At 45.9% G+C, this 131,699-nt stretch overlaps 1 long non-coding RNA gene across 1 annotated transcript; it reads left to right on the forward strand.

Annotated features, from left to right (window-relative positions):
* Positions 1-351: 351 nt before the first annotated feature.
* LOC146798636 (uncharacterized) lies at positions 352-86,220 on the forward strand. The gene is made up of 3 exons (XR_014968736.1): positions 352-580; positions 29,925-29,970; positions 83,607-86,220. It is a non-coding gene; the product is annotated as an uncharacterized LOC146798636 (long non-coding RNA).
* Positions 86,221-131,699: the final 45,479 nt, after the last annotated feature.

Genomic DNA, 131,699 nt, shown 5'->3' on the forward strand with positions numbered 1-131,699 from the left:
TTGATTGATATAGGGAAGGACTGCAGTGCCACACATAGGGGTAGGAAGCGCTATATAAATTTTGCAATACAACACAAAGTATCATATACATTGTCTCTATGTTGTACATGCACCTATATTTTTAAAACATTTTAAATCGCACATACTGGTAAATTTGTTTCGCTGTAAACTAATGCTGTTCGCAGAGATGCTTTCCGTGAAGGGTAGATGCATTCGATAGAAATCTATATTTACTACTATGAGAACAGAAAGCAGCTATGATGTCCGTCAAGTTTGCAAAGAATTAGAAGTCTAGTATTTTTTTTAGCTTCATTCCACATCCCTCACGTGACATAGTTTCGGCTCTGGATTACTTCCAATAGGAAGGCGCCGGAGTTTCATATTGAAAACAAGCTGTCAAACTCCCGCGCGCGATGGAGTCCCCAGAATCCCGCCGGCCCCGCCGGAGCTCGGGGCTGTTACTAAATGCGCCCCCAAACACTACCGAGGCGCAGGTGCTGCGCGAGGCTCTTGGGCGGCTGAGCAGTGTTACGCGCGCTATTACCGCCAACATACAGTGCATAAACGCCAGTCTGGAACGGTGAGAGACAAGTGTGCTTGGGGTTTAGAGGTGGGAAAGCCAGCCGATTTATATGAAGAGCCGTGCCAAAGGTCTGGCTTGCTTCTAAGAGCCATATGACCACCAGAACCGTCATAATTATCGGCACTTAATTGTGCCACTAATGTCACGTAATAATACGATTCGACCAGTCGACCTACTAAAAAAATATTATTTTATAATAATTGGGTACTCCTAATCAACGCCCTTAGCGAACCAAGACACGTTGGCACGTTCCCCCTAGATGGTGCATACGTTATAGTTATGAATGGAGCAACATTGCAGTCTATTGAATCAAACGTAATGGAGGTTTTTGTGCAACGCCCATCCTGAATTGGTGTATGTCAAGATGCTCCCATATGTGATGATGGAGCAAAGGAGACTTTACGAAATTAAGTAAATGCTTAGAATCACGCAATTCGGTGAAGCAGGGAAGCCCTGTATAACACTCCATTATGGATGTATGTTTGAACATCATCAAATACTCCATTAATCAAACAATCTACCGATCACACAATATTGTACTTTTCCCGAAAGAGGCCATAGATTGCTTACACTGTTGAAATGTATGCGTCAAAAGCAAGTGTTTCAGTTATCATTTTCGAAGGAAAGGTGAGCTGGGGAGAGCAAACTAGATTCTTATGTTTTGTTTACGAAATCAGAACCTGTCGCCAATCTCCTCCTTGAAAATGCCCAGCCGTGCTCGCTGTAGAATCTAAACGACATTAATTTTTTCTAGCTATAATCATCAGTACTTAAGGAAAAGTGCTGACTTTGCCTCCCATATGATGTTACACAAAGAGTTTGCTGAGAAAAAAAACTAGGAAATTGGCGTGCCCTTAAATGACAGTGGTCTTGGGATAGGTCACAAACCTAACTGGATATTGCCGATCTTTAGAGGAAAAGACATAGCTGTTGCTAGATAGAAAATATATTGATTAAAAAGGAGGGGACCAAGAATCCGCCATTTATAAAATTGTCGTTGGTGGATTTCATTTTGTTCTGCCATGTTAGGCCTTCACCAGGTCTTTGGGCAGCCAATAGTCACTCTGTAATGAGTTACTGGTGTCCCAAAGCCATGGGTAAGTTGGCACTGCCTGTTTGGTGCCAGGTATTCTTATTTGAGTCTTGAAACTCCAAAAGGTAGCGTGACTGAGCAGTTTAGGCTTACTGTCGGAGGTGATAAGGACTTAAAAACAGTCTTCAATGACGGAAGTGGTAGGACTCAATGATGAATGTTCCTCTTGACCTATAGTGACCACACCGTCATCCGCTCCACTCGACACGCATGCACAGACGTCACCCAAAGATTACACTGACACTTTCATTGTGGGTGAAGAACTGCTGCAGGTTTATTTCATACAACATAAGTATGACGATAAGTGGGTTATCTTACGGGCGATCCAGGGCAAGCAGCCCCTCGCTGCTCCGCCCGCCTGGCGAGCCAGCACGCACGGTGGGTCGATGCCCTGCAGTGCGGCACATATTTTCAGATCATCCTTTGGATCACGTGATCTGTCGCATACTCCCGCCCCTTTTGACGGGGGCGGAGCGTGTTGTGGCACACCCCCGGTTGGTCAGGCCCCCCAACCGCCCGAAGGACTAACGGGGCGCTGTCGCGGTCTTCCCAGAACCTCCTTCGGCTCCCGGACCTTGGCTCGGGCACCCTTACTGTGCCGGACAGGGGTACCCTTACTGTACCGCCTGTCGCAGAGGTACCCTTACTGTACCCTTCTGTCTCCAGATCGCCCTGTAACTCCGCCTGCAACGCAAGAAAAAACATTAAAACATTCCAATAGCACGCTACCTCCACCGCGCAGGGTAAGCGGAAAGGGTGGGAATACACGTGGCCAGGAGGAGCGGCGCAGGAAGCAGAGGAAGATCTGAGGGGGTGAGGCGCCTAAAAAAGGGGGGTCTAGCCTCGCCCACCCTAGTGGCACGCCTCCCCCAGACAATCCCATTGGGGGCCACCCCTCCCCGAGGTGCGGCCTCACTAGCGAGGCAGAGCAGGGGGGGGAGGCTCCGACGGGCGGCCACTAGAAGGCTGCCCTGCTGATGTCCCCCTGCGTGGGACGCGGGCAGCGGCATAGTGACCACACCGTCATCCGCTCCACTCAACACGCATGCACAGACGTCACCCAAAGATTACACTGACACTTTCATTGTGGGTGAAGAACTGCTGTAGGTTTATTTCATACAACATAAGTATGACGATAAGTGGGTTATCTTACGGGCGATCCAGGGCAAGCAGCCCCTCGCTGCTCCGCCCGCCTGGCGAGCCAGCACGCACGGTGGGTCGATGCCCTGCAGTGCGGCACATATTTTCAGATCATCCTTTGGATCACGTGATCTGTCGCATACTCCCGCCCCTTTTGACGGGGGCGGAGCGTGTTGTGGCACACCCCCGGTTGGTCAGGCCCCCCAACCGCCCGAAGGACTAACGGGGCGCCGTCGCGGTCTTCCCAGAACCTCCTTCGGCTCCCGGACTTTGGCTCGGGCACCCTTACTGTGCCGGACAGGGGTACCCTTACTGTACCGCCTGCCGCAGAGGTACCCTTACTGTACCCTTCTGCCTCCAGATCGCCCTGTAACTCCGCCACAGCTCTGGGGAGGCTCCCGTCGCTGCCAGAGCCCCCCCCTTCCTCCCTTCGCTGTTATAGGTGCCCTGCCCCTACGAGCTAGCTTTGGCGTATATGGACATGAAATCCTATTGTGATTTTCAATTGGGCCAACTAGGGTCATTCTGGCTTGGAAGTGTGTTTCCAACAGCTAAGCACAGTAAAGCAGGATGGAGGTAACGTGTGAGTTAACTGCCTTCCCTCCGTTTATCCACACAAGCTGACATCCCGGGTACCCAATGATGGGATGGGTGCTTAAAAGCTGTGAACATCAGACAGTAGGGGGGGCAACAGTCTCTGTCTTTGTACTCTCACCCAGCACACGGGCAACATATGCTCACTGTCCCTGGCTCCTTCATGACACTGTCTCTGAATAGTAATGCCACCCTTGGCCAGCGACAGCATTCTTGGCAAGTGATTTGTTGAGACAATCTCACCTTCCTACAGTACGCAATGAAATAGATAAAACTGGTGACGCTGCCGTATTTACCTTTCCGGCCAAAGCTCCCTATTTTTGTTTCCTCTCACATTTTCTTATTATCCTATTGTTTACTTCTAATGACCAATATCTCAGCACATCTCCTGGTTTTGGCCTCCCTACTGCCAATAATGACCTGGCAATCTCGGGAGCTATCTTACTAACCAGCTAACACGAGTTCTATTGCATATTCTTGCAAATTAGGTTACCTTAATACAATGGTGGAGTCTTATTCCAGCCTGGTTCTTCAATAGTTCATAGAAAATCAAACTAAGAAAATATTATTGAAATATTTCTGTCCAATCCTACTTCTTAATTTACTTAAAATGAAAGCTTAATTCCTGAAGACGACATGTAACTTGAACTAATATTTATCGAATTCAATCAGTTTTAATGAGTGGATTGGCTCAGCACCTCCATCCCACATTCAAACCTAATACCAACCACAATAGTCGGGAACATATGTGCCAGTGCCTTAACATGCACTGAAACTATTTGCCGTTCGTGTAATGTTTGTTGTATAATGTTGTTAGTTAATGATTTAGACTGATACAACTTGACTGCAATTTTTAGAATTGATTTTGTAAAACGCTGTAACCTTATCTCACCTTAACCATAACTATTAGTCCCAAACATCGTTAAACTAGTTGACTTCCATTCAATTAATTCCAAAATAGTGTAATTTTTTTTTTTTTTTTTTTTTTAATTGTTTATTCCAACCCTGTGGTTTGCTGGCACCTATGAAACATCCTGTGTGGTTCCACAAGCTCTGCTTTCGAATCCCTCAGTTTGTGCAATAAAGGCCTTATGTTCTGCTCCTAAAAGAGTATGAAGAACCAAAAACCATCCTACATATGTTGTGTTATGTTATACTAAATTTGTAGGGCACACGTACCAGGTAGGTTTCCTGTCGCTACCCTGGAACTTGTTAGAGTGGTATGTTACTCCTATACCTGTCTAACTGGCCATGTTTTAGGAGTTTGCGGGAAGTCATAAGGTCTGTGCAGGACCTGACCTCTAGAGGTGGCGAGTTCCAATATCTGGGACCTGGTGTGATAAACCTTGTTCCACCAAAGTGTTTCCATGTAAAGGATTCCTGGGGAAACCACATGTAGTTTCACTCTTGGGGGTCGCGGCGTGGCCAAGGTGAACATTACACGTCAACACATTAACATCGTAGAATGGATAAAAGAGCAGTATTGGTGGATTCCGTAACAAACTGACTTTCGAGCTTTTGCACCAGGCCACTTGATGTGCCATTAGCTTGCCTATTTGGCAATGTCCTTTTCGCAGGAGTACAGCTCAGCTCTCAGATATCATTCACCCAACACAGGGCATCTTATGAGCGATACCAAATATTTACGCTCCTAGTGCTTACTAAAATGGACCCAATCCTTAGTTCCCAGCACACAATGCCCTTAAATGTCATCTGGCCCTGGTGCCTATCAAACCACTGTGATAGCATCTGTCACCCTCATAAATACATAAACGAACTTCAAAAGGTCGCAGAAGAGGCGAGCCAGGCCAAATCTCGGTAGACCATGTCACTCTGGGCTTTACCTTGCCTCCCTGTGGAACAGGGAGAATAACCTTAAAGATGTTATGTATGACACACAAACCCAGGCCTTCCGCTTGTCTCAAAACAGCTCAGGCTGGTGACTGTCCTGTATAGACTAAGCTGCCACTATGACCGAGTAGAAGAAATCATTTCACCAGCTGTTTCCGAATAGCAAGGCTAAAAGATGAGGCAGCAGCATCTCTTGACTTAAGTGTGGAACTCACATTAACAATACATACCTTCAAGGTGTTATGTATGACCCACGAACCCAGGGCCTCACTTGTCTCAAACAGCTCAAGCTGCTGCTTTTCTGTATAGACTAAGCTGCCACTATGACTGTGATTTGAAAGAAAACATTACACCAGCTGTTTTCGGGTAGCAAGCCAAAGATGAAAGACAGTAGCATCTCTTGACTCAAGCGTGGAACTCACAATAAGAACATTGGTAATCCAAATCCAAACCTTTAACCAATCTTTGATCACATGTGACTATCTTAATGACCATCAGCCTAGGCCTACTTCCTTAGTAAAATGGCGAGTGGCCCGTAAAAGAGTACATTTGAAATATAAAGCCATGCCTTTTCAACATGAAGCCAGGAACGAAGGAAAGCTAGGGGACAATCGTGTGAATAGTGATGGAGGCCTCAGGTTCAGGGCTTTCAGGAATGAAACATCCGTCAAGTTAAGAGAGACCACTAACTCAACTCGCGCTTGCAATAGATTCGTGCGCTGCCGAATACAGCAAGGAGCATGCCCAAGTAACTGTCCCTTGCTAAGAGACCTGAGCAGGACATGCGACATACCCACTATGGTTGACCTACACAGAGCCCAGCTGTGCCGACACACAGGGGAGATTAAGTGATTTGCCCAGAATCACAGGATGTTTTAGTGTCATTACCGAGATCCCAACCCCAGTTCCCCAGGTCTGAGGGCAAGCACCTTAACTCCTCTCCCCAGCTCTCTATCTTTGCAGCCAGATCTGTACTCCTGCAACCCCGCACCTACAACAAGCCAGTACTATTAGCTTTGACCATGCCTCTTTGTTGCATACGATAAATGAGTCATGATTGTGGCTAACAAGCATATCATCTCGAAAAGGCCTCCATTTCGGCATGTTGAGGCCGAGTCACCAAACACTACTAGCCAAACTTACTAACGTTTTACACTCCCAAGCCCTTTCAGAGGAAAATATACCTGAGTCACGTTGCAACATGCATATATGTAACTCCAGCCACATTTCAACATAGGACTCAACAGCCCTTGTACTACTGCTCGACTCAAGATCTGAGCTTTCACCTCACCCCCGGGAGTCCCGCCTCAACCAGTCCCCCCTGCCTGACTGCTTGGCCTTTTCTACCTGCACCTAATTGATTAAAACAAGCATGTTGATCCATTGAGCAGGTCCTCCCCATTTGACTGGGCAAAATTTGAAATATTTGCTTAGCATGGACCTGCCTCTTCAGTCGTTGCAGCCAGCAATATGATCTACCCGCAAAATTACACCTACCGCAAGCCAGGACTGTTGACCTTGCCAATGGTCGGTAATGCATGCGGTACATGAGCCCCTCTGCCTAACTTTGATGCTCTTCTGGGTACCCGCTGCCCCATTGTCTAACCAAAAGGATGATGCCATACCCAGCTGCACAAAATAACTTGTGCCGAGGGGATGCACCCAACACCCCTCGTTATTACCCATGGCTGACACTGCAGGGCCCATACCACTCTGCACTTTTCCCCCGCCAACACAACATACTACCTAACCGTCAACAGTGTCTGCTCACCAGCGTGCCATGTCAGAGTATGCGTTGTGTACCAACCCGTGTTTGGTAGGAAGCAAAGGGGGCGTGGACACTGAATAAGGTCCTGGCATACCACATGTACCAGATAATTCGTGCCAGACTAGCAATCCGCCCTGCTTCCAGTGTCAGTTTCCTGCATTGCATCCGGTTAAAAGAAAACAAGTAGCGTGCCTACAGCAAGACTATTAGGTTTGTCAAAAGGTCGCAAGCTGCCACGTATATGCGCCCTACTCGCCTTAGAAGTTGAGGCTTAGTCCTTGATGAGGTCTGCAGATAGCGCCACCCCCTGTCACTGCCAGTGCCTGGCTTTTCACCACTCCCTAACCATCACACCACCGAGTGACATTTCCGACTGGTCAAGCCCCCAAGCTTAATGATTGTTAGGCTGGCAGGTATTAGCCGTTTTCAAACATGTGTTGGGTCATCAAAGAACTGATCCTCTGCTCATTAATGAATGAGCAGCTGTCATAAGTACTGGCGCCCGAGACAATTGCCAGGCACAGAAACCGTAAGTCCACCCAAGCTCTTTCCCTATACTGTGTCGGTGTAAAATATGGCCTGATCAGTGTCAACATATAGGAGGATGCATCCACTTAACAACGACGATTTGGTGTGGTTTGCTGTGCAAATGGGCTATAACCTAGTGGAGGGGGGGGCCTTGTCCCCCCACCCTATGCCCCTCCTTCATCCTGAAATGCAACTCACGGCACCCCTTGGAAAACTCGTACTTATGTAGGCATTGGTATATGAGTAATTTGACCAGAATCACTGTTGAAGAACGAGCGCCGCTCTCGACCCTGGCCTCGGCAACTCACTCCTTCCAATATGACCTAGGTATGAATGCCGCAAAAGATTGCAGAAAGGACGCATTCACAAGCATGCTCTATATCGTGCCATCCGGTGCTAGGGCCCAGTCGGCGCCGTCTACCTCCCCATTTTGAAAGTAACCTACGGATGCTTCTTTCGCAAGCCGCACAGGCCGAGCCACGCGCGTCACACACACTCTTCAATCTACCCGGCTCCCGCTCTTTACCGCAGGCACCTAGAACCCCTATGCCCGAAGGCCACCTTAAGGACTCGCGCTGCCACGCAGGATGCGCCGTTAGACCTCGGCTCGCGAGCGCTCGGAAGAGACCATGCGGCCCGTTAAGGGGGCGCTTCGCCCCCGCGCAGGAGAGCGGGCGAAAGCAGAGCTAACCCCTACTCCCCTGCCATCCCTACCGGCAGACAGTACCGAAATTGCAGGGCCCATTCAGTTGCATGCTGTGTATCCTCATTGGCTCCGCGTCAATCGCTGCGTTCGCTAAACAAATTGCGCCCTTACTGCAACATAATCCCCACGCGCTTGCAGCAGGCCCGTTAACCCTCCGCACCGATGACATTTCTCTCGCGCTGCACAACCCGTGGTTTGTCATCCGGGGATCAGCGACGCCATCTTGTCTTAACGGGGATGGCTTACGAAGCTAAAACGCATTATAAAACGGCACCCGCGCCTTGCAGCAAGCAAAACCCGCGCACCAACACACTGCAGTAAATCAGCAAGTTCATGTTCTATCTGTACAAGGTGCCCCTAAACTAGCAGCCCGGCAGCAGGAGCTTAGCATCGTGGATGCCGGCTTCATGGCGATTTACTCTTAACCTCATGCCCCTACCCCTCAACTAATGAAGCACACAACGGTCAAAGGGTTGCTTTAAGAACCTATGCCCCTAATTAACAATTCTACCTCATAAACGTGAGGTCAGGCACACATAATTTGCCATCTGTGACCGCGTATCAAATGGTTGCTTTAAGAACCTATGCCCCTAATTAACAATTCTACCTCATAAACGTGAGGTCAGGCACCCATCAATTGCCTTCTGTGACCGCGTACATTGGTCTTGATTTTATTAGGACCTTTAAAGAGTTTTGTGGCTGCCGGGTTGGTCGGGGGGGGGGGACAAACAAATACAACCGTGCATAACGGCGGAAGGAACATTCGGACGCCATCTAACCCACTGTGCGTCATAGAGATCTTATTCAAAGGTAACGAAATACTTGAGCTTCGAACACACGCATAGCAGAACATTTTAAACAAAGGGCAAGTTTCTTAGTGCTTTTACCCTGTCAACTATTCACTTTCACCGGGAATAATGATGCCTGTTCCGTTCCGTGCGTTTCTAGTCTGAGGGGGTGAGGCGCCTAAAAAAGGGGGGTCTAGCCTCGCCCACCCTAGTGGCACGCCTCCCCCAGACAATCCCATTGGGGGCCTCCCCTCCCCGAGGTGCGGCCTCACTAGCGAGGCAGAGCAGGGGGGGGGGGGAGGGCGGGGGGGGGGAGGTTCCGACGGGCGGCCACTAGAAGGCTGCCCTGCTGATGTCCCCCTGCGTGGGACGCGGGCAGCGGCATATCCTCAAAAGAGTATGTTGCCTTTGTTTGAAACAGCAAAATGTAAACATTGAAAACTAAAAATACAGATACATTGAAGCAGTGATGCACTCGGAAAGCTGCCATTCTGCAGGGCTGAAAGTTGTCTCCCTTTCTGTGGCTGCATGTCAGAACTGGTGGCTTGCGTTTGGGCATGACGTTTATGCAGGGTAGGAAACGGTGACTTCTTTAATTACAACTTTTTGGGAAACTGGACCTGTACCTAACCATATAGCTACCTGAAGGCGGTGGCCTACACCTAACGGCGATATTCCGAGTTGGTGACCACATATTTGCTATACTTTATACAAGCTGTTCTACCGGGTGCTGATTCCTGAGCTGGGTGAACTGCTGGTGAACATAGCCTTAAATTTGGACAATACCTTAATTCACCTAAATCCCAGGCTTACTAAAAGTTGGAGAATGGCCCATGTGTCCACTGCAGTGATGGCATCCTGAATACCGATAAAGTGTAAATGGAGGGTTCAGTATGAATGATGGAATTTGTAGAGCGCCGCAATCGCCCCCTGAGGGGTATCTCCGCACTATAGGAGCAGGGACACTGGGCCAGAAGAATCAGTTGCAGAAGAGTTCCGTTTTAAGAAGTCTCCTAAAAAGGAGGAGGTCTGTGCACTTTTGAAGGTGCAGAGGCAAGAGATTCCAATATAGTGGAGCAAGAAAGAAGACGGCTTTACCCCCGTACAAGACTTCCTAACCCGTGGGGTGCGTGACAAGGGGGGATTTCTCCCATGAGCTAGAGATCTGCTCAGCTGATATCGGATGAGGTTTTAGTTAGATAGCTAGGACCCTTGACATTTAAGTGCTTTGTGCATAATGGAACAGATCTTAAACTTGATTCTTTGACTTATAAGGAGCCAGCGAAGTTGTCGCAGAAGATTGAGAGAGGTTGTTCTGAATGGCATATTGAGAACCAGTTGGGCAGCAGTATTCTGGACCACCTGAAGTTTATTCAGTAAGGATTAATTTACGGCCGCTAATAGTGCATTGCAATAGCCTAGAGGACTAAACACCAGAGCCAGGATCAGAGTTTTATGTACGGATAAAGGGAGGAGATGGAACGCTCTATGTAAAAGACTCAGCATATGAAAACGGGTACCAGTGGTAGCTACTAGCCGATCCTTCATAGTTGGAGAATGGCCCAAACGGACTCCCAAGTTTTTAGCCACCGACTTGGGGACCAGGGCTATGCCTAACTCTGGTGGCTTCAATTCTGAAGACCACAATGTTTGAGCATTGCCAAAAAGCATAATCTGTCTTGTCGGCATTTAGCTGGAGAAGATTTTCAGTCATCCAACCAGAAACCGCTTGTATACCTTCCGCAAAGAGGGATTTGGTAGAGGGCCTGCTATTGTCAAATGATAAAAAGTTGGGTATCATCAGTTTATGAGACGGGGTACACCCAAAATCTCCAATAATCTTAGCAAGAGGAGCCACATAGACATTGAACAGAGTAGGGCTAAGATAGGAGCCCTGTGGTACACCCTTTGTAAGCGCAATAGTACGAGAGCGGAACAGACCCAAGTTAATGGTTTGTGTGCGCTGATTTAAGAAACTAGAAAACCATTTTAGAGCAAGTCCACAGATCCCCATCTCCTTCAGTCTTTGGAGTAATTTATGATGGGACACCATATCAAAGGTTGCCAACAGCACCATTAGCACAGCCTGGTTGTTGTCAACTATATCTGTTGTAAAGGAAAAACATGTGACCCTGTGTTGCTGAAAAAAGAGGCACTGCATGCTCCCTAAAAGGTTTAGTGGGTTCATGAGTGGTGGAGGTTCACCGTCAGGAGGTCTACTAGTAGAAAGCCTGAGCCTCTCAAAAGTTGGCCTGTTCTAAATGTATGACCATGGCCAATTATGCTGCCATATTATACTGGACATGCCCACAAAGGAGGGGCGGTGAGAGGCACCAAGAAAATTCTAAAGTCCCTGACTTAGTGTCCATGTGACTATTTGCTCCTTTTCTCTTTCGGACATGTTTTCCTTTTTCAGTAGTAGTCTTTCAAAAGATCTACATGATTTGATTTGTTGCTCATTAGCAGCTTGCTAGACTCCACTATGTAGCAGCGGTACACTGTAAGTGGTAATACTCTCATAATGGAAGGATCCAATCCACATGATCAACCCTTGACATTGCTAAGGGTTGGTGCACCTTATTATTAGTAGTGGCAGCCAGACCCTTTTCCCTGCACTCCAATGGGGTGACTGCCTGCCGGTTGTCCTTCTGTACCTACGTGTAGTAGGTCTTGATTGGACCCACTGACTCTATATGGAGTGCATGAGAATGCTTCATTATATTATGGCCTGTGTTTGGTTTGGAGTCACCCTGGGTTTGTAACGCATGAGGTTTTAGGGTGCTCCATAAGTTTTAGTGGTAGCCAATGCCTTTATTTCCACTTCTCCTCACTGTTTCCCATTTCTGTTGCCTCTCTCCTACCTGTAAAAACATTTGTAAAGCCAAGTGCAGGCCTGGTTTTGAATTGGCATCCCCCGAATGGAGCAGGAAGGATCTTTTGTGCTCACTGGACCAGGATCAAGCCAGTTCCAGTAGGTCAGCCGGTAGCCTGAATAGAGTAACAACTGAACTGTGTGTGACCCGCACACCTTACTCAGAGATGGGGTTCTTGCCCACTATCCTGTTTTGTTGGAGAGTCAAGAGCCAAGCAGCGGCACCTGATTTGGCACAGGCTATCTGTATTTGTTCCATCCCTTCCCTCCATCTCCCTCCCCCCTCAATTCCTCCTCACCTCTATGTAGCACCTGAGTGGGTGATTTAGGTGAGGAAGAGGTGGGGGATCTGAACTGTGGTTGAAGAGAAAAGCGACACCCCACTAAAGGCATTATCTTAACAAAGGCGATAATGTACTTCGAGCCAGAGGCTGCCTTTTGGGGGGTGTGGGGGTTTTCATATCCAGGTTGCAGAGGGAAGAGCCAGCACAAGTCGCGCTGCGCCCCGCAGCAGCAGGTTAAAATGCTCAACGGCCGCCTGAAGAAGTCCGTAATCTAGGACTTAAAGGTACTAACTGACCACTTCTGAATCAGGTAAATTACACCTTGTTTCTCTGAGACTATGACAACACACAGCCTCCCCACTCTTCTTAGGCCTGGAAGAAAGCCCCCCTGACCCATCTGGGCAGACCATAGGGCTAAAACATGTCGACCTTTTTTATGGACACTTTAGTGCGGTAGACTAATAATAGGTCTTCATACGCACGACACTGCTTTTAAACAATCTCGAACCTAGACTGATTAAAATATAATCTAGGTATACGAGTTTTTAATATCACCTTTATAACTCACTTCACTAGAGCACTTCCACCTCTTTTTTCGATGATCACTACTGCAATAACCTGTGGTTCACCTTCGGATGGAGGAAGCATACGACTAAAAAGAAACCCAATGATGATGCTGTCACGTTTTTAACACAGGGCGGAGAACCAAGATATACCGCCTTACGACTTGGGTACGTGAATGAGGGTTTTTTATCGATGATCTACACAAACGTTGCAAACCCTGGTTATTCAGGTCAAGTGATCCATTCGCTTTTGATATTTAGGTTTGGGGAGGGGGCAATGTGTTTTCAATGTTTTATGTTAGACCCTAGAGGTATAACATGGGGAGTGCATGTTTAGTTAGTTTTAACTTCATCTGATTTCCACCTCTGTTGCAACATGTGATTGGGTTCTGTAAAATCATGGCCTGAAATCCCATTAAGAGAAATTGGTGGGTAAATGTGTCTGATGAGTAATCCAGTAATCATACACTTCTTTGCCGGTAGTGCCATTTTGCGCATTCAATTCAATTCAATTCAAATAGACTTTATTCGGATTTCAAAAAATCATCCATAAAAGCACAAGATCCAAGTAAAAATACACAGTTTGATATTTCAATTCCGGGCCACTATTTATGATAGGTAACAAAAAATATGACTTACAAAAACAACAAATAAAATACAAATATACTTTCTTACTAAGCTATGCATATACATACAAAATATAAAAATATGCTGAGATGTAACCTCTGGTTTTATAGGAGCAAGGCAGACATATTGCATTATGTTTATACATATTAGGCCTTAAAGTGCAAAATGCATATGTAAACTAGTATAGTACGTTAAGTTTGTGCAAATTAGGCTTCAAAGTGCAAAAATGCATATGTAAACAGATGCAAAGCATTAAATGTGTGTAAATTAGGTTTTGGTGTGCAAGATACAAAATAAAATTACTCGATTTTCAAAGACCTGCGTGAACGTACAATTGCATTGAGGAAGCCAGTAACTCTAAAAATTAATTCATCTGATTCAAGCATTAAAAAATGTCTAAAAGCATGATTGTGATCAGTCAGATTGTATTTCCTGCAATAAGGGATTAGGTAATACTTTGTATATTTCCTGTAAAACCCGCAGCCAAAAATAAAATGGAGCATACTCTGAGTACCACCAAGGTCACAAGGGCAGTTTAATTTTGACAGATTTTTAGTGTAGCCCAGTGGGAAGCAGATAAGATTTACAATGCTCCTGTCCCTGAATCTAAATAATAAGATCCTGTTCCACCTGCCCATTTTTTTTCGTAAATAGGGCTGGGGTAACATCAGAGATTCAGTATGTAATTCCCGGATCATTAAGTAATTTATTGTGGATTGTTTCAGTGAGTCCACTCTTTCCCTCTCATTATGGAAATGTTGGTAGAGTGCCCTTCTCACTAAATTTTTATGGGAGCAGTCAATCTGGTCGTGACTTGGGTACGTGAATGAGGGTTTTTTATCGATGATCTACACAAACGTTGCAAACCCTGGTTATTCAGGTCAAGTGATCCATTCGCTTTTGATATTTAGGTTTGGGGAGGGGGCAATGTGTTTTCAATGTTTTATGTTAGACCCTAGAGGTATAACATGGGGAGTGCATGTTTAGTTAGTTTTAACTTCATCTGATTTCCACCTCTGTTGCAACATGTGATTGGGTTCTGTAAAATCATGGCCTGAAATCCCATTAAGAGAAATTGGTGGGTAAATGTGTCTGATGAGTAATCCAGTAATCATACACTTCTTTGCCGGTAGTGCCATTTTGCGCATTCATCCTTCAGAGTTCGATTAAACCTCTATTCCATTCATAAAATATGCAACATGGTATTGCATTTACAGACCTCAAAGGCAGTTTGTTTTGTACTGAATAAATGCACTAGGAACCAGCATTAGTCACAGCAGGAGCAGTTCAAGACTTTCTCTTACATTCGCAACCAGTACAGAATGGATTAAAGCAGTGCAGCCTTTTATAACTGACAAAACGGGCCTTGTCCTATAACCTCACACCCCCAGCTTGACAGTATTGAAGCACTGTTTCCCTGCCAAAATCATGGCTGGTTTTGCAGGACAAACTGCTTTAAAGAATTACATGCATTACTTTTTCAGCAGTAGTCTGGCTGTGCACTTTGTGTGCATGAAGAAACGAACTACAGAGCAGAGAAAGCCTTCCCCTCCAACCAAGTACCACCAACCTCAAAACAAATTATTGGCCAATGGCCTACTTACGCATTACAAGGTGCCATTTCGAACCTTGAGACTTCCACCTGACTACTTTGCACCTACCTCCAGAAATTTGAGTAAAAAAGCTCATCAACCTACTTAAGTGCATTTTTCCTAAATATAATAAAATCAGATCCTGTCTGCTGTGACTATCTTCCAAATGTCTTTCCTAATTAGCCCATCAGCAGTTGCAAACAATGGCTTCTTTCAGATAAACACATTTCATTAGTTTGCAGGTAAAAGGTAACAATAACGAAAAGCAACAAAACAATAATAAAGGTGCTTCAATCACCCATTGCCTCCCCCCCCCCCCCCCCCAACTCTCGTCACCCACTCTCCCGACCCGAAGATTAACTTGAATGACTCGCTAGAGATTCCAGTGTCGAAGATGAGCCAGAATAGTCCCACCATTGGCACCAAAATTGTGAAAAATTAGCAGGTCCTCCCCTGGCAATATAGGTTCTTCCAGTATAGCACATCAATCCATTCATCCATTCAAGTATGCCATTGTTTCAGTGTTGGTGGGGATGGTTGCTTCCAAGTATGAGCAATATCTCTTTGCTACCAGAATCACCAGTCCAATTGGCGTTCGGTCCCCACAGGATCCCTCCAACCCATCCAGCACCCCCAGCAGTGCGACTTTTGGCGATAGTTGTATGGTAAGGCCCAAGACCGCCGCTAGGGCAGAGCCCACACAGGATCAGTGTGGGGCAATACGTGGGCATAGCCACGTCATGTGAAAGAAATTGGCTTCTTGGGAGTGGCATAGAGTGTAGATAATATCAGTGAGAATCTGCGTGCAACCCAGCCTCTGGGTGGGCAGGGTCATATAGGTGTGGTGGAGATAATGTAATTGAATTAATCTGAGTCGGGAGGATATCGCTAGCTCTCTGGGAGCCATACAACCGTCAAGCCACTCAACCTCATTTAATTCTCCAAAACAGCCTCCCACTTCTGACGCAGCCGATCCAGCGATCTGGTTGCGTTAATCACTAGGGCTCGATATAATTGGGAGATACACCCTTGCTCAACCTTGTTAGGAGCAATCTGGCTTCAAGAGGATTGAAGTCTGGGAGATCTTGCAGATCCTCACTGTAAGGGGCAAGAGCATGCCGCATTTGCAAGTATTGATGAAACTAAGTGGTAGAGAGAGAAAACTGTGTCTGAAGCTAAGCAAAAGGATACATATTGGATCCGTGGCAAAGATCGGCCAGTGTGGTGATACCAATCAGGTTCCACCAAGCAAATCCTTCTAGCCGTGTTAATTGTATTAGCCAGTGACCTCTCCACAAGAGGGTCAGCCTCGTCAGACGCCTGTTCCAACCTGTAAAGCTCCATATCTAGAAGACCACCATGTTGAACTCTGGAAGTGAAAGGGGAAGCAGACACCCGTACATATAGTTCATTACAATATTTAGACCCATTTCACTGAGTTCCAACTAGTAAGCCGGGTCATTCCATCCGCCCTTCAATCACTCATTTATAATCAGAAGATGGGAGGCCCAGTAATGTAGACGGATGTCCACCACTCCATTCCTGCCTTCTTAGACTGAACAACGGCATGTATCATGGGCTATACGTGGGGCATGCTGGAGGAAAGAGCAAACCATCGATGTCACATCTGTGAACCATGTGTTATGGATATAAAGTCAGACATTTTGTAATATGTAGAGGAAGCGAGGTAAGTTCATAATTTTTATCAGTGCTACTATACCGAGGAGATTCAAATGGAGGTGCCGCGATTCATTCAGATTGGCCTGAGTACCGCGCAAGAGGGGCATCAGATTAAGGGTGTGGGTGAATTCTGGCACGGTTGCCACATGCACCCCCACGTACTTGAAGCTAAGCTGGCACGTGGGAACATTTGACCTCCAGGCGGTCAAGGCAGCATCGCCTCTCAGGAGTGATTTTGCTCTGTAAGGCATAAGTCGGATGCCCCTTAAAAAGAGAGAGGAGCTCGAGGGCCCCAGACCGCTGGATTCGCAAGGTAAACCAGAATGTCATCTGCATATAGTGGGATTTTGCCTTCGAAGGTAGATGTCTAGTGCCAGCCTGTGAGCTGTGCATCGCATCGAATCAACCTCGCCAGGAGCTCAATGGCCAAGGCGAAAAGCAATAGGGAAAGGGGACACCCTTGTCGAGTCCCATGTTCAATTGGAAACCCATCGGATAATGCACTGTTGACCCGGGCCGTTTGGTGTGAATAAAGCACTGACACCATCGCACAAAAGCAGGGTCCAAAAGCCATAGGGTGCAGCACTGCCACCAGATAGTCCCAGTCGATGGTGTTGGACGCTTTTTTTTAATTGACAAGAAATAGCACCAGGTCACCTGACAGTTCTTCCATGTGAGCAAGGGCACATTGCAGGAGCCGGATGCAATGCTGGGTACTGCGATTTGGCATAAAGCCACACTGTTCGGGATGAAATAAGGAGGTAAGAGCCGGGTGAAGCCTCTGCCAGGATCGTGGCATATATTTTTAATATCTGCATTAAAAGGAGATGGGGCAATAGGGCCCACGGTCGAGGGAAAATGGATCAGCCTTAGAAATCACAACGATAGTCACATGGTCCAGGTCCTTAGGAAAATAACCCTTTCCGATGGCCTCCCTATAGAGGTGCAAAACATATGGGACCAGAGTATCCTGAAATTTGGAGTAATACTTCAAGGGTAAACTGTCTGGGCAAGGGGTCCTCCCAGACTTTAGGTCTCTGATGGCAGCGTGTATTTCATAGTCATTGATTGGTTCCTCTAGAGCTTTACGTTGTGTTGGAGTCGAGGAGGGAATAGGGATATCATTAAGAACTTGTTGAGTGTCCTTTACGAGAGGCATAGGGCACAATCATAGAGCTACCTATAATAGGCTGCAAATGCCTCCATCATCTCAGGGGCTGTAGTAACTACAGATCCCGAGTCGTCCGCAATCTCGGATAAAACTGGAGGCAATATCCCAAGTTATCAGACGATACAAGAGCGCCCCATTTTTTTCGCCGTGTTTGTATACCAGTTGGGTAGTTGCCCTCCAACAACAGTGAGCTTCACATTGCAGCAGTTGCTGTACGGCGATTCCATGTCAAGTTGTTGGGTGAGCGTCTCAGTGGGGTCACGGGTCAACCTAGACTCGTCAAGTATGCAGGTCTCTAGGTCCACAATATCCTGTTGCCTGTTTCTCTCCCGTCGCATGAGATAGCTGTTCGCTCCTCCACGGATCGTGGGTTTACTGGCTGCCCAGAATGTACCAGGGCTTTGTACAGACCCAGTATTAGTGTCAAAGTAAGAGGTGGGTTCAGCAGATAGGTATTCTACTAGCTTCTCATCCACCAAGAGCCATGCATTAAGGTGCCACATCAGGTGAGTGGAAGAGGTATAATTACCTAGTCGAAGGAGCTGCGGAGAGTGGTCAAATACCTCAGGGAAGCATCGACATTTCCACTGTAGTGGAGATGTCTGCTGCTGACAAAAAAACATAATTGATTTGGGACATTGACTTAGCGGAGGCCGATAAGTGGAAGTATGCCCTCTTGTGAGGATTCCATGCCCTCCAACTGTAACAGAGGCCCAATGCGATCGACCAGTCATTAAAAGAGAGGGTTAAGACCTGTCAGTCTTGAGATATCGGGCCGGATATATATATGAGAGAGGGACAGAGGTAGAGAGAGGGAGAGAGAAAAAAAAAGGGTGGAGGTGTACACGCTGAAAATGTCACAGTGCCTCCACTCAAGCCCACCTAACATCCCCACAAGGCAGTGGTCTTCAAACTTTTTAATGCTACGCCCCCCACAGATTGGAAAAAAATCATCGGGCCCCCTCAGATTTCTTTACAATTTTATTAAATTGACAATGTTGAAATATGTCTATACATACTTAAACATTGCAATTACGTTCTGTTACTGTTTTAAAATGCAATGAAATACACGATTGCCAAACCTACTATTCTGGTCTACTAACACGGTCAAGTATCCACAGTGTGACTATTAAAAGTAGGGGATACTTGGTGTCCCTTCCCTTTTGACACCACCTCCCAGGTAGGATATAAATAGAAAAAAATGTTAGTGATGGTCCATTACAGAGTGGCTTAGTGCCGCTCATTTTTTCAGCTCAAAACAAAGCACTGTTATCAGCAAGCCCCGCCTCCCAGTTTGAAGAACCCTGGCCTAAGTGGTCGTGCAATATCTGGGTGACCACAAGGGGAAACGTCTTATGAATAAGGATCACTGTTCCCCTGGTACAGCATAAAAACACAGTTGTTACCAAATCTGCCTAGAAAGGGGCATTTTGTGCCCAGGAGATGTCTCCTACAACAAGACTATCCTTGGATGATGTCGGTGTATAAATGTGAGGAACATCGTCCATTTGAAGCGATCCAGAAGACCGTTGACTTTCCAGGAGAGGAGATTATGGCCCATCATCTAGTCGGTTGGGTTGTGTAATGTCCGTCCATTAGAAGAACGGGTAAGGTGGCCGCAGAGAGGGGATAGTGGCCAGAAGCAAAGAACAGAAAAGGAAGAACTAAAAATAGTAAACACCCAGTAGTATGGTACCAAAACCCACAAAAGGACCCCCATCACCCCTCCACCCATAAGCATCTATCGCCCAAAAGCATTCCCAAACAATCATACAACATGTAACAGGGCCTTCGAAGAAGACCACCTCCATATAAAAGGTTGAGCATGAAGGATATAAACATAAACGGACACCCTGGGTTAAGGGTGAGTAAATGTGAATGCAAAGAAAGTGAACTGGCACGGTGGGACCACCAGAGATGGCGGATCTCCAGACACAACAGCATCATCCAATGTGGGAGAGTCACAGAGGAGCTTCCGGGCCACGTCGACTGGAGTCTGAAGATGCAGGGGATCGAGTACGGCCTCCCCTCCTATCCCTTGATTTGCGATGTGGACGAGAACTGGAAGGAGCTGCAGCCGACTGCGAAAGTCCGTTGTCTCCTGAGAAATCATGACTGCGGAGGGATCTTTGTTCTGTGGCCCATTGCACGGCGCCTCCTGGGTGTCAAATTAAGTGTGTGAGCCATGTACCACCCGCAATCTGGCAGGGAAAAGCAACACATAGGGAATGGACATGGCCCTACGTTTTTGCTTCACCACGTTGAAGGATTGCCATTGCAGCTGTGTCGCTCTCGTATAGTCGGGGAATAACATGATGTGCGTTGATTGATATAAAAGAGGTGCTTGGGTGCGTGCCTCGCACAAAACGGTGTATCAGTAGTTGAGTATGCAGACGAGTAACTGGCAAGGGGAAGCCTCGGGAGGGGGGTTCTCTGCCAGCGATCGATGTGCTTGTTCCACCACAAACCATGGAGATAAGGCACATTAGGACACCCAGGATTTGATCAAGTTCTCCTAAAATTCCATTGCATATTTCAACGCCCTTGGGGAAATCCTGCCAAGCGGAGGTTATGCCAATGGGATCTATTTTCGGCGTCTTCTACTCGGGCTTTGAGGGTATGGACCGTGGCTTGCAAGGTAGATACTTTAGTTTTCATGTCAGAGGAATAATCTTCGAGGGTAGATAAGCGACTTTCAGCCTCAGCTATCCAGCCCGCTGCATTGCGGAGATCCTGTCGTAGGAGTGCCATGCCGTTTCCATCCTTCCCTGTTTTGGACTCTAGAGTTTCTTTGGAGGCCTGAATGGCTTGGAGGATGTATTTCACATCAGGGGAGGCAAAGCTAGCTGGTCTGTGGGGGGTCTCCCCCAATGGGTTTCCGCTGAGGGTCAGGGGCCGGAGTTGCAAATCTGTCTATTTTGGGTTGGGAACTTGAGACAGGAGGTTAGTCTTTTCCCTTCTCCGTCTCCTCCGATTCACAGTGGTTCTTGGGTTAACATAGGGCCACCGTTGGGTAGTACCATTTGACTATCACAACCCAGTCCAGAGTATAGACAGCCGGGGATTCAGAAGTAGATCTTCCCCAACCTACTTTTCCCACGTTGGGGGCAGCACGAGCAGTTGGGGAAGGAAGGCAGCAGGTGGAGTGCTCCCAGTGACTGTCTTGTAGAGGAGGCCCGCACACTCCCAAGCACCCTGGTGAGGCAGAGAAGGTCAAGGCAGCAGCACACGAGGGAGCCTAGAACTGCACACCCAAGGGAACAGCAGTGACACCTTTGTGAGGCAAATGTGGGATAACTGAATTCCACAAGAGCGCATCCACAAATCAAGGCATGATATTCAGAGTCCCCAGTATCTAGTGCCTCAAAGCCCCCACCTCAAGGAGCCTGCAAACGGCTGCTGCATCAACACTGAGGCTGCCCCTCTCACTGTTTCTGGCTCATCAGCTAGGCTCAGATGGGCGCTTCATGACCCCCCTCTAGATCCTCCACAGGGCCTCCAGGAAATAGCCGCATAAGCAGTGAGGGACAGGCAGCTTGTTTCCGTGCCATAACGCGTGTTGTGGCCCCCCTTAATACCGCTATGCCGCGTTTAATGAGGATGAGCAGGCTGTGCTTTCAGCACGCCGGAAGCTCGCCAAACAGCCCAGTTAGCACCGATGCGTGGTCCAGTCACCACTAGACAGCTAGAACCAGTGTGCGTTCCAAATGGCCGGAAGCCGCTGGCTCAGCAGTGCTGCCGCCATAGAGGCAGGTCTACAAGGTGGGTCGGTCATCGATGGGGCACTCCAGACTGGGGACGCCGCTCCAGGGAGGATGGCGTTATACGATGTAAAGGCAACTGCCATTTTTGTGTAGTACAGTACAGGCGCGGCCCAATCATGGCGATATCTTGTCCTGTCCGCTCCAGAGGAGATAAGGGCAGAGCAAAGCGATACTTGAATCCTTAAGAGGTTGGCTGCTTTTCTCCGGGGGAACATCCTACCGAGAGAAGAAGTGGTATGTAGAACCACACCACACCACACACTGTAGATAGTTTTCATTTAGTCACTAGGTCCTGAGGAATCGCCAACTGATCTAATTAGAGACATTTTATAGGCGAGGAACATGTTGACCACTAAGGGGTAGAGCGTAATTTTTTTCAGATTAAAACAAAATAGTCGCCCTCCTTTTTACTTTTTAATCGGGTTGTGACCTCTCCAGAATAAAAATAATTATAGAGGCTTCCCTTATCTGTTTTAACCCACACACCAGATCTACATCTTACCAGGCCCCTCACACCCACGGCACCTATACGGCAAGGAACAAAAGATCTCCGATAAAGAGCCCCTTTATGGGTGCCCGTCGAGCATTGCAGCGCCGGCTCGACGAGGAGCAGACCCATATCATGAAGCATGACACCTAGCTTGCTGGGTGTGTGAGGGTCCTAGTTCCGAAAGGAGGTATTTCCCACCTCCCCACCACTCTGAGTACTCACCAGGTGGCCAACTTGCCACCCAGGAACACCGTACCTCTTTTGTCTTCTACAATGGGGAGGGGCCAGACTCGGCTCGAGGGTCTTAGTGGACCACGAGCTGAGCCAGGCCTCTGGCTCAAGCCTTTCAAGGGTTCACCTACCTCTAATAATCAACGTAGGAAGCAACAAAAGGCTGCAGATCCAGAAGCCCGAATACTAGAGTGAATTCACAGTACTTGAGATCCCCGTCGGCAATTACGCTTAGGAATTCCCTTCATATTCAGACTGTTCTTCAGACACATTTAAATGAAGCAAGGTTGGGGTTGGCTCACCAGAGTAGTTCTATATCAGTGGGGCAACAAGCTCAGTAAAACTCTTCACTGGATATTCTGCAACTCTGCCAGACAAGACCAAATAGCCTATATAACTGACGAGTGGTTGGGATGTGAGGTCAGAGTAGAGATAAATACACATTGGAGGTTTACAGCTTAGTATTCGGACTAGTACTCACAGACCATCTCACCAGCCACCAATGACTGAACTGATTTTATGAGTGATCTCCCTTTGGGATCGCTTTTGTCTGAGGAGCCACATCTTCTGGAGGGAGACATTCCTATAGAGGAACTTAGTCAGGCCTTGAACCAATGACATTCTGGAAACCTCTAGTATAAATGGTTTTCCGGTGGAATATTTCAATCCATCAAAGTCTAGACTCCTGTTCTTTTCTGAGTATTATCTCAGAATCTTTAGAAGCAGTGAGGTCGCCACCAGGCAAGCGTGTAACTGAAATAGTAGTTATCCACAAGCTGGGTCATCCACCTGATCACTGTACCACCCTATTATCCTTCTCAATGTGGAAGTAAAGATGTTGGCAAAGGTCCTCTCCAATCACCTATCGAAAGTGATCGGCTCACTGGTTCCAGGTCAGGATTTGGAGAACTGTTTGACGCTTTTCGGATGCATTGTGGTCCCAGACATGGCTGCTCGCTATCCCCTCTGCTCTTCGTTCTAGTAATTTAACCACTTATAAAATGTATTAGGCGGATGTCCAAGTGAAAGGGTTTGACTGGGTGCTGGGTATAGTGGATGGGGTTGCACTATATGCTTACAATGCTCTGATATTCCTGAGTGGTCAGGTCTGAGAGTCTTCCAGATGTTAAAAACTTTTGGATGGTTCTTGGGACTCATACAAAGAGCTAAGTCATACATGTTTCCTATTGGCGATTCCCACAGGACCTTGGTTGGACATGTGATCGCCAGGTGGTCACAGAGTGGTTTAAATAGCTAGAAGATACCTAGAGAGCCTGGGATAGAAATATTCAAACTAAGATAGATTGGTTGCTAGACAATGTAAAATTCTGGCCAGTTGTCCCCTTATCTCCGCAGTCTTCAATCCTGCCACGTTTGTGTACCAACTACAGAAATTCCCATATTTAATCCCCCAGACCTTTTTATCCACCAATATAATTTGAGGGTCTTTGTGTGGAATCATGGTGTACCTGGAACTGCAGTACAGAAATGTTTTAAATCCACTTATGAAGGGGTGTTGCTGTTGTTGATATTACTTAGTATTATAGAGCTGCATATCAAGTAATCCCTAACAAGTAGTGTTATGACACACCGGGGGTCCTAGCTCTTGCATCTGAGAAATGGGCAATTCCGTGGTACAAATGCTTCATCTACTGTACAGTGGGTTGACCAAATCCCCCTTCCACTGGCCACCGGAGTAATAATTCAAATCTGAAATTACATGAATAAAGCCTTTGGTTGGAAACAACAGCGAAGAAAAAAAAATCCTGTGAACTAGGCAGTGGCTCTTGCAGATGACTGAACTGCAGGGTTTCTGTTAGATTTGGCTTTTTCTGAGGGTTCACCACCAACCATTTTGCTTTTTGTCCTCCTGTTTTTTAGCCTGTTTTTGTTGGTTTTAGGACTTTAGGCACTTTGCCACTGCTATACAGTGCTAAAATGCATATGCTCTCCATGTAAATTGATTATGGATTGGTGTATCCATGATTGGCTTATTTGATTTACTACTAAGTCCCTAGTACAGTGCACTCTGAGAACCCAGGGCCTGTAAATCAAATGCTACTAGTTGGCCTGCAGCACTTGTTGTGCCACCCACACAGGTAGCTTTTCAAAGGGGTCTCAGACCTGCACCTGCAGTGTCTGCGTGCAGTTTTAACTGCCCTGTCGACCTGGCAAGCGCACTCACTTGTCAGGCCCTTCCCTTCTCTTACATAAGGCACCCCTCAGATAGCCCCATGGTACCCCTGTGGGCAGGGTGCACTAAATGTGTGTGTACTGGTGTGTGTGACATGTCTTGATAATGAAATACAGCTAATTTTGTTTTTCACTATTGCAAGGCTGTCTGTCTCGTAGGATAATATGGGAGTTGCTTTGTAACATCTTACAAGCCTAACTTTCCATTGGGACGACAAGATAGAGAAATAGAGTTTAGTATGCCTGAACTCAGGATTTAAAAATACATCTTTTAGTAAGGATGATTTTTATATTATGTGTTTGAAAATACCACTTTTAGAAAGTGGGTATTTTCTTACCTACCATTCTGTGTGCCTGGTTTGTGTATTGACTCTCTGTTTTTGGAGTGACAGGGGCTGGAGATGTGTATTCACTGCAGACGGGCACAAGGGGGGTTGAGGTATGTCCTGCATTTGCTGGGTGACTCATAGTTGGGCTGAACAGGCCTGGTCTGCATTTAGAGTGGTGGGAGGAGTTTTCACTAGCACCAGGATAAGCAGTATCTACTATGCACAATGTTGTCTCCACCTCCTGTAGTGAACCTGGGCAAGAGAGGGTAGAACTGGTTAGGACTAGGCTTAGAGGCCTTTGCCACAGATAGAACAAAGAGTAAATGTGTTATAAACTTCTGGGGTCAGGGCCCCAATATTTCTAACTTTTTTGGATCAAGGAACCTGCCAAGAAGACGAACTGGAGAAGCTGTGAGGGCTACCACTTTGCTGTGTGCTTTGCTGTGTTGGCCTGCAGTGGCTGCTTCTGTCTTGGGTAGAGATAGGCCTGGACTGAACTTTCTGCAACTTCTTTATTTGAGCATCTTTAAGGGCTAGAGGTAGAGCTTACCCCCTGTTCAAGAAGTCTCAGGAACAGCAAAGACTTCAAGTTTATCTGCTACTAGCACTGGGGATTGTGTGTTTTGTGCTGCAACTAAAGAGAAAGCAACCCAACGCTGCTGTTTGCTCAGTGTCCTAAAGGCACCACAGAGGGCACCGCTGCACTTTGCACCGCAACCTTGGTCTCCCCAGAGCCACTGCTTGCACCGTGACCTGTGGGCCCCGCACTTCACACCGTCGGCCTGGTATCCCCGACTCCGTGACTCTACACCGGCATTGATGCCCTTGCTTGCACCGTGCTTTGAGGGCTCTGCTTGTGAGTTACACACCGCTCGCCCCATCCCACACCGCAGACTTAGCCTACCGACGCCCGTGCTATCGACTCCGGTTTGTCAGCTGATGACATCGCTTCAGCAACAACGCCGCTGCTGCTTGCACCCTGACCTTCCAACACCGCGACGAGCACCTCACCACTTTGCACCACAGCCCTGGTCTCACAAATGCCGCTGGGCGACCGTCACCGAGCCGCTGCCTGCACCATGACCTGAGGGCACTGCACTGCTGCACTTTGCATCGCTGACACTGGCGCTCCCGACTTCAACCCCACGGAGTTCGAGCTGCAACACGTGTGACTTCAATAGGCCCTACAACTCCTGCCATGACCTCTGGAACCACCGGCTATTCAAAGCTCACCACGAGGTCCCTGATGCTCTATATTTCCGATGGTAGTGTTTTGTGGGTCTTCCCGACACCATAGCTGGCCCGCGACACCGCGGTCAGCCAGAACTGTTTGGATTTGTTGTTCACACCGCCGTGATAGCCCCAGATGGAGCTATCGACTTCAAGGAACTCTATTTTGTCTGGTTTTGCTTATTGATATTTCTTTGAACTGTATAGTGGATTTTCTATCGTTTTAGGTCTTGTTTTGCACAGATAAAATACTTGCTATTTTTCTAAAACTGGTGTGGTGTTTTTTTGTAGTGTTTTCACTGTATTACTGCTGGTTATGTGCAAATGCTTTACACACTGCCTCTGAGAAGTCTGACTGCTCGATGCCAAGCTACCAAGGTACCCCCCTGGAGTTATTTTAGAAGTGTATTCCCCTTATCCTGACTAGGAAGAAGGATCCCTACTTGGACAGGGTAACAACCTGCCAACTAGAGACCCCCATTTCTAACCGTTTCAAACAATGGGATACCTCCAGTATCTCAAGGCTGTGCAACATTATGAATGGCACAGTGATCGTCAGTTGCTGATTCACATGATGAATATGACCTTCATTGGAGTCACTTCTTACGATACTTACAACTAGCTCAAGTCTTATGGACTTGGCAGAGCTCCTACTGTGGCAAAGGTTTTGACTGATGAATTGCATGACCACAAATAATTATCACAGATTCATCCGTGAATAACACTCCTGACTCTTTCATAACCATGCAAAGAGTGGAAGCGGGGGGGGCATGGGCATCCACGAGGGAGTCTGTTATGGCGTCATTTGCTCAGTTAAAATAGCCTCATTGTGCTTGCTTCACACTAGATAGACTGTGGAGGAAGGGGTGTAGTGGACTTGCCGCTTTTCTTGAGATGTTTTGCACCAAAATGGGGACATAACTCACAAGTCTGGAGTTGATTGCCTGCTTTATAGAGGGTGTGCTCTCTTGGTTGATTAGGGTTTTGAGGTGACAGCTCCAGCTCCCCTGGATCCCAAAATGACTCTTCTACGTATTAATGTGGGTTTGGATAGTAGTAGATACAATACGGCATTGGTATGGATCGGTCTCCTTGTTGCCAATATGGACATTACCAAACTTTGGAAGGACCTGAAACCGCCTTTGTTGGAGAAAAGGACTGGATCATTGCAGAAGTATTGAGAGATCCATTTTCTTGGCCAGAGGGTTCACACAGAAGCATCATAAAATGTTGAATGATTGGTGCCATTACAGAGGTTTTATCCTGGGGCTATGGGGTCCATAGCCCTGTTCCTTGGGCACTGAATTATTCACACATAACATAGGCAAGCAACTGAGTGATTGTTGGTGGTTGGGGGAGATGGGACCTGATAATGCTTAATGCCAATGTTTTTGTTTAGCCATGAACTGTTGGGGACTATTGTTTTATATGATTTATCTATAGTAATATGAAACCTAATATGTTAGAAAATAAAGTGTAACCCTGCGGTGTCCCTCTATGTAAGCTATAGGTCAGTTCCCCAATAACAGTAGTCCTTCAATCACCATAGTGAACCCTTATCCACTTCAACAAATTCCTCCGGATGCCTGACCACTCCACATTTTTTTAAAGCCTTTTCAGTGCACGAGAGAGCAGTACTGCTTTTTCTTTTCCAGTAAGTGCCAGGTGAAATAAATGTATTTCCCTTTGGTGGCTCCATAAAGTCCAATTAACCCACCCCTATCATATGCATAATGAGGGTAGATGTGTTTGCATGTTTGCTAAGACCTTAATAGCAATATCGAAAGGGAAGGTAGAGCGGTAAAGTGTGCGGTGGCAAGGGTACTTTTCTTACTTGCTTATTGCTGTTATTGTGGCCTCTTTTATTGTGACCAGGGCTCTCCCAACCATTAGCATCTCATTCTACGCTTTTCACAACATGGAGTTAAGATGTTCTGTAGATTTTGTGAAGCCTCATCTAGAAATGTCCTGAATCTACCCTGCTCATTGCTGCCAGGCTTTTCTCTTTTGCCCTTGGCATTGCATGCATCACATTCTGGACTTCCCTGTTGATCGAATGTCTTTCAACTTGCCTCTTTGTCCCAACTTAATCCTTTGAGATACAAACACCCAAAACAAACCCACGCTTGGCAGCTCCTATTAAGTTAGACTTGTAACGCTCTCCTTGAACACCTGGTAGTGCCTGTTGAGTGTCATTTTTCATGTTTTGTGCTCCTCCCCATTAAGAATTTCCTGCCTCCGATTAGGCAGGTCCCTAGCCACCAGGGGTTCAGCACTTGCTCCCCTTTGGTTATTTTTTTTGTTTTTTGAACCTAAGTCAGCATTGATTTAAAATGATATCCTTCGACTTGGAGCAATGCTGCTCAAGCTTCTTTGAGCGCCCTACATAGTTTTGTCATTTCCTATCAAGATTCCCTCCATTGCTTCCCTCAGAGTATTCACCTGTAAGACCCACTTTCTGAGGGCTCCCAATGCTGTCTTCTACTCCTTATCATGGCCTTAACATGTTCCACATCGTAGCCTTTGGGACTTCTTTCTAGTGTTATTATATATGCTATTCCATTTTTCCTGAATAAAGGTCCATTTGTATCCTGAGGTTGTGACTCTTAAAGACTTCTCATGGACATTGATTCAAGTAGAGGGGCTATCTAATCAATAGAATGTACCTGTTGGAGCATTGAAGTCCACACAAGAGAATAGTGTAGCATTATTTAGTCACAAACCTGTGTATAGAAAGTAAATCCTTTTGGCAAAATCTCTGTCTGCACACCTATGACGCTTGCCTTTATCAGGAAAAACTTGTATCTTACATAACTGTGTTCTCAAGCCTCTTGTTAGATATCCCTACATGCACACTGCCTGTCGAGCACATGGGCCCAAATAAATCCTTTTGAAATCGTGCCTCTACAGTTCTACAGTTCTACCCCCTACTCCCTTCAGAAAGAATTTGTTTACTTCCCAGACGTTTCAGGCAATAAACCAAGGATAACTTTACCATTGTCTCTGTATGTTGTCCTATGCAGAAAATCACTTGTATAGTTTGCCTTTGCAAGTTTTAAATTCTTGACTTCCAATAGTATTTAAGACGCAACCTGAGGCTATGTACACCTGCTGACAGAAGGAAAAAGACTAAGCAAGGCCCACACAACTGAAGGAGAAGTGACTGAGATATGGAAGGTGGCAGTAGGTGGGACTTGGTCATAATCTGGACGCGAATGAGCCCCACTTTCATTGAACAATGTTCTTCTGCTTGGCAAATAGGCTCAGAACCTTCGAGTGGATGAGCATCCTCCATCACATGGCATCTGCTATACATTTTCATAACTGTGATACTTCCAGGTTAAGGATTCATCAGTAAACTTACAAAAAATGTTATGTGCCCCTCAGTGATGATGATCTTGTTCCAGGCTGCTTAAGGATTCTGTGTATATGGCTGGATGGATCACGAGGACCAGCATAGGAAGGTTACCTCTTGTTTGCTTTGGGATAGAAAGTCCCAAATGTATTAGCCCAAAGAATGTGCCCCTATACCCCCAACAGCGAGTAAAGTCTATTTCCTTCCAAAATACCACTTGGAACAATGGTCCTTGGCATTTCCATGAAAGGGAGGGGTTGCTAGGGAGTGCAGAAGTGGCTGGAAGGAGAGGGAGCTGGGACCAGGTTTGTGAAGAGTAGGGTGACTGTATCTTTACTACTTTGTCATATTTGGCTTGCTCCAGCTTCCACGTATGAAGGTGGGCTGGGGCTGAAGTGTACCATCACTAACAGAGAGATGGGATTTCCTGTAAGTGCTTTCTACTGGAGTTTTCAGGGACTGCTCCTGATCTGCTGTTGTAATATTTTGCAGGATTCTGATGGACAAGGCAGATGTCGAGGAGCTGGAAAGGATCCTGGTGAGTAGCTATCTGGTTTGTAGAATAAGGCTTTCCCTTCCAATGATATGTAGCCCTGGGAAGGTGCGTAGAAATTGGGGACCACTTGAAATGAATGACTGGAGTGACTGGTTAGGGCACAAGTTACCATGGAAAGGCCTCGAAATCAAAAGATCTCTTTTTAGCCACGGTTTTACATAAAACATGATGTGGTGAAGGGAGTAAGTCAAACACTGGGCACGTTACTTCCTACCCTAACGAAGGATCTCTTAATTTCGGAAATTTAGGAATCTTAAAGTATTGTTAAGTGTCTGGAGCATTATGATCCAATGACTAGGATCCCCATAGTGTAATATACAGAACATGTTCCAGAAGAAAATTTACCAGGCTTTTGCGATCACCTTACACTGTCCCTAAAGTTTGTGGAGGGAAGTTCAAGGCAGACAGCTTCTTTTCTTTTTTAGCCCACAGCTTCTATGAGCCTTAAACAGCCCAGAGAGCGAGGTCATAGCAAAGGTGTTGAGAGCACACACTCTGTGCAGTGCAATTTTACTTTAAAACCACTGGACCTCAGCCTTAGGGTATGAGTTCTGATTGGTTGATAGGGCTAAGCCTGTGATTGGTTGATAGGGTGAGGGCTCCAATTAGCTCTTGGGTTTAGTGCTAGGATGTTGATCGGCTAGGTTCCCATTGCCATGCTCACCTGATCACTAGGCCTATTTAACCTTGGGGCTCAGGGTGTCTCACCTTGTGCATCCAGGATAAGGGTAGTTGCTTGTTTCGACCTGTTTTGGCATAGGTCCAGAAATGCTGCCCTTTTACAAATTACCATCCACTACCATAACCCGTCCACATCATTAAACAAACCTACATCTTCGCAGCAAATTCACACTACTTATTCACAACAAAAAACTCAATCCAGCCGGTCAACAAACACTACAAAACGCCACAAAACAGCAATGCATCTTTCTACAACTACTGCCACACAATGGCACCTTTACTGTCACGCAAACGCTACTCTGCCTTACCTCTCTGTCAATCACAGGTATCGCCAACACAAAACAACATTACACATAACCTTAATCCCCTCAAGCACACCTCCCTCTACATACAAAAAAACTGCTCTACCCTCTACTTACTTCTAACGGACCCCATTCCAGCTGCAACAACCCTTTACTCAACCCTCGCTCATATCATCCTCCAACAACCCCCTCCTCTTTTTACAGAGTAAACATAAACACTCCTTACACTTCAAATACTACTTCTTCACGCTACCAAATCAAGTACACTCATCACGCCTGTTCATCTCCTCACTCACAACATACTCTCCTCAACTGCACATCACCACCCATCTCCCCTCCAACATAAACCCCCACCAGTACTTTAGAACCAAATCCTACACACACTCACAGTATCACATATGACGACTCCACAAAAACAAACATAACACACACTCAATTTCTCACTACATTCCATCTCAAAATACCAACGAACACTCACTCCCTCATGCCCACACAAATACAGCTCCTAAACCAACTTTGCGTACAATTTTTTTAAACATGTGCAACAGCAATCACAAACTCCTCCAATACACGAGACTTTACATTCGCCTTTCATCCATTGCGCAATTTTGAGCCTTGAAACATGACCCACATGCTCCACCGCTCACACACACACACACACACACACACGACACAAACACACATCTGTTCGCAACCTTGCATCTCCTTGTGTATTACACAATAAGACTACACCACAAAACCAACTGCACAACCCACCACCTCTCTCTCAATTACTATCCACACCACCTGCACATACAGACCCAAAGGAATAACTTCTAAACCTGTTGGACGAGGATAAAGATATAGACCAACACTGCTATTCCAATACTGTTTACATCAACAGTCCACCTACTACAGGCCTAAAGGTATTGTAAATGGTAATGCTTTTTATTTTTGTTTTAAAACCTAAAACACAAATAAAAGGCATTGTAATTTACAAAGCCAATAGCTTAAACTCGCGAAAATGCTAGACCTATTGTATTGCAAATACTTGTTCTCTGTGGCTGACAAGGACAGCAGTAAAACAGGGTGTGTATTTGTACAGTCTCTCGTGCAGCACACATCTTTCTCTCTTGAAACCACCTATTCCCAATGCAATTAACCTTGCGGAGAAATGCCCGGCGGAACAAAAGGACAGTCCGGCCCTGCCCAACTGGTGCAGCCCTCCACGGCTTTCAGAGGTCGATAAATCAAGCACTGTTAAAGTGATAAGTTTTTAACACGTCCTGCAGTGCTTATAAATGAAAAAGAATATACATTGCAGTGTAGAACAGTAGGTATAGAGCCTATGACGCCAATATGCCATTTCAAAGCGCTAAGAGCTGTGCTCACGCTAAAGATAGATAGACCTGGGAGGTTTTGCCCACTCTAGAATCAAAAATTAGCTAGCATTCGCGCCAAGAATTTTCAATTCTATTAAGGACACGGAGCGAGGTCCGGCCAACTATTGAAGAGAGACAGAACCAGCGAGACGTCCCACAAAGAGGAATACTTTGGTTTGGGAGGATTGGCTACTCTAATGCCCTTTAGGAGTTTACAGATGAGAGGATGCATCCCAACAGGCTTGCCCTCGATCTGAGAGTGGCCTGCCGAGATGGCGGAGCGGAAGTTATTAACCGAGCGGTAGGCTAAACCCTGCGACGCCTTCTCCGAAAGAAAATTTACAACATAGGGTAATCCTGCCCCCACGGGATCCACATGTTGTCCCACGCACCAACGAACCCAGCATCCCCAGGCTGAAGAATATCGTTTCTTGGTAGAGGGGGCCCATGCTTGATTGATAAAGTTTGCAGCCTGGTCCGAAAATCCTGGCATTTGCCAACGCTGCCTGAAAGTCTCCAGGCCATCAGGGTCAGGTGCCCCGATAGCACCATCGGGTGTGTCTCCCCCTGAGGGCCCTGGAGCATGGTCGAGGACCAAGGAATCCGCCTGGGGAAGTCGCAACTCGCCTCCATCAGCAACGGGAACCAAGGCTGCGACTTCCACAGGGGAGTCACCACTATCACCTCCGCTTTCTGACGCATCACTTGAGTGAACACTCGGGGAATGAGGATGAACGGTGGAAACGCATAGTTCAACTGTTGAGACCACTCCTGAGCCAAGGCATCGGTCGCCCGCGCCAGAGGGTCCGGCCTCCAGCTGAAAAACTGCGTCATTTGACGGTTCAGCCTGGAAGCAAATAGGTCGATCTCGCAGCGTCCCCAAATCTCCTGTAACCAGTGAACCACCCGCGGGCAAAGTTGCCAGTCGCTGTAGTCCTTGAGGTGGCGAGAGTTCCAATCCGCCACCACGTTGGACTGACCCGGAATGTACTCCGCTACCACCGATATCTGGTTGTTTAGGCAGTAATGCCAAAAGGCCTTCGCTACCTCCACCAGCATCGAGGACCTCGTGCCCCCCAATTTGTTGATGTATCGGACTGCCGACACGTTGTCCATCCGAAGAAGGATGCAACATGAGATCTGCCGGGGGGCCAACGTCCGGATCGCAAAGGATCCTGCGAGGAGCTCCAGACAATTTATGTGAAGATTTAACTCCTCCAGGGACCACCGTCCCCCTGTGGACATATTTCCGCAGCGCGCTCCCCAACCCCAACGGCTGGCGTCGGACTCTATGACCACCTCTGGCAATGAGCCGAAGATTGCTCTGCCGTTCCACGCCTCGACGTGGGCCAACCACCACTGCATCTCCTCCCTCACCTCCTGGGTGAGGGGGACTACGTCCGTGTAAGAAAGGCCCCTCTGTAAGTGCTGGATCTTTAGGCGTTGAAGGGCCCTGTAGTGCAGGGGGCCTGGGAATATCGCCTGAATGGATGACGCAAGGAGGCCCACTATGCGGGCAATCCCCCTGAGCGAGACCATCTGCTTGGATAGAAACGAGCGTAGTTCCTTCTTGATGTCCCGTAGCTTGGAGCTCGGGAGACAGAGTTGGGCCGTCTGAGAATTTATGACGAACCCCAGAAAGTCTATCGTCTGCGTGGGAGAGAGGACCGACTTCGGTTCGTTGATCACGAACCCCAGGTTCTGCAAAGTATGAATGGTCATGCGCAGGTGCCGAGCCACTAGTTCCGGAGACTGCGCCATAATGAGCATGTCGTCCAAATAGACGATCATGCGAACCCCTTGTTCTCTGAGGTAGGCCACGACCGGCTTCAGCACCTTGGTGAAGCACCACGGAGCTGAGGAAAGTCCAAAAGGAAGGACCAAATACTCGTACCACCGGTTCCGCCATTGAAACTGAAGAAATCTGCGGTGGGGACGATATATGGGAACGGACAGATAAGCGTCCTTCAGGTCCAGACGGACCAACCAGTCCCCTTGTTTCAGTAAATCCGCCAATAGATGGATGCCCTCCATCTTGAAGTGTTTGTAAGTAAGAAAGTGGTTGAAATCCTTCAAATTGAGTACTAACCTGTAACCGCCTCCTTTCTTCTGTACCAGAAAAATAGTGCTGCAGAAACCGCGAGGGCCCTCTCTGCAAGGAGCTATCGCGCGTTTCTGCAGCAATGCGTCTATTTCTGAATCTATGAAATCGCACTCGCGTTGGGAAAAAGAAAGCTGTCTGGGGCGCTGTACCTGACGGGGCGTCTGAAAAAACTCTAGTTGGAACCCTTGAACAGTCTGTAATACCCAAGCGTCTTGTGATATCTGAGCCCAATTGTGAAAGAAATACCGAGTACGCCCCCCCAAGGGAAGAGGAAGTAAATCTGAAGCGCTCACCTGAGGAATCAGCGGCTTGGAATCCTCCACGATAGGAGCCTTTGTTAAAGCGCCGTTTGTTGAAGCGCTGTCTGGTGGGGTAGAAGGTACCACCACGGGTGGAGTCCCAGTCACCCCTGCCGCGTCCGAAATCTCCTCGCTGGGGACCTTGAGTGTGCTGACGGCCAAACGAGCGTCCCCGCCCTCGTCCGGCCCTATTGAAAACACCGGCGTGAAACACGCGCTTGATCCCTGCTTGAGCCTTGTCCAGAGTAGTAAACGTGCCCACATACTTCGCAACATCCTTAACAAACCGGTCCCCAAAGAGGTTGCCGTCCGCCAACGGCCCAGGTTCCGACGCGGCCAGCTCAGTAAGGTTGGCGTCCATCCGCATTAATATCGATTTCCTGCGTTCTGTCGATATCGCGCAGTTGGCATTCCCCAACAAGCAGATAGCTCGTTGGGTCCAGCCCGCTAGCATGTGTGGATCGATCGCACTCCGAGATTCCTGCGCCTCAAGGGCCATTTCCAAAATTTTTGCCAGGGGGCCGACCACATCCAGGAGCTTGTCTTGGCAACCCCGCCAAGCGCGATCAATCCCTTTCTTGGGATCCTTGGCGAACTTTTTTAGGAACGTTAGCATGCTAGGGTCAATGTCCGGCGTCTCCGCCACTTTGTCCGATAGGTCCGGTCTTGGGCATTCTGACTTTAGCCTACTGCGCACCTCCTTGTCAAACCCCTTACGTAAATTCTCGTGCAGGTACGCAGCCACCTCCGGAGCCGGTAACCAGTCCGATGATCGGGGGTGCACGATATCTGCGGGGTTAAAAGTAAAGGGTGTAGGAACCTCTGGGGGTTCCGCATGCTTGGTCTTCCTGGACTTCTTTTTAGGAGGGGAGTCGTCCGGTGTGTCCGAGGAAGTGGACGTAGACTCTGTATCAGTGTCTTGAACCCTCTCACGGTCTCGAGATGGGGGCGGCAGCGCCTCGTAGGACTGTGAATGTGGCCAAGGCTGACCCCGGGAATCCCCTGACGTCCCCTCTGTTTGTTTAGGGAAGCCATGCTTCTTAGCAAACCTCTCCAGCTGTTTAGTGATGGGCTTTAAAGCCGTCGCCAGAGCTTGCTGTACAGTTCCAGGAACTGCTTTTTCTAGGGCCTTGCTGACCGACTCCTGGACAGAAGCATCCAGGGCCTCAACAATATTGTCCTCAATGGCAGGTCCTCCTACCTCCTCCTCGTACAAGGTATCGTCCTCCTCATAATGCACCCACGTATCCATAGTGGAACCACACTTGTAGCGGTACTTGCTCATAGTGCAAGAGCAAAGAGGAATCCAAGGGGGGAGCCAACCCACAGCACAGCAGCACCGGTACCTAGCTCCTCAGCCAACAGCTGTAGAATAATTATTTCAGCCCACAGGGCGTAATGGAGCCAAGAGCAATATTAAATATAAGGAGGTGTGCTCCCTCCAGGCCCAGGTCGTTCTTACAGCCAGCCAGGCGTCAGCAGTGCTCTTTCGGTAAAAACTACAGCTCAAATGCTGAAAACGAAACTAATCGGGTCGTTTCGATGTGCGTAGCCCAAATCCTACTAAATCCTACTAGATTGGGCTACGCACGTGGAAACGCTAACGAAACTAAAACTAAAGGCTCCTGGCGTCAGCGGCGTACAAGGGAAGCCCAGCGCCCATGAGACATCAATTTTGAACCCACCGGAGGCGGGGCGGTACCAGGTGCTGATCGGTAAGCGCAACGCGCTAACGGGGCATGCGGTGCGGCCGAGCGTCGCGTGTAAATCCCCAAGTTTGAAATCATGCGCTTTTCGCGCCTCGGCCCGCTAATCGGCAAAAAATGCCGTCGATCGAACCGCGCTCTACCGCGGTGTTCACCAGGCGCCACAGCGCGATTCAAATCCCCAGCAAACCAAAGGCTGCACACAAGTCAGGGCGCGCGCGCCGGAACATAAGCATTATCAGCATCAGCTTACAATAGCCATCGCTTGTAAAACACATAAGCATTAAGATTAAATCAAATCGTAGCTCTCCACTTAACTGTCTGCGTGAGCAGCAAAGAAAGAGGACTAGTTCCGGTATGGCTGGCTCTTATGGGGCCCTGCAGGAAGTGATGTGACATATGCATCATGAGAAAAGTGTTGTTTTTTCATGTAACAAAAGTTTTCATTGGCTGCTGTGGGTAGCAATAAATAGAAAGAGAAGCATAATACGAAGCCTCCGGTCCTGTAATAGAATCGGATGCGTTTGTACGCCAATTCTAACGCAAACGGTATTTTAGTGGTCTACGGCAATGTCAGCCCCAGGCCTTCGGGTCACCAGCCTTTTGACAAAGCTCCCTCTTTCCTTCCAGAGCAGCCCATCTCCATGTAACAGATGTAAGTAGCTCCCCTAGAATGGATGGCTTTACTGGGAGTCGCAGCAGAGAGGCCGAGAATCGAATGGGCATGGAACGTGCCAATTCGTTCTCTCTATGGCAAGAGTTAAGCTTTTGCGTCACTGGTCCCAGCCTCGTGGGCCGCTGGAGAGCATTTGGGAGCTACAAGGGCTGCTCCCGCCTCTGAAGCAGAAGCAGCCCGAGGGATTACCCGAGGCTGTAAATTGATTAAATCATGTGCTGCGGAAGGATTAAAAGACAATGTAAATAGTGGATTGCCAATCACACCACTTTCCCTTGGTAGGTCAGCAGAGCTATGGCTCGCCAACGCCCACCCCGCTTCTCCTCAATCACACATTATAAAGCAACTTTAATAAACACCAACGCTACTTTTGTACAATACTGGTTTTGCAATGTAATATCATTTATACCTAAACTTCTGTGTGTTCACCCAAGACCCGAAGATGCATTTATAGACCTCTCAGCCTCCTGCGATGGTCACGGCCTTGAGATAGGTAACGCTGCAAACCCCTTGCCGCCGGTAACAGAATCTGGCCAGCAGAGGGCGCTGCCGGTCAGGGATGCGGGCGTAAAGCAGGACTGGGAATGGGTCTTAGAGCCGGAACAGCAGAGACCGCTGCAGGCTAGGTGAAGGTGCATCTGCAGAGCGGTGCTTGGACGGACCTCACTCGGCGTTAAAACAGCAGAGAAAGCTTTTGTTCGGGTATGAGGGGCACTGACGTAGCTTTGTTCGGGTGGCAGGGGAGGGAGCGCCCAGCGGGAGTAGGGCATCGGCAAGCTGTGCGAGGGTACGGAATTAGAACGGGGGCGCTCAGGAATAAGGCCCACAGAACCGTGTGAGTGCAGCAGGGTTAGACCAGCAGAGGGCGCCGCTGAAAGCAGCGGGGGAATAAGTAGAGTAGTGTGAGGGCAGAAGGGCTGTTGGAGCCGACGGTGCTACCAGTCTGGTGTGACGGCCTGTGGACTCCGTCTCAGAACTAGAAGAGCAGATTACGCCGATGGGTCAGATTTATTTTTTTGCTGTTTTATGCAGCACGATTAGCACAGAAAGATTTTAGTTGATTTGCTCTAAATCACACGAAGTCGAGCCGATGCCGGGATTCGACCCCGGTTCTCCAGTTGTAAACTTAGCAGCTCTGGCCTAGAACAACATTGCTGAAGCGCTCTATCGGGTTGCAAAGTGCCATTGGTCCTGGGACAGGAAAGGATGATGCAGGGTAGGGTATGGCCTGGGTGGTCTGGCAGTGAATGGGGAAGGGGGCGGTACTAGGAAAATTAGCATTTTGACGTGTAAAGAACAAGACCCTTCGTACATTTTCCCTTTGCATGTAACGTGCAATGAGAGGCTAGCATTCCAGTAGACCTTCGGCGACTTTCATGTTTGGTAATATGAGCAATAACAGTTCTCTACAGCACTGCTAAGCTGTGCTGCAAGTTGCAGGTATCAACGAACAAACAATAAGAAGCTGTTACCACGCAATGGAATTATAAAGTGAAAGCGCGCCATGCGCATTGTGCCTGCCTGCAGCCCTGCCTCCTTTTGGGATGGCCCATCCGGACTGGATCACTGCTTGTTTATATAACACGCCTCGTAAAGATAAGAAGGTGCTTCACGACAGCCATGAAGCAAGCGATCCAGTCCGGAGGGGCCGTCCCAAAAGGCAAAAGGGCGGCAACAAAAAAAACTTATTTCCAATGGCAGGCCACCGTTTAGCATAAAAGGTGACACCAGCCAATGGAAATAAGGGGCGGGGCTTCAAGCCCCCTTCTGAAATCCCTTTCTCACAATATCTCTAGCCAGCGAGCAGCGCATGCACTGCAACACTAGGCGAGACCTAAAAAGTTACTATTCAAACAGAATTCAGATTGCAAAATGTGCAAAAAAAGAATTTATTAAAATTTACTGTCAAACTGCAAGTATTACACAACCAAAGCAGACCTGTTTTATTCCAATTTAAACCCAAAGAGAACTACCAGCACCAGCTCTTTTCCAACAATCCCCCCAAAAGGTAGTTTAACCCAACCTCTGCATTTCTTCAAACAACTATGAGAAACTGATTTTATAGATCTTCTAAAAACAAGCAGGCCAGCTAGCTCCCCCTCTAGCTCCTGTTTATCAGAAGTCTTCAACAATATCCTTTTAACAACCTCTGCTATCCCCACCCACCTTCAATCAAAACCATCATTCCTTGACAACATAAGGTTTTCTTAAAGCCCTATATACACCCAATAATAAAGAAAACAAGCCTGGACCCTCAAGACCCAAACACCTACAGACCTATTGCAAACAGACCATTCACCCAGATGTCTCAATTTATTGAAGATAACTTCATACTTTCTGACTGCCAAACAAGATTCCATCCAAGAAGAGGCACAGAATCTACCCTACTCCTCGTTTGGGATAACCTTAAAAACGCAGTAGACCATAATGGGGTGGTTGCACTACTTCTCTTTGATCATTCAGCTGCCCTCTGCACAGTAGATCATGGCACTAATTCAAAGACTCTGCGAAGGGGGCATAGAGGGGACTTCCCTTGACTGGACCACATCCTACCTTTAAAACAACAAATGTCATCCATACTCCGCCTCATCCAAACCCTACCTCATTAAAGCTGGGGTCCCCCAAGGCTCTATCATCTCACCCAGGCTTTACAACATCTATATCAAGTCATTACCGGCAATTATCAATACATTTCAGCTCGCCTGCTATACCACACAGATGACACACAAATACTTCTTAAACTGGAAACCCCAAAGACATTGGAAACTCCAAAATCTTCAGTTGCTTCCAAACCACTGATCAGTGGATGGCCTGAAGCCATCTCAAATTGAATGCCATCAGCTGGCCCCAGCGTACCCTAGGTGGAGGCTATCACTGAACCCCTGAGCTTATCCATCTGTCCACGGGCATGTGACAGCTCTCAGGCCAATACTGAGTTACTTTCCCAGCAGGAAGCCCCTCCTAAGGCCACGCACAGGCCTCTCTCTCCCGTTATAATATAAAACAGGGAGCGTAGTGTTACCCACTGTTTACAAGGGAAAGACGGTAACTCTATACAAAATCATGCAGATATACATCTAGTTCCTTGTAGCGAGAGCCTCCAACTGCCCGCAAAGGGGACTCCTAGGACCAGTGGGGGCACTAAAAGGAAACTTCAAACCATTGGGGGCAAAGCTAAGAAACCCAAACCTAAGCCAGTTACCAAGCCCATGGTTTCTGTGCCGGTAGCTACAAATTTAGATTCCTCTATCAGCACGGGTTGAGTCACCAACTTCTTGGTGGTCAGTTAGCGGGCAAACAGGGGCAGCCAGTGGAAGATTTTCAGCGCTTACCAGTTATTCATCTCCCACCAGAATCTACACCCTATGTAGTGATTCTGGGGAGCGTGCCACCGCTCCCACTGGGCATTAATGAGGATTTTTACCAGCTTAAAAACAAAGTAGTTCACTGGTTATCTAATAATACCACTGTGGGTTTAAGGGTGGAACGACACATTATCATGGTGCGTCGAGTTGGCTGGATAGGCAGCTCGCGGAAATCTGGAGGGGGGGACTGCGCTATTGTGAATTTTAATAGATCATTTTTAGCAGAAATAATTCTGTCCAGGGACTTTAACTCTGGTCCATCAAATCATGGGTCTGCTGTACAGGCACTACCGTTAGGTTTTTTTCTATAAAGCAGATACACATGGGTATTCCAGGGACTAGCAATATGGATGCTCCCCATGATGGGTGGTTTCATAAACCTTCTGCGGCACAACATCCGTGGTACCCAGTAGTTGCACGTAGTCTAAACCAGCCAGTTGGGCACTACTCTGTCCCCCCCTCTAGAGCTATCTAATAGATTTTCTACTCTATCAAGGTTGGTGGAGTGCGATTGACTGCATAATTCTGTAAAGACCGCCATAGAGATAAAGTCTCAGCAGAAGGTTCACCCTCCAATTGTGCAAAGTATGATGGTCCCCAGTGTATCCAATAACAATGTTTTGTTGTGGAACATTGCAGGCCTGGCTGATAAGTTCCAGGATCCCACTTGGCAGCAGTTCGTCAGGCAATTCTCAGTGATTTGTCTCCAGGAGACATGGTTGGTGAACTGTAATTTATTCTTGGAGGGATTCAAGGCCTTCTTCGTTCCGGCTTCCCCGTCGGCTTGTGGCAGAGCTAAGGGTGGTCTGGTTATTTATATATCTCTGGCACTGGATTGCCGGATTCAGACTCTCCCGTCCTCGAAGTTGGGTCTTCAAGCCATTGTACTGAAGAAGGGGTCTACTAGTATGGGCCTGACTAACTTTTATAATGCGACGACAAGTACTCTAGGGGAATGCAACATCACCCAGTTGGGTTTCTACATAAGACAGACTTGTGGTTTTATATCGCACAACCTAATGGTGCTGGGTGATTATAACATCCACCCTTGCGGCGATCCAAGGTATAAAAGTATGGCCGACCTGGGTTGCCCCCGAATGCGGGAGTTCCACTTTGAGCATTCTACCCAAGGGGAAGTTTTGAATAATTTACTCAACAAATTTGATCTAATGTCACTAATGTCTCTCTCTGCCCCACACAGTAAAGCTCTTGTTCCTTCTTTTAAAGGGAGAGGTAGTGGATCTTTTATTGATTATATTCTAATTTCATCCCTTCAGTCTTTATTTTGTGGGTTTACTATTAAGGAAAGTGTTTATAGCGACCATAATCGCCTCTGCGTGCAATTGTGGCCCACTTTCATCTAGCAAATCCAGGGTGGAGATACCGGGTATTCGAAGACCAACGGACGGTAGGCGCCGTCTCAAAGGGTCACAGGTTGCTCCTGATGTCTTTTATAGTGTGGTAATACACGCATGTGCTCCCGAAGTAGCACTTTGTGTCTCGTCGGGTACCTCATTGAAGGATGTCCTTAGCGCCTTTAATGTTATAACCATTAGGGTAGGGGAACTCTTAAGTGCACCTGCACGTAGGGTAGTTACTTCAAATCCCAGATGGTTTGACTCATCCTGTTCTCAGGCGGCACGGAAGCTGAAGGAGGCTTTGAATGTTATCCCGAGAAACCAACCACTGATGCATGCCTGTCGTAATGATATAAACAGGTCCTGGCTATACGCTATATTGTTGTAAACCTCTCTGAGCATGAGCTAACAACAGGCCAGCTTAAGGTATTGAATCGCGGACTTGGTTATGTTACGACTCCTAAACATGATTCTTTTAAATGTCGGACTGAAGTCCACGAAGTGGTGAGAAAAATTAAGATCAAAAAATTCTTTGCTAACAAAGAACCGATTTCCACCTCGGTTTTTTCAACGGATCTACACCGTCCCTCCCAGTTCTGTCCACCACTATCCACAGTGGGCCCTGAGGTCGCAGTTTTTGAGAACAAGGTATTGAATGAGATCAGACTGCTCGAGGAATCCCAGCATACCAATACTTTTAATAACGTGAGCAAATTGGACTGGGATGCAGTGAAATCTTTACAGGATAACGCTGCGTTGACCATTAAATCTGCTGATAAGGGGGGCGCTGTGGTCCTTATGAATACCAGCGACTATGAGGCTGAAGTTCTGAGGTTGTTGAGTGACAGGAGGAATTACCGTCTTCTTGTACGTGATCCCACGGCCGAATTGCTACAACTGATTACCACCATTGTGGCACAGGCGCGTGAGAAGAAGTGGATCACCGCTAAAGAGGCAGAGTTTCTTGTTAATGTCAACCCCAGGATACCGGCATTCTATGTTCTGCCGAAGATTCATAAGGCCCAGCGTCCGTCCCCCCCCCCCCCCCCCCCCCCCTGGTCGCCCAATCGTGTCGGGGATCTCCTCGGTACTCGAGCCCCTTTCGCAGTTTGCTGATTTCTTCCTTAGGGAATCTGTAATTAACCAGCGGTCATATGTTCAGGATACGACAGATATCCTGAACATCATAAATGAAATGGACTTCGACCCTTCCCAGCAGTTACTTGTGACTATTGACATCGAGTCCTTGTATACTAGCATACCCCAGGACGCGACGCTGGTGGCAGCAGCTCGCGCCCTTGGGGCCCAGGAGTGGTTCTACGATACCCCCCAGTCTTTTGTTATGCAATGTGTGGAGCTGGCCCTTACTCGTAACTACTTCTGCTACAAAGATGACCTGTATTTACAAACTTCGGGGACATCTATGGGCGCTACCTTTGCGCCGAGCTTGGCATGTATTTATGTCGGCCAATTCGAGGAACATTACTTGGACCAACCCTCCAATCCCTTCCAGGGGCATATCTGCCTCTGGAAGAGATATAGACGATGTTCTATGTTTCTGGACGGGCACTCAGCAACGCCTTTGTGAGTTTCTGGAATGGTTGAATTCGCTTGACATCTGTTTAAATTTCACCTGGCAGATTAGTAGGGAGACGGCCACGTACCTTGATCTTGACATCACTGTGGTTAATGACAAACTTAGCACCAGCGTTCATCATAAGTCCACTGACAAAAACTCCCTGTTGCATTACCAGTCGTTTCATCCTAGAGCTCTAAGGGATAACCTTCCGGTTGGCCAGTTTCTGAGATACCGCAGGAATTGTTCTTCTACATCGGACTACCTGCGTCAATCGGAGGTTTTGAGCGAGAAATTGGCTCAACGTGCCTATCCTAAGAGAGTCATCACTAGAGCTCGTAAGAGGGCCCATAATACACCTAGGGAAGCCCTGCTTGAGAGGAATAAAAAGGAAGCAAGGGAGAGCCTGCCAGTAGTCCTGACGTTTGACCCTCTGTCTAGCAAGATCAGACAGATAATAAAGAAACACTGGTCATTGCTATCAACCAGTGATTTTCAGATGCCCCAGCCCAGATTTGCGTTTAAAAGGACGCAAAGCTTGAAGGACGGACTAGTGCACACGAGACCTGTTCATGATAAGAAGAGTGTAAGCCTTCCCCCAGGACACCAACCCTGTGGTAGTTGCTCAGTGTGTGGACTGACGGAGAAAACAACTGAAATTACACTAGGTAGTGGGAGAACCTGGTTCCTCCGACAGTTCACTAATTGCAATACATGCCATGTAATATACAGACTGACATGCCCTTGTGGTTTACACTATATTGGTTTAACATCCAGAAAGGTCAAGGTACGCATACAAGAGCATCTAAGCACGATCAGGGCTGGCAAGCTCACTACACGCCTGGTACAACATTATCATGACCAGCAACATCACTTTAAATCATTAAAGTGGGTCATTTTGGAGAAGGTTTTCGGTGATGCTGGCGACATAGACAAAATATTGGCAGTGAAGGAAGCTCGCTGGATCTACTCAGAGAAGGGGGATACTATCGGTCTGAATGACCAAATTGAGTGGAACAAAGTGAGCAGATAGGTGGTCATCTGTAATTCCAGTATAACACCAAGAGAATATGACCCTACTGCCTGGGTCAACCCCTGTCTTTCTATGTGTGGTATATCAAGTTCAGCATAACACACAATAGGTTTAGCCTCATTAGTCGATTAAATCAACTTGGGGATTAATATCTCTCCCATGTGGTTTCTTCCCTATCCTTTGGTTACTGGGGATATGGCATTGTCTATTGTTGAGGCCGCTCCTTCTTTTAACTCACTGAGATGTCGTTGGGCCTCTGCTGCGTCCTTGAACCTGACATGGAGCTGTGTGATTGGCTGATGGAGGGACCATGACTGTACGAAACTGGAGTTAACTATATTTGTTGTAGGGACCCAACACAGTGCTAAGATGGCCACCACATTCTCTCATACTGAGGCAGCTCTTTCGATTCACAATAAACATATCCATAGCGTTAGAGTTTTCATCTTGAGTACCGTGGGTGAGTTGGAAGGGTAAAATCTGCAGGCTCGATGGTCTTCCCTTTCTTTCTTTTTTGGAAAAAACCTCTAAAATAGGGTCCATGTCAGATTTGAATAGGACCAGATACAGTGCTAAGATGGCCGCCGCATTCCCCAATACCACTTAGACACGAGACTGAGAACTGTGGAGTCTCGCGAGATGGGGCTTGTGACTATTTGTAAGCAGACGCGGGCGGGCGGCAACTCGTTCCAGTGTTGAGTTACCGCCCGTGTGTAAAGCTACATGGTAAGCAGGGGGTCTATGAGACGCGGAGAGGCTGCTGCTCGTATACCGAGCGGTGCACGGCTGCCTCGTTGTGCAAGAATTTGAGTTGTTCGCGAGCGTGGCACAAGCTGGGGAAAACTGCTTTTAGGGTGTTTTGAGGGCATAAGAACACCGAGTGACCAGTTTGGTCTTCTGCAGCCATAGGATCGGTTTGTGAATCGTCATCAGGGTGCGTGGTTTAGTGGAGTTGACACCCTGTTGGGTGAGCACACGTGATAGCCTTAGGAGCAAAAGTGACAACAACATTAATAGGACATGAATATGTTGGTAGTTACTTGAGCTTTTCTCATACTGGCCGGGCTATGATGAAAACTAGCAGTGATTTTGCGCTGACTGATGGAGATTATAAGGGCTGGTTATGTGCCCCTTTTCAGCGCGACCTGTGTTGATTTGAACACTTACATAGGTGGAATCTCTTTGCATCACAAGATGGTGTGTGATGACATAGATATTAGGGACTGTTTCCTGTCAGGTGTATATGATCGATATACTTTTTTTCACAGACGCAGGCACTAGCAACGGTCGTGCTTTGCTGAACAGGGAGGCGAAAGTAAACAGGTTAAAACGCCCCTGTGACTGGTTGGTGGCTGGTATGTGGGCCCATAGCTCCAACTAGGTAATGGATCTGAGTTCATAATCCTGAATTTTTTCTGTGATGCACTGTGAATATACCTCCCGATGAACTAATTACGCTGTATGTTGTCTCTTTGTGTTTGTCAGTCCTTTTTAATGGTGTGTGTCCGGGGAGGTGATCTTTGACCTCTTCTTGCCCTGATGAATTTGCCACAAAATAACTGGCAATGAAACATGTTGGCCGTCATTACCAAGGTATTCAACATGCTGTGTTTTTAAACAGCGGGATAGACTCCTAACCAGAATAAATAAATATTTGAGTCTAACCCCTTTTTAGTCTTTGTTGGCACAGTTTTTGTGTTTTTGTTTTCACAATACACCTCCTCTTGTTATGTGTTTTTTCTGCACTGGACACTGCACATTTTTCTTAAGAGAAAGTTTCCAATGATGAAATAGATGTGGGCAAGCTGGTGAGAACCAACCAGTAGCTCCTCTGGTGGTGCGCACGTGAGGTACTTTCTCTTTCTTTACACATTTTTTCACCTCTTCTTTCCATGACTGAGGGTGTGTGTAGAGCTAATTAATCTGTGGACTGACTTCACATTTCTTTGTTTTCCCTTTCTCTGTTGACTTATACAATTTTTAAATATTGTAGCATACTGGATGGGGTGATACTATACAATACAATGAGCATTGGAGTTTTTTGACAAAGCATTCTCTCTCCCACCCATTCCAAATCAAAAATAAATGTTTGCTACTGGGTGCCAGTACTTTTGTGTTGAAACTATACGCAAGGGTGCACTGAAGGAGGAGGCTTGGAGGGAGTTGTTAGAGACGAGTACCCTAGGGAACAGTTCAAGGTTCTGGGGTATCGTCAACAGACCGCTGTTTGAGATACATAGGTGGCGACCTAGGTTCCCCTATCACCGAGGTAGAATGGGTGTCTGTGGTATCTCATGAGTTCTCATGACATCACTGTCTGATGTCATGGACTGTTCTGTGTCACAATGTTCTAGAGATCTTCAGTTATTAATCTGATGGCTGGTGGTTGGATGAGATCTTCCTTACTACAATAAATCTTATGGTTTATATCAACCTTTGATCCTGTTCTTATTCAAGATACATCACTGGCGTAGTCGGCATTGGAATGAGGAAGATCTCAACACAAGAGTCAAGCTTCTACTGAATTTAAGAGTAAAGCTTCTGAGAAAACTCTAAAAAGAGGAAGAAATGGTTGCGTGCAATCACATCAGTCTACTAAGTCCCTCAGTTAATTAATGTTGGACTTTAAGAAGCGGACTTATTATCAAGTGCTTCAGCGTTGGAAAATCATCGTTGTGAAGAAATTCTTTTTGAGTCTGGTGGAGTCGGATAAGCTTGTTGATCTTTTGCCTTTTGGATGTCTTTGGAGCGAAGCCTGACACATTAACTGTGAAGAGTTTTGGGAACGACGGGGCATGGCACACTAACTGCGTATCAGTTCATCGTGTAGCAGTTATGTGATGCAGCTATATTGTCTGCTTTGTGTTATTGCCAAGGAACTACTGGTGAGCGATTTTTCTACCAGACTAGTGTATTCGCGGCTATTTATTTTATTTTCGATCGTTTTTCAAAAAGGGATTGATTGTTATGGGAGCTTTCAACTTTAACCTGAGCTATTTAAAAATAAACACTTGCCCAACTGTCGCGGAGCACAGCATCTGGAACTTTTATTCTCGTTCCAGTTAGAACTTTTCAACGCGTCGACGAGCGCCTCATCTTACCTGGAATTGGAACTTCAATCTGCAAGCAGTGGTTCTTCTTCTCGGAATTCTGTGATGATCTTCGGAACGCGTCATTGTCCAGCCGATGCAGGGACTGGCTTCTAGGACTTTCCGTAGCTCGTCATTCCGTATCACGCTACGTTGGATGTGCGTGGCGGCCATTTTGTTTACGGTTGCTTAGCAACTGTGAATTTCTATTCAGAGCGTTGTTATGTACGAGTGAGTGAATGGCATGAGGTTTTATCATATCGCTGTATCATAACTGCGTGTTATAACTGCGGAATCAGCCACTCTAACAGTAGGTCTTTTCTTCTGTTGGTGTACACTGTTTTGGGGTTTATTTATATATCACAGTAGCTGCGGGGTAAAAAAAAAAAAAAAAAAAAGTGATATTTTAAGTGAATTTAACCATGCAGAATGTAACTGCGGCACCTTTCTTCTTATCATGTCCGGGCTCTCCCCCAATTAAATGGAAAAAGTGGAAGGTGGTTTTTGAAAGATATGCCAGAGTATGTGGTCCGTCATTGATTGCTGAAAGACGGTCAGCTCTTTTACTCCACTGTTTGGGTTCGGAGGGCCAAGATGTGTTTGATAATTTGCCAGATCTATCACCAGAAGAAGCAAGAGGTTTAAATGATTACGAAATCTGTATCAAAAAACTTGATAAACATTATTTGCCCAAGGTCAGCACTATACTGGAAAGGTATCAGTTTGCAAAGAGAATGCAATCTACTGATGAATCAATTGAAGATTATATAACTCAGTTGAGGAAACTTGCCTCTTCATGCAAGTTTGATACTTTAACGGATGAACGTATCAGAGATCAATTTATGTTTTGATTAAGAAGGATGCTGAAAAAGGGGCCAAGGTTGAGGTGATAAAGATTAAAACAGAAAGAAATGATTCTAATACTAAAACTCATTCAGACAAAGTAGGGTTAGAAAGAAAATGTTATAGATGTGGCAAAACGGACCATCTGGCTAATGATAGAAAGTGTCCGGCTCTTAGTCAAACATGCTCAAAGTGTAAGTTGAAGGGACATTTCACTGCTTTTTGTAAAACTAAACTTAAGACAAAGGTCAAAGAGGTAGAAATTTACCAAGGTAGTGATTTTGAGAATCAAATTTGTGAGCAAATTGTGGTGCAGGTGGAGGGTGAAAACATGAAAAAGACAGGACCCTATGATGAAATTATGGTGGAAGGAGAATGTACGAAGGTATTATTTGATTCCGGTGCGAAGATCACCATAGTATCAAATGATTTTTATGCTTCTAAACTGAAAGGAAAGGTTACTCTTGCTAAACCAGACATTATACCTTTAGCGTATGGGGGAGAACCAATAAAGTTGCATGGTTATTTTAATGGGCTGGTAGAGTATAAGGATCGATTGATCAATGTGAAAATTTATGTTTCAAAGCGTGGGGACAGCATTATTAGTTGGCTGCATCAAGGGGATTTAGGTGTGTATCTTGACCCAAATGCGGATTTTCCTATACAATTGAGAGAAAGGATTCAATCTGTGGAAAAGAACGCAAATGAAATGTATGCTCACATGCTTGAATCAGAATTTCCTAATGTATTTAGCGAAACCTTGGGATGCCTGGAAGGGTACAAGCACAAAATACTGTTAAAATCTAATGCAATTCCAACACAATGTAAAGTGAGGAATGTTCCTCTATCAGTTAGGGATGACATGAAAAAGGAAATTGAGAAATTGAGCAAAGGTGGGATCATTGAGGAAGTTGAAGGTTCGGAATGGCTTGCTCCAGTTGTCGCTGCACGCAAACCAAATGGCAGTTTGCGTTTGTGCATTGACTTGAGACAACTAAATAAGAGTGTTGTGGTGGACAGATACCCTTTGCCCAACATTACCGAATTATTAACATTACTTGATGGGGCACAGATTTTTAGTACGATAGATTTAACATCGGCGTATCACCAAATTGAGCTTGATGAGTCGTCTCGAGATTGTACCTCGTTTATTACTCCATTTGGTACTTTTAGATTTAGAAGAATGCCTTTCGGGTTGGTGTCTGCATCCTCAGTATTTCAAAGGGTAATGGAAAGAGTATTAAAGAATCTCCCTGGTGTGTGTGTCTACCAAGACGATATATTGGTCTTTGCAAAAAATGATAGGGAACATGACTGTAGGTTGAGAGCTGTGTTAAAGGCATTGGGTGAGCACAATCTCACTATTAAAGTGGAAAAATGCACATTTGGATCCAACACCATTAATTATCTAGGCCATAGCATCTCAGGGGAAGGTGTGAAGCCAAAGTCAGAATTGGTTGAAACAATTAGAAATATGAGTTCTCACACCAATAAGTCTGAGCTTATGAAATTTTTAGGCATGATTGAATATTATGCGAAGTTCATCAAAGGCTTTGCTTTAGCAACTGTAAATATGAGAAGGTTATTACGAAAGGGTGAGGAGTATTTGTGGTCAGGAAAATGTGAGGATGAGTTCGTGGCCATGAAGGAGAAGTTGGGATTAGCTCCTTCGTTGAAGAGTTTCAATCCTTCTGGAAAATCCATTTTGGTTACAGATGCGAGTGAGAAGGGATTGGGAGCTGTATTGAAGCAAGTGGTGTTGATGGAATGAAAACTATCATGTTTCTGTCTAGAAGTCTTAGAGATCCAGAAACTCGATATTCAGTTGTGGAGAGGGAAGCTCTAGCAGTGTTTTGGGCGGTAAAAAAACTCAAGAAGTTTCTGTGGGGTGTAGATTTTGAGGTCCATACGGATCATAAGCCTTTAGTTGAGATTTTCAGTAAGAAAGGTTTGGATCTAGTTTCTAGTAGAATTACCAAGTGGGTGATTGGCTTACAGGAATATAATTTCATGATCAAGTATATTCCAGGCATTGAAAATGGGGTAGCGGATGTTCTCTCGCGTTTGGTGCCTTCTGTCGGTTTCTGTGAGGATAATCCTGTGTATGATGAGGATGATGAAATTGTTTGTGTTGTAGACCAGGTTATCATATCGGAGGACAAGTGGTTGGATGAAATTAAGAAAGATTCAACTTTGTGTGAGGTTATGTCTTTGTTAAAGGCAGGGTGGTGTTCCAACAAAAATGTATCAGAAGATGTAAGATGTTTTTGGGGGGTAAGAAATGAATTGTCTGTGGATAACAATCTCTTGTTTAGGGGAACAAGATTGATTCCTCCCATTAGTTTAAGAAGGGAATTGGTAGACTCAGTACATGTGGCTCATTCAGGTTTATCTAAGTGTAAAGAAAGATTGCGTTTGTCTTATTGGTGGCCAGGTATGGACAGAATGATTGAGCGGATCATTAGGGATTGTGTGTCGTGTGCCATAAGTGATAAATCTAAGTGTACACATGAACAACCTTTGGTATTAAGGAAACGTCCTAATGGTCCTTGGCAGGAAATCGCTTTGGATATAGTTGGTCCCATTCATGGGAAAGAATCTCAAACATTCTTACTAGTGGTCATAGACATGTACTCTAGGTGGCCTGAAGTATTTTTTTTGTCACATGTCAACACAGGTTGTGTAATTGAGTGTTTGAAGTCTCTGTTTGCCAGGGAAGGTTTGCCTGTTTCCATTCTATCGGATAATGGTGTTCAGTTAATCTCAAGAGAGCTGGAACAATTTTTGTCCTCTAAGGGTGTTGTTCATAAAACCTCTGCTCTCTATCATCCAGAGACGAATGGGATGGTAGAGAGATTTAACAGAGTTGTTAAGGAGACTATTGCCTTAGCGAAGAGTGTTGGGTTAGACTGGAAAAAAGAGGTTGTTGCAAAAATTGAGGAATATAGGTTGGCTCCACATGCAACTACAGGGAAAACTCCATTCTTACTGTTTCGGGGTAGACTTCCCAACACATGTGTTGAACCATTTTGGGTTAATAAATATGAAATGCAAAAAGGAAAAGAAAAAGAATGTGATGGGGAGAAGATGTTGAGAGTTGAAGAGGAAAAAGGGAGAATAAGAAAAGAGTATTTTGATAGAAGACATGCTGTGAAGAAGACTGTGGTGCATGTTGGGGATTGGGTCAGGATTAAACGTCCTGGTGTACTAGGCGGCTCCATGTCCAAGTACATGAAACCAATTAAGGTGATTAAAATTTTTAACAATGCGATTCAAACCCAAGATCATCGCATTTGGAATTTAAATAGAGTAGCTGTGTGTAGGGGAAAATTGGAATGTGGTGGTGACACTGTGTATAAGGGGGATGATAACATCTCTTCACATGATAGTAGTGGAGTGGGTGAGAAATTAAGTTGTTCAAGGAAATCTACCAGGGTGGTTGTGAAGCCTAGCTACTTGGCTGACTTCGTTTAATTTATTATACATGACATTTATTAGGATTGTATATTGTATGTAAAATTGTATTGTTCAAAGAGAGTTTTCCACTGTGGTTGAGAAGCCTATTTACTTGGCAGTCTTCATTTTATTTAATGCATATGATGTTTATTAAGATTGTATATTAAGATTGCTTATTGTTGTTTTGTATTTGGGGAAGGGAGATGTGTGGTATCTCATGAGTTCTCATGACATCACTGTCTGATGTCATGGACTGTTCTGTGTCACAATGTTCTAGAGATCTTCAGTTATTAATCTGATGGCTGGTGGTTGGATGAGATCTTCCTTACTACAATAAATCTTATGGTTTATATCAACCTTTGATCCTGTTCTTATTCAAGATACATCAGTGTCCCATTTTCAATCTATGTTTAAGGACCCTACGGACCAATCTCAACAGCCAGATGGGGCCATTAACACTGACGCTGTGGTTTTTGAGCAGAAGGAGGTTGAGGTTGGGATTGCCGGCCTGACATGTAATAAGGCACCAGGCCCGGACGGCCTCCCACAGACCTCTTTAAATCAGATCCACTGTTTTGGGCACCGGTTATTGTAGCCGTGATTAATGCTGCAGCCAGGGATGGTTGCCCTGACTCTTCGGCCACTTCAACCATTGTGCCGATGTTTAAGAAGGGGGACTGCAATAGCACTTTTTGCTATAGGCCAATCTCCCTTCTTGACTCAGTGGTAAAGGTTATAGGAGGGGTGAAATTAGAAAGATTAGCTTCCTGGGCAGAGGAGCACAACATAATTTCTGATATTCAATACGGGTTCCACCCTAGGCGGTCCACTGTGGCCTAATGCCTCAATCTTTATATGATCCTCGGTAAGTACACGATTGCCCGCCCAGGTACGATCTACCTGGCCTTCATGGACCTTTCATCCACGTTTGACTGTGTCAACCGGGTCAAGCTGTGGCAGTCCATGAGGGCCATATGGGTGGAGGACAATATCGTTAACAATCAATCAATCAATATAAACTTTATTCGGATACAAATACATATCCATAAAAGTACAGACAAACAGCAGTGTATTCAAAGAAAAATTTCAACAACAAAAGAACAGTTGAAAAGAATCCGGTTGAAATTAGAATTAGTCCTCCAGTAATACAGTACACAAGATAAAAAGTGCAAAATTCATTAAAATGACATATAACTTAAAGATAAAAATAACAAGATAAAATACAAAGATTCAGCAGGGGCACATCGTTAACTTCCTAGAGGATCTGCACAGGGCCACTAAGGCGAATGTTAGATATGCTCAGGATCTTCGTGTCTCTAGGGATTTTAAAATTGGGAGGGGGGTACGGCAAGGCTGCATCTTAGCCCCTTTTTTGTTCAACCTTTATATAAACGATTTGGACAGAGCCTTGGTTAACACAGGGACAGATTTCCCGTATCAAGGTCAACAGGGTCTCCCCGTCCTACTATACGCGGACGATGAGGTCTTTATAGCCAGAACCGCTAGGGGACTTTAATCCTTGCTTGATACCTTTTTACATTTTATGGGGGCACGAAACTTAGCCATAAACATCGCCAAATCCTATATAATGCAGGTAGGGACACGGCCCAAGAAAAAGTATGTCTTCACAGTAGGTCCTGAGAAGGTCCCTCCAACGACTGTCTTCTCATACTTGGGAATTTTAGTGGATGACCGTTTGAAGTGGGGGCCTCTCATTCAGAAGAAAAACGGGGAGCTCACAAGGGTAAACGCTGCTATCTTCAACTTTGCCGCAAAGATGGGCAAGCGCCCAATTGCAGCCATGTTGAAAGTTTATCAGGCAAATGCTTGCTATGGTAGCGAAATATGGGGGCACATTGCCACAGATGCATTGCAGGTGGTTGAGAATACATTCTTAAAGCGCTTACTGGGCGTGCCAATCAGTTTATCGAACTTGGTGGCTCACAAGAAATTGAGGGTGTGTCTTCTGTGTGACACCTTTGCTTTGCGCCCCTTAGTGTTCTGGCTCAAGTGTTGGCTGAATAAGGATTTAGTCCTCAGCCAGCAGATTATAACCGATTGTATGAGCCTAGATCACGTCCCGTATACCATGGCTGAAATATATTAAAGGCTGCTTTGAAGAGTTGGGGCGCCCTGAACTGTTCTCAAAGCCTGATCTGATTGTACAAAAGGATGTGGAGTTTGTTAAGAAAGCTTTTAGCAGCTTAAGGAAGCTAGAAACAGACGAGCTAGAAGTGCGAAAACCTAGTGTTCACAAATTCCTGATGCTAAAAACAAACTCATCCACAGAGCCTTATCTCCTGAGGTCATTGTCCACATATGAGCGTTTTTTATTGTCCAGGTTTTGTCTGGATCTGTTCCATTTGTTACTCGCTGTTCCAAAAGGGTGTAGTAGAGGACAGGTGTTAGCATGATGCGACGGTGTGTCTCTGCAGGATTTGCTACACTTTGTTATTTTGTAAATTTTATGAGGTACCTCGGAGATATTTTTTATTCCCTCTTTTAAAGAAGCTGAATTTTAACCAGGTTCGCCCAGCGCTTTTGTGTCTGCAATTGCTGAAGGCAGACTGTATTTTTTTCATCGTGGGTTACTTGAAATGTACGGTGAGAACCAGGGCTTGTCTGGAAATTTAGTATCCTCACTTGGCGGTAGACACCCTCTGTTTCAATGTTTAGTATATGAATTACACTTACGGCTATCTTTTTTCCCTTTTTACTGATATGAATTGTATGTAATTTTATTGTATCATGTTTTTAAGGAGATTTGGATGCTGTGAAACTTTTATGGTTTTCTACATACAAAACCAAATAAAGTTGTATTTGATTTGAATGCGTTCACAACTGAAATACTCGCATGTGGTTATTGGAAAAATTGTGACCCACTCTCCATCCTACCTGACTATCTGGGACCACCTCCTAAAGTATCCAAGGAAGTAAGATACCTCAGAATTACTTTGGACTTTAAGGTATCAGTGAATGCCCAAGTTGGTAAGTTAGTATGATCAAGCTTCATTACTATGAAAACTCTGCTACACATCTTCCCCCCACTTAGGATTTCCACACAAGGTCCCTGCTACTATCTAAATTTGATTACACCGATGGCCTCTACCATGGATCATCTCTATCAACTAAGAAAAGACTACAACAAATTTAAAACTGCTGCCAGTCTACTCCTACATATAAAACCTGAAACCCGATCTTCTCTGCCTTAAGGGCCTTACACCAGTTACCCAGAAGACACACTTTCAAGCTGCTTTGTATCGCTCACAAGGCAATACATGGAACAGACCACTTTTCATCAGGAAGAAAATCACAAAATACATACAACAGAGAAACCTCCCTTCCAGATTGGCGCCAGACTCAAATTCAAAGCACACACACCACCAACAAAAAATGGGTGGAACATCTTTCTCTGTTCAAACAACCAAACTATGGCATTCGTTACCCCCAAACATAACATCCAAAAATAACCATCTCCTCTTCAGAAGATTAGTTTAGAGCTGGCTCTTCCCTACATGACCACCATATTCAAAATACAAATGTGCAGCAATAGTATGCACAAGACACCAATGGTGTATATAAGTGGTTCACTACTGAATTATTGTGAGACAAATGTACATAAAAATATATATATATAGTTTGTATACTTAATTTACAGCTAAAATGGAAAGTCTGAATTTGCAAATATTTAGCCATGCATCTACATATGGTACTTTATCTAGTACAATTTTATGTCTCATGATTATTTTTCATAATGATTATGTAAAAATCTGTGTATGTATATCTCTTATGTGTGGTTATGTATCTACATATTTATATACATTTTTTCCACTGCAGAGGGAAAACAAAGTTCACTAATCTCCTCAAACCATTACTCTATGCCTAATCCTATTGCTCTTCCAAAATATCCCCTACCTCCAGTCTCTAACTTCCTCCAAACCTCTTTTACTACTAGGAGCTCCAAAATAATCTTATCTTAACTATTCCCTCCTCTGTCTGTCCTTCATCCTATTCATCCAGCTAACACTCACATGTCCACCACTCCCAATACCAATTTATATTTCCCTCTACTTATCCACCTTTGGGTTCCGCAGTAGTGTGTTCAACGCCTCGTCAGGTGTTGTAAGCACTATATAAATACAATTGCAGTATGGCTGATGAATACTGTTATCTTCCTGCAGATTCCACACCTTATGAATACCCCCTACACCACACAGGCTCTGGAAAACTTCCTCAATATTTCTTCAGCACTGCCTGGTGATGCCACATTCCAGTTGCGACTCTGATCGCGATGCATGTGATCACATTGGCTCAACTAAGGTGTCATCTGCCATGCTGGTGGTAGTTCCATGCATTTTTTTCTGCTCCTAACCCAGGTGTGTAGAGAGGAACTGAGCAAGCTAATTGACAGCAAATAACAGCAGTAATACCATTACTTACCTTGGAATCTATTAAGAATGACTCTATCTCGGAGTAGGGACGGCGGCCGATGAGGAATCCTTAGGAAGATATGGTATCCAACAGAAATATTGTTACTGAAGGGTAACTTTTTCTTCTGATGGATACTTCTTCCATGCTCCTCTCTTTGTGAGTGAGTCCTAAAAACAAGGCCCCCACCTCTCCCACCGCTGTTCTCCCCGCCTAGGAACTAGGATTGAATAGTGTAGACCAGGGATACTCAAAGTACGGCCCGGGGGCCGCATGCGGCCTTCCTGACCTTTAATTGCGGCCCCTAGTGAATAGCAGTACTGGGCTGCTGTTCACTTCACCGAGCAGGAACATTTAAAAAACTGTGAAAAAATGGGTTTCTTTTATTTACACGCTAACTAAAGTAATGGAAAAGAAGACATTTTGCACTAAACGTGCAAAAACATGACAAACTCTCTGCAAATTTAAATAAAATATATATATTTTTTTAACAATCATGAGCTTTGACTTTAATTCTTAGTGCATGCCAATAGAGCGTTGGTGGCAGACAAACTTCACGTGAAGGCTGTTTGTTGTCCACACCATCAATCTTTTTCAAGTCCCTCCTATAGCCACCTTTCATCACCCCAACCCTTGCCCGGCTTGCATCAGTGTGGCCCTCGGGCATGCCACAGACCGTACTTGCGGCCCCCAAGGAAATGTTTGTGAGTACCCATGGTGTAGACTAAGCAAGAAAATCCTACAACAGAGCTATAGGGAAATATCATCTGTTAACAGATGGCATTATTTCCCAAAAATCTGCATAGATTAGGTGGCAGCCTGGCAAATATCAGCCACTGAGATGCCCCTGGTAAGTTGTGTAAAAGCAGCCAAGGCCCTTGTAAAGTGCACACGAAAGCCAACTGGATGGTTGGTCTTGACCAAAGAGGAGCAGAGCGTATCACAAAGGGTAATACCACTTTCTTAACTAAATCGAAACCTACAAAGAGCTGATCATCCAATATGTGTCTTTATAAATTGTATATGGTTTTAGCCAGCACTTCTAGGGTCCAGTCTGTTCTCGCTCCTTTTCCTCGGTAGGTGGCTTGGCCATATGAAATGAACGCACAGCTGTTTGTAGAGAGAAGCAGCTGTACAGGCTGGCGGTGAAAAATAGTCCATGTTGTTCTGACCAAGTATCTGTGTGATTCTGATGCATATTAGTAATATGTCCACATCCCCGCAAGGGTTGGACGTTCTCGCGCACACTGTCCAAGCCAAGCAAATGACGCTCTTTGTGTGCAGCCTCCTCTTCCTCAGCTGCTTGCAAGTGACAGACGCTGCGGTCTTTTTGGCTACGCATGGGATGAATCAAACAGACTTTCTGCCATCCTCGGTGAGCACCGTTGCTCTGGAAACTGGATTAGCGCCCTCCCGTTCCTTGCAATGAAGCTATTTACGGGCGCTCGAGCGTGTTGCGCAGCCTCCGTATTTTCTGATTCCACGGTACCCCCGTGATTCTACTGAAGCAGCAAAGCACCGAGAAGAGCAAGAACTGCGAGGGTCCTCCCTACACTGCCCCGTCCAAAATGCACGATGGTCGCGCCCGACCCCCCCCCCGGCTTCCAGACCACAAATGTTGTAGCCCCCAGACCTCGCAACTGCTTTCCCACGCGACACTAGAGAAATATTTATTTAGTCTCCACCACCACAGTTCAGTTTGCAGCAGCCACCGAAGGAATCATGACACGCCGTGCAAATAAGACGTGCGCTGCACGCTTTACTGCTCCAGTTGCCAACGTGTCCATAAACCCAGTGCCGAGTCAAACAGATTAGCTATAATAATAAACGGTGTTAAATATTGCGAGATTCGTTCTGTGGTGCGGAACATTATGTGGCTGTAAACACTGTGGCGTGAGATGGACTTCAGTCTGTCTACATCACAATGTTGTCCCTTTATAACTATAATTAAATGTTAAACAAGATGGAGGAATATTGTACTTTTTATAGTCTTTTTCCCTGCGTGTTTAGCTTCACATGAAGATTGGAAAGCATATATCGCCTGTAAATGTTGAAATTCTGCTAAAATGGGTGATTTCTAACATCCCTACTTTGTTCTACTTGTAAAAGGTGTCCGATATAATGCATTGAAATGTCACAAATAAGGTCACTAAAAACCTGGAAATACCACTCGTAAACAAACTGAAAACTTGACCGAGCCTGTAATTTATCAACGCCGTGGGCTGAGTGATTGTCACCAGATGCGCTGTCTTAAGAGTCAGTAGGCAAGCAGGACAAACTGCATCTGTTCAAACGGTGACGTTATAAGAGAAGTCAACACTAAATTAAAATCCCACTGTGGAACAAATGCAGCTGGCCTTTTAAGAATCGTGCCAATAAAGGTCACCTGAATAAGGAAGGTTGGTCTTGGGGATACAAAAAGGCAGCTAGAGTAGCTAGATGGCTGTTCAGGGTGGCAACTGGCAAATCTTAAATTATTTTTTTAAATGTTTTATTTAGAGCAAGTAGAAATGAGCATCAGTACATCACAATTTGTGCTTCCGATAGGGCTAGATATGTACATAATTGTATGAAAACAGATAAGCCGCAAGCAAAGACATATATAGCTTCTTGTTCACTTGTGTAGATTCATGTTATTTCTCCCCCTTCCAACCTTTGACGGTTAAGCTGGAGCTTAAGATGGGCATTTAGGCCCTTCTCGTGTTGATGCATAGTTAATTCTTCCATTCTCGCCAAGCATACATTTATTAGTTATCCTCATGCCTATATCTTTACTATTGATCTTTTTTCCCTATATGACCGCAGTATGTAAATGGTAGTCCGCCTGGCGTATTCTGTTACAATTCTTCCACCTCCGGGATTTTCTGAAATGTTGCTAAAGGCCCCTATTCGAAAAGCATAGGACTTTTCCCTTGCTTTCACCTGTTGCATCTTATGTACCCAACCCTCTTAGGAAGGAGCTTCAATTGTTTCCCATTTTTGTAGAAGCAAGTATTTAGCCTTCAAGGATGCCATGAAAAAATTACTTTTTGACATACGGATAAGTTCACTGAATTACATATCCCCAAACGGGCTCCTGAAGGATTGGTTGTTACTAGACCCTGAAGTTTTAAGCTGATCCATTAAAAGACCCACTTCCCAAAATTATGTAAAATGGGCCAGGTAAAGCTTACATGCAGCCAAATCGCCTTTAGCTAGGCCACATCTAAAGCATAGCTCGGATGCTGATGGAAACATTTTATTTAAGCAAGATGGCGTATAGTACAACATCCATTTTGAGAGAAAGGCCATTCTTTTGAAGTTGGCCCCTCAAATGGCTTTATAGGCCAACTGATTGTATTGATTCCACGTAGAAGCCTCGATCCTACACCCGGTGGAAATCTCAATCATATCTAAAGCTGCTGGTACCTTTTACCAATTCCAAAAGTAAGCTTGGCTAATATTGGAAGTCAGCAAATCTCTTGGGGGCAGAACTTTTTGGAAAAAACTGTAAAGTTGGAGGTATGAGAAAAACATTGCATCTGAAATTGCTGGATTGCTCAATTGAATCTGCCACCAGGGTATCAAAGCTCCAGTGATGAAAAGATCCTTAAAGTGAAGAATCCTGACTTTACCCCAGTCCTGAATACTCCCCTTTCCTATCTGGAAACCTAGCAAATCCCAGTCTTACAGAAAGATATCGGGGTGGAATTGGGAAAAAACGTATTCTTCCTTCAACTGAGTGAATCTGCAAAGCACGACAGCCGGATACTTATATCTGCAATGTTTAGGAAGCTGTAGAATTTTTAGGACGTGGGAAAGCCTAAATCCAGATTCACTGAGCATTTGCTCGGGATAAAAAAATATTAGGATATTTCTGAAAAGCAACTGTCCGAACACACCAATCTAAAAAGAAGGCCTGATACAGTAGTACTTAAAAAGAGGAAGCGCTAATCTTGCCTCCTCAATAGATAGTTATAGAGTGTCCAGCTTAGATGGGGCTTCTTACCAAGCCACATAAAGTGTCGCAGCATCAGATCCATTTCAGTAAAGAAGCTCTGGGTCACCTTTAATGGTTACATTTGAAACCAGCATTGGCATAGCCAATATGTCTCGCTTTTGGGACCTTATAAGTGATTTGCCATGCAACACTTGTTTAATGAAGGATATTGTGCTGGATAACTAAACACTTATAATGTCCCAAAGGCAAGACCTATTGGCTATGCATTGTGGGGGCCTTATAAGTGTTTAGGTAGAGCTATTGACATTGCCAATGTTTCTAAGCTGTGCTGTAGAGAAGTGTGGCTGCTGTGCAGCATGCTGAGAAGTTGTAATTAAAAAGTGTAAGAAGCACTGAGTGATGCTGTGCTGCCCCCGAGTGATGCTGTGGTGATGCAGACTGATGCTGTGGTGATGCTTATTGTTGCTGTGGCACTAGTGATGCAGTGCTGCCCCGGAGTGATGCAGTGCTGCCCCGGAGTGATGCAGTGCTGCCCCGGAGTGCTGCAGTGCTGCCCCGGAGTGACGCTGTGGCGGCGCTGAGTGACGCTGTGGCGGCGCTGAGTGACGCTGTGGCGGCGCTAAGTGAATCTGTGCTGGCTCTGAATTAAAAAAAAAAAAAAATTAAATTTTTAATCCTCATTTGCCTCTAAAAACACCATTCCATTTGCACCTGTGAATGGAGTATCGTGCCCTTTTTGTGCTGGAAGCAAGGAGAGAGAAAGAAAGGGAGACACTAGTTTCGACCTTTACTGCCCTCGTTTGTTTGAAGCGCTGTCTTCCATCTTGCGCTCCCTAGCTATCACTCCCCTGCTCGCCCCCATGAGCCGAAGCAGAGAATGGGAAGCAGAGGGAGACCAGATAGCCAAACTAGGCAGAGAAGGCATAATTGTTGGACTTTGTTGTTCATTTGTTGCTCACACCACTCCATTAAGGGAGACCAAAAAACCTGCTTTTTAAAGGCCTTCATATCCAAACTGGCAACATACTTAATAGAGGTTAACCAATCCAAGAACCTGGGAGGGGATACAGCTATCCACTGTTTGCAAATTTCTCTACGTGCCAACAACATAGAACAGAAAAGCAGCCTTGCCTTGTTATCTGTAATACTTTCAGGGGAATCTGCACATCCAAAAATAACGGACAAAACGCTTACCTTGATGTCAGTATCCAGCATAATAGATAGGGCCCTACTCACATCATTCCAAAATGGCTGAATCTCGGGACATTCCACAAACATATGTACATCATCCTCTTTCAGACTACCGCACTTAGGGCAAGCTACGTCTCCTCTTCTCTCAAACTTTGACAACCTCTGAGGCGTCCAATAGGACCTGTGGATGGAGGAAAGGTGATTTCTTCTTAGGTGCGCGGGTTTTACTATTTTAAACAACAATGACATTGATACTTGCCACTTATTTTCCAGCGAAGACTCTGGCAAGCATCTTCCCCACAGTTCCGTTGGCAATGTAAAATCCCCATCTTCCAATTCCACCATCAACCAGTATATTATTGCAAGCTCTTTTTTGAGTACTGCCTCGTCCAGAAGTCTGTCCTCCTGTTCGTTTGATCTTCCTATCACCGTACCTGGATCTTGGAACCAACTTTGCATTTCAAAATTTTAAATCTGGACACTTGCTGTTCCGAAAGATGGTTATACGTTTCCCAGTTTATTAAATGACCCTCTTGTATAATATCGTTCCATCTTCTTAGGCCTGCCTCTCTCAATGGTCAAGCCAGTGCATCTTTTGTCCAGGTCCGTGAGTCTGGTGAATCCCAGATAGGAGCCATTTGGCTATAGTATGGTATTTTTCAGGCTTTCCTGACCCTATACCAGGTCTCTGCCAGGCCTCTCAAGATCGTTAGCCTGACTTTCTTGAAGTATTTGGGGTCTGCGTATTTGAACATAAAGCCAAAACTGCCACCTGGCTCCTGTCTTGACATTACTCCCAGCAGTCTCCCAATCTCCGATGATGTGGGTGTGTTCAACAGCATTTTCCATTTTTTTAATAAAAAGGCCCGCGAATAAAATGGCAAATCCGGTAGTGCTAGGCCCCCTTTCTCCACCCTCCTCCTTAATTTTTTCCAAGCTCTTCTGGGGCCTTTGCTGGACCAGATGAAGCTGCTGATTTGACCTTGCAGCTTTTTAAGCGCTTCACTTTCGAAAGGAAGGGGAATAGTGTCAAACAAAAAAGTTAATTTTGGGAAGATCATAATTTTTACTAAGTTTACCCGACCTAATAAGGTAAGCTGAAGATGTGCCCAGATTTTTAGGAGCCCGCCGATATCTTTTTTTAGCCTTCTCAAAGTTGACTTTAGTTAGTTTAGAGATCTTGTGGAATCATGACTCCCAAATATCTAATTGCCTCCTTATTGGTTGCTTCCCCTACTTCCAAGTTCCAGGACATAACCTCAGTCTTGCTCCTGTTTATCTCATAGCCTGAGATTTTCCCAAAGTCTGTTAGTGTTGTAATACGACTCAGGGTGTTTTGTAGGTTGGTTGTGTAGATGAGGATGTCATCTGCATAGAGATCCAATTTCTTACTCCAGCCCTCATATTGGAAAGGAGTAATCTCTGAATCCTCCCTAATTTTTCTTGCTAGGGGCTCTATATATAAATTAAATAGGAGTGGCGATAAGGGGCACCCCTGTCTCGTCCCCCTACTGATAAAAACAGGATCTGTCAGGGAGCCATTAATCAGTACTCTAGCTTTTGGCAGCCTGTAGATGGCTTCCAATGCTCTACAAAAGTTTCGGCCAAGATTTACAGATTTTGCCACAGTCTGTAGAAAGACCCAGTTGACCCGGTCGAAAGCTTTAGTGGCATCTAAAGCTATGACCGCAAGTGGAAGCCCATAAGCGGATGCCAGGTCTATCGAGCCTATTAACGAATAAGTCGGCTCTTTCAGAGACCTACCCCGTATAAAACCTTTTTGATCTCTATGGACCATCTCCGCCATGGGTCCATTTAACCTATCGGCCAATATCTTTGCGAAGATCTTATAATCGCAATTTAGCAGAGATATTGGCCGATACAAATCACAATTTAATGGGGGCTTACCTGGCTTCAGAATTAGGGAGATGTTAGCATCGTTCCATGAGGCAGACATTTCGGCCCCTTTTATATATAAAATCATTAAAAGTTTCTACCAAAATAGGTTTCAGTACACAAGCCAAAGCTTTATAGACCTCAAGGGGCAAGTCGTCGGGACCAGGAGCTTTTCCCTTCCCCCCCCTCCCCAATCTCCAGATTCAACTGCCTGCTCTTCTCTGCTGAAAGGATATTACTTGAGCCCTGTCCCAACCATGTTTCGACCTCATCTTGGGTGGGTTTTAGATCTTCTTGGTACACCCTGCTGTAATAACTATGAAAAGCATGCTCAATCTCCTTATTGTCGCTAATAAGGACACCTGTGTGTTCGCATTTGACCTGGTCAATCCTGTTTCTGACCTGCTCTCTTCTGACCTTCCAGGCCAGCAGCTTGCTGAAACCTTTACTGTATTCAAAATGGGCCAGTCTTCTGGCCCGCCATTTTTTCTCACCCTTTCCTGTAAGATTACTGCCAGATTGGTTTTTGCTTCCTGCATTTTTTGTGACAGACTTTCCCGGGCTTCTTCATCTATCATAGTCAGTCAGGTCTATCTCTAAGGCCCGAACCTGTACCTCGACTGATGACACCTCTTTAAGGTAACTACGTCTTTTTTCAGCTGCCAGCTTCCCCTCAGAAAAGTTTTATAAGCATCCCAAATTACTCCATATGCTGGTGACCCCTGATTAAAATGGAAACACTCTTCTGTCTCCCTGGACAATGCTGCTATGACGACATCTTCCTGCAGAATTGTGCGATCTAGAGTCAAACTAGATTAAGGGACTCTCTCATATGATTTCAGGTGTAAAATCACTGCCGAGTGATCCGACAGACGTACTCCCACATGCTCAACCTTCTGAATCCAATCTGCCAGATTACTATCAATGAGGAAGTAGTCTATCCTCGACTGGTGTCTGTATTTTTGATTGTAAAAGGTAAAGCCTCTTTTTTTTTTTTTTTGCCCTGCCCTCTGTCTCCAGATATCCCAGAGCCCCAGCTGGGCCATTATTTGCTTAATAAGCGTTGACATTTTTGGATTTACGCATGCTCTACTGCGTGAAGTTCTATCTAGGGTATGGTCTAGAACAGCGTTAAAATCTCCAGCCACGATAATTGGATCAGGAGTATCCGCTAATTCCGCTAGTAAGTCTCCTAAAGGAGAGACATCTTGATTTGGGCCATAATATCCCACTAAAGTAAAAGCGTGACCCGTGATCTTAGCCTTAACAGCTAACCACCTTCCAGATTTGTCAGAGATCTGGGCCCCAAAAAACACTTGTGTCCCTCTCTTTGCTAAAATTGCCACTCCTTTTGTTACGGCCATTTGGGATGTGCACACTACTTGAGAGATCCAGTTTTGGGCCTTAAAGAGATCCAGGCCCTCCTCATCTGATAGGTGGGTCTCCTGCATATTGATAATCTGGGCTGAACAATCTTTTAGATATTGTAAAAATGTTATCCCATCTCCCTCGCACCCTGAGCCCGTTAACATTCCATGAGAGGATCTTTATTGTATTCCCTTTCTTCTCACCCATATTTCTTGAAGATTGAAAACCAGCACCAAGACACCAAAACACCTAGTCAGTACTAGAAACATTTTAGAGGCTATAGAGGATCTTTTTTGTGTGTCTCTTTTTCCCACTGCTCCCTACCCTGTGCTCCCCCAAAACCCCCCTTCCCATGGAAAACCCTCCCCTATTTCTAAATGGCCCAGAGCCATATGGGTATCTCCCCCCCCCCCCCCCCCCCCAGAACGTACGTGTTAATAAAATTAAGTATAAAGTGTAGCGTTGTACCTAAAATGAGTTTTCCCTTAACCTTTTAATACATTTAATGAGTTCATACCCTTGGATTAAGCAAAAAGGATTTTTATATTTTATACGTCCTTTACTTAATGGTGTGGTAATATTCAGGAGAAAGGTCTAACCCCCCTGGTTGTAAGCTTTTGATAAAGTCATCCAGCTTCTCTACAGAGTGAAAGATGTGCATTTTGTTATTTAACATAACCTTTAGAAAAGCCGGAAATCTCTGCTGTACCGAGGCTCCCAGGCTCTTTAATCTATCGATCCTTTGCCCAATCTCCCATTTCCTATTAGAGGTGGTAGCAGAGACATCTGATCTAATCTCATATCTGACGCCATCCACCTCAATTGATTTCATCCCCAGGGCTTTTGACAGTATTTTCTCTTCCAGAGAATAAGTTAGAAATTAAGTAACATTTTCCTGGGTTTGGACCTGTTAGTATTGAGTCTGAAAGGATCCCTGTGGACGCGCTATATATCTTTTGCTATCTCCTCTTCTGACTCCTCCATCTGAAGCTTGTCCTTAATCAATTTAACAACTTATTATTTGAGGCTATCACCCTCTCTACCTTCAGGCACTTTCAACATTTGCAGATTATTCCGTCTCTGGAAATTCTCCAGCCTTTCAACTCTATCCAAATTCTCTTTTTTTTCTGCAGTCTTTAGTTGGTCTATTTCCACGCAGTTTGCCTGTACCATTTCCCTAAGCTCTTAGACCTCCTCCTCTGTTGTTGTCCTGCTACTGAGGTCATCTATATTCCTTTCCATTATTTCACAGGCCTTCTTGATCTCCAACTGATTGGACTCTGATATCCTAAATCTGTTTTTAATTTCAGCCGTTAATACTGCTATAAGAGCTCCAACTGATGCGTCTTCCTTCTCTAGATGTTTAGAACCCTGTTCGGGGTCATCAGAAACAGGGGCTAGGCTTTCTGGGCTTTTAATAAAAAGCTGATTGCCTGCGTCAGTATTGGAGTTTATCCGAGGCATTTCTTCTCCGTAGTCTGCCTCACCGGGACCATCTGGGTGGCTTTCAAAAGTTGTTGGCCATTTTACGGCATCTTTCTTCTGGCCGCTATTCGTGCCAGCCATCGTGCTTTCACCCAGAATTAAGATCTTTGGTGAGACTTTAAAATAAGTTTTGAGAGATGGGGTGATTTTAATTTTGGGGTCCTGCGACCTCTTCTTAAATTAAGACTTCTTATGTTTTGTCTTAGGGTCGGAGGGTATCGATTTCTTAACTGTGGCATATAGGGTTTCTAAACCCTTACACCCCTCTCTCCGGTCTGTCTCTACCCTATCCACCTTTTCTACCTCCTTGCACTTCTCTCCTTTCTGCCCCTTCTCTTGCTTCACGAAGATCTCCCTAGAGTTCAGCTGTTCAGATGCCTGCTGGCTATCTCCCTTTTCCAGAGACCTTACTAGGCTTCGGAGCGCATATCTAGAAACCCCCTCCACAGGTGTGCCCGCATATACTACCTTCCTCCTACCTCTGTTGGTGTCAACGCTGGTATCAGCGCTGGTGAAGTCTGCCTGATCGGGCACTGCCTTCACTTCTTTCTCTCCCTCCAAGCAGCCAACACGCCTCTGCCCGTAGTCCGCCGATGGTCTGCTTTTAACCGACTGCTCGTCTTTCTTGGGGAGAACACCGTTGGCCACTTCACTGCAGAAACCTCCTCTGCCTCCTGTCCCCCGGAAGGGAATCCTCGTCGCTGCGCCTCTTCCCCTGTGGAGCTCCAGGCCGCTCTGCACCACAGCTCCGACGCCGTATTGCCGTCTCCGCCCACACCGAGCCGCCTCTCGCTGCCTCCCACCGCGCCTGGAGCTTCTCACTACGCCGGGAGTCTCCCACTACGCTGGAACCCAGAGCAGCAGCAGCCGGAGATCGGTATGTTAAACTTACAAATTAAATCTACGGGCTTTCAAAATTAGGAAACATTAACAGAATACGGGCATTCCTATTTCCTACGGCAAACTCGACTCTTTTCGCTACAATTACATCAAAAGTTCACAAACATTCTGGGAGCTCTCCCGCGACCCGCTACTCGCCGGCCGCCATGTTTTTTGTGCGCTGGCTCTAATTGATGCTGTGGTTGCGCTGAGTGATGCTGTGGTGTTGTCGAGTGATGCTGTGTGTTTGCTAGTTACAGTGGTAATGAACTCCCTCCAAATGTGCACAAGTGAATAATTAATGCTGATATTTAATTTGTAAAGCGTTTTAGCAATACGCACGTAGCAACTCTATACTAGTCACGCCATAAATTGAACTCGATACAAGGTTGTATGAATAATAGCTTTTGTAGTAGTAGAAAACATATTTGAATAGTAAATATACAAGATACACTGTGCCAATTGGCACTGGGTAATTTTTACAGGTTGCGAGATTTAGTTACTTATGTATATATAGAGGTATTGCAAGTTATTGATTTTAGCTGGAGAGTGAGTTATTGAGTGAGTGAGTTAGATGGAGATAGTGAGAGACCTAGTTAGTGATAGTGCGAGATTTATTTAGTTAGTATTTGAGAGTAGGTTAGAGAGAGTTATTTTGTTTTTGAGTTTGATAGATGAAGATAGAATTAGTGATTTGGTGAGTGAGTAAGTTAGTGAGAGATGTATTGAGCTAGTGAGACTAAGAAAAGAGTTATGTGAAAGTATTGTTCCGCAAACAAATAGGCAATTAAACTTATTTTATTCCTTTAATGAATAACAGACACTAGATTTTTTCTTTTTTTTTCTTTTTTTTTCATTTTATTAACATTATTTACAGATTGTGAGCTTTAAAGTACGGTAATTGTTTGCATTAAATATTTACATCGGATTGTTATGCATGCGCACCCACACATGCACGTGCACACACACACCCCCACACACGCGCGCACACATACATACATACACACACCAACTGAATGCACACATATTACATATGCACGCAGATAAGTGTTTTGCCCCACACACAAAATTTAACAAATACATAATGCAACCAGCAGCAGCAACATGATGCTACAGTTTATACGCAGGGCCTGTGTGTAGGGAACTGGCTTTAAAGCTCTGCACATGGTGCTGCGTATCAATTTTGTATAGCGTGAAGTTAACCTAAAGATATTACAGCGCTTCATATCCAAATCGGTTGTATAGTGCTTTGTATAAAAAACTGTTGTATTACAAAAGGACATTGTTTTGCACGTGGAAAACATTGCACCAAAGGTGTGGGGCGCTAACTTCAAGGGCTACACCTACCGTATGTCAATTTTGTATAGTGTAAACTTAACCTAAAGATAGGCTCTTGTATCTGCGACGAAAGTGAATTGATGCATACGACATAACGCCTCCTGTTGGTGCCCACTAGTGTGTAGGCAGAGTGGTGTTTGTCTGTATGTTCACATGCATACCTTCACGCAGGCGGTTGGACGCGGGGGTCCGACTACTGTGGAATTTCAACAATTGGGAATACATCTCTGCAGCTTTCGAAGAAGTGCCTTAGAGCCCGATGAAAATGCGAGCCCTCTTCAAGGAGCTAGACTGACCTAAAATGTGGTGTTCACTTCGTAATCAGATTTTCATTACAGTTAATTTAAATAACACCACGCTCAAATGAGGAGGGATTCATGAAAAGAAATCGTGAGAAAGCACGGCAGATCCTCTGTGTACAAGATATGCAGACATTGAGTACTTTGTTTGCAAAATTCAAAGGATAAATAGCCTGTTGCCGTTAATAAATTACGGTAGAGGCAGGTAAAAAGTGGTGTGGACGAATGACTCCAGGTTTTCCTTGTAGCACTCGCAAGCCTGATGGAAAAATTAGAACTTTTAAAGTTTACATTTTAACATAACCTGTCTATGCGTGCACGCGCTTGTAACCATGCCAATCATGGCACCTTGGCTTTATAGGATTTATCTTTCTACCATGTATGTTATGAGTAAGTTTGAAAAAAAGCGTGGGAATGCTAACAATTGACATGTATTCTTCTTTTTTTTTTATTTATTTATTTATTTATTTTTGAAACCGTTTATTGCAATCTCAAATATATACAGGCATGGGCCTACAACCTTCCGGCCGGCCGCTAAAGTGACAGAAGCAAATGACATATATACAATAAGGCACTTGACTTTGCAGAGACGATAAAACAGGAGGTATCAACAACGTGGGCCACATGACTCTGAGCCCACAATACGGTTTCGTTTTACACAACACAACAACATAAAACCACACCCGCAAGGCAACCCGCGATCGAAAATGACAACACGTGCTCCTCCAGTGGGGGACCCCAACCATCCAAAGAAATCCAGAGAGGGGAAGGGAGACAGATCCGGGACTGGGAGAACAATGTGTCCGGGGCTGAGGGAGGGGGTCAACTAGGGGGATGGAGCTGGTGAAGCGGGAGGCAACAACGGCGGCTCGCAAATACCCCCGCGGTAGGCGTTCCAGGGGCCCCATATCTTCACCCATGCCCCAGGCTTACCCCGCGCCACATACACCACCTTTTCTCGGAACATGCACCAATCCATGTGTTCTTTCCAGGCCGACACCGCCGGGGGTCTCTGGGATCCCCACAGTTGAGCAATGTCACGTTTAGCTATCATATATCCCAGAGTCACCCATCGCGTCTGCGGAACCGAGTAATCGGTCGGTTCCCACACATTCAGCAAGCATCTCCTCGCTTCAGGCAACAGCGCGACATGCGTAACCGCTCGCAGGACCTCATGCACACCACGCCAGAATCGCTCCACCCTCGGACATTCCCACAGAATGTGCAAAAAAGTCGCCAAAGCACCACACCCACGCTTACACAATCCATCCTCGGCATAGCCCATACGCAGAAGCCTTGGCCCCGTCATATACACCCGGTGGAGTATCTTAAGCTGGACGAAGCGAAGGCGAGCCGGGATGGCCACCTCCTTCGGAGAGGCCACCGCGGAGGTCCAGTCCTCGTCGTCCAACTCCAGCCCATCGGCAACCCAAGCCTCGCGGAGACCAGTCAGTAAGCCCGAGCGGTCATTTATCAATTTCTTGTAAATGAGGGAGATCGTGCTGTCCGGAACGTGGCCATCTAGCACTCTATCCTCCAGGGGGGAGGACTCCGGGATGGAGGCCACGTCTGGGAAGACGGAACCTAGTGCGTGACGGACCTGCAGGTAGCGAAAGTATTCACTGCCCTGCAGCTGAAACTCCGCCTGCAGCGTCTCGAATGTTTTGAATCCTCCCCTCGTCCAGAGATCTCCCACTGTACTGATGCCTATCATGTCCCACCGCTCGAAGCCCTTCGAGGTCCACAAAGAGCCCAGCCTCTCCGACGCATACAACGGTGACGCTCGGGTCAAACGGTCCTTCCATCCCATAGCTGCATTGGCCGCGTGCCATACTCGCACCATGACACGCGTGGGTCCCGTCAAGCGGGAATCGGGCACGCTAGTGTAGAGCGCTCGATTGTAGTCGCCACCGGGCAGGAGCATTTTGTCCATTTCAAATGCCGGGTTTAGGGCGGGCCCATAGAAACCGTGATTAATTGCAGCTAACTGGGAGGCCCAGTAATACCGCTTAATATCCGGGAGGGCAATCCCTCCGTCGTATCACGGGAGCGTCAATTTTGCCAGAGCTATACGCGGCCTCCCGTCCCAAAACAGACGGCGCTGTAAGCTTTCCACCTCACGGAAATAGCGCGCCGGGACCAAGTCCATAGTGTTCTGGAGAGCGTACAGAAAGCGCGGCAATGACATCATCTTGAACAACGCCGCCCGACCGAGCGGCGAAAGCGGCAAGCGCCGCCAGCGCACGACGTCCTCCTTCAAGCGCTGGAGGGGGGGAAGCAAATTTCGCTCGTAGCGGGCCACCGGGTCCAGCGTAATATAGACCCCCAGGTATCGAAATCCCTGCGAGGCAATCTGGATCGGACAGCCCCGAGGGAGGACAGGAGCCTCCCCGGAAAGCACATAGATGCAGAATTTAGCCCAGTTGATGACAAGGCCTGAATTACGGCCAAAGGAGCGCAAAACATCGACCAGGACAATCAGTGACTTGCGCGGGGAGGCTAAGTACAAAAGGATATCGTCAGCGTAGAGGGACACGCGGTCCTCATACTCGGGGGTCCAACGGAGACCACGGATAGAAGGGTGCCACCGCAGCCACTCCGCCAGGGGTTCCAAGGCCAGTGCAAAAAGGAGCGGCGACAGGGGACAACCCTGTCGCGTGCCCCGTCCCAGCACGAATGGGGCCGAGACTCGACCATTCACCACCACCTGTGCCAATGGGTCCGAGTACAACAATTTAACCCAACTGATGAATCCCGGGCCAAATCCAAATTTCGCCAGCATCGCCCAGATGTAGGGCCATTCGAGCGTGTCGAACGCCATGGTGGCGTCCAAGGACGCCAAGATGGCCGGCTCCCTCACGAACGGAACACGCGCGAGCACCCCGTGCAAGCGCCGCAGATTAAGGGCCGTATTGCGATGGGGAATAAAGCCGGACTGGTCTTGGTGGACCAAATCGCTCACCACGCCGACCAGCCGGTTGGCGAGCACCTTGGCGAGGATTTTAGGCTCCGCGTTCAAGAGCGAGATAGGCCGGTAGGATGTGACCCGGTCTCGCGGTCTCCCCTCCTTGTGGATAACCACGATGGTAGCCAGACGCTGGTCCGGCGGGAGGGAGCCCCGCGAGTGGGCCGCAAGGAACATTGCGCGGAGGTGGGGCGCCAGTACATCCGGTCGCAGTTTATACAACTCGATAGGAATGCCGTTCGGGCCCATGGCCTTGCCAGAAGCGACCGAGCGGATGGCGAGGGCAATTTCGTCCGAGGTGGGGGCGGCATCCATCAACTCCCTGTCCTCCATTGAGAGGGAGAGCAGCGCGATGTCACGCAGCAGGGCATGGGAATCCTCCTCCGGGCAGGGAGAAACCGGGGAATATACCTCACGGAAATAATCTGCAAAGCAAGAGACAATGCCTTCCGGCTCAGTAACACGTACACCATCCATTCTCTCAATCAGCGGGACCACACGACTAGCTCTCTCCTTCTTATCCAACCACGCAATCAACTTGCCAGCCTTATCACCCACATCATACAATCGCCCCTGTTGCTCTCTGCTGAGGCCCCTGGCCGCCTCCGTGACGAGGGACCTATAGGCCGCCTGCTTAAGGTGTAGAACGTGCAGCGCAGCGTCAGTCACCCCACTCCCCAGATCACCCTCCAGTTCAGTAATTACGGCCTCCACCCGGGTCACCTCCTCCTGGGCGCGCCTCCGGGCATGGGAAATAAAGGAGAGGGCCTCCCCTCTAAGCACTGTCTTGAAAGCCTCCCACAGGGAGATGGCCGACGGGACAGACCCCACATTCTCCTCAAAATACCGTTGCAAGGATTTAATCAAGTCCGCACGAATCGTGGGGTCGCGCAGGTACCAGGCATTGATTGGAGCTACCCTGCCCTCCCCCCTCGGGAAGACATCAAAGTGCAACAGGAGTGGGGAATGATCTGAAATACCCCGCGCCAGATGGCGCACCTCCCCCACTCTCCCGGCATAGGCCGCAGGGACAAGGACATGATCAAGCCGCGAAAGGCTACCATGGGCCCCCGAATGGAAGGTGTATTGCAGCTGAGTGGGATGCTTTAGACGCCAACAGTCCACCAATCCCAGTGTGTCCAAAAGGCCAGACAGCCACGCTTGTGCCCGGGGGAGGTCCCTAGGGGGATAGCGATCCATAGTCCCAGAGGCCACAGCATTGAAGTCCCCCCAACCACCAGAAGCCCCCCCGGAAGGTCAAGCAGGAGGCGTCCCAGGTCCGCAAAGGTGGTGGACTGTAACCCCGGTGGGACGTACACTGAGACAAAGACGACTACTTTGCCCTCCATTCTCCCCACCAAGACAGTGTAGCGTCCCCTCTCATCATGGCGCACCTCGTCTATTTCTAGCGGGAGCGAGGTCTTGACCATAATGCCCACCCCTCGTGAGCCTGATGTAAAGCCCGAGTGGGCCACCAAACGATAGCCACGCCGATTCATGGCACAAAAGGAGTTACCAATGAGGTGTGTGTCCTGCAAAAAGACCACATCAGGCGAAATCCGTTTCAGATATTGCAGGACCACACCCCGCTTAATCCTATCACCCAGTCCGTTAACGTTCCAGGACAACAAAGTCAGGTCCCTACCCCCCATCACATACAGAAGCCATCATTTGTCCCCCCCGAGAGCATCTCAAAAACACCAATACAATGAAGGGTTTGCCTTGCGGTAGAAACGAACCACACCCCACCCCAACCCACCCATCCCAACAGAACTCCCCCCACCCTGCACCCCTGCATGAGCCCAAACAGCCCCCCCAAAGTGCAGTGTGCCTGTCGCCCCATAGAAAGAAAACTAACTAGTCCCCCAGAGGAGGAGGGAGATCCCCCAAGAGACCCCACACGACCTCCACAGGAGGGGAACTTACCCTAACAGTCAATGGTGACAATAACACAGTCCAGAGCAGGGCCTACCATTAGACCCTCAGTCCTGATCCGGCGGGCCCTCCCCACCAACCGCTCCCCCCCCACCCCCCCGGCCCCGATCTCCGGGCAAAGTGTCCAGCCAGTCCCCGGCCGCTTCGGGACGATCAAAAAAGTGCGTGCGGCCATCCACCTCCACCCTCAGCTTAGCCGGAAAAAGCATCGCATATTTGAGATTCAGGTCCCGTAGGCGACGTTTGACACCGAGAAAGCTCAGTCTCTGCTTTTGGACCGCCGGAGTAAAGTCAGGATAGAAATTTATATCCATATTATCAAGTCTGACCGGCCCTTGTAGCCTGGAAGTCTGCAGGATAGCGTCCCTGTCCCGAAAATTGAAAATCCGGGCGATGAGAGGCCTCGGAGGGGCTCCGGTCTTAGGCCTACCCCCGGGGACCCTGTGGGCACGCTCCACTGCAAAGAATTTACTCAGCCCCCGAGGCTGGAGATGAGTGAGGACCAAGTCCTCCACAAACAGGTCCGCTGCCTCTGCCTCGCGTCCTTCCGGCACCCCGATAATGCGGACGTTGTTTCTCCGGGCCCGACCCTCGGAATCCTCCAGTCGACGATGCATCAGGGCGCTCGCCTGGCCAAGCCTGCGCACCTCCTGTTGGAGGGCCGCCACGTCAGATGTGAGGCCCGAGGTAGAGTGGGCCAAAGAATCGACCCGGTCATTTGTTTTTGACAGATCGGCTCTCACGAGGCCCACGTCCACGAGGACCGAGTCGATCTTCTGCGCCAGAGTGTCAAAGCGCTGGTCCACCGAGGCCTTCATCTCGGCGATGGCGCCCATGACGTCTCGGAGGGTCAGGTCCGTGGGCAGAGCAGGAGCATCAGTCGGGCCCGTAGGGGACCTACGCAGCGCCTCTGGAGACCCCTTCTGGAGGTGTAGCGATCCATGTTGTTGGATTGATGGGCCGCGCCACGACGGGTCGACTTCACCTTAGCCCGGTCGCCATCTTGTTTTGTGGCCATGGTCCCCAAATCGAGCCAATCTCCTCAAAAAGGGGGGTAGACCATCCCGTTCAAGGGCTCCGGGGGGGGGGGGCGACCACCGCTCCGCAGGACGGACCGCAGCCGGCGGGCCGGCAGGGCACCCCAACGAGGCCACACCACCTCACACCGCCCCGCGACCCTACCTCGCCTGGCAGCAAGGAGGGCGCAAAAGCGAAAGCGAAAGTGCGGGGTGCGCGAGTCGCCCAGCCTTGCCCGCCGCTGTTATTCACTTTGTCGCCGGATCGCCCCACAACTCCAGTACGGGGGGCCGGTGTGGAGAAGGCCGCAAACCTTAATCGGTGCTCCCGCCGGTGTCCGAAGTCCGAATTGAAAACGGAAAACGGGCGTCACCTCAGTTCGGGTTCACAAACACAGTCCCCTCATCTAGGACAGGATTCGGTCAGGATTTATGCAGGAGGTCGCGGAGGTCCTCGGGAGCCTCGCACCTACGCGGCCATCTTGGGTGCGCGCTAGGCTCCTCCCTTTGACATGTATTCTTGTGGAGAATTGCCCATTTTGATTACTAGGAAGTCTACTGATGCGGGAAGGGATGCTTAGGCTCCAGTGCCCACTGTGTCAATGGACTTGTGCTGCCACTCACTGGTTAGGCCCAACAAAGTAAACAAGCGCATAGGTAGGGAAGAAAATGAAAGTGACGCGTAAGAAAATGAAAGTGAGCGGCCGCGAAAGTGATTGCGCGCTGTAAGGGTGCCGCGAGCTATGTGACGTACACGCACCATGACGAGAGAGGCAAGCCAGATGGCGCCTCTGCTCGTCATTGTGCGCGTAACTGCACGCTCTATGCCACCCAAAAAGCTGTGGTCGGCTTTTTAAAGCCCACTCACTAAATATCTCGCCAGAGCAGCGCATGGCTCAGGCGAGACCTAAAAAAGAAAAAATGGGAGAATCCTCATTTTTTAATAATGCTTTTCGTCAAATAAGTTAAGAGGATACAACAGCCATTGATGTAATAGATTCTGGGCTTTAGCTAAAGTGGGTAAATCATTAAGTTTGTAAAATTCTGAAAAATCCTGGGATACAAACTAAGTATCTAATAGGATATAAGATCTGGAGCTGAGGCCGCAGTACAATGGGCAATACTATGTCAGAATAATTGAATAAAAGAATTTCACAACCTCCAAATCTTGCTGAGCAAGGTACAACTCAAAGCAAAGGCCATCAGACAGGTGAGACTTGTAGGGGTTTAAGATGGCGGACTTGCACCAAGACACCAACTTAGCCCAGCTGCCTCTAATTGACATCACTCAATATTTACATGTGCAGAAAGAGCAAGGGTTGGTGTGGAAGATCTAACCTTTACTGAAAGATTCTGTTGGCAGGAATGTGAGGGACGAATAGTGAGTTCCAGCGGATCGATGTTCTAAAGACTTTTTGTCCAGTCTGGGTCAATAAGGATCAGACAAATAGTGAGTTCCAGCGGATCGATGTTCTAAAGACTTTTTGTCCAGTCTGGGTCAATAAGGATCAGTGTGTTTGAATTTTTTTTTTTCATACCCCTTTTTTCAGCACCTTTGAAGGCAGAGGAGTGCGTGCAGCAGAATCTATTACCAGTTAAATCACAATGCATTCCCAGGGATCCATGTGCTGAAGACCGGGCACTTCCTATTCAAATTTGTGGCAAAGAATTCCACATAGTGACATCAAAATCTGTAGATCATGTCTCTCTCTTTGCAATGGGACTCCTCCTCGGGATCCTACAGGGACAGGTGATTCAAGGCTTTTACCTTCACTTTCAGACTGTCTCCCAGATGAGCTACCCCTGGGAAAATGCCCTATCACATGGGTCAAGGAACGCACTTCGACCTGTCTGTTGATCTAATGGAGGGTGTGGAGTTGTGCTAAGGATCCTGAATGAACCCACTGTGTGTTGCATATTGTCTGATACCAGCAGAGGAGCGGGTACCTTGCCTTTACCGGCCGGTCATCCAAGTAAAGAAATACATGGGCTCTGGACCACCAGAGAGAAGCTGCCACCACAGCGAGTATTTGATGAAGACTTGCGGAGCAGTTGTGAAACCAAAAAGTAGCCCCACCAATTAGTAGTGCTTAGACGCTACTACGAAGAGGGGTTAACGCCTGTGCACTGCTAGAATAAGGGATGATGTAAGAGATGAAGGAGCTCCATCCAAGCCTGTGCATTGAGAGCTAGGAGAGACTGAATTTTGAAGTTGTCCTGCCAAACAAAGAGATTCAACAGTCTTGAGTCTAAAATGGGTATCAAACCCCTGTCATTTTTGGGGGGACTAAGAATTGAAGGGAAAAAAACATGCTCCCTACCCCCTCTATGTCCCTTTGTGCCACAGGGCGAGACCTGTCTGGCATAACTTGGGTGGTCCTGGGTAGTTACAGAAATAGATGGTTGTAGCCCTTCTGGATGAGGTAGAGAACTTAGTGATCCGTCTTGTTGACTGCCCAGTTGGGTAGAACGAGTTCCTACTCTTACTTGGATGTGATGGTGGAGGGACGACCAATTTGAGGTTTTATAGCAGTAGATCTAGCAGAAGATGAGGAGATTGGGGTTGCTTCTTGATTTCCCTTAGGTCGACCTTTTCCTTGAAAGGACCAGTATAACTGTTGGGGTGGGTGTTTAGAAGTAGGAAGATATTTACGGTGGAACTGCACAGTGAGTGTGCTTTGGTGCTGCTATTTTTAAACTGTTCCAAGGATGAGTACAATTTTTCACCCAGTAGTCTCTGTCCATCGTAAAAGGCATGTTCATTAAAGCAGCAGGGGCATCTCCATATAGGCCTGTGGAGCCCTTCCAAGCTTTCCGGTGGAGAGTGTCTGCTGTGTAATTGTTTGAGCTATAGTGTCAGCTAAATCAAGGTTGCATTTATGAATTTGTTTGGAAGCATCCAAATAGTTGCTCACCAAGTCAGAGAAAATCTTCTTCATCTGATCCAAAAAGTTAATTTTTCCCATGCTTGGCAATACACAAAAAGTGGTCATGTAATGACCAAGGAGTGGCATTGAGAGTATGTAGAGTGAAGTTCTTTGGTTTCATGGTGTGAAGGAGGAGATGGGGGAAAATGCTTTGGGTTTAGCTTAGCTGATTATGCCTGAACTACAAATTTTCTGGAGAAAATGATTGGTTCGTCTAACAACCCCAGGTCTTAGAACCCGAGCCAGTAGGAATTGAAATTATAAAAACTAGTAAACGGAAAAGAGGAGGGGGTCACAATAAGGGTAGTAGAGCCAAAACAGTAAAAATAAATACTTTAAGAGTAACATCGAAATCAGCAAAACAAAGGGGGATTTCATCTGGGGATTATGTACATACAAATCATTCCTGCCCAAATAATGATGAATTATTGCTTAATATTGAAAAGCTGGTTAAAGGGCTTCTGACGCCTCTTGAAGAAAGAACGCAAATAGTAAATTTGAAACTGGACCAATTAGAACATCTTATATCGGTCAATACTCGTTGTCTTGAGAAATTGGCTAAGAACAGTAAACCTATTGAAACCATGGGGGGTAACCCCAATGCTATAAAGAAAGTGGGACCAAAAAATCAAGTTGCAGTGTCGCAAATGGCCGCAACTGCTACTCTTGCTAAAGTACCCTTACAAACTGCCTCAAATAATTCTACTTTGGTAGTTGCTATGGGTTGTCAGCAAAAGCCCGCAGTGGCCGCTGCATCCACATCAAAGTTATCCGCACCCAAGCAGGCAGTCACTTCTGGGCCTAGGGTAATACCACAACAGGGACTTATAAATCATAGAGAAAAAGCTCCACTAAAGAAGCCGGTTTGTGTAGATCTACCCCCTGACTGCGCTACTTTTATCGCAATTTTGACAGGAGTCCCAGGAGTCCGGCCAAATCAATTGGAGTCAAACAGGGATCTTAGAAATAAAGTAACCTTTTGGCTCAACAAAAATAGGGCGCTTCCCCCTGCCTCTAGAACAGAAATATTAAGTGTCCGAAGGGTTCCTTGGGTGGGGCCAAGTGAGAAAGATTTGGAGGGGGATTGTATTCTCATAAACTTTAGGGACAATTGGGTTAAAGATTTTATTTGTTGTAAACCAAGGTTTGGTAGATTGGGGGATATACAATGTATAGGCTTAGAATACTTTTACCCCAATCTAAAGCATGTTGCTTTTCAACAATCCCAAAATTATCCTAGGATGAGACCCCAGGGTGAGAAATATTTCGGGTGGACACCAAGTAATATTCCTTTACAACCACCGCGAAATCATCACGGAATGAGATTTCAGGGTGAGGAATACCTTGGGTGGATGCCAAATAATATTCCCCTAAGTAATCGTTTTGACCCACTCATGGGGATGGAGGGGATAGACCGACTACCAACCAGTCAAAAGCCCATTGAATTATTCAGCGAAAAGGTTAGTTCCTTAGTGGAACATAGTTATGATGGATCGAGGGATAATACTAATGAGGTGGTATTAACTTGTAATATACAACGGGATAATCTCTTGGAATCAGAGGTTTGTGATATTGTAGACTATGAGCTGACCTTGCCTGCCCCTGGGTTGGATGGGGCCACCCGTATCGAACATCCAGGTAATCCGCCAGGGGAAACAAGGTTCCGCCTGATTTCGTGGAATATTTTAGGCCTTTCTGGGAGACTACAAGATGAAGCATGGCTGGATTATGCGGGTAGCCATGATATCTTGTGTCTCCAGGAGACATGGAGTAGAACTGATCAGGATATTGACGGTTTTCAGTCCTTTAGTGTACTAGCTGTGCCATCACAGGCAGGCAGGGCAAAGGGTGGGATACTGACTGCACTTTTCCTAAAATTGAATAATTTAACATCTAAAATAGTGGACACTCCCTGGTACCAATTACTTTTGCTACAATCTGTTTCCTGTGCCCTTATTGTTGATTAATTGGTATCACAATGTCTTTGATAAAAATGAAATATCTGTAATTGTGAGCTTGCAGGAAGCTATATCCAAGGTGCGTAGCGATTTACCCCTACTTTTTATCATTTGGGTTGGCGATTTCAACTGTTCATTGTGTAAATTTGGTGGGTCAAATGTATGTGGCTTGGACGATCTAAATGAACACCCTGTGCAACACTTTAAGCACACACCCCATGGTGATGCGTTAAATAACATTATTGTAATTAACGATTTATGCATAATGGAACCATGGGTTGCCCCAAATTCCCTCCCAATACCAACTTTCCAGGGAACTAGAGGCTCGATGAGTGTTATTGACTTTGCCATTGTGTCCAGTGGTTATTCTCAATACATTGATAAACTTGAGACGCTTGCAAATTCGGCAAGCGATCACAACCCTCTGATTCTAACATTATGCCCCCCTGTTAGCACAAGGCACCCAATCTGGGACCAACCTATAAAATATAATAGGAACCAAGGTGTTATCTTGAAGTGGGGGAAAGTAGACGCAGTTGGGTTAGAGGCGGAGGTTTTAAGTGCCAATAGCTCCGAAATTGAGTCCTGTTTATTACCAACAACTGACCCTGAAATTGTTATTACGAACTTTGAAATCCTATGTGGAAACGTGGCAGAGTATCTTAAACCAATTGGTAATAACAAGATCAAGGGTTTTAAATGGTTTGATGCTGTATGTTCTGCCTCTCTAAAATCATTAAAAATGGCTTTGCAATAAAAACCAAGGAATAAGGAGCTGGTAAAAATGGCTAGAGGCGCCTACAAGAGGCAATTAGAAAACGGAAGTTGGACTTAAAAAACCTCGCTTGGGATGATTTAGAGAAGGCCTCGGAATTAAAAGACAGCAAGCTTTTTTGGGAAGTGGTAAATCGCCCCCTATTTTCTAGCAATGATAAGGATAATAGGGTTATGCAGATAACAGGTGAGACATGGGAGGCCCATTTTGGGGCAATTTTTAATCCCAATTCACTAGCGCTCTTAGGACTGCAGGATGAAACAAAGGATATGGAGTTCTCGCTGACAGCTTCTTTGCTTAGTTCTTCGCTTACATTGCAGGAAGTTGAAGAGGCCTTGAGGAAAGGTGTCCCACTAAAAGCCCCTGGCCCAGATGCAGTGCCATTGGACTTTTTTAAACATAACATTGTTGTATGGGCCCCATTGCTGCTAAATGTATTTAAAGCGGTTATTGTTGGTCGTATTCCCCTATCCTGGAAAGAGGCAGTGGTGGTGCCGATTTTCAAGAAGGGTGATAAGAGCGACCCTCGTTGTTATCGCCCAATATCATTAATTGACGCATCATGTAAATTACTGGGAAGGATAATCCTTATTAGATTGGAGACGTGGGCAGACTCTGTGGGCCTAATTGTAGATTCCCAATATGGATTCAGAAGAGGAAAGGGAACAATCGAACAGTGTCTAAATTTGGCACTGATTATGAGTAAGTACATGAAGGCCAGGAATTCTTCTGTTCATCTGGCCTTCATGGACTTATCCAGTGCCTTTGACACTGTTTGCAGAAACAAATTATGGCGAATGATGGAGGATATGGGTTTTGAGGAACCCTTGGTTACCCTGCTCCGCAGATTACATGCAGCTACAACCGTGGCAATAAGGTTTGGGCCAGGGGGGGGAAAAACTAAATCTATCCCCTCAACTGAGGGTGTGCGACAAGGTTGCATTTTAGCGCCTTTTTTGTTCCTAGTTTATACAAATGGCTTGGAAAAGTACTTGTTGGATCATTGCTCTGATTTCCCAAAGGTAAACTGCAAGAAGATACCTCTGTTATCTTATGCCGATGATACGGTATTAATGACCCTCACAGCAAATAGCATGCAGACTTGTCTGGATGCATTTAATAACTTCATGTTGGACCTGGACCTAAAGGTAAACTTTGCAAAATCTTTCGCAATGGTCTGTGGTCCAAAAGGGACAAAAACCCATAAGTTTATGGTAACCAACAACACCATTGAAAAAGTGGATAATTTTAATTACTTGGGAAATCTTTTTAACAGTAAATTGAGTTGGGTCCCCTTGATGAAGGTGCGAGTACAAAGTACTAGTCGATCCATAGAGGGTCTTTTTCGCTTTTGTAGTAAACTAGGGCAAAAAACGGTCGCACAACTAAAAAGCTTGTATAGAGCAAAATGCTTATCTGTGGCCACTTATGGGGCAGGGGTCTGGGGTACAGAAAGCCCAGCCATGATCCAGGTCATGGAAAACAAATTTATGAAGCGTTTGTTGTCAATCCCATCAGGTTCATCTAACAGTTTCTGTCACACTGAGATGGGAATGGAATATGTGACTGACATCATTCGCATTTCGCCCTTATTATTATGGGGTAAAATATGGCTATCAGAAGACCTTCAGCTCTCTAAAGATATCCTCCAAGACTGCAAAAATCTTGACCATGCAATGCAGATCCCATGGCTTTCATACGTCAGCGATACTTTGCATAGAATAGGTCTGGGCCACTTTTATGACAACCCCGAAAAAATACAGGGAGACATAAAAACTCTAATTAAAACAAGTTATCGTAAAAGTTTAAGCATGTCATGTCTAGACAAATCAATAAACTGCTTGGGCAAACTACAGCACCAATTTTATCTAACATTTACCACTCATGTGCAATGGCGTTTTTACCTGACAAGGTTTAGACTAAACACACTTCATTTTCTTTTTGCCTTTCCAAAACAAGGGGGTTGGTGTGAGAGGCTGCCCCCTTGTCCTTGCATTAACAAAGTTAGTCAAAGTACTATCCATATTGTTCTTTTTTGTCCTTTATATAAGGAACCAAGGAGTTGGTTTATTAAGCCTATTCTAAAAGAACAGCAACCATGTAATTATAAAGAAGGCTATGACTACTTGTTATCATTATCATCTCCTGGAGTATGTTGTGCTATGTTAAGTTTTATAAGATTGTCTCTCCAGATCAGGAAACGGTATAGCTAGTTTGGTCTAAAAACCTTTTATGGTTCCCATTGCTTTCTGACAAATGATGTAAAATTGTACACATTTTTCTTTTTATTCTTTTAATGTACAAATTGTAGAATGATTTTCTAGTGGTGTTCTGTATACTTTTACGATTCTTTCTTTTTGAATCGAATAAAGTTTATGAATCGACTGGTGCAAGATTTCTTAGAATTAGGTTCCTCCGTTGATAAGGGCAACTCATGTGCCCAAACTACCTTGAGTACTACTGACATGAAGGAATAGACTTCTAAGTACCAGAAGGATTTTAGTGCTGCAGTTAATCTGGCATCTGTGTGATAAGGAGAATAATCCTCCTCCTCCATTCCTCCCTTCTTACTCCTTCCTCCTCCTCCTTTCTTCTTCTTCACACCTATTATCCTGGATGGGTATGTCAAGAGCATCTGAATTCGAGATGAAGAGGTCTTTCATTTGAGTGAATCTCAGAGGTATAGGGAGAGACTCTGTAAGGTTAATTCTTGATGGAAGCACTGACATTTTCCTTGGCCCCTCCAATAATCTCTGCTTACTTCAAGAGCAGAGGGAGCTCCAATAGTGATGTTGGGGATAACATCGGAATTGGCTTTTACAGCAAATGTGCTGCACCTTCATGGGCAGGAGGATGAGCATGACCCTACCATAACTAAAAAAAAAAAGAAGCAGTAGGACACATGTCAATTGTGGGATGATCATTTTTCAAAGAACTGTATAGGCTGTTATCTAGAAGATATATCTACCTTTTTATTAATTCTTTGTTCTCCTCCTTTTCTCTGAACCACTTGTAAGTTCTGTTATTTGACCAGTTTCCTAGGACCCCCATGTAATTGCACCCCCCCCCCCCCCCCCCCATCCCTCAGATCACCATCAAGGGTGAGTTGGAAGTTCTGTCATCGCACCTTTTTAACCCATTTCCTGTATCTTGTGCATCAGTAGTCTGTGTCATCAAGGTGGGTTACTTCTCCAACATGGTCTGAGATTAAAGTTTTACCCAAGTGCCATAATGTTAGCCTTATCAATCCTAACCCTGTCCTCTGTGTGCCAGAGCATGTCTGTGATTTTAATAGAAATCAGATGGTATGGATGTATATATACATATATAACATAGATTGTATTTCACAGACCTCTTCTACTTTTTCAGGTGAAATTTACCAGCAAGTAGTAGCTGCATCTGGACGACCTAGCACAATGCTAGACTACTTCCTGCAACCTTCAGAGTATTGAGAAGCACACAGAGGGGTGCCAGCTGTATCCACCTTCACAGATGAGATTTGAGAGAGGATGGATTTTGAGAAGAGAATGTCATACATCTTGAAACATAAAGTGCTATTCTCCTTTTGTTCTCGGTGACGCTGGATGTTGCATGAGGCCAATGTGTTTTTGTTGTGGTGAACCAACCACAACGCACTTGGTTGTAAGGCAGAGTTATCCTTGAGTCGACGGTTGTGGATTACCGGGAGAGAGTCTTCTGGCTCCATATCTGTAGTTGCCATTTTTTGAGATTCCTCATTTTGCTTTTGGTGCTGGACCATGCATAAGACCCATCAGTATGTGCCACACGCAATAAAGAGACTGGACAACATTGCTGAGAACCGGGCATTGTGGATAAATGTCCTGCTTTTCCTGTTTCTATCTTAAATGCATACAAAAGCAGGATTTGAAAAATCATAAAATTTTTACTCGACCTGCAAGTCTAGTGACTAAAAAAATCTATGCAACTTAATTGCAATGCTCTTGACCGTTAAACTGATTTCAAATGATGTGATCCTGGGCAAATATTTTAGTTCAGAGCCACCATTTCCTTCATCATCACATATTAGAGCACCTTCAAATGTGCAAGTTCAGCATGTCTGCTGTTCAAAAAATAAATTTGTTTGATTTGAGAGACTAAACTTTAGCTCCATTTCTAATATAAATGTAGCCACATATAGTATACGAATGAACTCTGACTTACCTCTTAGTTCATAAACAGTATTGTCATCAGGGTGGGGGCAGGCATATTTCACAAAATATGTTTTAATAAATACATAACTAATGCTTGAAGTGGTATCACACTGTAATTTGCAATCAGCAGATTTATCATTGAAATGGCCACAACATTTCCCACTGACATCCAGGTATACTGATAAAACTATACTGTGTATAAACAATGTTTGTCATTTGCACATCTCAAAGTAAAGTGTTCTGATTTGTTTTGCTCCTATTTAAATGGGTTTGCATTGCCCTTCTCAATCACAAAAAATGTGGTTTAGTAATTCCTGATATATTTTTTAATATTTGTACTATTAATGTACAAGCTATTTAAATGTTAGAAAAATACGGACATCTTACAGCCTTTTGTTTGACAGTGATTGTCAGACAGCTCACCTGTCAAAAAACCTCTGACTGTAGTAAAAGAAAGAAAAATAAACTACATTTTCCAAGCAGCAAATAGTAAAAGACAAACGGACATTTGATCTCTTTCCATGAACAGACAGCAAATGTGTCAAGACAAAAACAAGATTTAAAAGAATCTTTATTGCTCATTCACTTTCTGTATAAACAAAAAACCTATTCCTTTCCAGATTATGTTCACTCGCCAGAACGGACCGGTAGGTGCTAAAAATAGCACGACCTGATAAAATCAGACTCACCATTGCGTGTGGATGAGTAGAATTTACGATGACTGCATATGAAAGAATCCTGAAAACATGTATTTTTGTTATCTCCATCTATTTGGAATGAGAAAAAAGGCTCACTAGTCTACCTGTACTTGCAGACAGTTGGCCATGATTACTGACCCATTAATCAACTATTAGGGCTAGGATTTTTCCTCCAGGGTAGTTATGATCCACCCTGCTTTTGCCTGCCTAGCTTTTTTGTTTGTACCTGACAGATGACCAAGTGAGGGGATAAAGAGAAATGTGGGCTGAGAGACCATCTGTGGTGACTGTAGGCTTGACTGAAGAGAAACAACACCCAGACTGATGCCACAGCATTGGTGGGTGCTGCCTGCAGGGCTGCCTGTTGTGCCACTTGGACGAGAAACCAGTGGGAAAGAGTTAGTTAAATCAAGCCTCTCTGGGTGTTGCCAGTATTACACCTATTCATATGCTCGCCATCTCTTAATGACACCAGTCTCTACTGTGCATGGAAAAGCAGTTAATGCATGTACACTGATCTGCTGGTGTCTTGGACTCAATTTTCTTTCTGAAAGGGCGTCACGATTTCCAAACATTTTTCACAAATATTTGAGTACAGGAGTTGGAATAGCAGATCAGCTTCTCCTAGCACAACAACAGTACTTAGTTTGTGCTGTGGGTGCGTCAGCACTCATTTCAGGGAGCTGGAGGGGTGAGAATAGAAGGAGATACCAGATAGTGTGTCCTGTTTTTTTAGTTCCAATAAGATCATGGAAACAGAAGGACTTCCAGTAGAGTGATCGTTCACCGTTCAGCATATAGGTAAACCTTTTTATTTCTAAAAACTAAACTGGAAATAAAAGAACTGTTTTTTACACTCCCAGGAAGTGTGCATGGCAGGATAGTAGCTACAGGGCCAGTTCTAAGATTTTTGGGTCTCTGTGCAGAAAGTGAATGTGGCAGGCCCCCCTAATTTGCTTATGGTTTGACATCACAGGAAGTGCCATCAATGAACTAATAATACTTAAACAATGTTGAAGTGAGTTTCCAAGAAAAGCTATTTTGATGTGGATGTCAGTAAACCAATAAAAGCATAAATAATAACCTTAATAAAATAAATACATACATTTTGAAGCTCTCTTAAGTGGAAATACATTATATTAGTCACACTAGATGGAAAAACGTGACCCAAGTCTCTTCAAAACTTATATCTTTACTCCAATGTTAATATTTTTTGCAGATTAGTACATTACTATATATGTGATATTTCTATAGCGCAAATCTAAGCCAAAAAGCAGTGGAGAGCTGTGCAGGGTCCAAGGTAAAGCCACAGTTAAAGAAGGGTAGCGCGTTTGTGGACTGTTACTGCATCATGATGTAGTGCTCTTTAAAGAGGTAAGTATTCAGCTATTTCCCAAACTGAAGCTGTGTTGTGGCTAGCCGGATGACTATGGGGATATCATTCCATAACATCAGTCCATAGGTGGAGAATGTTGGAAATCAGCCTTTTCTGTGTGATGACCCCAGATTTTTTCACCTCCTGCTGGCCCTGATATTGTTGCTGGTTTTAGAACTTTGTGCACTTTACCCCGCTACCCAGTAGTAGACTTCCTGTACTCCCCCTTTAAACATGGTTGAATTGGCATACTCCTAATTGGTAGATTTAACTGCTCTTTAAGTACCTAGTATATTGTGCAAACTGTACCCAAGGTTTGAAAGTAAAACACCACTAGTGGACTGCTACAGAAGTAGCGCAAACATGACTTCATGCTTACCATTGTAAATTGACTGTGGCAGTGTAAATACTGCAGTTTGACCTGTCAAATGATCCCTTTGATAGGTGAAAACCTCCCTTTTAAATATTAATAAAACCCCTTCATGTGTGCCTTGGAGTCAACGAGGCAGGTGCATGGTATTTAAATGTAGGATGTGTGGAAATTTCATGTTATGTCTTACAACGACCAGTGCCCAAAGCTATTTTTCACTGTGACGGGCCTAGCTGTACTTTACAGAAAAACAGTGTACCGTGATTAAAATCCTAATATTGTAGCTCAGGAATGAGATTAGCTAGAAAAATAATTAACTATTTCTAACGGTTATTAAAAATCCAATTCAATGTTAAAGTCCGATCTTTAATAAATATTAGGGGAAAGTAACATTTTAGAAAATTACATTCTCTTTGCCTGAAGTTCTTGGAGGCAAAATTTGGCATTTACCTTCCCTCTTCTGCTAGACAGTAATTAGTATTTGAATAGGTGTGAAATGCCTCACAGGAGCAAACAGACTGACATGAATGGGCAGAGATGACTCCTCTGAACCTTCCAGAATATTCAGGGTGGGGCCTGTTAGCATCCATCCATCAATCAATAAATCATTTATATAGCGTGGCTACTCACCCGTAATGGTCTCAACGCGCTTGGGGGTGGGGTGTGGGGGAAGGTGAGGCTGCTAATCCATCTGGGCGTGGAGGTTCAGTTGAAGAGCCAGGTCTTGAGATCCTTCCTGAATTGGGTCAGCGAGGGTGATTGCCTGAGGTGGAGGGGCAGGGTGTTTCAGGTGTTGGCGGCGAGGTAGGAGAAGGATCTTCCTCTAGTTCTGGTCTTGTGGGGGCGGTGGCCAGGGCAAGTTGCTATTTTAGCATTACAGTGTCAAATCTTGTTTGTCAGGTCTACTGTGTTTTTTACATATAACACTGGGGGTGAACTTGAGGGGAAGGGAAACAAGATGTCAAAACTATTTTTCTGTTTCCACTGTCTGGTTGCAGAAGGACTAGCTCGGTCCCAGCAACATCTGTCTCTGTTTATTGGGGTGGTACTGTGGCTCCTTCAAACTGGATTTTGGTGTTAAGATTTGGAAGGAGATTAGTATTACCAAAGTACACTCACCAGCCTCCCCACAGCCCTCCGAGTTGAAGACGTTAGCCATTTTGAAAATAACCAAAGTGCTTAGGGTTGGCCTAGAACATTTACCTCATTGGTTAGGGCATGTCAAGGAGTCATTAGTCACTAGCTTGTGCCAGGCATAAATGTGGCCTCTCCAAGTACCAACTTCAGAACACTCCTGTACCTGAGTAACATCACCGGAGAACCGACCTGCTGTCTGCAACCTGAAAAGACCCCTGAAGGGCTGGATCTACTCTTTTGTAACCAGGACCAAGAAGTGGACACCAAGGGTCATAAGTCTGACTTCCTCTTCAAGCGACAGGGCTTCAACAAGCTACAGGAGGCCCTTCCTTCAACTAACCATCTGTCACCTGGACTGAACTCTGCTGTTGGTTTCTGCATGACACATCATGAGTCTCTAAGTTCCTTACCGGAGGTCCTCTTGGGGAAGTAAGTCTTTAGAATTGTACTCCTTTGGTAGACTGAGACTTAAAGGACTGAGTTCGAAGGTTAAATCTTTGACCAGGAAAAACCTGGTTTGTGTTTGAGACCCCACTCTATCGTGTGCAGTGTGAAATTGCACTTAGGGACCAGTCTGCCGCGACCATTGACTAGGCCTGGGCAGAGTTGTGATATGGGAAGTTTGCGAAGTGCTGAAAAAACTCCACGGAGTTCCGTGAGCCGCTGAGTGCGGTAAGTCGTGCTGATTTTTAGCGCCGGGAGTTTGTCGTATGCTGTAATATTAGCACGAACTGCACCACACGCAGCTCTAGAGGACGCTGCATCTTTCTGATGCTTGAGTAGATGTTCTACTCTAGCGGTAGCTTCCAAAACGCAAGCAGCAGGTTTCGCAACTCGAATGGTAGCAACCACACGTGTAGAGAAATCTCGCCTGAAGGTGGTCCACTGCTCTGTGTAGTGTTTTGGAACACAGTGTGGAGTGGGAAAAACTCCGCCGCTGGAATTCCTGGTTGGGGGGGGGGTCAGTGGAAGTGCAGACAGTGGTTCATGTAGGGCTTTGTAGGAATGGGTCAGGAGCTTGAAATGGCATCTCTTCTGGACTGGGAGCCGGTGGAGGTCTTTCAGGTGCTGAGTGATGTAGGTTCTCGGGCAAGATAAGGATCAGTCTGGGGGTTGCGTTCTGGATTGTAGAGTCTTCGTATGAGTTTGGTGGTGGTGCCTGCATTGAGTACATTGCCGTAGTCCAGTTGGCTGGTGATGAGGGCCTGGGTCACTGTCTTCCAGGTGCTGAGGAAGAGCCACATGAAAAGTTTGCGGAGCGTGTGGAAGCAGGCTGAGTAGACTGTATTGACCTGACGATTCATGGTGAGTTTGCTGTCAAGTTTGATACCGAGGTTGAGGGTCTGGTGTTTTGGCATCAGACCAAGTTCTGACGGCCACCAGGAGTCATTCCAGAGGAGGGTGTGTTTGCCGAAGATCAGAACTTCAATTTTGTCTGTGTTGAGCTTCAGGCAGTTGTCCTTCTTCCAGGCTGAGATGTTCTTCATGTAGTTGTGGAAGTTAGTGTTCGGCAGAGAGCGAAAGGACGAGCAGAGTGTCGTTGGTTAGGAGATGATGTTGATGTTGTTGTGCGATCTGACGATGTCTGCGAGTGGTGACATGTAGCTGTTAAAGAGGGTTGGGATGAGCCTTGTGGGACGCCGCAAATGGTGTGCTTAGCTTGCCATGTGAAGGAAGGGAGGCGGACTCTGGCTGGGTTCCATGAGAAAGGATGCCATCCATCTGAGCGCATTGTCTGATACCAATCTGGCCTAGGTGGTTGATGAATGTGTGGTGGGAGACGGTGTCAAAGGCTGTGGGGAGGTCCAGGAGGATCAGGGTGGCTGATTCTCCTCTGTCATGGAGGGTGCAGATGTCGTCTGTTGCAGCTAACGGATCCGTCTCGTGCTGTCGCTGGTTCTGGAACCTGATTGGGAAGGGTACAGTAGGTTGTTTCTCTCCAGGTGTTCGGGGAGTTGGAGGTTGATGGCCTTCTCCAAGACATTGACAGGGAAAGGGAGCAGTGAGATGGGACGGTAATTCTGGAATATGCTAGGGTCTGCCAAGGATTCCTTGAGGAGGGGTCTGACCTCTGTGTTTCCAGGCGCTGGGGGAAAATAGCAGTGGTTATAGAGGATGGAGGTGAGTTAGCGGCTGATCTCGTCTCTTCTGAGGTTGAAAAGTCAGTGGGTGGCAAAGTGTTGGTGGGTGCTCCTGAGTGGATGGAGTTCATAAGAGGGGTTGTGTTCAGTGCACTGAGTTTTTCCCATGCAGTGAGCAGGTTGTCGATGGGAAGCTGAGGAGGATGGAGTGTTGGGTATCGACGTTTTTATAGATGGTAGTTATCTTGTTGTGGAAGTGATCATAGAGTGTGTCACAGAGTTCCTGTGAGGAGGGTATAGAGTTTTTGGTGGCTGATTGGCAGGTGAGCTCTGACGATGGTGAAGAGTTCCTTGGCTTGGTTGCCGCTGGTCTCGATCTAGTGGGTCGGAGCTTTCTTTTTTGCGGCTTTGATATGGCGGTGGTAGTTGTCGGTGGGGTTCCTACTGGTGCGACATAGGTCACAACCTCCCTCTTCTTCATCCTATTCCACAGACAGCTGGAAAGGCCTGCTACGAGAGGTATCTTTTTTTTTTTTTTAAATTGTTTTTATTATTTTCATGTTCAAGGCATAGATATTTCTGACATATTGAAGCATATACATATAATCATTACCTTTGCATTGATGAAAATTGTGACACTTGGTTTTTGAAAATCGTAAACATTTCCTTTAGACTGGTAACTGTCTTCACATTACATTTCCAACTCTCCTCCGTTTTCATTATCTGAGTCCTCCTTTGCTTCGAGGTCGGGGGGTTCACAAATGTATCCCCTGTATTTATTCCATGCCCCCCATATCTTGTTCCATTTCCCCGGACAGCCCCGATTTACAAACACCACTTTCTCTGCCACCATGGCCAAATCGAGATCCCCACACCAGGCGGCAAGTGACGGTGTCTCTTTCGCTCCCCACTTTTGTGCGATGTTGCGCTTTGCCACCATTATCCCCATTGTTACCCATTTCTGTGCTGGGCGTGTGAGGTCATTTGGTTCCCATACATTTAAAATGCATCTTCTAGGCTCGGGTGCCAGCGAGATTTCCACCACTTGCGATATGGTCCTCATCACTTTTACCCAGTATTCCACTATCTTGGGACATTCCCACAAGGTATGAAGGAAAGTGCCCTCCTCCCCACAGCGTCTCAGGCAGTATGGATGTGGTGCCGACCCTATTGTGTATAGGATACGTCTAGTGTAGTAAGTTATATGTAAGATTTTTAGTTGCACAAGTTTAAGTCTGGATGGTATCCCCACCTCCCGCGGTGAGGCTAGCGCCTCTCGCCATTCATAGTCCTCGAAATCGCCCACATCTCGCGACCTTTTTCCCCTGAGCGCCCCGTGAGGGTCCGGTAGGTTGTTCACTAACTTTCTATATGTGAAAGAAATGGCTCGTTTATACATACAATCTGTCAAAAGTCTATCCTCCAAGGGGGTGGCCTCGGGGACCTCCGTGCCGGGTGGTATGGCCGCCCGCAGCGCATGTCTAATTTGCAGGTATCTAAAGCTCTCAGAAGGCACCAGGTCGTATTGCGCCCTGAGATGCTCGAACGTGGCTATACCTCCCTTATGCCACATATCACCCACTGTTGATATTCCAATTGCATCCCAATTGTCAAAGCCCTTGCAGTGCCCCAAGCCGCCCAGCTGCTTTCACACCCACAGAGGGGTGAGCTGTGTTAGTTTTCCTGCCCATCCCATTTTAGCGTGTGCTTCATGCCAGATGTCAATCGTCTGCCTAGTGGGTCCGAGTAGTAGCGGTGTACGCTTTCTGTTATAAAGTGCGGACATCATGCCTTCAGCCCCAAGCCCACATCTATCTGCCTTATAGGCGGGATTCGCCTGTGGAGCATGCACCCATTGATTAATGACTTTCAAATGCGCCGCCCAATAATATAGCTGGATGTCCGGTAGCGCAATGCCCCCATCAAACCACCCTTTGTTGAGCTTGCGTTGTGCGATGCGTGCCGGTTTGTTCCCCCACATTAGCCCCAATGTGCTTAAAGTAGGTGGTCGGCACAGAGTATGGCGTATTTTCGAGGGTATACAGGAATCGGGGCAGTGCCATCATCTTAAAGTGCTGCCTTCCCCAGCAGCGTTAGGGGGAGAGTCCCCCAGTGGGTGGCATCTCTTTTGAGACGCTCCAGGGGGGGCATAAGATTTTGCTTAAAAAATTCATCGGGATCCGCTGTGATGTAGATTCCCAAATATCGGAATCCTGCCACCGAGATCTGCAGCGGGCAATCCACTGGGAGCTGCGGCGGCGGGCCCGGAGTACGAAAAGTATTGATTTGGACCAATTGATAGTGTAGCCTGATGCACGACCAAATTGGTCACATAAATTGAGAAGTACCAGGATGGAGCGTCTGGGTGAGGCCAGGTAAAGCAGAACGTCATCCGCGTAAAGCGATATGCGATCTTCCCTGTCTGCTGTCCATCTCAGTCCGCGTATCTGTGGCTCCCACCTGATCCATGCCGCCAGTGGTTCCAGCACCAGTGCAAACCATAACGGTGACAACGGACAACCCTGACGCGTGCCTCGGGACAGTGGGAAGTCCTCGGATATGTGTCCATTAGCCGCTACGTGGGCCAGTGGCTTTGTGTAGAGTAGGCGCACCCACGCACAAAACCGTGGGCCAAACTCCAAGTGTGTCAAAACCGCAAATGGGAAGGGCCATTCCACCATATTAAATGCCATACGGGCGTCCAATGACAGGATAACTGCTGGCTCCTGAAGATAAGGTACACGGGCCATCACTCCATGCAGTCGCCTCAGATTTAACGCCGTATTCCTATTAGGCATAAACCCCGATTGATCCGGGTGAACCAGGGTCGTGAGATGCGGAGTAAGCCGCAACGCAAGGACCTTCGCTAATATTTTAGCCTCCGCATTAAGGAAATAGGGCGGTAGGATGTACATTCTTCTGGGGGCTTCCCTGGCTTCGGGATCGCCACTATTGTGGCCACATGTTGATCCCGCGGGAGTTCTCCCTTCATCAAGCTATCCCGGTACATGTTAAGTAGATGTGGGGCCATTGCCCCCGCCAGCTTTTTATGGAGCTCTACGGGGATTCCATTTGGTCCCAGCGCTTTTCCCGTCTGTAAGGAGCCAATTGCCACCTGGAGCTCCTCGTCCGTCAGATCCGCCTCCAATGTGAGGGCTTTCGCTTGGGCATCGCAATATCCCTGATATAGGTTAGTGCCTCTTCCATTGTCATCGCTGAGTGTGACGTGTATACCTGCTGCTGAAAGTGTTGCGCTAGCCTGTGGACTATGGCTCGTGGGTCAGCGTTCATTGCATTATCTGTCATTCTAAGCTGTGCTATCCATTTCCTATCTCTCTCCCTTTTATCGAGCCATGCCAACAGCTTCCCTGCCTTATCACCGGCCTCGTATATTTTATGTCTTGTTACTGACAGTCTAAGTACAGTCACCCCCCTCAGATGTTCCCTATGTAATTGTTGTTGGTCGCGTTGGGTGCGGGCCGTAACGGGAGTCGGGTCCTGTGAATGTTGTGTGTTTGCCTTTTGGCGCTCTGATTCCAAGGCAGTGAGTTCTCGCCGCTGTTCTTGCTTATAGCCTGTTATAGCGGAAATGGCTTGCCCTCGGAGCACAGTTTTATAGGCCTCCCAGAGGGTGGTTGGGGAGTGGACCGACCCGGCATTTTCCCTGTAGTATTGTTGTGTGGATTTGCTTATGGATTTCATAATCTTGGGAACTTTCAAGTAGCCCGGAAATATGGGGAATATTCGCCACCGTCCCCCTTGATGATACGTGTACGTTAAGACCACTGGCGAGTGATCTGATATACCTCTGGGCCGAATGTCCACTAAGTCTACGTGTCTGAGGCTTTCGAGGAGGCCACAAAGTGGTCTATTCTTGATAAGCTATTGTGCACCGCAGAGTGGAAAGTTAACTGACGCGCTGCAGGATGCCGATGTCGCCAGGCGTCCACCAGCCCCATTGCCTCCAGAAAACCCCCGAGTCTCGTCCCCCCCCCCCCCCCCCCCAACCGCCCGCTCCCTCACAGGGTGCCGATCCACATCTCCGTCCACCACGTCGTTAAAGTCCCCTCCAATCAGCAGTTCCCCCTCCGGGAGATCAAGGAGGAAGTCACTCGGGCCGGAAGCGCAACTGCCTGTAGCGCCGGGGGGATGTACACCGACACTATGTTGATAGTGTCCCTCCCATTGTCCCACCAGCGCCGCAAAGCGGCCATTCGTGTCTGTCTTTGTTTTATGTATTATAAGTGGCGATTGTTTACGTATCAAGATACCCACCCCTCTGGATCTCGACGTGAACTCTGAGTGTACCACCATCCTGAACCCCCATCTATCTTAACGCCTGACATGCACTCCCTGTGAGATGCGTCTTTTGCAGCAGGACAACAGCTGGGGAGCTTCGCTTAATACACTGCAGCACAAGACCCCTCTTGATTTTATCCCCCAGGCCGCGTACATTCCACGTCATTAGTGTTAGGGATCTGTCCTTTGTGTCCGACCTTTGCCCTTGCTCAGTTGACTGCGAGTGTGATTTCGTCGTTTACTCCACCTCCGTGACTTGTGCCGCCATCTTTTGAAAGTCGGCTCTCAAAAAAGACACATCGGTTGATATGGTGCCCACCGTAGACTGGACCTGAGAAAGCGCGGCCATAATATCATCAAGCGTCACCTTACTTGCCTCCCCTTGGTTTGCTGCTTTTTCCTGCATCTCTTTACTGGACACGGAAGCCGGCGTTTCTTTCGCGTAGTCGTACTTCTCCAGTTTGCCTTGGATGTTCGTGCGTGGGCCCCTGCCTCCCATTTTTCCACGATAAGCTCTGTCGCAGACGGTAATCGCCGCTGCCTGTCCCGGGGCTGTCGTCCCACGTGCGGCCTGTCGGTTTTCACGCTGCGCAAGCACCTGGAAGGCTCAGAGGCCGTGGGTCCCCAAACAGTCAGTTTACCTCCCTCCTGCTGGGATCTAACCTGCAATGGTTGGAAGGGGTTTCAATGCTCAGTAGGCTGGCCTGGTCATTTTATTCTGCTTTCCAGTGACCCGTCCCTGTGGCCTCGCTGCCGATTCTTCTTCCAGTGGACCGACTTTCTCATTCTGTTAGTAAAGCTCCAGTTTAGCCACTCATTGCCGTGCTGGCCTTTGTACGGGGCCCCTAGGGTCTGTCAGCTGTGCCCGACGCTTTGTTTTGGGGGGGGGGGGGGGGTCTGGTGCTGCCGGGGCGCCCTCTCTGCACCCCTGCCCTTCAGCTTCTTTAATGGCCGCACCGCCGATTCGGCTATCAGGCACTGCAGCTGTGGGGTGCTTTGATGACTCTGCAGCCGATATTGGTCCTCGCGGGCCGCCTCTGCCAAACTGCTAGGGGCAGTACGTGTGAGCCGCCCACTACGGTGCCCTTCTGAATACGCGGCCCCAGCGCCCACCTTTTCACGGCTGCCGCTCTGTGTTAATGCAATCAGCTCCCTCCCGGGCGCTCACGCTGTTGCAATGCCCCGCGGTGTCCGCTCCAATCCTGCAGCCGCGTGGGATTTTAATGTCGCTCTACCTCAGTGCTGGTGGTGTCCCGGGCAGCTACAATTTCGTTTCTTTTGTTCCTGCTTCGTGCGTCCACACTCCGTCCAGGGTCCTCGCGCGATCAGGAAATCTCGCCTCCCTCATGGGTGGGTACTCAGGTCACTTGAGGTCCCGGCCCTGTTTCTGGGTCCAGGCCTCGGATCCTCCCCCAGGTCTCCGGCAGCTGCGGTTGCGTTTTTTTCGCCAAAACTTCGGTTGCGGCCGCTTAGGTCTCTACTGTGCCCCCGTCGTCGTTTCTCAACGACGCAGATGCCGCATAAGTGCCAGGATTGTCGGGGAATGCTAGGTGGTCACCGGAGCTCTCTTAGGCTGCGGCCATCTTTGCCGGTTGCTAGCCACGCCCCCGAGAGATATCTTTTAAATATGTCCAGGAGACACTTGACGTCAAAGACTTACCATCCATACACTAATTGGGTCCTATCTGTTACAGATGAAACACATTGTTTTTTTTTGTTGTTTTTTTTTTATAGAGCAGAGCATTAGGTTCAAGAATTACATGGTATACACATTTTTTTTTCATTAAAACCAGTTTCTACAAAAAAAGAAAGAGAGAAAAACAAATCAAAGTGACAGCCAAACAATACATGAAGAAAATGACAATGAGCTCTAGCTAAAGCAGCTAATTATATACTCATTCATAAAGCAGAATGCAAATTCATCTTGGAACACAAGCAACAATAAGGAAAAATACTAATACATCTAAAGTGCAATGTCAATAAAGTGCTAGTGCCGTCTTATCGCCTAAAGCCAACATAAATACAACAAGGATTTGTGGCTATAGCAGTTCTTCACGTCATTAACCAAAATGCAAAAATGCATTCTAAAAAGTGCTAAAACTCCTAAAGTGCTAGTGCTGCTTAAGTGCAATACAAAAAAGTGCTAATGCATTTTAATAAAAAGCTGCTACATTAGTTTACCAACCCTAGTACTGTAATCTCTCTTTATATTTTTCAAGTTCATTAAAAAAAACTTCAAATTTTTTAATAGCTCCTACCCTCCTAGCATAGGCTTCCTCAAATTTTCTGGTTCTTTTCATTTTGTTGAACCATTTCAGATGGGAAGGTGCTTCCCTAGATTTCCAATTCTGCAAAATTAAGGAGCGAGCCAATATACACGAAATGAATACGAAGGCTTTTTCGGGTTCAGATAGTATCTTTTCATCTTTACTGATACCAAACAAGGCAGCTTCGGCCTCGAGCATAATATTCTTACCGATTGCTTGCCCAATATCCGAGAAAACTGCCTCCCAAAAGTGCCTAAGTCCTGAACATGCAAAAAAAGTATGATGCCACCCGCCCTCCCCGTCTATTTGGCAGCGAAAGCACCTATTTTCTGTGCCTGGAAATCTTTTTTTTTTTTTTATTTGTTTTTTTTTAAGCAGCCGGAGTTAAATAAGAAAGCCACCGTGATAGAAATGCCATCCTTTTAAAATTTGCGGCACACAAAGATTTACTTCCTAGATGGCACATAGATTCCCACTCCTTCCCATCCAGCCTACATCCGGTCTCCCCAGTTATTTTATCCAAGTGAGTCTCTATCACGGAAGCCTGTCCCTGCTTGTGTAGCAGCTGATACCAATTTCCCACCCCTGTGACTGTGGCCCCATAAAGGGCTACCACAAATTGATTAGGGGTGTCCAAAATACCACTGGTATTTGTTAACAAATGAACAACACGTAAATATTCAAGAAAGGTCGGCCTCCGATGTCCTTCCGCCCGTGCTGTTATTTCTTGCAAGGAGATCGGCCTATTTTGAATTATAAAATGCCTTAACTCGGAGAGTCCACAGCCTTCCCAAGTACTTGTATGCCTAGATTGTAACTGGAGGCCGAGACTCGCACATTCTCTTAATTTTAAATACTGGAGACCAGATGAGCCCATCTTTTTTAAAAAGGACTGGAGTCTAAAAAACGAATCTTTTAAAGTCTTATAACGCGTCTTTTTTGGAAGTTTAGAAGTTTTTAGAAAAACTGGGGTTAGCAATCCAATTTCTTGTCATTTTATCCATAAAAAAGCTGTCACTAGTAAGGTTAGATCCTATCAAGGCAGCCACTAAATCTAGGAAGGCGGCCTCATAATAAGTTCTCATGTGAGGCAATGCTAAGACCCCTTGTACTGTGGGTAGTTGGATCACGTTCAATTTAACCCTTGGAGCTTTCCTACCCCAAATGAATTCCCTAAAAAGGATATCAATTTCACTAAAGTATGACGGATTTATTTTAATCGGGACATTAGAGAATAAAAAAATGAGCAGCGGGAGTATAGACATTTTGATCAATGATACTCTACCCACTATCGAAAGAGGGAGAAGTGCCCATTGTTCCAGCAACTTCTTAATCTTGCCCTTCATTTTTAAATAGTTCAGTTCAAATAACTGATGATACTGATTAGATACATGTATCCCGAGATATCTTATAGGATCAGTTTTTGTTGCTTGTATCTTTAAACAAGGTGGAAAAGAGTTCAATTCAGCATTAAGGGCGAGAACCTCAGTTTTATTGGCATTTATTTTGTACCCGCCTATTTGCTCAAACTCCGAAAATTCCCTCAGAGCTGTTTCGAGGTTCTCTCTATCGGGAGTCAGATATAAAATAATTAGGCTTTCCTGTTTTCAGTTTCTATTTTTGGTATATTCTGGTGGGTTTTTTTCAGTGTTTTCCAGTGATTTCAATACCTTAAAAAATCAGTGCTTTTCAGTGGTTACTCATTTTCGCGCCATAAAAAACAGAAGAAAGAGTGTTTTACCGGGTTTTATGGAATGCTTCACTTTTATTTTTGCTCGCTTTCTTCACTGATGCATGGTATATAGACAGTGTACCTCTGGTTTATGCTCTAATAATCAGTATATGCGTGCCAGTGCCATGAACAGGAACATGTGGTTTTGATATATAGTAATAAAGACGTGCCATGTCATCCCCATATAAGAACTAGTAGTAACATTAATACTAGGCACTTAGCAAAACCGTTTTTGAAAAGTCGCATCCTACCAACGTACAAGAAATGATTTCTAAAATATGTGCTTACTCCAAATGTGAGGTTATCTGGCCAGCGTGGGAGCAAGGCATGGCTGGCCCAGGAAGCGGTGTCATGAGCCCCAAAGCAGGGGGTGCTGGAGGAATGGGGCTACGAGTTATTACCTCCTTTTAATCAAAGGTGAGATGGGACCAGAGTAAGGACAAGGCCCATGTGTTTCAGAAATAAAAGTTAGATGCCGCACCTGGAGCATAACATGTTGTCTACACTTAAAGAAACACATTCATTGACACATATTGTTATGCTCTCAGATGTGCGATCCTATTGTACCTTTCTAAAACACAGATCTGTGATTGAGAAACACTATAAATGTAGGTATTTATAGTAGGAAACCGCAGCGAGAACCTGCTATTCAGGGGGCATCATGGGAGGACACATTAAGTTTAAAATGTATTTTTGCGCAAAAAGTCCACTACAAAAACAATTTTACTGGAAATTATTTTCTGTGCACAATTTAGTTCACAGGATTAACGAGCTGTCAATCCTACCACATGGCTGCCCTCCCACCCCCATGGAGTCTGTTACTGTTTTCCTCCAGTTATTGTTTTAAGGTGCTTCCTTTTCTCTCCATGTTCCAGAAACATATATTTTTCCTAAAACTCTGCCCTTCGCTTACTTAGTAAACAAAAGTTGTTAATATCTTTTCTGGCAGGCAGCACACCTGAGGTGACCGGGATTCCACTGTGTGTTAAAAAAGCAAGCAATTTTTATATTCTCTTGCTAGTCATCAGGGTTGTTAGGCAGAATGTTTCTGTAACAATACTGCGCATCACGAAGTTTTATGATCCCCAATTCATTATATCACCTCATGTAAAATGAAACAATTCTATAACACAAAGCCCTCGTATCTCATGCCCACAGCTGATAATGATCACATGTTGCTGGGGGCCAGGTGTTGCTACGGCTCTTGAGCCATTCACATCTCGGCCCCCTTGTGTCGGACCGGCCCAGCAGCAGTGTTTCCCAAACCCCCCTCCCCCACTTCAGGCCGCTGCATGCAGGCAGTAGTGGGTGGGGGAGGAAGAAGTAAGCAGGTCCTCGATGGGGGCCAGGTATTGTCACCTCGGCCCTAGTGTCTTAGGCTTCGGTGGAGGGAGTGTGCCTTTGCTTGGGCCTTCCTTTGACGCAACAGCATTCCAGCGCCGGCTCAGCATCCTGTGATTCTGGGCAACTCGCCTAATCTTAAAGGCCTACCATAAAACAAAACTTTATCTTGTATGTAATCGGCACACATGTAAATCACTCTAGTGCCCTTGGGACGAGATCACACTATATAAAACTACACAAAATATCTAGTAAGATATGCTACTTTGACATTTGAGAATGCTCTCCAGATTTTATGTCCTTGCTATTTTCGGTCAAATAAAATAAATGCTTTTTTTGTGCAATTCACCCAAAGGTACTGGAGTGCTTTACATGAGCGCCTTTTTTTGTTACAATCTTGCTCTTTGAATCTGTGTTCTGTTAATTTCTAGTGTGCCCATCTGTGATGTAAACTACTGTGCGCCAGTCACATTCAGTGGTTCCCGAGCTTCCTTGGTTTATGTAATAGTTAATCACCATCAGCTTGCCATTAGATATTTGCCATCACAAACAGCAGTGTTTAAAATATTGCTTTTTATAAAACCTTTTTTTGGGGTAAAAGTGCGCTTTGTAAAATGGAGAATGCAGCAGTATCCTACTGCCACACCCAGGCTGTAGTTGTTATTTACTGAGACTTGGACTGCCAGGTGTGCACTAGCCCGAAAGAGACAGATATCAAACACAGGACTATGGGATCTTGAGAAAGACATAAGTTGTGCATCCGGTCCTCTAAGAAGTAGCTGTACTTGCAAGCGCAGGCCCCTGACCCGGACAAAGGGGCCCACTGCCATGGAGGCAATCTCAAGTGCGTGACGTGCAAAGGTCTAGACATGATAATTAAAGAGGACTCATATAAACCTCCATGTTCATTTTAACTTCGCTTTTCTGCCCACAAGCCGATAATGATCACATGTTGGCTTATTGTTTGATGTTTTTAGGAACTTAGTGAACCATCCCACAGAACCCTCCCTGCTGTCCCACTCCCCTGCCGTTCTGAAAAACTGAAGCGAGACAGTGGGGAGGGGGGAGTACAGCAGCGTCGTCCGTTGGGCCATCGTCACCTCAGTGACCCCCTCCCCCTGAGCCAGGCTGGGGGCCAGTTGTTGCTACGGCTGTTGAGCTATTCACACCTCAGCACCTCATGTGTCAGACCGGCCCAGCAGCAGTATTTTCCAACCCACGCCTCCCCGTCAGGCTGCCGCATGCAGGCCATAGTGGGTGGGGGAGGAAGATGTATGCAGGGCCTCGATGGGGCCCAGGTATTGTCACCTCGGCCCCAGTGTCTTACGCTTCGGTGGAGGGAGTGTGCCTTTACTGGGGCCTCGCTGTGAAGTGACAGAATCCGAGCGCCAGCTCAGCATCCTGTGATTCTGGGTAACTCGCTTAATCTTTAAAGGCCTACAATAAAATGAAACTTTGTCTTGTATGTATTTGGCAGACACGTAAATCACTCTAGTGCCTGTGGGCCGAGATCACACTATATAAAACTACACAATATCTAGCTAGGTTTAGTACACAGTTTCATGTTAGTCGGGGCATTGTAACGATGATCAATCCGGTAAAAAAAACATAAAGGCATGATCTGGGATTGCAGGCCATTTTTTTCTGAAGTGCCCGGCTCTGACTGTGATCCAATCCAACCCTTACCCCATCTCGCATTCGCCTTTGCAGCCTGCTAAGATGTTTCTGTGCGCGGCGCTCTGAAGATTTTGGAGCAGATGGGACGTGCAGAGGAAGGGTGGGAGTGAGGGTTTCCTTCATATTGCTGTTTCCAGTACAGTTCTGTTTGTACTGCTTTGGCTCCCTCAAGTGGTCGCGCTGTGCAATAAATGTGAAAAATCAGTGACACTCGGTTTAAACCAGGTCAGCTGATTTGCCGCCGGTATGGTATTTTCGAGCACAGTCGGTTTTAACCGAAATCCGGACAGCCTAAAAATAATGTCATCAGCAAAAAGTTTTAATTTAGCCATACCAGGTATCCGGGGTTGGATAGCAGCATTGATTCATATCTTTAAAATCAGAGGTTCTATAAAAAAAGTAAAAAGTAATGGCGAAAGCGGGCAGCCCTGCCTGGTTCCACGGTTTATATTTATGGTTCCTGTACAATTTGAGTTAACTATGATCTGGGCAGTGGCCCCCTGATAAATGTTTCGTAACATATTAACTACTTGTGCAGGGAACCCGAACCGACCCAAAGTGAAAAACCAGGTTTTCCAATTCACAAGGTTGAAGGCTTTCTCCGCATCAACCATTACAATACTAGCCGGGATGGAATTTGTATTAAAATAATCCAGCGCATGTATTAAAAACTGGGTGTTGGTCGCCATTGATCTACTGGCTATGAAACCTGTTTGATCTCTATGGATTATTTCTTGCGCAGCGAGTAGAAAGCGTTCTGCCCATACCTTCATCAAGATTTTATAGTCCAATTCAACAGACTAATGGGCCTATATGAATTCACATCTACGGGGGCTTTGTCTTTTTTAACAAAAACAATTATTGCTTCTTTAAAAACATCTGGGACTTCGCCACCCATTTTAGCAAAGTTAAATAGGTTTTTTAATGGGGTAGCAAGTTCTTTTAAAAATACTTTATAAAACTCGATAGGGAAGCCATCCTGCCCAAAGGCTTTTGCCCCGGCCGTTGATTTAATAGCTGCTAAGAGTTCGGCAACATCTACTTCCCTTCCCAATTCGCCTATCCGGCTATCTGATAGCTTGGGGACATTCGTATTTATGAAATATTCCTGAATTTGCCCCTCCTCCACTGAATACTCAGTAGAGTACAGCTAATAAAAGTGGTCTACAAAAGTCTGTAAAATATCGCTATTATTAACTATTTCTAGACCAGTTTGAGGATCTAAAATTCTGATTATTGTGGCCGATTCTTGTTTTTTCCTGGTGGAGTTTGCCAAGAATTTGCCAATTAACTGACTTTCTTCATAGATCCTCTGTTGGAATATTCGTGAGTTGCAGACCTCTTCCAAAATAAAAAACTCCCTCAGTGCGGTTTTTGCCTGTTCATATAGGTTTGGAAGAAGCTGAAGTTGGAGAGCATATTCCCGATCCACTTCAGTTTGCAATTGAGCTATTTTAATCCTACGGGTATTGGACTGGGCGGCCGTATATGCTATTATCTATCCACGGGCTGCTGCCTTAAACCCACCCCACACTGAAAAGGTGGCAGCTGTATTCTCATGAATCTGGAAATATTCCAAAATCCATTTTCTAAATCCCTGAACCCAATCCTCATTTTGCAAGAGGAGACGATCCAGCTGCCACCTAGGACGTTCCCTGCTTTACCCCCCCAAGTACCATTTCTATCCCAACATAGGCATGGTCTGAAAAAGGGTTACAGCCTATACCGGCATCTTGAATCTGAAGGGACCTGGAGGTAAGAAAAAAATCTATTCGAGATGCCGTCCGAAAACGGTGTGAGTAACAGGTGTAAAATTCCTTATCTAAATTGGCTTCCCGCCATGGGTCCACCAATTGATATTCTTGTATAATGGTTCCTATAATTTTTTTGTATTTGGTTTTAGTTGTTTTTTGTTTTTATTCGAGGTATCTTTCCTTATATCCTGTATATAATTGAAGTCCCCACCAAATACCACCTGTCCGGGGGATCCTAACAACAAATCATTAATTTCAGTTAAAGGTACAATGTCATCTAAGACTGGACCATAGTAATTTATAAAATTTAGCATTTTCCCCTGTAACTTAGCTACTATCCATCCATGACAATCTTCCATGTATATTCCTATGTACTTGTATAATTTCCCAGGGAAGTTTACTAGAAAAGTAGATTGCTACCCCTCTAACCGAAAAACCCGAAGATGCAAAAAAACTTTAGAAAAAGTCTTGGGTATAAAAAGTTTTGGAGAATTAGATTTCAAGTGAGTCTCCTGTAGAAACAAAACTTGGGGATTTAATGAAGATAACCATCTAATAAGAGCGCTGTATTTCCTTTTGTTTAGTATGCCATTAGTATGGATTGATAGGATCTTGCATTTACTGGTTTCCATTATTAGCCCTTTCTTGTCTTACCTAAACCTTCCGAACCTTCTGCTCGTGCTCTTTTCCCTGCTATGTCCCCCATCCCACCCCAAAGAAAAAATACCCACCCCTTCAAATGTGGGAAAAGCCCTGCCACGCACACTAACCACATTTCGCCCCTCCCATCTAACTTCCTGGGTGTCATGAAATTACACCCTTAGTGACCCTGCTAACCCCAAACCCAACAATATTAAAAAAAAAAAACCCTGATCTAAGTGTGTGCCAAATTCTATACGCTAAATATAGGGGACCCCCTTTTTTTCCCATTTACTGAAAAGTTAATCTAGACAAAGACCAATGTCAACAACACTCTCAATTACAGTTGAGAGTGGCCTATCAGTAAAAACATTTCCTAGCCAAACTGGCCATATCTCTAGAGAGGTCACCCTTAATGTTGCCATTGCTGCTAGTAGCTCTATCTATATACACATATTCAATATTCAACCGCTAGACCCTGCTGAAATCTCTTTTAACAAAGCCTGAGCCTCTTCGAGGTCTGAAAACATAAAGAACTTTCCTTTGACTAAAACTCTCAGTTTAGACTGCTGAGCAATTGATCCTTGTGCACCATGAACTTTAAACAAATGCAAAATTTTAACAAATTCTTTTCTCCTGCGTGCAGCAGCGGCAGTCATATCCGAGAATATGCGGCACTTATTAGTCTCGTTCACAAAAAACTGTCTCTGCTGAATAGCTTTTGTTAAAATCCTCTCCTTTATACGGATGTCTGCAAAGGTCAGCAAGATAGTTCTTGGTATTGTAGAGCTTGGGAAAGGTTGCGCTGGGACACGGTGGGCTCTTGTAATGGTGAGGTCGCCCTCAAACTCGGGCAGGACATGCTGTTTAATAAATGAGTTTACCCAAGGGAGGGGCTGGGAGCCTTCTATCCCTTCCGGGACCCCAACGATCCGGAGGTTGGACCTCCGAGAGTGATTTTCAAGCTCCTCCAGCTTATTCTCGAGGTAGTTCTTTCTTTTAGCTGCCTCTTTTGCCTCTCCCATAGCCATATTCATTTGATCCTCCAATGCAGATATTCTAGTCTCCGCTTCCTGCAATCTGATGGGGAATCCGGTCATCGCTTCTTCGATTTTCCCCAGTCTCTGATGCAAGGCAGCGATTTTCATTTGCTGTGTTTTTTTCATTTCGCGGACCTCTTCCAAAATTAAATTCAACATGTCCCTAATGTCTAACTGGAGGACCCCCCTGGTCTCCGTATTCTGACCGAGATTACTTGGCAGGCCATCTGTTCCAATACTCGTGCTTCCCACCTTTAAAACTGCCTGAGCCGGCACAACTTCCGGCAGGGCTTGCCCTTGAGGTCTCAATTGAGGTTGAGACTGTGGCTGAGGCGGAGTGACATCAGGGTAACCGAGGTATCCCTCGCGAACCTTCTGTCTTCATCTGCCACGTCTTGAGCCAGAATGGGATTTAACCTGGGTAAATTTTTTCCCGCTATATTCGTGAAGCTTGAAAGTATAGGGGGTGCCGCCGAATCTTGTGTTAGAGTTAGAGTGAGAGTGAGATCTTGTTGTTGACACTGAGCTTCTGAAAGATCACTTTCAGGATTTCGTCGAGTTATAGCCTGATTCTGATCCTTGGATATCAGTACTTCTGGAGATCCTAATGGGACCAATCCTATCCCCGGCGATGAAGCACTCTATGATTTAAAAACTGTATTTGAGGTTGGTGAAGAGGACTGTGGGATGGTTTTCTTTGCAAACAACGGAAAATCCTTAGTTCCTTTTCCACCTTTCCTCAAACCGTCCTGTCCTGGGCTGCCTTGTGAAGACATTGTTAGTACGATGGCAGCATCAGTTGGTTCCGGTGTGACTTACGCCTGTTTAGCTGTTAATTCAGGCAACCCCTCCCGTTGTGGAGAAACAATAATGGAGGGGGGCTCGTCCTCAGAGCTCTCGGGAGTGCTATTGAGGCCAGGGGAGCTGGAATTATTTCCCTTATCCCTTTCCTTATTAGCCTGAAGCGTGGCTTTTTTTGCCAGGGCTTGGCGTGTTTTGGCTTTAAGACGAGCCGCAACTTCAGATTTACTTAATTTATTCGCAATACTTGCATCCTTCTGGGGTTTGCCCATTGTTACTCTAAAAAACAAAAAAACAACAAAAAAAAATGTTTTCTCTGTTTGCCCTAGTTCCTTCTGGATCCTCCTCTCTTTTATTTTCGTAAAAGGATCTCCCAAAGTCTACAATGTCCAATATCCAAATAATGCTTTCTTCTTTTATTATTCCTCCTTTAGTGCCTCTTTAAATTCCTGTATCTAATGGCAATCACCACCGTCGTTTAGGGAAAACACTTCCCTCCTCACCTTCACTCACGTTAACTCTCTCTTCAGTGGCCATTGAAAAAAGCGCTGTCGTCTCCTTACCTCCGAGGGCGCTACTCCCCCGCAGTTTTGAGCATCAAGCAGACCAGCTCACAGAAGGCTCCGTACAATACTCAGCCCTTGCGCCAATATATCTATTCAGAAATTAAGGCCGTTTCTGAAAAATGTAAACCATGAGAAATCCAGGCTAAAAAAAATTCAAAAAGCTGGACACTTGCCCCTTTAGGAACATTACTAAGGTACAAGTACATTCTTAAGCCTGCTTTCAAAATGAGATGTGCAATTCTACATTCCATCACATTAAAATGCTTTCCACCTAAGAAAACCTGCACAGACATACAATTGGAATTACTTAATTATGCTCTACTTCACTCAAATCCAACAGATGTGAACTCTATTGCACACTACATACAATTCAAAATACGTTGATGATGAATCAGAAAATTCTTCCTAGCCAGATGATGTTTACACCCACAATCCATCTGAAAATGCATTAGAGAGCTATCAAATGGTTAAAGTCTGCGATTCCAAGAAACCATTTCTGAAATATAAATAAAACAACATGCATTTGCTGCAGAAGAACTCATTATGTAAAACAGACAAAAATTATTGATCTGCTTGAAAAAACTGAAAATGAAGATTGAGTACCGTGGCGAAAACTAGCTATTTATCTAATTGTGGAAAACATATGATATTTGTGATTATCAAATAGTATGCAATTACTGCCTTGCAAAACTGGACCATAACTTTATGCCTTTGCATGCAATTTATAACAATTTGGAAATGTATCCTAGAACCCCAGAATTATTACAGGATCTATAGTTATATGAAAGTATATTAATTCAAACTGTACACTCTTTTCAAACCATCTTTAGAATACCACCAAAATCTGTAAAGTTTCAACCTCAGGAATTAGTGTACTAAACGGAAAAGTGGTTTTCCTTCCATTAAACTAGAAAAAACTGAACACTTTGTAAAATGTTAGTCACATAATTGTGGCAAATACTTCTTAAGAATATTTAGAAACAAATCAAAACATTACTGTAAATGTTGTTTTGGTTTTCCAAGACCTAATAAAAAAAAAAGGAAGAGTCAACAATTTGATGTAATCTGTTAGAGATACCATTACAGGAAATACCCTGAAAATACATATAATCTAAAAATAGACCAAACCTCAAAGCGAAACAACAACTACAACCCTTTAATACTGCATATGTGGAATGCTAACATAGATATACAGTTGGTTGTTGATAATACTACAGTAGTAGCACGTTACATTAACTTCCTACATTACTAAGGCAGAAAAGACTGATATAAAGAAATATAGGAAGAAATATCTTCAGAGCCATCTTTAAGCAAAAGACTGTACTGATTTAGCTTTCAAATGCGCTCTCATTGAGAGGTCAGTAGCTATGGAGTCTGTGACCGATGAAGCTCTAGTTTATACGGTATATCTCGAGCAATTACGTGGCTTCCTTTAGGACTGGCACCATCCAGACGAAGAGTTCTGAAAAGCCTATCTAAAATAGAATACCTTGCTCATTTTGACAAAATTAACAAAGACATTAAAAAAACTAATCTTATGGACACTTACTACCCAAATAGAAGCTGTTTTTAAGATAATTTGTCACTATATGAAGTTGCTCAATTCTACAAGAATGTTGCTGAAGATATCAATGCTGGAAAATGTAGTTTTCAAGGCACAAATAGATGTTTATAGACGTCAACCGTAAACTCAGTTGTGAGAATGAAGATAAAAAATAATTCTATTTCTTGGCACTTCTACAACTTTTTAAACCATGGCGTAAAGAGGAAGACATTATAAGTACATTTCAGTCTTATGAAGCTGCTTTTGTTGCATATAAAAAATTAATTACTGATCTCCAATTTCAGACATATTTAGAAATGTTGGAAATTAGATATTAGAAGGATAGCAAATTAATGCAGATCTACTACACGATACTGGAACAAGTATTAACTCTTCCACTTCAACACCTGCAGGCCCACTTGGACAGCATAAACTTCATAATACAGGCTACAGTTGCAATGGGTGATGTTGAATTTGCTATCGGTGAAGTTCAGAAGGACACACAAAATCTAGATGACCTTATATCAATCAACTCAACTTTATTCGGCTTTTACAAAAAAAACATAAAAGCCAAATAAACAGTATATATAAAGAATCAAATACTACTTACATGATTAAAAAATATACTGTTATATTATTTTTAAAAGGATAAAATTAGTACAAGATAAAAATGATACCAGGAACACATTGCAACCAGCCCTAATATGCTTCCAACTGTTAGTCACAGCTATATCTAAGCATAACAGTGGATTTAAAAAACTCTAAGAACATAAAATACAGTTACTTGAAATCATTTGTAAAAAGGTAAAGGCTGGGCACACCTGCCTAAAATTAATCTTTTTTAGGATAGGGATGATATACTTCTTCCTGGGTAACTCATAGTAGGTAGAAAACATTAGGAAGTGGAGCATGTCCTGTGGAGAAATAGTCGCAACCCCAGGGCATTTAACTCTGATCCCTATTAAGCCCACGCGGGTGGGCGAGAAGAAGATAATGATTGAAATGGAACCTAGTCAAAAAAAATCGATCGTAACAGCCTAATAGCCCTAAAAGATATGGTTCAGTTTCTTGCACAGTTTTCAAAATGATAAATCTACTAGGTTTCCTTAGCTCCCGCTCTTCCCTGTCTAGAGTTCACTGTCTAAAGAAGGACTCCTTTACCCATCCCAGATCCTTCTGCAGGTCAATTCTAGATGAAAAAATAAATCGTCTCTTGCCTGGCTCTTAACACTCTCCTTAATATAGTTGAGCCAGGGGATATGATGAATGTGATCAAGGGCCATACAGTCCTTCAAAATCAGTTTATTTTGGGTGGTCCTTTTACTGAGCCATATTTTTATCCACAGGAAAAGGGGGTGAAAAGCCAACAAGTCAGAAAGATAAGCCAAACTCATCTCTTCATGTTCTGCAAAAGTGGAGGTTCCCTGGGGTACACTTATGAGCAGTCTCAACATTTTTTTAAAACTCTTTGTAGTTCGTCATGAGCGATATATCCCCAGATTTCACTGCCATAAGACACCTTAGGAATACACTTGGCCCTATAAATCTGCAGAAGAGCCCTGATCGGTCTCTTTTCCAAGTTAAAAATTGTGGCGTTGGCCCGCAGCAGATCTCCTTTCTTTCTGCTTTTTGAGGGTCCCCAATTCAAATTATCATCTAACCAGACCCCCAGATAAAAAAAAAAAACACCAGTCCTAGGATCTGAAAGAGACAATTAGTTATGCATTTCTCGCCTTAGAATTACCCCCAGACGTCAGACTGGATCCGGAGAATTTTTTCCTCAGCAGTACCCCTGCGTGTCGATAAGTGGCGTTGGTCGACTCCGCGTGTCGTTGATGTCGTGTTCGCTGGAATGACGTTGCAGTATCTACTTAGACGACACCCTGACATGCTGACATCAGTTCATTTTCCGCGCCAGCCAGCGCAGATCCAGAGAAAGCGGTACTTCGAGTCACTTTTTGACTCAGTTTTTGCAACTTTTGTTGACATCTTTTTAGTCGTTCGAATCCTGGTGCACGGCGGGATATCATGTCGGACTGACTTCAAGGCTTGTGACTCTTTTCGCAAATTCATGACGGTCACGGACCCGCACCTCGTGTGCCCTCTAGGGCTTGGAACGCGACCATTACCCAAAGTCGTGCTCTGACTGCCGGGCCATGACCCCGAAGTCTTTGCGGGAGTGGCCCGAGAGCTTCTGGAGGCCCGGCAGTCTGCTCCGCGATGTTCAAGGTCCCGATCGAGAGGGAGGTCGCGGGACCAGCCGCGTAGCCAACACTTCCACTCGTCACCGAAGTCTTCGTCTTCGGTTAAGTCGAAGCACAAGAAGAAGGCGACGAAGCATCGTCGCTCTTCGCGTTCTCCCTGTCAGTCGGCCGACGCAGGAAGTGGAAGGTAGTCATCCGGCAACGGAGCCTGTTCGGTTGACTCCAGCCTTCACTCCCTTTCCGGGAGCTGGAGTGACCCCTGCCCAGCTTAGCAACTTTTACAAAGCCTTGCATTCCATCTTTGGGCAGCCCGACTCCGCCGGCGCGCCCTCGGGCCCTGTGGACTCAGTTGGGGGCTCTAGGCCTTCGATTCAGGCACCGCAGGGCCCTCAAGGATCCAGGCTTAGATCCAGTACGGCACCGGTCGACCTCGGGATACCTCCTCCGGTGCCGAATCCAGTGACAACACCCCCGCCACCTCCAATGCCAGTTGTGTCCCCAGTCGGCCCCGGTTTCCCCCTCGATGAGGACACGGACCGACGTCAGGACCAGCGCCGACGGGTACCTTTGTACCCCTGTTCCTGATGTTATCTACTGCCCTGAGTAGCTACCAGGAGAGGGTGAGGAGGACTGAGAGGTGTCTGTGGACCCTCTTGCAGACCAGTTAGAGGAACCGGACAGGAGAGAGGAGTTGGGTGATGCCAGTGGTCTGGAAACCTCCCCAGACCATGGCATGCTTTCTCCCCCTACCCTGGCTACGGAGGAGGGTGCGTCTTACGCAGTGGTATTGTGTAGGGTGGCCGAGGCCTTAAACCTCGAGCTTCCTACAGTGGCGGTCGGGACTAAGCTGACCGAGGTGCTTCAGCCGGCAGCGGGCTCTTTGGAGCCCCAGCTGCCTTTCAATGAGGCCCTCATGGACAACCTTCTGGGCACTTGGTCCAAGACCAACACAGGGGCTCCTGTGGATAGGATGATTGCCCGACGCCACTGCCCTACCCCGGGCGACCCCATTTTCCTCTCTCATCACCCCACCCCTGAGAGCTTGGTAGTCCAAACCTAGGCTACCAAATGAGTATTCCCTAACGCACCGCCTGATAGGGAATCCAAGAAGCTGGACCACCTTGGGAAGAAGATGTTTTATTCCTCTAGCCTGGGACTGCGGTCGGTGAATGCCGCATGTCTCTTGGGCCGTTACTCCCACTCAGTGTGGGACATGTTTGCGCAAGTACTGCCACAGTACCCGGAGGACGCCGGGCTGTGCTCTCCTGTGCAGTTGTCGAAGGGAGAAACAAAGCGAAGTTTTCCATCCGTTGTGGGCTGGACACCGCTGACTCACTAGGGAGGACAATTTCCACGTCGGTAGCCCTTAGATGGTATGCCTGGTAGTGGTCTACTGGCTTTTCGGGTGATATCTAAGCTACGCTTTTGGACATGCCCTTTGATGGCAGCCGCGTGTTTATCGACAAGGCAGACAACGTGCTTGAGCGTTATAAAGACTCCAGGGCAACGGCCAGGTCCTTGGGCCTCGCATCCACCTCCCGCCCAGTCTGCTTTTTGTGGCTATGGAAGGGGTGCCCCACCATGTTCCGGCCAGAGCCACAGGCCTGTGTGAGCTGTCCAGAGTCTCTGCATCGGGGGACATGGGAACCATTGTCGTGGATCTGGGGGCCAGTGTCCCCTCTGCAGCAGCCTCAAAGCCCTCCTAGTCTGACCTTTCAGGGCCATCTTTTGCCAGTGGCCGGCAGGATTCGCCATCACCTCCCCCACTGGCTCACATTGGACAGGTGGGTTTTGCAGATAGTCCGAAGGGGCTACTCCCTCCCCTTCGAGACTACTCCTCCATCCATGCCACCTCAGACCCATCGTATGTCGGAGGATCACTTGGCCCTTCTCCAACAGGAAGTTACGGCTGTCTTGGCCAAGGGGAGCCATCAAGCGCGTTCCTGCCCCAGAAGTGGTTGTTATTCCCACTACTTTGTGGTGCCCAAGATGGACAAGGGCCTGCATCCTATCTTGGATCTCTGGAATGTCAATCGCTTCCTCTGGAAGGATAAATTCAAAATGTTGACTCTGACTCAGGTCCTGTCTGCCCTCGACCCTGGAGACTGGATGGTAGCATTGGACATGCAGGATGCATATTTTCACATCCCCGTCCTGCCGGCCCATCGGTGTTACCTACGTTCACGGTAGGCCACGAGCATTTTCAGTTTACGGTGCTCCCCTTTGGCCTTAGCAGTGGCCCTTGGGTGCTCACGAAAGTGATGGCGGTGGTCGCAGCTCATCTGCGTAGAACAGGAGTTCCAGTCTTCCCCTATCTCAACGACTGGCTTTTGAAGGCGGCCTTGTCCCAGGCTATCATCTCCCACCTCCAGACTATGTCCGACCTCCTGCACTCGCTGGGGTTCACCATCAATGTGCCGAAGTCACACCTGATTCCCTCTCAGACGCTTCTTTTCATCGGAGCAGGTCTGGACACAGCGCAGCTTCGGGCTTATCCTCCCGAGCAGCGAGTCTGGCATATTCGGGCTATGATTCCGATCTTTCAGCCTCTATCCCGGGTTTCGCACAAAATATGAGACAAACCAGTGATGCAAAAAATATTACAAGATATTCACCATGGGAATAATAACTGAAGAAGCTAAAACTATGCTTTTAAAAAGAAGTATTACTACTTTATTTCCAAAACTTCATTCTCCTGCAGAAGTAATGGATTATCTAATATTACAAATATTACCTATAGTTAGTTTGATGACAACTCTACAAGAATGTTCTGAATTAAAAATGGAAATGCTACATCTATAAAATGAAGAAATTATACATCTACCTTGTAAAGATACCCTGAAAAGTCATGGAGTAAACATTCCTCTTACTAAAGCATCATCTGCAAAGTTACTAAACATGGAAAAATCTGTGTCACGCACAGCAGGATTGGAAAAAGACTTGTATCTATGCAAAACGTTGTCAGGTTCTTTTACAGCAAAATCTAGATGTGGAACAGAGGCTTGCCAATGGAGCGATGACATATGTACTTAATTTTTTAAGATATCAATATACTTAAGCTATTAAATTTATTGTTGTACAATTTGACCATATAGAACAACCAACAAAAATTGGTCTTGATCAGCAGGGTACTCACTCAAAGTTTTATAGATTTGTATAGAACAGTTTACTCTTTACGGTTTATGCAGTTAGAATTCACAAATCTCAAGGACTAAGCTTGGATTATGTATTAATTAACAATGGACATACTGTTTTCAAAGAGGGTAGGGCATACGTTTCTTCGTTAAAACATTAACAGGACTGTATATTATAGACTTTGACGAAACAAGAATTAATGCAGACAGCTCCTGTGTTTGTGAATACGATAGTTTAAGAACTTACCCCCTTCTCTTGGTGAATATTCTATTGTTTCTAAAACTAAAATGTTTTTCAAAAGGAAAAAGAATGTGGAGAACAATGACCCAGAAGGACTGGAAAGACCTTCTAAAAAGAAACAAAAATATATAATATGGAAATAACTGGATATCAGTTTAGGAATGACATTGTTACAGTAACGTCCATAAACCGTTATGCAGTAGCTTAACTACTCTTCATGCCCTTCTACAGTCACAAAAGCATGTCTGCCACTCAACTAGTTAGAGATATTGTTCTGATGCACAGTTACATCTCAATAAATCAACAGCAGCATGCTCAAGAATTCTGTGTGGCTGTTCTATAATAATTTCTAATGAAACTCAGACAAACCTTAACCTTTTTGGTGTAAGCTACCTTTCGGAATGTGAATGTTTACGTTGCTTTAATTCAATGTGTAGGATTTTGTTAACGGGCCGACCTTCAGCCCACTTTTTAAATTTTTTTTTTTTTTTTAAAGTATGTACCGGATCACTTACCAATCCGTATGTCTAACTTGAACACTACATAAGACTTCAGCCCAGTTCGGGAAATCCACTATTTACTTTTGCATGCTTGACGTTGCGTCCACTACACCCACGGCCCCAAATGTCAAAAAAAGAATGAGACCCGACTAAGATTACATGCATGAATGATGGGTCTCTACCATTGAGACCATTTGTTTGTTCATAATTACGTGATGTTTTATGTTTTCTCTTTTAGTATTTGCAAAACTCGACGTTGAAACTCATAAGTTACGCAACCTTACACATCTATGCACACCTTAGCGTGTGTGCATAGTTCACGTGAGTTTAAGGTTCACCTTGAGCCACAGGTCCTGAAGAAAGCCAATCAATTGGAAATTCATTGGCTGAAACATGTAGAGTAATTCACTTGGATCACCAATTTGTCACACCTTTGAAGAGACTCATTAGATCATTTTTTCTCATTCACGTCAAAATATCTCAATATTTAATCTTACCCCCAGGACCACATAATAAAGTTTTTTGGTACCCCGAAGGTAATTTTAACTTCACAGTTTTTACTACTCACCACAAAAAAACGAGCTCCGCTGTAATAAGGCGTTGATGCACACCTAGGAGGTGCTCGGCCTCCTGGGTGGGAACATGATGAAGCATGCCACCAACTAGGTTGGTGGGTGAGGGTTCTTCTATAAACCTAATGGGTTTCTTGCAAGGCAAATTGTGGTGTTGATAGCCTGAATGATTGGGCTGTCCAAAGCTTAGCTTTGTGCTCATTCTCTTTGTTTGTTGATTCCTATTTCACATCAAAACACAAGTTTAGCTAAAATATAAATGTTACCTTTCTGTGCATTTTCTTCTCCAGTTTTATATGTAATACCTGTGAAAAATCTGGTTAGAATTGGCAACAGCTCTTTTTATTATTAGAAGTATGTGGGTCGTTCTGAAAAGATCCATTTATTTTTTCTTCTTTTCTGTGGTTTATTTTTCTTTACAGGTCAACACGACCAACAAAACGAAAACCCATTCCCTAAGTTAAACCCACAAAGGGAAAAGTTGGAAAAACCAAAATAAAAATTAAGGGTTTTGTGGAGGGCAGACATGTTAAAATCACAAGTTGCCTGACAGTGTTTGCGTCTCTCTAACCAGCGAGGATGACACTGGCACAGCAGACCGTAAGTAGCAGTACTGCCATGCTGCTCCCCTATGTCCCTCTCCTGTCTTGACCTGTGAACAGGGATGGTACTTCCAGCAGGTGAGAGTGAAACGGGTATCTTCGAAGGTACTGGTGGTGCATTAGAGGCAGCAGAGGTAGATGGTGTCACTGTCACCTCACTTGCCATACTACATTAACTATAACTTGCTCCTTCTCCATGCACTGCTTATACCCTTGTATTTAACATAAATGATATCATGTGCAATTATATTTTTCATAACACCTACTACATCTCAAATTAGATGATTTCTCAAAACACAGTGCATGTCAGAGTGGCAAGTTATAGTTAATGTAGTGTGGCGAGTGAGCTGACAACAGTGTGTATGCAGGTGTGTGACAGTGATGTGTAAGTGGTGTGTGAATGAATCATTAAAGTTCTAAGCAAAATTGTGTACAGCAGTGTGTGACTTATAGTAATTTGAAGGTAGTGCCTAAAATAATTGAAAGTTACAACTGTAGAATTTCAAGTGTTTGTTTAGTTTTAGTAGGGTTTGTATACAAGTAATACAATTAATTCTGCCTAACTATTCCCTAACACGTGTGTGTGTGGGGGTATATATATATACACACACATATATATATATATATAGAGAGAGAGTAAAAGTATATATAGAGTAAAAGTGCTCTCGGATCCAGAGCGTAGGTGACACAATTCAGTGCTGATGGCTAATAATGAAGATCCCCTGGAAGAGAACACCACTTATCAGGAAAGGCACGGAAGAAGGCAAGAATGCAGCAGCTCAGTGACATTACCATTAGTCAATCAATCAATTAGCTTTATTCGGCAATTAAGTCATAAAAGCACATTTACGAACATTACATATGGATACATATAAATTACCTAAAAAAATAAAATTGCAATTAAATTTATGAATAGCCGACGAGCTTGGATTATAAAATATAAAAGTTTAAAAAGCTAAACATGTCAATTTGTAGTATACAGAAGGTAGCTAGACATTGCATTCACAACCCAGCTCTCCAGCTCTCGACATCAAGATATTTCTCCATGGAAAATTTGCAAGATTAAATGCTAGTTCAAAAGAAAGGAGCTGGCAGCTTGCCTCAGGGCTTTTGTTCTTATACTCCAGGCCCACCCTAGGAATTTGGCCACTCCTATACATGTTGGGGGAGTGGGATCGGTGCACAGAATGCGAAGAGCTATGGCATATCTTCTGATACCCAAAAGCTTGCAGATGGCTTGTATCCATCTTTTACGAGGTGCCACGTACATAGGGCAGAAAAATAGTACATGTCTGATATTCTCACATAATTCAACACATCTGTAACACTTATCATTATTGCTGCCTTGCCTCCCCCATCTAGAGGTAAATTCTGCTATGGGTAGTGTACCCACCCGCAGCTGGAAATATAACTTTCAAACAGAGAATTACTGGGATATTATTGAAAAAACTTCTAAGTGGGGAAGAACTTTTAGGTAAAAAAAACGGGCTGTTAAATGGGTAGAAAGGCCTTGGGTGATTTCCACCTTGTAAACCCATTCCCAATACATGTTTTTCAGGTTTTCTTTAGATGGGAAAACGGTGTTTACAGGGTTTTTCCAAAGATCTATCAGGCCTATACTTCCCAAAAGAGATTTTATTTCTAACAGCCATGGTATTTTTTGGGACCTATCAGATTCTATGATGTCCATAAAGCCACTCCTATAATGAATTAATTCATCAGTACACCAGAGACGACGCCAGTATAATATTGGACGTAGCCTCACCAGATGTTCCAGGGTTTTTTTGCCCAAGTCCAATAATAGCGGTCGCAGTGGTGTACTGGAAGGAAGGTTTGTGACATAACGCAAAAAAGCATTTTCTAGAGCTTTCAAGCTATTCAAGTTGTTAAAGCCCCAGAGCTCAGCCCCATAGAGGCATGAGCCCAGGACCTTGGTTCCATAGATTTCTAAAGCTGGGGAGATTGGCTTAGTAAGTGAGGTTTTGAATCTAGCCAGCAAGGCCCCTGCTTTTTGTTTATGTTGTAGGCCGGCACGATCTAATTGACAACCCCAACGCATGTCTTTTTGCAATGTTATCCCTAGACATATAAATGATGTCACTTCCTCCAAGGGCAACTTGTTCATGTATATTTTCCCTTTAAAGGTTTTTGATCCATTAAAAGACATGAACTTCGTCTTCCCCGTATTTACCTCCAGGCCCCTCTCAGTGCAAAATTCTTCGAAACACCCAACAGCCTTCTGCAAACCGCTAGGTGTCTTAGAGATTATCAGCGTGTCATCCGCAAACATGAGGATAGGGATACGCACTCCTGCCAGAATCGGCGCGTCGGTGGGGGTCCGCGAGAGCCAACCGGCCACCCCATTGACGAAGAGCAAGAACAGGGTCGGCGCCAAAACGCACCACTGCCTCACTCCCCTGTCAACCGGGAAGTCTTCGGTCACCTCCCCCGGGCCACCCCAGCGCACCCTGGCAACGTTTCCCTCATGCAAACGGATGATCACGGTGAGAAGTTCGGGTGCAATTCCCAGTTCCATCAGGACCTGCCAGAGCTTGCTTCTTGGGACCAAATCAAATGCAGCTTTTAGGTCCACGAAGACCGCATAAAGGGCGCCTTTCCCCAAGACCACCGTCTTCCAGTATAGATTGACAAAATTTGATTGGACTTCAGGTGCGAGGGAAAGAACCTTCAACCACCCATAATTCATGACTGTTGCATTTCACATCTGACAAAATGCACAAGAAGCACCTATAGCAGCATCTATTAAAGTTGCTGGGACTTATGCTCCATCCTTATGGATGGCTTTTGCCTTCACCCTATTTCTACATGCAACGTCTTGAGAACTGATGCTAAATCACTAAATTCGTTAGCAGTCTAATCTAGCCACTACTGCACAGTCGTTGGTATGTTGACAGCATCAACAGCCAGAGCATTTATCCATTTACCCATGGAGAGCCACATACAACCTTCAACAAAGTTCTTGAACTGCACTGAGCAGTTGGCGATCCAACCCACTTTGAACTTGATACAGAATACACGCTGGAGCTGCAGTTGTAACCTTGTATTTTTCCTCAATTTGAGAACTATTAACTGTGACTGTAGCAGAATTCTGCATCCATCAGAAGACGTTCCTCCAACAAGTGATCCAAAATAGGAATAGATATTGCACTCCTAGGTGATTTCTACTTGCAATCAAAGAGAAAACATTTTTCCACAGTTGAAGCTGGGCGACTGAAAGGCTGGCTGGCCTTTCCTAGGATATGGAACTTGCCTGTCATCCAGCGGAGAGTCCCTTGGAGTGACTTCTGAGCTTGTGTCATGTGGAATACTGAATTGGTTTCAATCAGTCTTTAATCTGCGTCTGTAGACAGTCCATCCACTAATGCATTGGCATCGTTATTTTCATCAGTGAATCCTGATGAGCTCATGCCATCATCATCAACAACATGCAACAAGTCTTCAACATGGTGGTTACCTTTATCCAAGCTGAAGACATCTCTATCTATGCTACTCTGAACTACCATAGGAGAGATGGCCTTGCATAAGTTGTAACCTATCAGGTGAGTTCCTGAGCCAGATGCTGAGGTTCTGGAGATGCAGGGATTAGTTGCAGACCATTAGCAATAACGGAGTAACCCTGTGTCCCTCAGAACCTGGGTATGTATATGTAAAGAAGTGGTTCTATCAGGAGAGTGACAATTCCTTTTTTCAATGTGTAATACAGCCGGAATTTAGGTGGATTGGTATCTTGAATAGATTCCGATTTTGAGGAGCTGGTAGACCAACACCAGGAAGTAGAGGGCTGAGGAAATGATGTTATCTCAAACGTGCTCCACCAGCCCGTTGGAGACGAGATAAACAGTAAGTTGCCAACGCCGCCCTCAAGCGATCGTTACGATATGAAGAGACGTGACCTGTTCAGTCTGCTTCCACTCCTGCAGACAACATCATTTCCTCAGACCTCAACCTCCTGGTTTAGGTCTACCAGCTCCTCAAAATTGGAATCAATTCAAGATCCCAATCCACCGACTCAATAGGATCCTGGGCATTTATTCCTTGCAGCTGTCAACACTTGCTTCCCTACCCCCAGTCCTGATGAAGACCCGCCTCGGACGCATATTAAGCTGCGCTTCCGTCCAGGGTCAAAACGTCGACATTGCAGTCACACTAGTCCATGCAGCTTCCCTGACCCCATTAGAAAGTCACACTCGGGTCGTGGATTCATGCTTGTAGGAACGGACAGTTTAACGTAACTGTTTTTTGTATTGTCGTATATGTTACCCATTTGTATAGTATATGTATAGCACTTTTTTCACCTATCACCACAAGTCACTTTTGGTGCACTTCAATCACTTCATCGCCGTGTATTGTATTGCCTTATTGACAGCCATATGCATTATTCATACAATACAATCGTCATTTTATTGACCTAAAATTGCTTTGTCTTTATGGTGTGTTCCATTTATCCCAATTTAGTTCTTGAAAAGTGTTCTTGAACCATTTTCTACATTAAGTTTGTAATGTTTGCTATTGAAAATTAAAAATTCAGGATATATTACACACATTGAACAAAGGGATTAGTTGCAGGACATGTGGATGATACCAGCAGTGCCTGAGGATTTGCAGGAGCAGGCAATCCCTGGCAAACGCCCTCAACCCTCCCCTGGAGAGAAGGTAGCATTTCAAGAGTTATTTGCACAACATGGATGGCATGCCCATGTTGGATTGATGACTAGTGTCTTTGTTGCTTGCCTCATTTTCTGAAGCATGTACATGATAATTTCAAAAGTGCATGTAAATGTCCCAGACTCGTCTACCACAGCATATATGCAGAAACTGGAGATGTGGATTCCTCAAGGTGAAGCCTTGGTGTTTGCTTACGCAGTTAACAGATCTATTGGTGTGGTCCCGCCTCAGATACGGATCTATGTAAAATGTGAGCGAAAATCTTCCATTCATGCCTTGTCGGACATGGTTTGCTTAAGAGTCATTTTCGACTCCTGGCAGACGATGTGCCAACAGGTTTTTAGATGCTGTAACTCCTAGTGCCAAATCACTGATTGTAATACAGGGTATTCACGCAGTCTGTTCAAATTAAGATTACCTTTTTGTGCAGCCTGGTCTGAAAAGCTCGGAGGACTAGCTGAACTGCCGCCTGCAATGGAAACACCCCTGAGAGGACCATTGACCCTCATTTGTAAAGGGTATCAAGGATGCTCACCACCCTCTGAGGGAAACATCTGTTGAGATGGTCACCAGTGGCTATGAGTCTATAAACGATAAATGATCTGCCCAGTAAGGGATTTGATCTGTTCCACCAGTACAATCTGTGCTGAATGCTGGGCATTACCAAAAATAGATCCACCTAGTTCCCAGTCATGTGTAACCCTTGGCTGGCTAAATATTCCTGCAACAGACGAATGTGTAGTTGAGTGACGGAGACCAAAACAATTCAAGATGCAATAATTCCCAAGTTTCATTATCACTGTGTCAGTGGATGTGACGTCTCATAAAGGGGACGCGATCTCATGAACACCATCTTGACTCTCTAGCATTAAATCCACGTTTGCAGTCACTGAATGGAGTATGGAGCCAAGAAGTGTTTGAATCTGTAAAGGATGCAGATAGAATGTTTTGACATGGAGTGTGAAGCCTAATTGATGGAGCATTTCTGGGTCGTCCCCTTTACCAGCAAATAATTCACGTTTTTGAGTGCAAAAGAAATTCAATGCTATTACTAGTAGACATTTAGTGAACACGTGGAGACGAGTAGTCCACGAAAGGTGAGACTTTAATTTGGGAAAGTGTTCCACTTATCATAAACCAAGCACTTGTGGAAGTAGTTTTTTTTTATGCTGATGGCTGTGATGCTGCCTCCCTGCCGCCGAAGAGAGAAGAACACCGGAGGCATGGTTATCATTAAGTGGATGATGGTAATATAGTTAAGTAGCTGGAACTCCATGGAGGAGCTACAGAGTTTCATCCTACTTGGGGATAAAGAAATACAAGAACAGCCCTCGACTTTGCTGCTGTACAAGCCCTGTTTCAATTGCTCCCTTGACAAGTAAGGGTACCTCTTTCAATAGAGGCAACAGATGAATTTGCTTCCTTCCGTGATGACTGAGAGGGGGGAGGGGGGGGGGGGGAGGGACGGTGTTATGGAATTTTGGCCAATAGTCTTGGGCCACTGCAGAAAGTACCCACTTGTTGAGGTTATAGTCTCTCATGGAGAATGGCAAACCCTCAGCCTCCCCCTAATGAGGTTTTGTGGTTGGGACACACATTTAAAGTCTCCACTTTGTTGCAGAGGCACCCCTACGTTGGGCACTCTGGGCCTGGACCAGCTGCTAAAGGGGAAGCATTTGGGAGTTAACTCTCCCAGTTTAAAATGCAGTTGGGTTCCTGTAGGCGAGGGTTGATGTTAATTTGAAGCCAAGAATGGGCTGGTCCTGTTTGGCCACTGCACTTTTTTCTGCTGTAGGTTTAGGCCACCCATAGATTTTCTAGCAGGTGCTCATACTCGAAGGATAGAACAATGAGATGCTCCTGGACTACTAGGCAAATGCCTGAAATGAGTAGTCCCATGAGGGACTAGCATTAGAGTGTCCATAGGCTATATAGGCAGCATCCAAAAAGCAGTGAGTGCTGGAGATTGACTTGCCCTACCGCAAAATATTCAGACGCCATTTACGGTGGAGATGGGGAAGATATTGCAAACATTCCCGCATCTCCTCCATTGGTGTCCATCATAACTTGCCAAAAGTGCTAGATTTAGCAATTTCATGGCAAGTATCGCTAACCACTTGCCAGCAGCTTTCGCTTTCTTTATCTTGCTGTGGGGAGTCACCCATCTCTTGCATGAAAGCTTCTAACCTTGCTGTGTGCATCAAGTGTGCACAGAACAAGGCCTTTGATGAAGAGTGGGCATGTGGACAAACTTCAACTTCCTCTCAATGGGTCGTTTAATCACCAATATTTTAACATGATCTTGGTTCTGGGTGCAGGCTGTGGTGATGTTTTTGCAGGTTGATCTTCAGACTAGGCGATCTCAGAGATAGGAGTATTCCACTCCTATTGACCTTGCAGGTTACCTAGGTGGATCGCCCTCATTGGCATGGGACTCTAAGCCCTTGATTTCTTCGGCGAGAGTGCATGACAGCACAGTGCATTCACCATATCTCTTTTCTCTGCCCTTACATCAATTTAATTTGCATGTAGTTTCCTTTCTTGCTTGGATTTCACATAAATGGTATTTACTAAAATAACACTCAAGCATCACTCTAGCAACAGGTGCATCATAGTAAACACAGTGTATTAATGGCACAGTATATTTATTTTGCTAGAGAGCAAAGGGAATCGTTGTGAGTCTGGTACGGACGTTTCTGATGTCCTATACTCAGTTATTGAAGCCCCAGAACTTAAGGCACCCAAAAAATAAACAATGGATCACTCAATATTTGTAAGTAATTCTGTAAAGGACCAAGAGATAGCATAAGTGCGAGGGGTAGTTCAAGAATCCGACAGTAGTTTTACAACCCAATTAATCCAATAACTTTAGGCCTCTGAAGATAGCCTTGGAAGAAGGTGAGGCGTTCCAAAGATGCAAGGAAATTCTTAGAAAAGTTCAAATAGCATGGGGAAATTCTTTGAATTTTTGAAGTGACACTGCAGAAGACGTTCCAAGATGCTCCACAAGATGAAAACGTCTGAGAAGATTGACAGGGCATTAGAGTTGGGAACATAGGTGAAGAGCATAGTTCAAGTAGTGGAGCACAGATGAAGAGCAGAGCCCACGCAGAGGTTTCCTCTCATCAACAAGGTGGAAGGTCAAGCTCCTGGCCACGCCCTAAGTTTAGCTGTTAAAGACTGCAGGATCCTAGAATCCTGCAGTAGATCCTTGAATCTCAGGATGCTTGAATCTTGAAGTAGATTCTCAAATCTTGGGTTACTCTAATCCTGCTGTGGATGTATGAATACCACTAAAGCCTACATCTCAGATGGGACAAACTGTTAAGGCATTTGGGGTGAACTTATGGAGACAGGATATGTTGCGCTGGTGAGGAGGAAGGGGGGGGCACAACTGAGCAACACATGTGGCAGTCAGTCTTGGGTGGTATGAATCCTGTCACACCCACAAGAATGGCATCCTGAATGGCAATGCCCTGTGAAAGGATTGGAAGGGGTGGCCAAAAATGCCCAAGACCAGGTCTGAATTTTATTTTTATAATCGCCGGAGGTATTTGTTTAGATGTGGCCCACTCACCCTGTGAACACCTATAGAGGGGTGCTTCAATACAAGGGAAGAAAGAATTACCCCGTGAGGGTATTCGGGCCTCACTACTGAACAAGCCTTTGGTGCAAAGCATGGATTCACAAGGCACCAGCTACAACACCCCGCCCACTAGTTTGCAACATGAACCCCTCCAAGGCGATGACCGGGTAAGTATCCCGCATCCCCTCACTCAAGCATCCAACACCTGTGCACAAAACATTTCACATAGTGAGTTCCAAAGGAACGAGATTGGTTTCTTACGTAGGCCCCTGTACTCCTCACGTTGCAGTCCTTCACTTTCTGCTGTGCCCCATGGCAAGACTTCCTCCCACCAGGTCTCTTCTCTAGGAGCTTGTAGGGATTTCCAGCGCTTCATAAGCAATCTCCTGGCTCGTAGCAGAGAGAGGCATGTAAAACGCTGCAACCAGTAGACTGGACTACGGTAACACCCTCTACGCCAGAATAAACAAGACCCTGCTACACAAGCTCCAAACCATCCAGAACACCGCAGCCAGACTAGTCCTCGGAACCCCACGACACAAGCACATGATCCAGCACCTACGAGACCTCCACTGGCTACCCGTCGAGAAGAGAGTAACCTTCAAGCTTCTCACCCACACCTACAAATCCCTCCACATCGGACCCAAATACCTCAACGAAAGAGTCTCCCTCCACATACCCAAAAGGAACCTCCGCTCCGCCGACCTCGCTATGGCAGAGACCCAATGCATCCGCAGAACCAGAGCAGGTGGAAGAGCCTTCTACGTCACAGCAAAGACCTGGAACGAGCTCCCAGTCAACATCAGACGCTAACCCACTCTGCACACCTTCAGGAAGAGCCTCAAGACCTGGCTCTTCAACTGATCTGGAGCTGCCCCCCCAGCACCTTGAGACCTTGATGGGTGAGTAGTGCGCTTTATAAAACCCTGATTGATTGACTGTAGGATTGGTGTCAGATCAACTCTGATGACCCTCACCGGGTATGTTGTCCTTCTTGTACCAACTAGCTCACAGTGCCACTAGAATCTCCTCTTACCAAGGAAAGAATAGTTCTTGGCAACCATCGAACATGACAACCCCGATGCTTCAGGACTATGGAAACAATATACTACCTTTCGCTCAGTCACTCGTGCTTAGTCGGTCTCGGAAAAATACACAGAACAAACAGGCTGGGCGTTTTCAATAAGAATTTATTGAACAGTTATTCTGGTGTAGAATAGATGAGCTTCAACAACCGTTAGACAGTACAAGATATAAATGATTAGCAGTACGATAAAGGTACATGTATGGTATAGCTCTATCATCTTACTACAGTCATGAATACATATGAATATATAAAACACATGATAAAAGATGCGTACTCCTACGATGCCTCCCTAGCTAGATGTACTCAAGTGTACCTAGCATGTATGTAGGTGTTAAGCCAAGAATCCCTTTAGGATTTAGTCAACCCCATTACCTGATGTGAGACTGTGGGACCCCGTCCTGGTCTCGAGTTGGACACCCTGCAAGGGATGTTAAACCACTGCGAGCTGGAGTGTCTGCATGCACGAACCTCAGCGTCTCTGGTCAGTGTATCAGCTGGGAAGTCTCCTCTGCCTTATCTCAGCAAGATGTGATGCATATATACCCATAGGTCTCACCAGGAGTCCTACCCAGCTATATTACTGTGTCGGCCTAAGGATGACTGGCATGAACTTTGTACATAGATTTTATACAGGAGATGGTAGTCCTGTGCTTCCAAGAATCATCATGCATAATGTATGAGATTTCGAACTAGGGAACACCAGCGTTCTGAACGCAGTGTAATATCTAGGTAAAAGGACAGTCCCTGTAAACCGTGACAATTGTAATGTAGGGAGAGAATATAGGTAAAGGGTAATGAGATTACCGGGGCCTATATTAGGATACTTATATGGAATATAACACGGAGGTTGCTGCTGGGACCACTGCATGAATTTTGTGTTGGGTTAAATATGCCCTGTGCAATATTGAAAATTGAATAAACTTGAATCATGTAAATATGTGAATTTTTTAAAGATATTCCAAAATATAGGACCATTCCCTTTGAGCTCCCTAGACAGATAAGTTTCCCATTTAACTTTCTTTGGAGTGAGAAATATCATGAGATTCTCCCTCAGACCCAAAGAGGGTCAACGTATTAAGTGGCTCCCATGCCCCATTGTATGCAGTGCCCGGAGTAATTCATAAGTAATGGATTCTGTATTATCCAATGCCCAATGTTTGCGTGCATAAAGGAGAACACTAGCATGGGTCTAGAACAAATCAGGCAATCCAGAAGTTTGTACAAAGTCTACATTGGACAAGATGATGCCATCTGCAAACAGCAAACCGACTGACGTCACCCCAGCCTGGTCCTAGGGAGCTAGTCTTCAGGCAGTCAATGTGCCTGTGGGGGTAGGAAGGTCACAGAGTGGAATGTTTGGAGCGTACGGTGCCCGTGTGTTGGAGTAGTTAAGTGCCCGGGCTATGCACAGTAAGAGTGAACCATCGTGTAATGCTGAGGACTCGGGACACAGCAGTCTATGTAACCTTCCCTGCCATAGATGTGTCGTTTGCACATCCTATTTCAAACACCTTATTTCCTACCAGCCTGTATGATAACCATTGCAAATCGGTGGCCCCCATTCCTCCCCTGGATACCAGCAACTACAATTTAGACAGGCCAACGCTACGGCACCCTTTCCCCCATACGAGGTCAATCAACATGGTGTTCACAAGTTTAAACACCCAGGCCGGGACTACCATCAGGAGGTTCATGAAATGATACAGTAAACGTGGTAACCACCATTTTTGCTAAGGCCAGTCTGCCTGCAATCGATAAAGGTAACGTGACCCAGGACACGTGAGACCTCTGAATTAATCGTGCGTATAGGGTTACCTTCCAATAGATCTCGTTTCACGGTATATCTGAATCCCTAAATAAAGGAAGGTGTTAGGCTCTGTTTTTAGTTTTAACTCACCAAATTGGAAAGTGGGTGCCGTGTAAGTACTAAAGGAGGAGTATCCGCAGGACTTTGTGACAATTTGCAGCCCTGACAGTTTACCAACCTGAAAGACAAATTGGGCCAGTTCCACTGTACTCACCCAGGTATCTGATATACAGGAGCATATGATCACTGTATAGGGATATGGACTGCACAACCTGACCCAGCGGGATCCCATCACAAACCATTATGTGGCAGATGTATTGTGCGAGTGGCTCCACCAGAAGGAGCAGGGAAAGGTGCAGCCCTGTCTGGTACCACAGAATATCTGATAGGATTGAGAAATGGTAACCAGTTTTGGCTTTGGCCGTAGGTAAGGAATATAGCAATTCTAACTATTGGACATATGCCAGGGGAATCCCATACCACGCCAAGGCCGCAAGCATATAATCCCAGCCCAGTGTGTCAAAGGCCTGATGGATAATAGAGGCAGCCGGCATATGGATGATTGCAGGCGCATCCATCATCCCAGACAGACATTGCATATTCATGGGGGTGTTGCGGCAAGGCACAAAACTACTTTGAGCTGTGTAGATCAGTCATGGGAGAAGATGGAGTAATTGGCAGGCCAGAATTTTACTGAGAATTTTATATACGGAATTAAGGATCGATAGTGGTCTGTACGAGGTCAATTCAGTAGGTGGCTTATCAAGCTTTAAAAGGGATGTCACCAGTCCTTCCCTGGTGGTAGGGGGTAGTGCTCCCTCCACAAGGGATACATTGTTAAGTTTTTGAAGTTGTGGAGCCAATTGTGCGGCAAAGGCGGAATAAAATTCTGTCGGGAGGCCCTCTGAGCCCAGCATTTTGTTGCGAGCCAAGTCCTTAAGGCTCCCCCTCCCCTCCTCCCTCTGGGCTTGCACAACTCAACAGCATTTTCCTCGCTATCAAGTGCTGCCACTTCCAGGGAGCCCAGCCTATCCTCCAGGTTCAAAAGGTCTCTAGTGACCTCATGTCTAGCACCCATCACTGTGCCAAGCGATGCGCCTCGTACTACCACTTTAAAAGCTTCACACTCCATTAGTGGTGAGTAGGACGTGTCTGCTTTCTCAGCAAAATATGTAGTGATGGTTGTAGCCAGAGTTTCTCAAAACACGGCTATCCAATAGTCGTGGTGGCAAGCTCCAAGTTGGTATGGGAGCAGGGACCCGACCCCAAAAGTGTGTAATGATCTAATATTGTTTTGACGAGATACATAGCATGTGCGATGGAGGGGTGTAGGCGTTGTGTACAGAGGAACCTATCCAGGTGGCAGTGTAGGGTGTGGGGGGCAGGGGTACACAAGTAAAAGGAGTATTCATGTAGACCTGCATTACAATTACCCCATATATCCGATGGGCCCCACCCAGCGGCACAACTCTTTAGCCTAGTGTACTGTACCTGTACCAGGGAGGGGTGGGTTCAAGTCTGTGTCCAGTACAGCATTGGAGTCCCCATCCTAGAAGCCAGGCATAGTGACCCCAATACGCTAGTGTGGCCAACAAGTGGGCCAGGAATTTGTCATGGTCCGTGTTGGGTGCGTATATACATCCTAGGACTATCTGCTCCTATAAACCAGAGTAAGGCATAGCGACCCTGGGTGTCGATCTTTGATTCAAGTACTCTGAATGAGACCCCAGCCCACAGCCTAACAGCCGCACCTCGAGAGAATGTGGAGTAGGAGGTGTGGTATATTTGCCCTCTCCATCTTTTACTAAGTTTGTGAGCCTCAGAGGACACCAGGTGAGTTTCTTGCAGAAACAATATGTGCAACTGAGCGAGTATTCTGTGCCTCATATGGATTGATCCCATACTCCACACATTCCAAATCATATGGTTAAAATCTTTGGTCACAGTTGACATGAAAAGAACATTGTATATACACTACCCGGTAGCAGACCAGATCCCCCCCCAATATTGGTTAAAGGAATGACCACCCCAAGCAGTAAAAATAGTCCCAAAATACTCAGGTCAGCGATTCTTCGTTGTCTGACCAAACCTGAAAACAAACGAGCAGTGTAAAACTATGAAACAGTATGTGCATTCGCCATAGGGGCGGGCAGCCTCTACCCCACTAAGGGGATTAGGCGAGATTAGAGCGTGTGTGGAAAAGCCCATGCCAACTGAAACCAGGACACAAACAAGTGCGGCAATCAGGTGCAACGCTGCAGCTAAAACACAAGTGCTGATCTGGAGGAACAAACATGGCGTAATGTGAACTAATAATACCAGGGGAAGTATCATACATAGAGTAGGCAATGTCAGTGTCAATGCCCCTGGTACCTACGGAACACTTCCAAGAGGCATTACCATGAAGACAACAGTTGGATGCGGGCACGTGTATGAAAGTGGTGCCCCCAGCATTCCCCCCAAAAGATCATTGCTCAGCTGTGGGGAGATGGAGGGTAACATTGCCATACTTCAAGTTAAATCGGAGTCCGAAGCATTGTTCTGTGAGGAGCTCGAGCTGATGGGCAGCCGGGTGGATCTCGATTCAGATGCTGGACAGAGTGCCTCCTTTTGGCCCTCGAGGGCCTGTCTCGGAGAAGGCGCTCCCTGACGCTGTCCTGCGTGGTTAGTCTCCTCCTACGTCTCCCCCAGGGGCAAACTGCAATCTCGATGGTGCCACGGCCCGGGGGCCACATCCAGTTGTCAGTAAAATGCTGTTCCAAGCACTCTCAGGGCTATCAAAGAAACGGGTTAGATCATTAATTATTTTGAATTTGGCTGGAAAGAGAAGGGCGCAAGTGAGGCCAGCCATGCGCAGATGGCTTTTTACTTCCTAGAAGGAGGCACGCTTGCAGTGCACAGCCGTTGTGTAGTCCGTAAATATGGACACCCTTGAAACATTGACTAGGAGAGGAGCCTTCTTACGAGCTGCTTGCAGTAGAACGTCACAGTCTCTGAAATTGAGGATTTTAGCTATTATAGGCTGTGCATTTGCACCGGGAATGGGCTTCTATGAGGGGACCCAGTGCACTCTCTCCACGGTGAACAGGTCAGAAAGACCAGTAGAAACCACCTCCCTTCTGAGCCAGTCCTCAATGTATGGTGTTGTATGGGGGCCCTCCGCCCCCTCAGGGAACCCCACCATACGTATATTATTACGGTGGGACCTTCCCTCAGCATCCTCTGCACATGCTTGGAGATGCTTCACCTGTTGGCGTAGTTGCAGAATGTGTACATTGTGTTCCTTTGAACACTGTGCTAAAACGGTCAGTGCCGATTTGTTAGCTCTGACTTGGTCCGTTAACTTACGGTGATCGTCCTTCAGTAGGCTGAGATCCGTTGTGATCACCCCCAGTTACTGCACGATGGCCACCTGAGACTCCCAAATCTCCTGAAGTATTACATCAAATTTGTCTACAGAAAAGGTTGGCGATGCACTGCTCCCATTCAAAAAGTGAATAGGTAAGCCCTCTGATGTTGAGGAGTGGGAGCGATACGGGCCGGAGGAGCCCCAGTCTTGGTTTTAGAAAGCCCCACTGTTATCACCCAGGTGACACCCATGCCTGGCTAGCGAGTGATGGGATCTGCTACTCTGAACGTGGGGATGCCAGGCAGGGAATATATGGGTAATATTGTTGTAGGCATTACATGGAAGTGATTAGTCTATTCAGGGACCTCCTGATGAGTAGTCAAACAATGACACAGAACAAAGCTCAATGGCTAAGTGGTTTCCCTAGAGAACCGCAGTGTGCTCCAGGAAGGAGGTTACAGTGATGGACCATCTAGGCGACATAGTTCAAGAGTCGATAAATCTCCTGTGCAGCTAGGCTCCCAACAACAATGTGTGCACCCCCTCACCAGACTCAGTGGCCGATCCCAAAGTGGTCAACAATTACAGTTTCAGCACCTGACAGCAATTAGGGAGTCTATAGATCAGTGGTACCTTAAGGCTTGCAAGTAGAAGCAAGGGGACACATTTCATGGATAGCTATAGTGGCCAAAGTGTTGCATCACCACACTCCCCCACCGGACTACCTTCAGTAGACCACCAGGAAAAGGAAGCAGTCCCTTACAGGTGGGGGGAGCAAAGGGCCTACAGTGCGCCCCCACCCCATCCTCAGGAGCAACAGGGGTTTGCAGCCAATCCCACCAGGCCACCCCTCACCTCCGCTACAAGTCCGCTGTGGAGCACGGCAGTCCCGGAACCACAGTGATCAGTGGGCCCGAGTTCACACCAGTTCCGCCCAGGGCAGTAGGAGCAAGGAAGGGCCTCTATGGGTGTCGGATGCGCATCAACAATGTAGGCGTTACTGCGTGTGCCCAGGCAGTACCACTGCGGGATCAAGCCCGCTCCAAATTGCCTACACAAAGGCAATACATGGGCCCTGGAATCACATCCTTGTAGCCAGCCTTCAAGTTCAGTGGGAAGGAGGGCATCCAAGTGCAGGGGGTGGAAGGGCCTCCGACCCCACTGCTGCCCTGCCCTCCACCAGCAGGAGGCGCCGGCATGCCCAGACCGCAAGACCACACGTGCCGCGGTCAACGAAGCCACGCCACACCCAGGCGGCAGCACGAAGGGGCAAGTGCACCAATAACCCCCAGGGTCAGCCCAGAAGAATACAAGCAGCGGTGGTCCCCATTTCCAGTTGGCATGACTTCAGCTATGAAGAGGGAGGGCCCCATTTCCAGTCACAGCCTGGGCCCTCACCAGCAGGCATGCCAATGCCATCAGGTCTCACAGATACCCAGGCCATGGCCTGCACGGCCGCGCCACATACAGAAAGCAGTACAGAGTGGACATGCTCACCAACAACCCGTGCAACAGTCACTGGCTTCAGCACTGCTGCCGCCGAGTCCATGTCCTCCACTTCATCAGACAATCAGGGTGATACGGACCTGATGCAGACGCATGGGCTTCCGCCCTCCTCTGTCTCCATCCTCAGTGGGACACTGTTCCCCAGGCAGCATTCCCCTGCCCACCATGTTGTCCACTCTGGGATGTCAGGAGTGGCTACTAATCGGACCCCAGTCCCACACAGAGTACAGCAGCCCACATCCTGGGGCCAGCGGCTGGTCAGATGCTGCAGAGTAGCAGGAGTGTAGGAAGGATACTGGTACCCAGGAATGTTAGGTTTAATCAGCCGCCATCTTGGGCTACTTGCCACTCCCCCGCATCCACCATCTCTTCAGTGCAGAATGGTGTTGTTTATCAAAAGGTCTGACAAGCTGAACATGCACTTTTGTAGTGGTCCCTGGTTTATAGATTTATTGCAGGTCGAGCAAAGAAATGTACTATTTGGGACGATTTTTAAAAGCAAGTGTTCTCCATTACTACCATCCAAATAAGGCATTCTTATATAACCCAGGCCTTGGTTCTTCATCATGAACCAGTCGCAGATGGTGTGCAGAGTGCTGCAGAGGAAATTCCTATTGAATGTTTCATTGGAGTAACAATTATCATGGCCAGACTAAAAGCACTTCTTTTGGGGGGGGTTTGAATCACCCCAAACCC

This window comes from Triturus cristatus, chromosome 9 (genome assembly GCF_964204655.1).
Source record: "Triturus cristatus chromosome 9, aTriCri1.1, whole genome shotgun sequence".
In the NCBI taxonomy this organism is placed as follows: Eukaryota; Metazoa; Chordata; class Amphibia; order Caudata; family Salamandridae; genus Triturus; species Triturus cristatus.